General features: G+C 42.7%; 1 protein-coding gene and 1 long non-coding RNA gene across 2 annotated transcripts; both read right to left on the bottom strand.

Moving 5' to 3' along the window:
* Window positions 1–22,025: 22,025 nt before the first annotated feature.
* LOC308315869 (rap1 GTPase-activating protein 1-like) lies at window positions 22,026–103,622 on the bottom strand. Its single transcript, XM_080764103.1, has 24 exons — window positions 103,534–103,622; window positions 87,350–87,385; window positions 56,103–56,196; window positions 50,027–50,062; window positions 48,278–48,325; window positions 47,945–47,983; window positions 47,532–47,708; window positions 46,362–46,465; window positions 43,602–43,680; window positions 41,671–41,724; window positions 41,491–41,574; window positions 40,112–40,212; window positions 39,835–39,964; window positions 38,731–38,886; window positions 37,398–37,469; window positions 37,202–37,288; window positions 36,887–37,051; window positions 33,690–33,827; window positions 29,039–29,148; window positions 28,459–28,593; window positions 27,543–27,681; window positions 27,119–27,239; window positions 24,605–24,684; window positions 22,026–22,203 (listed from the first exon to the last, which is right to left on the bottom strand). Exons 1-24 carry the CDS (start codon window positions 103,575–103,577, stop codon window positions 22,096–22,098), a joined length of 2,337 nt encoding a protein of 778 aa, XP_080620229.1. The 5' UTR covers window positions 103,578–103,622; the 3' UTR covers window positions 22,026–22,095.
* Window positions 103,623–123,850: 20,228 nt separating this feature from the next.
* Window positions 123,851–130,342, bottom strand: LOC308315611. The gene is made up of 3 exons (XR_013964053.1): window positions 129,147–130,342; window positions 125,904–125,963; window positions 123,851–125,545 (listed from the first exon to the last, which is right to left on the bottom strand). It is a non-coding gene; the product is annotated as an uncharacterized lncRNA (long non-coding RNA).
* Between the last annotated feature and the right edge of the window lie 1,109 nt (window positions 130,343–131,451).

Here is a 131,451-nt window from a genome sequence, read left to right as displayed (position 1 = left end):
GGCTCCAGAGAATCTCTGAAAATCACCTGAGAGGAGATCTGACCATATTGGAATAGTTGAGAGCATCTTGAACAGCTTGTTTTAAATCAGTTCCCCATGGTAGGTATTTTCACCTGTGTCATTGGTGGTTTTCATTGCTTTATTGGCTTCAGTCCTTACTGTTTCAAAATGTTTTTTGAAGGGAGATGTACTTTCACTGACATCCTCAAAATCACCAAAGAAGTCATGATCAATCACAGTGTCATATGGACTGTCTTGTCGATCATGCTTTGTATCAACATTTTCTTTCTGTGGCGTTAGTTTCTGTGTCTCAGACATGATGGTGTCAAGACTGGCTTGCACCACGCTAGAGTTCCTTTTACTACCAAGTACAATACAAGCAGCTTGTACTATTGTACTTGTTTGTTGTAGTGTTTTGGCATTAACTAAAGTGCTGAAGATGTACATAGCCAAATTATACCTCTTATCTCTGTGTATGTATTGTTGTTTGCAAATGTGACTTGCCTGTTTCATCAAATGACTTTTACATGCCCTTATGGTACAGAAATCTAAATCTTTGTTATCTGCCTTTCCTACCACTATTCTCCAGCAGCGTAACAAGTACATACTCATGCTATCTTGATTGAAGATACTATGGACCTGTCACTATTATTCTGAATCGGTGTTGTGTTTGTACCAAATATCTCCTTCTCTTTGCATCTCAATTGTGTGAGTAGTTCCTCTATAGCCGATTGAGTATGTTCTTCAGAGATCATGAATGCAACAGGAGTTGATGAATTAAATGAACTTAATATAATTCTACCCCAGTAGAAGCTCTGCTGCTGTGAATTTTACACCTCTCCCGCTTAGCGGAGAGTGGGGTGTGGTAGAGGACATCTCCCCGGACGCGTGGGTATGTCCAGATAGTTGCCTCGCGGAGCCGTCTTTTGTCCAGTGTCCAGTCTGGGTCCGGAAACGGTAATTTTTTTTGCATTGACCCCAGTAGAAGCTCTGCTGCTGTGAATTTTACACCTCTCCCGCTTAGCGGAGACTGTGGGGTGGTAGAGGACATCTCCCCGGACGCGTGGGTATGTCCAGATAGTTGCCTCGCGGAGGCCTCTTTGTCCAGTGTCCATTCTGGGTCCGGAAACGGTACATTTTTTTTGCATTGACCCCAGTAGAAGCTCTGCTGCTGTGAATTTTACACCTCTCCCGCTTAGCGGAGACTGTGGGGTGGTAGAGGACATCTCCCCGGACGCGTGGGTATGTCCAGATAGTTGCCTCGCGGAGGCCTCTTTGTCCAGTGTCCATTCTGGGTCTGGAAACGGCACTTTTTTGAGTGTTGACCCCAATAGAAGGTCTGCTGCTCTGAATTTTACACCTCTCCCGCTTAGCGGAGACTGTGGGGTGGTAGAGGACATCTCCCCGGACGCGTGGGTATGTCCAGATAGTTGCCTCGCGGAGGCCTCTTTGTCCAGTGTCCATTCTGGGTCTGGAAACGGCACTTTTTTGAGTGTTGACCCCAATAGAAGGTCTGCTGCTCTGAATTTTACACCTCTCCCGCTTAGCGGAGACTGTGGGGTGGTAGAGGACATCTCCCCGGACGCGTGGGTATGTCCAGATAGTTGCCTCGCGGAGGCCTCTTTGTCCAGTGTCCATTCTGGGTCCGGAAACGGTACATTTTTTTGCATTGACCCCAGTAGAAGCTCTGCTGCTGTGAATTTTACACCTCTCCCGCTTAGCGGAGACTGGGGGGTGGTAGAGGACATCTTCCCGAACGCGTGGGTATGTCCAGATAGTTGCCTCGCGGAGGCCTCTTTGTCCAGTGTCCATTCTGGGTCTGGAAACGGCACTTTTTTGAGTGTTGACCCCAATAGAAGGTCTGCTGCTCTGAATTTTACACCTCTCCCGCTTAGCGGAGACTGTGGGGTGGTAGAGGACATCTCCCCGGACGCGTGGGTATGTCCAGATAGTTGCCTCGCGGAGGCCTCTTTGTCCAGTGTCCATTCTGGGTCTGGAAACGGCACTTTTTTGAGTGTTGACCCCAATAGAAGGTCTGCTGCTCTGAATTTTACACCTCTCCCGCTTAGCGGAGACTGTGGGGTGGTAGAGGACATCTCCCCGGACGCGTGGGTATGTCCAGATAGTTGCCTCGCGGAGGCCTCTTTGTCCAGTGTCCATTCTGGGTCCGGAAACGGTACATTTTTTTGCATTGACCCCAGTAGAAGCTCTGCTGCTGTGAATTTTACACCTCTCCCGCTTAGCGGAGACTGGGGGGTGGTAGAGGACATCTTCCCGAACGCGTGGGTATGTCCAGATAGTTGCCTCGCGGAGCCGTCTTTTGTCCAGTGTCCACTTTATAAAGTCCACGCACTCCAGTGAATAGCATTTATCCATTTAGATAACTTTTTTATGTTATTTAATTACTTATTTTTACACAGAAACATAATGTGTGTCTTTACAATAACTGTAATGTAATAATAATACTAATAATGTAATGTAATAATTATTTAAATAACGAATTAAATATCCTTATTTTATTCTGAAGGCAACCGGATGTCTTAAATTAGCTAGCTCTCAGACAGGAAGTTCTAAATTAGCTCATAAGACGGAGCCCTTCAAGGCGACTCCAGAAGACAACTTCCGGAATGTGCACCGCAACATTTCCCGCACTTCCGGCTGTGTTGATGAAAGCTCCACATTGGTTCCGCATAATTGGTTCCGCCAAGCATGAAGCATCTAATAAAATATTTGCATTGCAGAGTGCAGGGGAATATTGTACAGTATAATTGTACTAACTAGTAGACTATACTAGATTGTCGAATGCAAGTGTGTCTGGGATGTGTGTCAGAGATGTCAGAGACAGCTCTAACATCACATCATAATATGTTACAAGAAAAAGTCCAGAATAAAATGAAGATAGCAAATCTACCTATAAACAACATGTTGCAATGATCTATGTATGTTATGATCCAACAGATATAAAAGTGCACAGTATTGTAACTGTTGCCAAGGCAATGCCCTGTCCGGTTGGAGTTAAACCTTGTAGTTGTTGTCAGAACATCATTGTGATGTCAGAACAGGCCAGCTCCAAATATGGAGGTCTAGGGGTGATCACTGATCAGGTGTGTTCAATTGGCTAATTTGGGCCCTGTCCAGAGCCAGGGCAGGGGCCCTGGCTAGAGCTGTGTATATCAGTAGTGTACAGTACTGTGTATGTTGTGTTCAACACAGCCATGCAAAAATAACATTGACAGCTATGAGGCTGCTAAACTATTTGGATCGGCATTGGACAATCTTTGGGGGTGGGGTTTAGTGAAGGATCATTGCTTCTCGTTTTATTTAGAGGTTGCAGATTACATTTCAGGAGCTTAATGAGACCAGAAATGGCGCAACTTCATGCCCTGTTAACTGAAAGGTAAAGGCTTTGAATAACAATGCCTTTCTTATGCCAAAGCTCCACTGCAGCCATCGGGTATCGCGTCAGCTTCAACGCAGGGAATATGTTATGTTCCCTTTTTAATGGGTGCTGCCTTGCGCTGCGTTGCATTGCGCTACGTTGCATTGTGCTGCATTGTGCTAGCTGCATTCGCCCCCATTGGCCCTATGGTAATTGTTTTGAAACCATCCGAACGCAACGCTGTTAACACAACACAACACAGTTGGTGGAGCTTTGGCGTTACAGAGTAGAGACGACTAGTACAGGGCATTTCCAGAGCCTGCTCGGGCTGGTGCTGTCTATTCGGTCATTCAATGGCCATATTAGGGAGTTCAACAGGCATTGACGTTTGTGCCGCTCTACCAATATAAGTCGTAGTGCACAATATACATTCTCACTCTCACTTCTGTGCTGCCACTGTTAAAATGTTGCGCTGGATGTTTCATCACAATGGGCGGAATCCATTTACCGGTATGCATAATGCTGTGGTAGTGGGGCATAAGGTGTACTACTTAAGAGGGGCATATAGCCTTCGTGATACCCGGGACATTGTGATTGGACTCATTGGAGATGTTATGTGGGTGAATGTCTTCAACACAATGTCTCTTCGCTGGATGGAAGAGAGATTTACCCCAGTGGCAAAGGTAGAAGGACAAATTCGACCCCCCGCACGCCACGGTCAGACAGCTGTGCTAATAGACCACATCATCTACCTCTGGGGGGGAGTGAAGTATGGAAGTGAACACTGCAACGTGCTTTACGCATTTGATGTCAACACCCACAGCTGGTCCATGCCCAAGGTTTCTGGCGCTATTCCAAAGGGGAGAGATGGCCACTCAGCCTGGCTCTTGGGGAAGGTGATGTATATATTTGGAGGATGCACAGATAGAATCCCAAAACCGGAAATAATAGACAATAACATGTACAAGTTGGACACCATCACAATGGTCTGGGCCTTTGTTAACACCAGAGGCAGTCCAGCACCTGCCGGATACTGGTTTTCTGCCACCATCATCAGGACAAAGGTGTATGTCTTTGGGGGTCAAGGGTGGTGGGACAATGACCAGTACAATAATGTCAAAGTGTTTGACACAGAGACCAACTTCTGGCTGAGCACACCTTCTGCACAGCTTCCAGAAGCACGTGCTTCTCATTCAGCTTTTGCCTACAATGGAGAGCTGTACATAATTGGTGGCCGTAGGTTGTATAGTCGTAAAAAATACTTCAATGATATATGGAAATTCAATACAGAGACCTTCTGCTGGAAGAAGGTTAAGCCCAAGGGGAAAGGTCCGTTTAAGATGTATGAGATGTGCTGTTGCATGGTGGGAGATAGTATCATCCTAGGATGTAACAGGACCACTGACGTGTACATCTTAGACCTGTGTCCTAGTCTGAATGCATTATGTAAACTAGCAGTTATTCAGTATGGTATAAATCAGTCTGAACTCCCACACAACATCAGATGGGAACTGGCAGCCATAGCTAACCCACCTGTTATGACAACGTTCGAATTCATGAGTATGCTCATGAATGGTAGGGCAGCCCACACCAAGCTGGGAAAAGGCTATGCCGTAGTGCCGTGAATCTTCACCCCCAGGTGTTCAGCAACCGCAGTCCAGAGCTCCGAGGGGAACTGGGGACCCCGGGCGCTTGTGATGTCCCCTGGCATGCCAAAGCGGGCCACCCAGCACCCGATAAAAACCCGGGCCACCGCAACCAAACTGCGTCGGTTTGTGAGGAAAACAGAATGAACCGGAAAACCTTTACTCTCTTCCTGAACCTGTAATTACAGGAAATCTCCTAATAATATGGACGGGTTAAATGCCCGGGATGAATGCTGACGTCTTAACATCAAAAATCAAAAATATCGGAGTTGGAACCTGAGACCTTGACCAGCCCCATTCACCCGCTGAGAGCTGTTCATGAGGTGGACAGCCGCTGCCCCCGCCGGTGGGGGATTGCGGCCATTAAGCTGAAAAGTGCAGAAAAAACTAAAATGTGCAAAAGTTTCTTAATTGTCACATTAAGAAATGAGGTTACAAGCATGAAAAGAGGTGAAATAGAAGGGGTCAAATAGAAGGAAAAGAATCACACCTGTGTGAAGTGAGGGGCGCTCTTAGCATCGTACATCATTATGACGTAAAATAGACACTGTATTTGCTCTGACACTATGACGTTAAATTCTCCATTCATTGTCAATGGGAATTTAATGTTGTGTAGGACAAAGTTTGTACACACACATCAAAAGCTGCATATTACCGACACAGAGGAGGTAACAAATTGTTTAAACATGCAAGGTTATTTATTTATTTAATTATTTTGGCAGGTGAAACTTGCCTTATGAAAGCTCAAGAAATGTAAGCGATCTTGGGATCAATGGGAGTCGCCTAAGCCAATGGGAGCCGCCTAAACGCCGCCAGCGTAGTAGCGACCTAGTTTAAACAACCATTGCCACCACTCTTGTAAACAACTTGCCAGCACACAAAAAGCTGGGTGTGTAAAAGGATGACTTTAAGTTCACTAAGAAAACATGTGCAAAAGAATAAAAATAAAAGATGCAATCGAGGCCACGATTTTATCCCCAACAGGTTCATAATACCAACCTGTCCATCAGGCAGTGTCACATCCTACAATATTTTAAGCTTGCACGAATAACCCTCAACTGTGCTAAAAAGGAAGAAAACAAGACCCGCAACTACCGCCCTGTTTCCATTCTCTGCTCCACCTCGAAGGTCATAGAGAGGACATAACTGAATAGTTAGAGAGCCCGCCTGGGAAGGCAAAGGTCACCAAATCCATGGTTCGGTTTTTGACTTGTGGTTCGATTCAAACCTCTTTCTTTCTTTTCTTTTTTTTTGGGGGGGGAATCCATTTGGTTCCATTTGTATTTTGTACACTTGGAGTTACAGACCCCTGACTCCCTGGATCCCACTTTGAGAACCATTATTTTAAACCCTGTTAGCAGCGCACCAAGCCAATCATACATAGAAGCATTAATGAACATATAGTATATTGTATGAGTAAGGAAACAGCGAGACAGGAGACCTTGGGTGCATCGAGGTAGTTTACTCTCTTTCTACATAAAAGGATTACAGTACACACTGTCGGTGTAACCCGGAACCGGAAAGCCTCTACTCTCTTCCTGGACCTGTGTTCTTACCACCGTGCCAGATGTTGCGAAGAATCGTATACATCTCAGGAAGATATTGGATGCAGATATAATTTTGGCTGTGTTTAATTCTATTTTTTCTATTTGTAATGCTGAAACTTCCAGATTGGTTGTAAACTTAGCATTTCTCGAACGTCACTTTGTTATTAAAGGAGAAAACCACACCAAAACACATGCACCCTATATGCCCCTTGTTCTCCTCACCCCTCCCAGTGGCCCCCACACTGTCCCACAGTAAAATGCAGCTTAGAAAGCTATAGTTGTCTTCATTCTAATGTGGGTATTTTAGTTTGTGTGAGGAAAGAAAAGTGAGGACGCCAATTGTGATTGGCTGGAATGTGATGATGTAGATAAGAGCCTATCTAATTTAACATTTGTGGAGTTGGTCACCTGACCAAAAGCGGTTGACAGAAACTGGTCGACATGTTCTGTTGCCCCAACACGGGCAGAAACAAGGCCTTTTAACCTGGCTACTTGCACACACTACAACTCGCTTACAATTCGCAAACCTGGCAACACTGCCCTGTGTTCATGCTGTTGTCAGAGGCCCGCCCCCGGCTCACACGTCACTACTCTCACCGTCTCTCCGCTCGCAATCGGCAGCCATCTTGCTTTTTACTTCGATGCGCGAGTGGACATTTAATGCAAATACATTAATTATAGCTCCAGCAAGCAAACACAAACACCTCAACTCCATCTCATTGTGAATAAGAATTCCGAGGGGAAAAATAATTTTTGGAACGCCACTTTCACCCAGTATGAAGCTAAATGTGGAAGCCGTGTGTGTCACACCAAAACTGGTGACCCAGAGATTCCTGTACCGATTCTCGGGCATCTGGCCTGAGGCACTGCCTGCGAGTTGGCTCTGCGGGCGCTTTTTCCAACTCTCACTGATTTATCCAGCTCACACGTCAATCACAGTCACCAGCTCTCAGCCTGCACACACACGCACGTCTGTCTTGCGCACACGCGCACACACACATACACACACACACACACACACATGCAGGCTATTGCTTTTTATTTATATGGGCGAGTGGCAATTTAATGCAAATAAATTAATTATAGGTCCAGCAAGCAAATCATGATGGTCTGTAGGTCACAATTACATTCCGATTTTAGTTGTTGTGTTTTGTATGACATTTTGGCCAGTAGTTTTATATCTATCTCAGCTTTTGCCTGATAGCACACATGCTAACAGTGCTGACCACAACGTTAGCAGCATTTGATGACAGGTTGCCATAGCAACATACAGTGTGCGCAGACCTAACGTGAGCTTCTGGGACAGAAACTTGCGTTTTCATGACAGCAGCAGCTGCTGCAACCTCTGATAGCTACTGTGATAAAGATGCTAAAGCAACACAAAAACACATCCACACGCAAACCAAAACAAACCAGGGTTGCCACATATCGTGGATGTGAGAGTGAAACAAGCAACCAGGTCTATAAAAATGTTAATAGGCCAGTTCAAAGTAGGTAAATCAGAAATGGTCCGGAAATTAGTCTTAAAATAATCAATTATAGTGTTGACTGTCAAACTTTGTTGTCTAATGTTGTTTCAGAGCAGTGGAACTCAAACATTTCCATGTCAAGGACTACCAATAGATAAACAAGTCCAAAGTAGCTTATAATGATCAGACTTGGCAACACTGTCTCTAGGTTGAACGTTCTACTTTACAAGCTCACACATATGAAATATGTTTTTTTGAATCTTCAAACTGAGACATATTTTATGATAATACTGTTAGCAGTCATCATACTCCAAGAGCATACAAATGGAACCAAATGGACCCTGATTTTCCCAGAGAGCAAATGGTATCAAATGGGGGTCTGTGGCCTAATGCATTTCAAACTGGGGGTTCTTGGTATTATATTCTCTGCATATCTTATCAACTTGGGGTGAATATTTCACCACAATACTTTACTGAATATTTCACAAGAATATAACACAAGAGTCAAATGTACGGTCAAATGTAATCACAATATAGGCTACAGATGTAAATATTTATGACACAGTAAAATGTCGAAAATTAGTGCTATCCCCCCCCCACACACACACACACACACACACACACACACACGACAGGCAAGGCTGTTGTTTGCATCGTTAGCAGGCAGCAGCTACCTTGGCACTGCTCTCTGTGACTGTAGTTGTTTCACCATGTTTGCGTATTTATGAGAAATAAAAAACACTTTCTGTTATTATTAATACTTTATAACCCATCCGTTACTACATATGTGCAGGGCACACTACTGAGAATTTCCTTCTTCCCATATTGCGCTGCAATGTAACTAGGATTCGCCGGCCGAAGGCCGGCGAAATTCTAGTCTAATTTAACATTTGTGGAGTTGGTCACCTGACCAAAAGCGGTTGACAGAAACTGGTCGACATGTTCTGTTGCCCCAACACCGGCAGAAACAAGGCCTTTTAACCAGGCTACTTGCACACACTACAACTCGCTTACAATTCGCAAACCTGGCAACACTGCTCTGTGTTCTCATAGGCCCACCAGGCCCGCCCCCACAGCTACTTTTCAGTCTCACAATCGGCCATCTTGCTTTTTACTTCGATGCGCGAGTGGACATTTAATGCAAATACATTAATTATAGCTCCAGCAAGCAAACACAAACACCTCAACTCCATCTCATTGTGAATAAGAATTCCGAGGGGAAAAATAATTTTTGGAACGCCACTTTCACCCAGTATGAAGCTAAATGTGGAAGCCGTGTGTGTCACACCAACACTGGTGACCCAGAGAATCCTGTGCCGATTCTCAGGCATCTGGCCTGAGGCACTGCCTGCGAGTTGGCTCTGCGTGCGCTTTTTCCAACTCTCACTGATTTATCCAGCTCACACGTCAATCACAGTCAGCAGCTCTCAGCCTGCACACACACGCACGTCTGTCTTGCGCACACGCGCACACACACACACATACACACACACACACACACAGAGACACACAGGGGCGAGTTGGCTCTGCGTGCGCTTTTTCCAACTCTCACTGATTTCTCCAGCTCACACGTCAATCACAGTCAGCAGCTCTCAGCCTGCACACACACGCACGTCTGTCTTGCGCACACGCGCACACACACACACATACACACACACACACACACACACAGAGACACACAGGAATAGGCATGCAGGCTAAGGCGAGTGGCAATTTAATGCAAATAAATTATTTATAGGTCCAGCAAGCAAATCATGATGGTCTGTAGGTCACAATCACATTCCGATTTGAGGGGTTGTGTTTTGTATGACATTTTGGCCAGTAGTTTTATATCTATCTCAGCTTTTGCCTGATAGCACACATGCTAACAGTGCTGACCACAACGTTAGCAGCATTTGATGACAGCTTGCCATAGCAACGTACAGTGTGCGCAGACCTAACGTGAGCTTCTGGGACAGAAACTTGCGTTTTCATGACAGCAGCAGCTGCTGCACCCTGTGATAGATACTGTGCTAAAGATGCTACAGCAACACAAAACAACATCCACACGCAAAACAAACCAGGGACCAGGGTTGCCACATATCGTGGATGTGAGAGTGAAACAAGCAACCAGGTCTATAAAAATGTTAATAGGCCAGTTCAAAGTAGGTAAATCAGAAATGGTCCGGAAATTAGTCTTAAAATAATCAATTATAGTGTTGACTGTCACACTTTGTTGTCTAATGTTGTTTCAGAGCAGTGGAACTCAAACATTTCCATGTCAAGGACTACCAATAGATAAACAAGTCCAAAGTAGCTTATAATGATCAGACTTGGCAACACTGTCTCTAGGTTGAACGTTCGACTTTACAAGCTCACACATATGAAATATGTTTTTTTGAATCTTCAAACTGAGACATATTTGATGATAATACTGTTAGCACAGTCATCATACTCCAAGAGCATACAAATGGAACCAAATGGACCCTGATTTTCCCAGAGAGCAAATGGTATCAAATGGGGGTCTGTGGCCTAATGCATTTCAAACTGGGGCTTCTTGGTATTATATTCTCTGCATATCTTATCAACTTGGGGTGAATATTTCACCACAATACTTTACTGAATATTTCACAAGAATATAACACAAGAGTCAAATGTACGGTCAAATGTAATCACAATATAGGCTACAGATGTAAATATTTATGACACAGTAAAATGTCGAAAATTAGTGCTATCCCCCCCCCCCACACACACACACACACACACGACAGGCAAGGCTGTTGTTTGCATCGTTAGCAGGCAGCAGCTACCTTGCCACTGCTCTCTGTGACTGTAGTTGTTTCACCATGTTTGCGTATTTATGAGAAATAAAAAACACTTTCTGTTATTATAATAATTTATAACCCATCCGTTACTACATGTGCAGGGCACACTACTGAGTTTAAAAACACAGCTGAAACATGAAGTGGAGTCTGTCAACTCGCAATTTCCTTCTTCCCATATTGTGCTGCAATGTAACTAGGATTCGCCGGCCGAAGGCCGGCGAAATTCTAGTATTCATATATATATATTCATTTTTTTTATTAAGTCTTTGCTACTCAAATTATACTGAATGACCTTTAATTTGCATGTACATACTCATTAAAGAGAAGTTTGCAATATTGTATTGCAAATATAAGGTTCTGAATAACAAAATGTATTTAATTGTCTTAATATTGTTTAAATAATAAATAAAACTATTTGCAAAAGAGAAAACTGTTATTATATAATTATTGATAAGTGAATACATTATCTGTTCAAGTTTAAGCTTTTAACATTAAAATATCATGTGGTTCGACTTGCCCATCGACTTGGATCAAATACCCCTTACTTGGGGCAAATTCAGCCACATGACCACTTTTCTTAATGAAAATATTGGTAGATCATTCGATTTTACTGCCATCTCATTTGGCCTTGCTTCCAGGACAACTTAAGCAAAAAGTGGTTCATCTTACTTACCTCGTTCTCCCCTATATATTGCCCTTTTAAAATCATCTTTACAAACACCTATAGGTTTTTGTAGAAGGCTTTGATGTGCTCTACACCAAAACGCCCGAGTGGGAGGGCACTTTGTTAACGTTGTTGCAATGTTTGTAAAGAAGATGTTTAAGTAGTTATAGCAGCAGGCTACATCAAGCTTGTCAGTGATGAGGGTGTCCTCCGATTGTATGTTTATGTTTGTAAACTTGGTTTTTAGTTTCTGACCGCAGCCAATTGGTTGTTTATAGTATAGCTTCCAGAGCTCGAGGATTGTTTTTGTTTTCCTCGGCTTTATCATTGATAAAGTTTATTTTTGTGGATATGGTCAAGGTAGTTTTTAGGATGGATATTGGACCCTCTTGTAAACAAGTGTAATAATGCTTTATTGGCTCGCCCACTCACAGTTAACAGTCTTTGTATTGAGTCTGTGCTTGAAATGTAGCCTACTGTCATTTATATATTATATATTATATATGATATAATTTATATAATACTGTACACTACAGATCTAACGATTCTAGAAATAATTGTGGTCAGGCGATTATGATCACTACCTACTGTGCCAATCAGCGGCGACCACCGAGGACCACGGAGGAAGACAGGTTAACGGCACCAGATTTGAATTGTCATCATTTCACTGCAGAACGGCATCATGGATGAAGAAGATCGTCGACGTATTCATAGTCGTGGCGACTCGCATGGCGAGTCTGGCTCGTCTTCCGAGGATGAGCCGCCGCCGGACTATAGTATCGACCTAATGGTAAGTTATGTCTTGTATTCATTGTTAATTATTTTGCCCAGTGAAAAGTAGCTGCAGGTGTTTGGCAATAACGCAACACTTAACTTGTTTGAGCTGACACACCGTGTATGTTAATTAACCGTGTGAATAACATTTATTAACACACAACGATATTATTATAAACAACAACATTGTGCTCCTGAAGAATTGCGGTCAGAAACTGTGTATTGGTGATGGTCTCAGTTTTTGCTATCTTGGCGTTTTACCGCATGTCTTTGGACTTGAATTAAGGCTTTAACACGATTACTGTACATTATACTGTCTGAGTCACTATCATATAATAGCATATAGGCTACGTTTAAAACGACACATTCCCACACACATGTAGTCTACTATTAGTAGTAGAATAAGGTTACCGGTAGGTTTGAGTTTGACCGTTCAAGTTTATAGTTCACTTTACGTGCAGGAATAGCCTACCACCAGGCTGAGCCTGGAGTTCCGCCGAGTAAAAGGTCGAGTTACGAGTTCGTTGGTGGTATTCTGGAATTGGAAGCAGTTGGATTTTCCCTTTGAAACCATAAACAAAAACTGGACGGGGTTATTTCCAACTGCATGGTCTGGTATGCTTTATCAGTTCACCAGTGAAAGTATAGTCCCTGAACCCCAAGACGTAGCCTACCCCACATTTCACATACCATCTAGCATCTGCAGGGTGGGCAATTTTAGTTGCGATTTTAGTTTTAATTCCTACATAGTCTACTGGAAGCCCCCATAGGTCCCATGTTAGACCCAGAAATGTTGGCAAATTATAATTGGTGTAGAAGAGCCACATTCATTATATTGCTTTTAAATTGAAGGAAACACTTTGTGTATATATGACAATTTTGATTAATTCTGAGGTTAATTGTTGCTTATACATTGGACAGACATTTCAGAACCCAGAGGTCATGGTATGAATGTTGACATACAGTACTATTATTTATTTAAATTGGATTTGTTTTTAAATTGAAATGATTGCAAATATTCCCAAACTAAACTGTCCCTTTTTTGTCCAAGGCAATGAGCACAGTCAGAGCAGGCCGACGTTATGTGTGGTGCATCACGGCCGATGCAGTAAGTCTTTCTTCAAAATTAATTCACTATTTAAAGTTATAAGTTTTATATTGAAATTGTGCACAATGTCAATATTCACAAGGTTAACTTCCCTTTTTCTGACCCTTTGCCAGGACTTTAGGCTATTGCACGATACACAACAAGTAAGTTTCCGCCCATATTTTATTTGAAAATGTGTACTTTTCCAATATTCTAGACTCGAGCTTAACAGTCCTTTTTCTGATACTTTTAAAGGTTTGGTACTGGCCCTCTAGAGGTTTCAGGACACGCATCTATGAATGGAGAGTGGACCAAGTAAGTCTACCATCCCACAATAACCAGTTAACCAGGGCTCAAAATAAGTAACTGGGCGGGAACCCCTATTGGTATCTTACCCCCTCAGGCCGGGCACCCATATTTGGGTTCTGTACAGTATGTACAGTATTCAAAAATGTAATTTTTTTGATGCTGCTATATAAATATTTGAAGTTTTTCAGAAACCTTAGGTCAGGATTTAGAGGCGTTTTTAGAATCGGCCTTAGGCCTAAATGGGTTAAAAATGCTTGTAGTCCCATTCCGAAACCCCTGCATTTGTTCAGAATTCATTGAGAGGATAGACGATAGACCCTTGAGATGCAGCATCTCATTGTAGAGGGGGTCCTATACACAGATAAAACATTGCATGTAAAATAACACAATGCACCCACGTACAGATACCGTTAGCTTGCTCATTCTCTCCCACCCACAGCCCCAGCTCTCAACTCCTTTTAAACAAAGAATTGAAGAATACAGTATAATTAATGGCTTGTATAAAAGTCGGAAATTAGCGTTAGTACAAGTATTAAAAGCATGAACGGGTTGTTTCGAGACGTGAATACAAGGAAGTCCTGAAGCGGCCAAGTCAAATCGAGGCTTGTAGTGGAATTCATTCATTCAAACCTTTATTTATTCTCGAGAGACATTGAGGTTTCCCTCATTTGCAGTGTCATCGAGATACAGTACAACATAATACAACATTTTCAAAGCAATAAAAAAAACAACAAAACAGAACAGCAACATTTTGTGATCTAATACATGTTTAACCCTAGTTTCTTGGGTTAAACATGTATTAGATCACAAAATGTACTAGAACACTAAACATTGTTTGTTACACCATCACTAAACACAGGTATATTTTACCCAATATAAAATGTTCCATAAAAAATATTTCTCATCAAAATATATTGCAGTACAGCAATACATGGCAACTTCAGGTACTCTTCTTTAATATTTCATTAACTTGACTTCTCACAAAAAAACTAAAAATAGATTGCATGGGGGTGCAGAAACGTGTATATTATTTTAGAAATATTCCTAAAAAAAAGATAAATGAAGTTGGGAACTTCTCCTTTGGTCCACCCATTCCTAAGACTGTGAGAATGGTCCAGTGAAGAAACAAATCCATTGTGGATGTATTGGATTTTTCTCTATCACACTATCACTAAACAGTAACACGGGTGAAATTCACTGAACACCTAAAACCAGGGAAACAAACCTACCTTCTATGATGTCACTGAGCACCATGAAGGTACTGAGACCCACTCACCTCAGACATCAGCAACATTATTGCTAAAATATAATCGTCCGGGTGAAAATCACCCATGTTTAGTGTTCTAGGGTTAAAAACTGTTGCAGACACTTGGGGGTAAGTCTGCAATCAAAGATTTAAATTGACTGTATGTAATGGGAGAGCAGATCTTTAACTTAAGCTGTAAGTCATTCCACGTGGATGGGGCACTAAAACAAAAGGCCGTTTTCCCCAACTCTGTGTTTACATTTGGAACCTTTAGTGTAAGCCAGTGAGGCCCCTTTTCCACCGGTTGGTTCCCAATGAGAACCGGTTCAGTTCTTTTTGGTTTTTAGTCCATGAGCCAGAGCTCCAAAATTGAAACGGTAATTATGAATTGAGTGTGCAAAACCATACCTATATTAGATTATTATCACCATGAAATTTCCCCAATTGAGTACTTACACGAAGACAATGATTTATTGTATTACAATTTTTACATTTTTAAATATGCAAATGAGGCATTATGTAGGAAAACATGCAAAATAGTCGAAAATATGATAAAGCTACTACTGTGGAAGGGTTATCATGTATTAATTTACTTGTATTGATCCTATAAACAATTTAATATATGGTATAGTTTTCCCACCAATTTTGGAGCTCTGGCTCATGGACTAAAAACCATTCCCATTGGGAACCAACCGGTGGAAAAGGGGTCTGACTGGAGCGTGTCCTATATGTTACAGGATTCCAATCCAGCAGAGCTTTAAAGCAGAGCTTTAATATACAACGGTAAAGTTCCATCAATTGATTTAAAAATAAATAGATCTGTCATATAGGACGCAGTGATGTGTTCTATAAGGTTCACCAGATATAAATCACAGAGCAGGAATGGTAAATGGTGCAATTATATAGTGCCTTTATCCAAGGCGCATTCGCCCATTCACATGCACATTCATACACCGATGGCGGCGGAAACCATGCAAGGCACCAACCAGCACATCAGGAGCAATTAGGGGTTCAGAGTCTTGCTCAAGAACACTTCGACACTAACTCTGGGGGAGCCCGGGTTCGAACTGGCAACCTTGCGGTTACTATCTCTGCAACACTTTAGAGACGGTATGACTTTTATCTAAAGATGCTCATTTCCAATGTTCTCAATCTTAAACTTCACTACTGTCTATTTTCAAGCGAGCTCGTCGCCGTCGTCGGAATCGAGTAGCCAGAGCTGCAGCCAGAGCTGCCGGAAGACAAATGAACCTTTTCATGGTGAGAAACATGGTGAGAAAAGCTCTGCGAAATTCATATACTTTCTGATTCTGTAAATGTTAAAACGTTATTTTCCTTGATACAGGGTGGTTCGCTTTATGCAGTATTGCCCAATCCTGCTCCTGCTCCTGCACAGGCCCCTCCTCTTCCCCCTCATTCATTGCTGCCCACTGAGAGAGAGGCGTATCTGAGTCTGTGTGAAGACCGGAATGTACTTCCAACAGCATTCCAAGGTGAGGTCTCTTATTTCCTGCCAACACACACATTTCTTCTTTTTAATTTTTTGTTTGACTGTTTAATGTCATTTAAGTTTAGGTGTAGCTTTTATAAATATTTAACTTTGTGGCTTTCCCAATTTTATTGTGCATGCAGTACCAAACGACCCCGCATATCAAGCCGGCTACCAGATTCCACCTAGGCAGTTCTCTGATACTACTGTCTGGGTGCCAGGATATCTAGGTTCTTGTGTGAAGCGCTGGTTTCGGTGGGACAGACATTGATTCCCCCCCACCACCACCACCACCACCACACACATTCGATGGGGCAGAGGGATGAGGGACAAGGCCCCATGTATGCTGTAACCCTAACCCCACACACCACCCGCAGATTCCTCCTCCTCCTCAACCTCATTGGACATTTCATTGTTCCTCCCCTGCCTCACTTTTATTTTTATGTGTGTGCGTGTGTGTTATTACCGGTACCTTATTATTATTAAAATTTCAATGTGGTATTTCACTGTGGTATTTCCTATATCATACTGTAACATGGGCAACTGCCGGCCAGGGGGCCACACCTTCACTTAATGTGGCCTGCAGGTTAATATCTGTATATGATATATTATTTCAGCTGTTACAATCCAAAAAGTAAACATGACCCGCTTGAATTACTTCAGTCTATAAGAAATGCCACCCCATTTATAAAAAAAAAGATCAATGCGTATTTTCAGTTTGTAATCAAAAGTTATACAACTTGAAAATACTCAAACAAATGTTTATGTCCTATGACCATGTTCTTTTCTGAATACCTGCAAATCATAGTTAGAAAATGTGATGGCTTCTCACTTCACAAGTAAACAAATTTTCCCCCCCGTAAATTGAACATCCAGATTGCTTGAGGTTAGTCAATGTGTTAAAAATAGTGGTATACTTACGTGGTAACGCAGTCCAGCATCCACTGAAGTGTGTGCGCGCGAGCGCAGTGCACATGTAGGCTAAATGGTTAAATCATGCATTTAGCTCCTTTATCAAACAGCTCGACTTAAATGGTAAATGGTGCATTCATATAGCGCCTTTATCCAAGGTGCTTTACATAGATTGTGCATTACATTCACCCTTCACACACACATTCATACACCGATGGCGGCGGAAACCATGCAAGGCAGCAACCAGCACATCGGGAGCAATTAGGGGTTCAGTGTCTTGCTCAAGGACACTTTGATGCCAACTCTGGGGGAGCCCGGGTTCGAGCTGGCAACCTTGCGGTTACCATCCAGCCACTCTACCCCTGAGCCACCTCCACCCCTTACTTCGTATTTCTTCACAGCAAGAAGAAAGTATGAAATATGCTGGCTTTAATGAATCGGGATTAGGATTGTTTAGTCAAAAATGTTACAAAAACTGTAGTGCAGTGTCTTCAGTGTACAGGGTCAGTTGAGGTCAGATGGAATGATAGTTCATCATGGCCATATAGGGAGCGTGTCACGAGGTGTTACGGACAGACTGACTGACAGGTTTTGCAGTTTTCACGTTAAACTATAGCCCAGGTAGGCCCCAACTGGTTCAGAGACCAAGGGTTCTTATAATTGTCACGGCCCATGCACTTTTAACACCTTTTAAGAACTCCCCACCACGGCACCACCAGATATTTAGGGGCCCAAGCCCCCCATCCCCCACAGAGATGACGTCACGGCTGGAAGTTTTCGCCGGCTGCCGGCGCGGCTGCACTATAAGAACTTTGGGGTAGGCCCGTCCTAGAGTTTGAACGGACAGGTATCAGGCAAAAGGGAGACGTTGAAGAGGAAGGATGGATGGGGAAGCATGATTCTATGTGAGTCTTGATGACAAAGTCAACAGTATAATACGCAATGAGTTATAAATAACACACATAAATGGAGGCAACTCAAACAATAAACAAGAAGTTTCCCCTTTTATTGAGAGCAGACAATCTGAATATAGATTTTATATAATCAGTTGTTTATTTTATTTTAAAACTTACTTTCAAAGTAAGGGCACAAGCAATAGACGGTAACAGAAAATTGTTAATTTGGCAGTACATTATTTTCAGAGTCGAGAAGAGATCAATCCCATTCTCATTCCATATGCCTATTCCAACTAATACACATATAAAATGGATATCAGTTGAATTTATATTTTGAGCTTTTCATTTCAAAACCAAATAGTAATTTCATCATTTCCAATAATGTGAGGATTAGTCATTGCCATCATCATCTCACCGGCTGTGGTTCTCATCACTGCCAACCTGTCCTGTGGAGGATGTAGAAAACCAGCTGCTTCTTCTCACCTGTTTCAGTGGAACATGTAACATGTGACATGTATGTAACATGTGACATGTACCATGTTACATTGAATATGGACCACATAACATGTATGTAACATAACATATGACATGTAACATGTGTGCCATCGTCCCCAGTTCCCTCCCCGCTGAACAGTGGTGGAAAAAGTACGTGCATGTTTTACTTGAGTAAAAGTATTAATAATGCAGTAAAGTAGATAGTACTCGTTATACATCACAAGCTCACAATGTGTCGCTTTGTGAGCTTGTAGATCGGCTATTTTCAAATGGCCGAAATGTATAGAGGGCTGAAGACGTTAATGTATGGTTTGTAATAATAAAAGTAACTAGTAAGTAGTAACTAAAAGGTTTCAAATAAATGTAGTGGGGTAAAAGTACAATAATTGCATCCGAGATGTAGTGGAATAGAAGTAAAAGTTTTGGAACTTGTTTTACTCAAGTAAAGTACAAATACCAAGTACAGTAGTTAAGTACTAAATAGTTACTTTTCACCACTGCCGGCTTTCAACCCACAAACACTGGCAACTGTGTTTGATAGAGTGCCAGGTCGGTAATAATTTTGATGATATACTACATTGAATAAATATGCCTTGTTTAGCATTTTTAGCAAGGTTTTATGGTTATTATTATTGATATAGCCTAAATATTTTTGTAAAGCTCAATGGGAAAAATCAATGGCAGAAAACCACTGCTATGTCCTCTCCTGGTCCTCTCTCTATAGTAATAGGCCTACTTGGTCCTCTCCTGTCTCGTCAATCTACAACAAATCTAGTCACCAACAACAGCTGATCTACTGTATAAACTCTGCGTTTAGATCGGCTTGGATTGTACAATTGTTTGTTTGTAGAAAACTGCCTTGTAGATGTTTTGGCCACATGTTTTGGCCTATTTTCACAGATGTGGATAAATGTGTTGTTAAAGAACTGAACTGTAAAGAGATCTAACCCCAGAAAAGATTAGACTTTTATGGATGACAGCGTTATGATCATTTGTTCCCAAGTAAGTGACACATGTAAGCACTTGGCAGGGGGTTGTCACACTGGACCACTATAGAGGTATTGTACAATATAAATCATAGACCCCGCCTACAATACAAAACAAATCAATAAATACAAACGTATGTCAGCAACAACAATAAGAGAACATGATGGACAGAGATTGGTCATAACACCAACAAATGGAAGAAAAAAAAAATTACATCAATGAATAAATCCATAACATTTTTCTGGTAAGAGTGAAAAGAAAGTGGCAAACTGCAACTGCGTTACATCGCCACGCCAATGCTTTGAAAGTGCAAAGCTTTTTCTGACCATGGTTGTGTGCTTAAAACTGTTAAATACAATTTGTACAGTTCATTTAATACTACCATCCCATTAGTGGCTCTAGGCCATCTATGACATTATGACTTTGACATGAAAAAAGGGTCTGAGTGGTGAATAAATTGCATGTTCATTAAGTTTTAAGGCCATTCATTCATCATGATACATTTTGACGAGTATGAGGTGAATGAGCAGATTGGTATGTTGAATCAATGTGTAGGGCTGCAACTATGCATTATTGTCTCTGTGATTCTTTAATCGAAAGGCATATGTTTTTTATTGTGTTATTTCACACATTACACACATTTCATATACTGTATATCAACGAATCAATTCACCACTTTCTTATTATTTTCTACTTCTGTTTCGTGCATAAATAGTTAAAATAGCAGTCATGATGTGACACTTGTAGATTGGCTATTTTCACTATTAATTTTGCCTATAATGATAGGCACACAATGGGGATTGATTATTAATCGATTATTGTATTACATTATGGATTATTGTTTATAATCAATGAAATCGATGTGAATGGGTGAATGTAACACACATTGGAAAGCACTGTGGATAAAAGTGCTACAGAAATGCACCACTTACAGTACCATTAGGTTAGTCTCACTATTCATCAGCACAGTGGAGTGGAGATCTCTGCCCACTGAATATCTGGTGACATCTAAATTCATTCAAAGTACAGACATGAGTTAGAAGTGAACAGCAGAGAAAGACGCGGCAGACAAATGTATGCCCACTGCTTTGAAAACAAACATCACCGTCACAATAAGAAGGTCCACCCTGAAGTCTTGGCATTTGTTCATTCTCTCAATTTCGTCCACCCAGTGGAAACAATTAGTTCAAATAATTAAACAACTAGAGATTAGTCTCTCAACCAGACAACTCTTAAACGCAAAAGCCTACATACATATGCCTTCCAACATCCAAAAGATTATTCGGAAAGGGAGGTGATATAATAACTACAAATTGACACTTTTCTGAGCTTAGAAAATGCGGTCTCAGAACCTTTCCTCTGAACACATCCAGATGTGTTCCTCATACTGCTGCAGACTCTGTAACTGCGCCTTGAAAACGGTTGTGACATGAAGCTCTCGTCTGCTTGTCATTTCGGTTCACAAAAATATTTTTGAAAATATCGTTGGAATTTCCATATCTGCTATTCTAAGCCGAAAGCTAGAAATCTTTTGACTAATTTGCTCTGTCTTGAGAGAAAACCCTAACCCTAAACTACCTGTACAATGAATGTAGATATCACCAGAGGTATGGGTAGGTGGAGATCCCTGATCTTCCTGCTACACACGACTAGACGTCAGTTGAATATTATCGAGGCTGAGAGTTCGTACTTACAGGGCCAGCACAGGATTGCTTGCAGGGTCAATAAATCATGTTTTGGATGAATCAATTGCTAACAAACAAATTACAATCACGTAAACACCCCCCCCCCCCCCCCCCCCCCCACACACACAAAAAGAAAAAAAAATGCTGACTATCACATTTAACAGCATCCAACATAAACCCTATCAATCAAATTGATCCTTTGCTGGAAATCATAATTTTTTGTATTTGGTTATTGTTTTTATGCAATGCAGATATCCATTTACCCCAAATCCTAATGTTCCCTTTGTAAACAGGATTTAAGAATAAAGAATCTGTAAGCAGGTGTCAGCAATCTCCTTCTCACAATCTCTAGCAATGGCACTGTCTTTACTCTTTACCCTGTTTGAACAACACGTCTAGGCTTCAACAAGACATAACGAACCAACGTAACAGCCTTTTAGAACAAATAAAACTATTTACTCTGCAGATTAAAAAGTGTGCTTTTGAAACAAACATCGGGTCAAAGGAAGCAAAACAGGCAATTGACGATATTCATAAGTTGGCCACTTTGCTCTTACGTTACACTCAGGGTCCTCTCACCCCCCCCCCCCCCCCCCCCCATAGTCGTTCTGGTCAGTGTACGAACAGGTGGAACAACGCCATGCAAAAGCTGATTCCTCAGGATATGTTTTCCTTTCAGGCTCCTCCCCCTGGCCTCACTGACCAGTCACTGACCAGCAGACTGGCCAGGCTCCACCTCCTCTTCCTCATCATTGGTCACGGCGAACGCCCGCACTCGTCTCATCTCCCGGGAAGATTGTGACTTATGGGAATGCTTTGGGGGGGAAATACGCATGTCGTTAAGATACTTTAAAACACTAGGAAACACTGCTAAATAGTATCTATATTTGTAGATATGGATGGCTGTTCATCACTGTTATTGTTATAACATCATCATGTGATAATATACCAGACTTGGTTTATTCCACTCTAATCTTAAATATGTATGATGGTAGCCTTACATCTTTACTGGCAATAACCGATGGTAAACTTCTACACTTATATATACATAATATAGGGTTGAGAGAGGGGGGGGGGATGGAGGGGCTGACCTGAAGATGGAGGTCCAAGATACAGCCATGGTGGGTGGAGCTAACAGTTCTGGACACACAGATGTACAGGGAGCGAGAAAGGACAAAACAGAGCAGAACCGACATCAACACAAGACAACACAACAGAAGAAGAAGAAAGGACAAAACAGAGCAGAACCGACATCAACACAAGACAACACAACAGAAGAAGAAGAAAGGACAAAACAGAGCAGAACCGACATCAACACAAGACAACACAACAGAAGAAGAAGAAAGGACAAAACAGAGCAGAACCGACATCAACACAAGACAACACAACAGAAGCCATGCAGGAGAAAAGTGTCAGCATCATACTTTGATTGATTGATACTTTATTAACCGTTTGCAGGACAGAAGCACAGGAAGGTACAGTTCAATAAAATGTCTGCTAAGAGGCTTTAGACCCAAGAAAGCCTATGGCTTGTTTCCTTTGGGATCTTTCATGCTCAATTCATCGAAAACATACATTAATACATGTATACAGACCTCCACCTGTCATGTTGTGTACTGTAGTACAGTAGAAGGACGGCTACAGTGAAGCTGAATTATATAACAGCAACATTAACCCATTCAATCCGGGAAAGCATCCGTGTGGTTTTAGATCTTTGCGTTGGCAATTTTTGAAAAATCTTGAAAGTGAGGGAATTGCTGATTTAGAAGGTATTTGTAGAAGCAACAGGTTTTGCCCCCAGCACTCAAATGCACGTTTAGAATTCATACAAAAAATCATCCAGACATCGGTGATTAGGGTTAAATGTAGGGTAATAGTCAGGAACTATTATCAGTATTACCAGTCAAATCTAGGAATACATTTCTTACCAAGAATTTTCTTCACCAATGTGTTTGTAAAGGTGTCTACTAACATATCCCACATTGGTTTATATTCAACCACCCTAGGGGAATTTTTGACAGCTGCTGAAAGTTGGGGTACCATCAACAGCCAATATATGGCAAAATGTTCTAAATGTCATTATGCTTTAAATAGCATGTGACGTGTCAAACTATGGGGTTTTCAACATTCTGAATCCATTCCAACACTCATTGGGCTAAAACGGCCATAGACAACCCCCTAGTTTGGCCATAGACCCCCTAGTTTGGCCATAGCCACTTGCCCAAATATGCCCAAATGTGCTGACTTCATCACATTTGTGATGACGGCTATGGCCAATTTTAGCCCAAGGAGTGTTTTTCGTGCAAAACTAATGCTTGGAATGGATTCAGACCCCCCTAGTTTGACACATCGCATGCTACTTAAAGCATAATGAAATTTAGAACATTTTGCCTTATAATGGTTGTATGGTACCCCAACTTTCAGCAGCTGTCATACATTCCCCTAGGGTGGTTGAATATAAACCAATGTGGGATATGTTAGTAGACACCCTTACAAACACATTGGTGAAGAAAATTCTTGGTAAGAAATGTATTCCCAGGTTTTATTAATGTCCCCTGACTATAAGGGATTTGTAAGTAAATTGTTGCTTTGGAGTTGTCCAAACTGCAAGTGCACATTTGAGTGAGGAGTCTGCTATGAACACAACATGAGACATATAGCCAGATAGCTATGAACACAACACGAGACATATAGCCAGATAGCTATAAACACAACATGAGATCACGACACTGGTATCGGTATTGGCTAACACAGAAATCGAGGTATCTGGATCGGATCAGAAGCGAAAACATTTTAAATGACAGAATATTCCGCCAAAGGCAGCCAATTTGTTTTACTTTACTTTACTAAAGTATTTCCAATTTCCAATACTTTGACTTCTACTCCACTACATCTCAGAGAGACATATTGTACTTTTACTCCAGTACATGTCTTTGAAAACTTTACTTACTTGTAGATTTTGATTCTAATTACAAAACATACACTAACAAACTCAGACCTATACATTTTGGACATTTGAAAATAGCCGATCTGCTATTTTCAAAAATGTTATACATTTGATAACTTTAAATGGGACATTCTGCACAATGAGTACTTTTACTTTTGGTACTTTAAGTACATTTTCAATTCCGTATTTCTATGTTGCAGTATTGATACTTCTAATGAAGTAACACAGTTTTTTTCCACCACTGCGTATGATTTCAGTCTTCACTCACCGATGACGACTGGTGGTCATGTGGTCGTTCCAGTTTGATCCGGATGTCACTTCCTTTCCCTCCGTCAGGTTTACCAGGCCCTGCAGGACACCAACATAACCTCAGTCAGATAACTCACCGATAGATTGAGTCCAATAATAGCTTGAAAACACTTTATTTATAAAATGTACAAGTGTGAATATTCTATTTGATCATGGCGTTCAGGCTCTGCTATACATTACTCCCTGTTCAGGACATTAGCAAGTACTATAAAGTATTTCCCCTGAGGGAAAGCAGTGCCTACTGGTGGTACTACGTGTTTTCTTCCTCCCGGATCGTAGTAACTTGGCAACAGCCCCCTTATGTGATGCGCAGAACTACTTCGCCTCTAGTCACTACATCAGTGTCATTCCAAGATAATAGCACTGGCTGGCTTTGCTCTGTGCTAGGAATAGTGCTCGCCGCTGGCATTGGGGTAATTTACCATTCTCTCCATATCTGTACATAACTCCATCGGAGCCGAGTCGGCTCTAGTGGATTTCGCAACGTTCGGCACTGTCTGCGGCTCGCTCGGCAGTGCCTCTCGTAATTGTAACATAACTACTACCTAACTTAATATTAGGGGCTGTCTGTTCTCACCACAGAGAAAGTGGACCACTCGGCCCACTTTCCTGGGGGAGAAATACAACATCAGTGGCAGCACTGACAGCAAGAGGAAGTGCAATGAATCAGGTGAGCTAAAGTAGACCGCTAATTTGATCAGCTGCTTGACATGTCACATACAGTACAGAGTACATCGATCGCCCACATACTGTAGTGCTGCACATGGGTAAACCTCTTGAATGCATCTGCCTGAACTAGCTCACAGGCTACACATCATTATTGACGTTGTTGGGTGGAAACCTTGTATGTCAAGAACCGTAATATTACAGGAGAGTTCCAAGGGATCCAATGTAGTTAACAGTATTTATTTTATTCACAAGCTCTTGTTAATGATGTGCAGCCTGCGTAGCTAGTCCTACTGTGCAGACATGCGTCGCTGCTGCTGCTAACTCTGCCTCGCTTGCTGCTAACCTGCTGCTCATGACGTTTTGCAAAAAACACCGCCTCCCCAGCATCCACTTGTACGCTCCGTTTCTACATCCCCAGGGGTTTAAATTAATTCCCTGTAGCCTAATTCTATCTTATCTAAAATTGTTCATACTACAGGGAATGAATGGAGACAGAGCCCTGATACCAAACTATGCGTCGTATATCTATGCTCAATAAATTATATTCAAATTTAATTCTAAGAGTTTTCCGTCTGAAATACTTTCCTTGGTAGAATATTTATAAAACCCACAGAAAAAACTTAACCACTTTGAAGTAGGGCAAAAGTTACATATACCGGGTAAATAATAAAAAGTTCAAACATACAGATACAAGGTTTCTGCCCAACAGCAACAATATTCTTCTGCATCTCTTCAGTACATTGATCATTAAGGCAATTTGTACATCTTGGCTCATCTGTAGACAGACTTTCTGAGAAAAATCTTAAAAAAAGATCTTATCAGAATGGAGCGTCAATAAAATCTCTTTTATGTGCATTTCCTGGGGAAGATCATCTTCCTCAGAATTCCACCCATTTCTCTGTGTCTTAGAGGTGAGATGTAGACAGAAACCTGCCTAACAAGGACACCATCGGTGAGGATTCCAAACTAATGTACAAACATGTTCTTCTTCGTAAGTTAAAGGGGAATTTCTTCCAACGTTTCTTTTTACAAAATCAATGATATGTATATTGACAAAGAAAAACAACATATAGGGCGCTGGTCCTTTAAGAAAAGCGTAGGAGGAGTCTAGAGAAGGAAGAAGTCTGAGAAGGAAGAGAAGTGAGAGAAGAATTTGCCAGCTCAGGCCTTAGGGTCTGGGATGTAGGGAATGGACAGAATATAATTGAAGGGGAGCTAGTCGGGGTTTTGATTTAGTCCGTTTTTTTTATTCAGTTGGTGGCGGTAATGCACCTGTTAAGGTATGCCAACCGCCATTACATCCGAAAGAAGAAGAAGAAGGAAGAGAAGTGGTCACGTGACTGGGCTGCGCCCATGACACTTTCATGGACACTTTCATGGGAGCCAAACTCACAGACACAGAGCTGAAATGTCAGAATGTTCCTTTAATTGATCCTGGATTAAGCCCCCTGTTAGTCCAAGGCTTATGGCTCTGTTAAACCTGGCTGTGTTATCCCAGAGTTTATGGGTCCGATAGCACAGGGCATATGGCTCCGTTAGCCCAGGGTTTATGGGTCTGATAGCACAGGGCATATGGTTCCGTTAGCCCAGGGTTTATGGGTCTGATAGCACAGGGCATATGGTTCCGTTAGCCCAGGGTTTATGGGTCTGATAGCACAGGGCATATGGCTCCGTTAGCCCAGGGTTTATGGGTCTGATAGCACAGGGCATATGGTTCCGTTAGCCCAGGGTTTATGGGTCTGATAGCACAGGGCATATGGCTCCGTTAGCCCAGGGTTTACTTTACAAGGTCCCTGTGTCGTACCTGGGGAGCTGCTGTGACTGGTCTGACTGGTGTTGCTGGTGTTGCTCATGTTGTCATCCAGCCACGTACTGTATGTGAAGGAGTCTCTCTTGTGGGGTGTCCCAGCAGATGACAAGCTTTCCTGGGGAAAGAGTTTACCTGTAAATTTCAAAAGTAGCCAATTTACATTGAAGAATCCGAGATCTTACGATTTAAAAAAAAACTGTGTTCCCATAGACAGCATAAGCCAGCGGAATTTTCACTTCAGTTCATTTATTTCCTTCTTCTTTTTTTAAGTGTGTTATGAGCGCGTAGAGAACACAGTCATCAACCGTCATCAATTCATATTAAAAAAGGCGTCAAAAATCTCGGCAACGTGGGTGTTTGGACCAAAAGGCGTCAAAAGGCGATAATGTTCAAAGCCTCGAACACAAACAGTCCTCACCATGCCAGTGTCATAGTCCTCCGTGGCCTCCGTCTCGTTCTCCTCCACCACGCTGGCGAAGCTGCTGGCATTGGAGGACGAGCGGGAGAGGTCGTGACCTTCAGGGATGGACGGGGTCCTGCCAACGAGTTGAGAAGAACTACAACCTGGGTTAAACCATTCTCATGAGAACTACATCCTGGTAAGAACTACATCCTTCGTTACAACCATTCTGATGAGAACCACATCCTGTTAAGAACTACATCCCTGGTTAAACCATTCTGATGAAAACTACATCCTGGTAAGAACTACATCCTTGGTTAAGCAACTCTTAACCTACACACCAGTCAAATAGGAAAGCAAGACCTGTCTGGTTTACTCGTATCTGAATGACACTGTAGGTATTGTATTCTATTAAGTCTATTAATCCCAAAGGGAAAGTGAACGTGAATACAGTAGAACCCTTCTTTAGCTCCATGGTGAACTAAATATTGGACCCAACCACTGTCTGGACCCTCCATGCTTGATTTCATGGTTTCATGGCTGAACATAACGGGGCCAGAATTAACAACGGAACAACGCAGGGCCCTGTGTGCGGGCCTATTTCAAATAGGTACAGCTGTTGCGTCCGTCAAAACCGTATTGATAGGTCACCGATTTCAATGTAACGCAACACAGGAACCCCAGCTAGTGTTTTTAGTCGTCTAGCAGTTTCTTAATAAAGAATAAAAAAATAGCAGATCGGATTGGGGAGCAGCCAGGAACAGCGGCGATAGTGCTGGCGCTGTGCTGAACAAACTCGTGTTCATTCACTGGACGCGCCAGCGCAAAAAGTGTCGTTCTTGATTGAGTTACATGCACACGAATCACATCAGCGCGCGCGAAGGCCTTCAGAGGGGTTGATCCGTCACTGAACATGGTGATGTGATCATCTTACCTGTTCTTGGTGGTAGTGAGAACTTCAGGAGAGCTCTGGTTGGATGAGTTCTCAGACTTGGGGTCCTGAGAAACATGTCCGCTGTCTGGGGTTTTCATTGTGCTAGGAGAGCACTCTTTACTGATGTATGTTGTACTGTACGGGAACCAGAACAATATCCATGTAGTTAAATGGAATGTTAACCGCAATCGCAACTATTAACCACTTTTTAGAACTATTTTATAGTTACATGCCCAAAATAGGGACGCCAGGTTGAAAGTTGTTAAAGATGGAGTGTCCCCCCTAAAACATGGCTATCAGGTACTATGATCATACTAGGAGGAAGATTTTTCTCAAAAGTGATTAGAGTAATGTTAATTCCATACACGTACAACACAGAAAAAGTACAAAAATCACGGCACTCCATCTTTAAAAGGCAATATTGAGATTCTGTATATTTCCGATTGCCTATACTTTATCTTTATCAAACGACATGTCAGCTACTATACTGTCTACTATTTTGCGATATGTCAGCTACTATTATATATACTTTGTATACGCTTTGTAAAAAATATTCCTGACATTTCTGGTAGCCTCTCACCTCCTCTCTTGAACTTCCTGAATGTTCTCAATGCCGATAGCACTGCTCCGTCTAGAGCTGAACGGTCCAGACTTCTTCCTGGTCGGGCTTTTCCCAGGAATGATTAGAGACTGCCAGGGAACATATTATATTATCAGGAATGATTACAGACTGCCAGGGAACATATTTATAGACCTTCAGCATCACAGTTATACCACAGAAACCACTAGAACATGTCTTAACCAGTTAACCCACCACCAACACCACATTTCTTTACGAAGAATGGCAGATTCTACAAGCTCACAACACATCACATTGCGACATGTTGTGAGCTTGTAGATCTGCTATTGTGGGCTAATGTTCCCCCAAGAATATGGATGCTGGGGTTCAAGTGGTTGACCTATATTATTGGGTTGTCGATCTGCTATTTTCGCCGAAAAATCGCATCTGAGAAGCTTTCAATAGGAATGCGATAGGAATTTGAATGGTTAATTGTATATTATAGAAATCTCTCCAGAATTGAAAATAAAAAATACAGTATCATTTTTTTAATTGATAAAAAAAAGATAATTTATTCCTCCAGCATCTTATGTAACAATGAATTGTTAGGGCACAGAGCGCAGGCACTGCCTTGAAGTCATGGCTTGATAACAGAATACTAAAATAGGGCGTTATAAAGGCTTAATGTCAAGCCTCAGTGCCAGTGTTTCCATCAGGGCAGCCGAGGCAGGCGAGCCAGCCCCGGGGCTTACCATTAAAATGTGCTTTCTGAGCAAACGCTTTGTTCATTCAGTCTGTCTTTGTAAGCCCTCAAAACAAGGACTGAGAAAGAAAAATAAGTCTTTTATCTAATGTGGCTTCAAAGACGAGGAGATTTTATTTTATTTTATATAAGACAACCTAAATACATCAACATTTATCATTTTGTAACTAAATAGAACATTGGATATGGAACAACCTAGTGTAAATTAAATTACACAGCAGACAACAGACAATAAAAATAACGCAACAAAGCAGATAGGACAGTGAGGAAAGAAAAGTGTTTCTGCAAAGACCATCACCGGATGAAGAGTGATAATGATTTCAATGTGGTGATTGGTGATGAAAAATCACAGGATGTGGTCATTGTCAAATCGATCCATTCATGTGAAACTGAAACGGTGGTTTTCAAGCTGTAGACCTTCTATCACATACAGACTTAATTAATCTCCAGTGCATTATGCACGCTGTTATTGATTAGGCAAGGGATAGAGAGACATCCAGGGCTGGAATGCATCAGCCCTGATACAGAGAGAAGTGTTTCATCATCAGTGGTGGAAAAACAACTAGATTTTTATTTACGTAAAAGTCAAAGTATCGATACTGCGATGTTACAAGTGAAAGTCCGGAATTCAAAATGTACTTAAGTACTAAAGTATTGGCTTCAAAATGTAGTTGAATGTATGTACTCATTGCGCAGAATGTCCAATTTCAAGTTTCAAATGTATAATAATCATTTGAAAATAGCAAATCTACAAGCTCCCAATTGTGAGCTTGTAGATCAGCTATTTTCAAATGGCCAAAATATATAAGTCTGGTGTGGTTAAATAAATGTATGTTTTGTAATAATAATCGAAATCTACAAAGTAACTATCTAAAGGTTTCAAATAATTGTAGTGGAGTAAAAGGACAATATTTGTCTTTGAGATGTAGTGGAGTAAAAGTAAAAGTACTGGAAATCGAAAACACTCAAGTACAAATACCTCAAAATACAGTACTTAAGTAAATATACTTAGTTACTGTCCACCACTGTTAATCATGCAGAGGAAAGAATATATATCGTCACTGTCAGGTGGAAACCTTTATGTCCAAAACCCTTACTTTTCAGGAAACAGAAAATAAGAACCTTGCTCGGTTCCAGCATATCCTTCATATATATGTACGGCAGTTATTAGTTACAAGCTCTTCTTAATTAATTAAATATTTGTAAAACAGATTTTGGGAAGATCACACACATGAATCTACGAAAAACAAATCCATAAAAAGAAAGAAATATGGATGGAGATACAGGGTTTTCTGCCAGACAGTGACGAGATTGTGAGTAGTTAGAATTAAGACTTGAACCTCTTCTATTGTTCCTATCCCTATGGCGCTGCCTCGGCGTCCATATTTACTGGGGCTTTTGCCTGGGACGAGTAAGGACTTGAGTCACACAGCAGGAGCAGGGGAGAGGAGGGAGGGGGAGGGAGAGAGAGAGTGTGTATGTGTAAAAGAAGATAATGAGGGGCAGAAGAGAAGATAAAAAACACAGTGTGAGTCTCTCCGTGCAGTTAAAGTTATGTTTGTTTGAAAACAGAACAGGAAGCACATGTTAGCTGGAGGCTACTGTACATACAGTAGCAACAACATCAACGATAGAGGGATACGTTGACACCACAGGAGTTAGCCAGCTGAATGAGAGGGAGGGAGGCGGTTAGGGCCAGAGGAGGAGAGGGAGAGAGAGAGGGGGATAGGGGGAGAGAAAGAGAGAGGGGGTGGAGGGAGAGGGGAAGGGAGGGAAGGAAGGAGAGAAAGAGAGAGGGGAAGGGGGGGAAGGGAGGGAAGGAAGGAGAGAAAGAGTGAGAGGGAAAAAAGAGAGAGAAAGAGGAGAGACTAGGAGAGGGGGAGAGATAGTAAGCATGTGAGAATCAGGGTGAAAAGGAGTAAAGCTTCAAGAACAGAGGAGAACATACTTGACATTATACTTCAGGTTACACATTAACACATTAAGACAGGGTTACAGAGTAGACAAGCCTGAAGCCTCAGGTATAGTCACATACCATTTGGTTAATAATGTTCATTAGTCTATTTTAAATGGATATTCACAGCATATCCTATTTGTGATATATCCAAGCTGAGCCGTGTCCATCAAATAAAGAATATTGTTCTTAATGAAAGCACAAATGCCCCGTTGAAAACTGACTGCAAAATACATGATTGAAGAATTAAGTGAATCACTTAATGAAAGGCAAAGTACATTTTCAGCCATACAGTTCATTGAGCATAGATCACTGAAAACATCAGCCAAAAGGATACTTACCTGTACATGTAAACATACATTATGTGACATTATTCATAACAGACAAGACCATTGTGTGTGTGTGGGTGTGTGTGTGTGTGTGTGTGTGTGTGTGTGTGTGTGTGTGTGTGTGTGTGTGTGTGTGTGAATGTATGTACAGCTTTTATTTTGTGCCAAATACAGACAAGCACAAGCTTCAGCTGGCATGCGAACTCACACACACACACACACACACACACACACACACACACACACAATTGTGTAATCTCTAACGCAGGCACATACAGTACAGTATTCACACAGAATGCAGATGCACTGGATTTTGTGAACATGGAAATGATGCAAGGTCGATGTTAGATGCAGCATGGATCCAAGTAAGTCAATTCACTTCATCTATTCTACGGCAAGTAGTCAAGAAGTCAAGCAAGGGCTGTGAGTGAGTCAGTGTTCAGTCTCCTGTTGTAGTGGCAGACAGGGCTGTGAGTGAGTCAGTGTTCAGTCTCCTGTTGTAGTGGCAGACAGGGCTGTGAGTGAGTCAGTGTTCAGTCTCCTGTTGTAGTGGCAGACAGGGCTGTGAGTGAGTCAGTGTTCAGTCTCCTGTTGTAGTGGCAGACAGGGCTGGGAGTGAGTCAGTGTTCAGTCTCCTGTTGTAGTGGCAGACAGCAAGAACCTTCATAATGCAGGAAGGATCCCAAACTTTAACATGCCAAGCACCCCCAAATAGCCTCTGGCTGCGGCCTCGCCCTATTGCAAAATGGATTTAATAACCCAGAAAATGGCTTTCTTTTCCCTCCATTTTCCAATTGGTACCGCTGGCCGCAGGCCCCACTTTGACAATCAGTGGCCTAAAGTAAGCCAGTGTCTCTGTGAGGGGTTAGTGCAGTAGGTTGTGTTCACACTAGCCGTCTTTAATGAAGAATGCCTATGGCGCATTTCTGCTGAAAATGAAGAAATGAAAAACTACGGAAAAAAGGTATATTGCACAAATAATACACTAACAGACTTCAAAATAACTCTGTTCCAATTATTGATAACAATGTTTTAAACTAGTAGATGTTAAATTATTCATTGAGCAACTTGCATGGCATAGCCTATACAGTATATCCACTAAAAATCTATCAATCTTTTATAGACAAGCTGTCAGACGGACACTGACTGTGTTATTCGGTCGTTGCTGCTGGCCTTCTCAACCACAGCACACTGTTTTATTGGTGAATCAGCATTTATTAATAGTTCTTCCTTTAAGAAAATACAATTGATATATAGCGAATAATTCTATTAGGATAGGTTTTTAATATTAATATAGGTGGAGGGACGCTGGTGGTAGTCTGATGTGGAGTATCATGTAGGTTACAGCCATGATTGGAAAGCTGATGCTCTGCTCAGGCATACAAAGTCCTCTGACGGCCCCCTACACTCATGTGGTCGCCTTTTGGCCATCTCCTACACGGATTTCATGAGAAAAGGTGCCGTCTACTTTTTTGAAAAGCCGAGCCAGTGTGAACATACCCGTAGGCAGGCGTGAGAAGGGAAAGGGGGCGGGGTTATATATGGCGGAGGCAGAGTTTTAGGAGGGCTCGCCTCCCCTTATAGAGAGTAGTGGGGGGGGGGGGGGGGGCAGTATACAGTACTTACTATCCCTGGGAACCTGGGGCTCTCTGAGGTGCCGTTGTGGTGGTTAAAGCCTCCGCTGACACTAGTGGAGACAGTGTGTGGCTTCTTGAAAGTGAGCCCCATGGTGTCCATAGACTGGCTCCTGCTGCGGATGACCCGCTACAGAGAGAGAGGACACACCATGAGACGGACCACTGACCGTCACAGCAGGTCTGGGGGCGGGGCCTCAACACGCTACCATGGACCAAGGTTGTTATAGTTCATTAAATGCTGTAAGAGTTTAGTTAACTGAAATAAACATAAAAATCACACCCGTGTGAAGCGATCACACTAGCCGTCTTTAATGAAGAATGCATCATCTCATACCCGATCACAATTTGCGTCCTCACTTTTGTCTTCAATGTTTGTGTTTACGCAATGTTTGTGTTTACACTACAGTACACAAACACTCAAAACTAGTCATAGGTGGCGGTAGCAAAACAATGTTTGTGTTTACACAAACCCTCAAAGCTGGACATAAGAAAAATAAAAACTGTATGGTGTGTTTACAAAACTCAGTAACACAAATTCATAGAGAAAAGGTCCGTCCTTTTAATATTTTATCACCTTTTAATTTGTCCACAAAAAGGTGACGTAAGATGTAAAAAATAATAAACTCTCAAACACACTATTTAATGAAATAAATAAAACGAATGAAACATTCAAGACTATATAACAACCTTGCGTCCCACCGGAGCACAGGGAGAGAGCGCTGACGTGGCAGCAATAATGAATCCCATAGACGCCAATAAGGTGGAAGCAGAGAAGCTTTGCTTGACAGTAGCACCCACCCGGGGGTCTGACTCTGAAGAGTCAATGTGTCTGAGTGGGTGTGGAAGAAAGACAGATGACCTGCAGGGGGCTTATGGATGTCTGCCCTCAGCGACTACAATGTAAACCCACCACCTCCACGCAGAGAGGAATCCATCCATCCATCCATTGTAACATGACTTCATTTCACATGGGAAGATGAGATTGGCACACACACACACACACACACACACACACACACACACAGTCACACAGTCAAACACACACACAGTCACACACACACACACACACACACACACAAACACACACACAGTCACACACACACACACACACACACCCTCAACACTAGAGGTCAGGGCATGCAAGAACCAGAACAACACAAGTTGCAATGAAACGCAACACAACACAACAACACAACACGACGCAACACAACACAACACAACACGTCGCAACGCAACACAACACCGAAGCTGGTTTGAAAGCCTGCAGCACAACAGCACAGAGCAACAGCGCCTTCACAGGTGTTATACAGCCTCTGGCAGCCAGCATGTGGCATATACTGTATGTGACGTCAGAGAGGAGAACCCCTCTTCCACATTCATTCAGAGAGTAAATTAAAGAGACCTGGTAGAGTAGGGGTTCTCAACCCGTGGGTCGCCAAAATATTTTGGGGGGTCCCCAAAAAAAAGTAAAAAAAAATAAATAATATGTATATATATATATATATATATATATATATAAAAATGTGCAACTGAATGGCTGTAAATGGAAATTAAGAGTTTACATAACACACAGTACATGCATAAACTTTCCATAATTATTATATCTGGTTTCAGTATTTATTTATGATGTATTATTAAGGTTATAGTAGGGGTCCCCAGCCAAAAACGTTGAGAACCCCTGTGGTAGAGAGCACTTCCACATGAACATTTAAATGAGCCAATCACGCAAAAACAGGTCTCCACTAGTACTACCTATTCTAGATGGTTGGCCCACAAATAGAATGTGACTTCAGTTACAGCCAATAAATGTTTAACCTGGACTAGTGGGAAATAGGAAGAATTTCCTTTCAGGTTTCCCTATAGGGTTTTCCCTATAGAGGCTATGCACATGACATCGTCGTACCCGGGGCGGAAGTTATGTGGGAATGCCTAAAGAAAAGGACTTTCTGGCCTTGACAGCCCACACATCCAAACAGAAATCTGATTGTATTAAACAACGTTAAAACTCACCGACATTGCATGTGTACGGAAAGCTTGAATTATACTCTTTCTATCTGTTTTTTGTTTCATAAAAGTCAGAGTTTTCAATAACGCAACGTCCTGCTTGCTCCTGCATTACGCGCAATTTATAAATAGGTGGTACGCAGGACTGCTGAGGGATTTCCAACTCCAACGCTCCATGCTGCTCAATGCTTTGCCACTCCGTGGAGTGTATTTTCCCTAAATTTGTTTTTCTTCCACCCTTTCTAGTCTAGTACGTGAGGCGGGGTTTGGCTCAAAAGGACATTTGTGTTCTATCTCTATCGTTTTATGGAATGTGGAGATTTGATAATTATCATTTATGAACGCCCTCTAAGTAATCACAACAGACTCGCTGTTTGTTATTCAGCTTGTTAATGCCATGCCGTCTTCCCGGATTCCTGCATGCTAATTGCTTGCGCTGGTGCTAAATATTTGACGAGGTCATTGAAGATAAAGCCCCTCGCATTGTAGAGAGGCCCCTGGCACCAGAGAGAGGCCCCTCGCATTGTAGAGAGGCCCCTGGCACCAGAGAGAGGCCCCTGGCTGCACCAGAGAGAGGCCCCTGGCACCAGAGAGAGGCCCCTGGCACCAGAGAGAGAGAGGCCCCTGGCACCGGAGAGAGGCCCCTCGCATTGTAGAGAGGCCCCTGGCACCAGAGAGAGGCCCCTGGCACCAGAGAGAGGCCCCTGGCACCAGAGAGAGGCCCCTGGCTGCACCAGAGAGAGGCCCCTGGCACCAGAGAGAGGCCCCTGGCACCAGAGAGAGGCCCCTGGCACCAGAGAGAGGCCCCTGGCTGCACCAGAGAGAGGTCCCTGGCACCAGAGAGAGGCCCCTCGCATTGTAGAGAGGCCCCTCGCATTGTAGAGAGGCCCCTGGCACCAGAGAGAGGCCCCTCGCATTGTAGAGAGGCCCCTCGCATTGTAGAGAGTCCCCTGGCACCGGAGAGAGGCCCCTCGCATTGTAGAGAGGCCCCTAGCATCACAGAGAAGCCCCTAGCATCGTAGAAACGTCCCTGGCATTGGAGAGAAGTCCCTAGCATCACAGAGAAGCCCCTAGCATCGTAGAAATGTCCCTGCCATTGGAGAGAAGTCCCTAGCATCACAGAGAAGCCCCTGGCATTGGAGAAACGTCCCTGGCATCGCACGCAGCTCCTGTAACAGTTACCTTGAATGACTCAAAGAAGCCTCCTCCTCCTCCACCTCCTCCTACTCCTACTCCTCCACTCCCGTTCTCCATCTTGTCCTCGTCTCCTCCCAGGCCCATCATGGCCTGGCTGTTCACGTGGAGCTCCTCATACAGCGTTTCCAGCAAGGCCGTCCGTGTTCGCTCCTGACACACACACACACACACACACACACGCACGCACGCACGCACGCACGCACGCACGCACGTACACACACCCTAAATGTTTATGAGATGGCCGGAGTAAGCACACTGGGGCTCATGTGCCCAAACATAAAGCTGTTTTCACAACCTTACCTCCAACTTGGAAAATTTCTCTGCTTTGTAGCAGGCGTACTCCGCATTGATGAGCTTCGTGAAGAGGAATTCATGGAATTCAGGACCCTGGGAAGATCAATAAGCAGATAAACAAGTGACCTGAGATGAGTCTGAAATTACAAGGTGACTTAATTAAATGGGCTTTGGGTGAAGCAGCCCGCTTCACCACATTTACCTTTCTGAAGACAGCTGGGTCTGGGAGGGCGGGGCCAAAGAATGGAACGTCATCCCGTGACGTCACTGATACCTTAAAAAACAAAACGGAAGACAAGAACACAAAATCTCTATGTTGTCCATCAGCCATGGAGCAGTGTTGGGTAACGAACGCTGCAACGTTTTAAAAGTAACTTGTTAAATTACGACTTTACTGCCATTAAAAAAGTAATTATTTACATTATAGGATTAACTACAGTACTGTTGCGTTACTGAAACCCCTTGTCAGTTGGTTGGATTGTGGCCTACTATCCGTCTACCTTTGAATGTAATGACGATAGACTCTATAGTAAAGACTGGGTATGCGCATGCATAAAGTGAGTGGAAAATCGAGTGGCAAAGTGAGTTTAAATGCAATCAGATACTGTAGGACTTTTCTGTTTGGATGTATGGGCTGTCAAGACCAGAAAGTCGTTTTTTATTCCCGCAAAGTTCTAGGGATGGAGTTCGTTATTCTTTTATTGATAACAAGCACCTTATCGATCAGGCTTATCGAGCCGGGTTCTTATCGAGCCCACTATAAGCATTTTCTATTATTTTGTGGAAGACGGGAGACAATGAACAGAACCAGTATCTTTTACTAGGGCCTTCAAATACAGACATTTTCTAACAGACGGAAGGCAATTTACCTTTTTACCAATCAAATATTATTAAGGAAACTGTTAACTGGTTAATATGTGTACCATCATTTTAAAAGCGTAATTTAGTTTACCCAGACAGCGCTGGTTGGCAGGTATCAGTGCACTTTTAGACCGATATGTTTGTGCCAGCATGAATGATTATTACATGTATTTCTTGATCGCCTCTTGTCTTGATTGTTTAAACATGACGTCCTTGGCCGCTATGCTCGATAACAGGCTTGATAAGCCCAAAGCTTATTGATAACGGGTAGTCAATAAGCTTGTTATCGCATTTTTCCGGGTATCGGTTATCGAGTTCCATCCTTACACATAACTTCCAGGTATGATGATGTATACGTGTGTATACTGCATGGTCTAGTCTAGTGTACGTTTGGCCCTTAACCGTTGACTCAGAAGGATAATAATAGGAATGACGTACGCAACATCCCCTTTCACAGCACTTTAGAATTATGTTTGATTGCAAGTAAACAACTGGAGTGGCCACCACTGAGTGACCACCCTGCCTTCTCTGAATCTCAGTCAGCCCGCGTGAAGGCAGCACATTGCACACTGACACGTCTGGACTTTCTTTGTCATTTGTGGCAACAAAAGGAACGGGGTAAGACAGTAATGCGAAGAAGAAAAAAAATAAGTGGTGGAGAACACAGTTGGTACCTTGTAGAGAACGTTGTCGGAGCACGCGTTGACCGCCTGGACGACCACGTAGCCGTGTAGGAAGTTGGAGGCGATCATGTCGGGGACGAAGGGAGTGCTTTCCTCTTGGAACACGATGGCCACGATGTCGTTCCCTATGTGCCGCTTTCTCTGCAACTGCAACAACACGCATGTGCATGTGCATGTGCATGTGCATGTGCATGTGCACACACACACACACACACACACACACACAGAGAACAGGATTATATGCTTTGAGTGTAATTCCGACTTTCATGAGGGTGAGTAATGGAGATTAAGAAAAACAGATGCTAAATATTTAATCACTTAAACGCGATACACTCCGCTGACCAGGGTCACCCAGCGGTCTGTACTATATAACACGTCACGATATGACGTTCTCTTAAAATACTATTTAATGTCGTCTTTAGCAGGCGTGACCTCGAGAGCTGCGAGTGTCGGAGCACTTTGACACTGCTGCGTGTCAAAGCGTCCTTGACAAGACACGGAGCCCGATGAGCAGGTTGGTGCCTCTGCCGTAGGAGTGAGAATATTATGTGGGAATGCAAATCTATAAGCTTTATGCATAAAGTATAGGCTACATACATGCAAACCATACTACACTAAATCGATACGCTGTACCATGCATACATACAGTACAACCCTAAATGCAAACAACACCCTGAATCTATAAACTATAGTCTCAATCCATACAGAGCTACAATAGATGTAAGCTGTATGGTCTACCATAAATGTATAAGCTGTATGCATATCCATAATCCACCTATCAGCTATGCATACATTGCTTGCTTATTCTCCATCCACTTTATCTCTACACCACCAGGGGGAGTGCTGCTTCTCTTCAGAAACCTCACCACTGCTGAAGACTTTGTACTCATCTGTGTTGCTGCTGGCGCACATACTGATGCATGCACTGTTGCATGTTTTATGCTCGTCCTGAATGCCCCGCATGAATGCCCCGCTTCGTCGGATGACAGCGTTGCACAAAAGTTGCGGAAACAGCAGATCTACAAGTTCACAATGTGTCGCGACTTCATAGTAAGCGCTGAGTTAATTGCTACAGCCACTGTTGTACTGCAGTACCTGTTGTGTGTCTCCCTCCGTGTAAGGCAGCATCGTGGACACGTGGAACATGACCTCTTTGTTACGATAGTTACAGCAGACAGACTCCATGCCCGTTTGACCATGAGTCACATCTAACCCTCCACGGAACCTGCACGCACACACGCACGCACACACACATTATACTACAGTTTATAGTTAGTAATGTATTTTGTAGTACAGTATATTGTTAGTACAGTACATGTTTTTTTTTAGTATACAGTACCTTACCTGGTTATAGCCATAAAGGTTTCCTTACCCTTTAAAGTCGCGGAGATCAATCTTCTCTCCTAGAAACTCTAGGAATTCTACAAAGGCGGGACTTTCTTCAGTGTTGCCAAACACCTCCTCTTCTGTTGTCTGCAACAACAGGAAGACATTCATAAATGTGAGCAGCTTCAGTACAAATGAAAAAGAGGGATTTGCTTGTGCATCGGCGTAAATGATTAGTTTGTAGTACGCTGAAAAATAGTGTGAAATAATAATGAGCCTGTGACAAATAAAGCAATAACGCTCTGCTGAGCAAAGCAATATTTCTTTCTGCTGGCGCAGCGATATAGTCCCTGCGCACCACCACAAAGGTTGTGGGTTCGAACTCACCGTGGTGCAACTTTGGGCTTTGTCGGGTGTCTCTATGCGAACACAATTGGGCCGTGTTCGGGGGAGGGAAGCCGGGCCAGTCAGTAGGATATAACAGCAGTGACAGACAACACAAAAATGTAGTGTGGGGAGGAATCAATTGGCATAACAACTGAATTGGGGAGGAAAAAGGGGGTAGAAAATAATTGGCTATGATTTGCATAACACAGATTAGCTGCGGCGAGGTACAGGGAGCAGCCATTAACAGCCGTTCTCCCAACAAGGTGAATAAACATAGATTATGGTAATTTTAGGTCACGATGTGTGGCATTGTACCACAAGAGCCCTACCAGAGTTGAAGGAGCTCACAGTGAGGTGAAAACAAAGTGGAATAGGTGTGTGTGTGTGTGTGTGTGTGTGTGCGTGTGTACTGTGTGTGTGCGTGCATGCCGAGCATGCGTGCGACGTGCGTGAGGTCACGAACTGGAGTGGCCACACATGTTTGTCCACTGAGCAAGGCCACTCCCTCTGCTCTTTATGCTATTCGGTTTTGTTTCACATGCGCGGTGCTCTTCTCGTCGCATAAAAGGTCTTGTATAAAGGTCTTGTATAAATGTCGTCTCGTATAAAGGTCTTCCTGTATAAGGGTCTTTGTAAGTGGAACCCAGAGGGTCCTCCATGCCCTTGTAGGGCCTCCAGAGTAGAGTCTAAATCCTTTAGGTTTCCTGAGATCAAGGACATGGGTTTCCACACACATGAGTCTCCATTCCAATTAAAGGCACAAGGACCCTCAACTACATATTCGACAGCCCTCCTATTTAGCGTGCAGGAGACAATAGGGTGGTGATTATCATAGGAACTGGACTCCATTCATTGTTAGCGCTCAACAGAATGCACTTCTCTTCAGGAAATTGCAAACAAAGGCATACGGAATACATGCTCATTTATTCACCCATCCTGTACAGGAATAGAAGGCTATAATGCCGGTTCTGTGCAGATCCATTTACAGGCATAAACGGTTGACCTTTCCGTGTCGTGTTTTAACCGGCATTAGCTCACCTGTCCAAATTTTTGGTAGATGACCCCAAATTTGAAATTGTTGCTTATCACATGTTCGTCAAATGTCACGATAAGTCTTGAAGACTGTAAAGAAAGAAAATAGAAATGTCATGAAAAGTATGGAGTCAACAAACTGCAGTAATTGTGATTAATTTTGAGTAATTTTGAGCTGAAGCTTACTTTTGGATAGAGAACAGGGAAAAAACGATCCACATTCACTTCTTCACAGACAAGCTGGGAGGCAACAAGGAAAGAAACAAATCAAGAACATTTCTGACAAACTGAAACTAGAAAGAGTGCATACTGTACATTCAGCAATGCTACGTCAACGCTACAGTATGTCAATGCTTTGTTCAATTCCCTATTGTGCCAGTTTTACCATCTTTCAACCTGGCGGCCCTATTTTCGGCATGACAACCTGGTGTCCCCATTTTGTTTGATTGATCCATGTACTGTAGGAACTGCCTTTTAGGTCTCATAATATTTCATGGTGTCTATGTAAATGCAACATATGTAAATGTATATATAAAAAACAGTGTGTAGGACCCCAGTTATTTCTGGTAGTTTTATTATTATTATACTTTTTGCAGTTCTGGCTTAACTGTGCAGTCTTTTTTTTACGAAACCCGGCAATAAGGCCAAATGGCGAAGACACAAAACTCACAACCATTGGCCAAAATGCTACCTTTGAACAGGTATAACTCCTGTCCCGTTTGACGTAAAGCCATGAACTTTAATACACATGCGTCTCCTCATGATGAACAACTTTGACCTCTCTGACCCTTGGATCTTCCACCATTTGAAATTATATGAAAAACAGTACAATTCTATTCTTCACCTGAGATTTTTGAGCAATCTGCACGCAATTTTCTACACATGGACTTTGGACCAATAATATCTACAAACCCAGTTAGAATAAAGTTTGTATGTGAGAAAATGAAGCCTCTAGGAGCCAATGAACATTCAATTTTTCAGAAAATTATTCGTCTTCCCCATTTTACGAAACTTTGCAGTATGATAGAGGGACCAATTGGTCAAATTGGTCCCAGTTCTGGGAATTGAAGGTTACCTGGCTGCCTGTCAGAAGGTCCCTGGCTCAAACCCAGAGTTATGTCTAAATTTAAATAGCCGCACAGAAATCATGACTTTATTAAGTAACTCATGTGCACTTTTTAACAACAACGTGACATTTTGTGACGTATGTTCTACTGAAACAGGGGCATGGCGCACGATAGAAGGCAAACTTGTATGCTTTTCAGCATCATTTTAACATGGCTGTGGTAGGTGAATGGGAAGCAGAAGGCCACAGGTTCAACCAACTGGAAAGTAATAGTGATGAAAAGCTGTCCATGTTGTGTAGATGAAGTGCAAACATTTGTCTTGATGACAGACTTTTGACACGTTCAAAATATGCTATTATAAGCAGATACATTACAATCCACAATCCCTCAGAACTCAGCTCAGCTGTTTCCAATCACCATTTGTTAATTGCATGGTCTGCTTTCTCTCAAGTTCAATCTATTCCGTTTCTATGGCTAATTGCACATATTACATTCTGCATATTGCCTATCGCATTCCTTGGCCAATGAAACACTTCTAATAGCTACTGTTACAGCTACAGTTTCCGTCGACTAAATATCCTAAGATTTTAGTCGGCTAAATATACAGTTGATTTTGTCGACTAAAATGTATTTTGGCGGCCCCGTAATGGCTGATTTTAAACGTGGTTGCATGCTGAAAAATAGACTAAATCTATAAGTTCACTGTGAGCAATTTTTCAGCATGCAACCAAGCATAAAATACCTTGCTTTTTAGTTCTACTGGATCTCTTCACCACTAGTTTCTCCCTAACATTTTAGTCTATTTATTTTGTTGACAAAATTGTCAGTATAGTCATAGTTTTAGTCGTCATTGCTTAGTTTTCATTTCAATTTCATTTTTTGTCAGTGAAAAAAAAGGTAGTTGACGAACATTTTCGTCATAGTTTTAGTCGACGATATCAACATTAGCTACTGTATATGTATTAAATTATTAATATATTTGTATTGATATTTTGTAGCCACACCCAGCAGCTAAAACAGCGTGTTGTTCTGTAAATTACACAAACTCACCTTGGCCATTTGAACCACATTGGGGAATTCAGTCAGACAGGAGATGGGGATGACGTCGTGGTACGTTTTCAACTTTGTCCTAATGGAATGACAAAATAATCATCCCGCTTTCAAGTTAAACAATGCCAAGCAATTGCATTACAATGGACCCATTAAAGCCTAGAGAGTATGTTAATACAATTCATTTCACGGCTTGGTTGAATCGAATGCTTGATTCTGATTGGTCAATCACAGAATTCAGCTTGTGTGGTAGCTGGCTTTACTTCAGTCCTGCGAGTGACCACTATAACAGACTGATGTCTAATCAAAGACTCAGACCACCTGCTGCGCCCCGCTAAAACGTTTTTTTTTTTTTACATTTGAGACGATACAGTACCCGAAAATGGATTCTATTTCCAACTGGAAAATGGAAATACCTCGTTTTGTTCTTATTTATTAATTTATGTATTAAGTAGCCGTGTAATAAGCGTGATAATGAATGGCTGAGTGGTCATTGTTTATATATAAATCACTCTGTCTGTGATTTATATAACAACAATGACCACTCAGCCATACATTATCCCTTAGATAACTAGCACATCTGCAGTTGTTTGAGGTGGTCTCCCTGCTCTTCCATTGAGACATTTAGGCAGTATTTGAAATACATGTATTTGAAATACGTATTTGAAATACTTTTTTGTATTTTGTAATTTGTATTTCGCTGGGATGGAAGAAATGAGAAATCAGTATTTTCTGTATTTCAAATACATAAAATACTTTTTTGTTTTAATGTAATTTTATTCTCAAATGGACACATGTTAAACATTTACACTTCCTCAGGTTTAAACTGTAGGGGCAAAACACACGCACCCACCCATACGCAAAACGCGGGAAGCGAACGCAGCTCGTACATATTTGGGTTTTGGACGTATAGCTGCTTTGGGGACTCCTTATATGGTTATGGCTGAGTCATGGTGACGTAATCACTCAGCTCCATATATGGGCACAAAAGCGGGACAGACAGACAGACAGACACACAGACATGATCTGCTAGGTCTCATAGTAAGTGCTCACTGCGTTCGCTCCTGTTAAGGTCTTCAAGGTGATTTTGTTGACCAGTGAGGAGATCCTGTAAAGGAATCTTGTTCTTTGATTGACTTTTGTGATTACGTTGGTGGCCATTGTATCACTATGCATGCATGCACCTCTTGGTACCACAGCACCTCAAAGGCCCTTAAAACAAGGCTCCAGACCTCCCAAAACAAACTGGTCAGGCTCCTACTTGGCCTCACCCCCCGAACCCACATCACCCCTGCCCACTTTGACAGGCTGGGATGGCTTAGGGTCGATGACAGAATACAGCATCTTGCAATGGGTCTGGTCCACAAGATTTGATACACCACCAAGATACCCATGTACCTGTCTAAATACTTCCTTAATGTAAACGAAGTCCACACCCACATTAACCAGAGGGAGTGCAACAAACCATGTGCGACCCAGATTCGGCACAAACAAGGGACTAAATTCTTTTCGCTCCTATTCCACCAAAATGTGGAACGCCCTACCAACAGTCATTAAGACATATGAATCCCTTGACTCCTTCAGAACCGCTCTCAAAGGGCACCTACGGACGGCTGCAATTCGAAACTGGCCACGGAAAATCTGAATCCCCCCCGACCACCCCCCCTTTTTTCCCCCTAACTGTATATGTTTCTTTTCCCTTTTTGCTTCCTTTATGATGAATTCCTGTGCTGTTCTTTAACTATATAGAAGTGTCTATTTGTACGTCTCTAAATGTTTTGATGAATTGAACATGCGGTGGACCCTGTTGTAAACAAGTGTAATGCTTAAATTGGGTCGTCCACTCACAGTTAACAGTCTTTGTATTGATTTTTTGCTTGAAATGTACTGTAATTCTACAAACTGTTAATACATGATATTTCAATCAATCAATCAAAGCTTACACTCAAATTGAACCACAAATGAGAGGCAGAGTAGGGCGGGCCTTCAGTTGTTGGAGACTAACCTCACAAGGCTCATATCTTCAAGTTCTTCTTAATAATCTTCAATGTATTAGACATTCTGACAGGTCATTCATTTAATATTTGGCAATCAATTATGAATTTACTTATCATTAGACACATGTTCATGAAAATGTATTTTCATGTATTTTCAAAATACAAAATACGTATTTGTATCTCAAATACATTTCTCAGACCAGTATTTGTATTTTGTATTTAGATACATTTTTTGACCAAGTATTTTCAATGTATTTTGCCCAGGAGTAGGACACCTACTGGTTAATGGTATATATAAACATTGTGCAACGTGTACACCTATTAAACACTCTCCAAATGCTATATACAGTCTGGAACTACACCTCCCAAAATCTGAGTAATCGTTTTGTCATTTCCGTTAAAATATATTTTTTAAATTGCTTTATAGCATTTCTGCTACGCAGCAAGCTATATGCTTAGATGATTTCTATGTATATGCGCGACTGTGAAGAAGGAACAGAAGTGGGATGGAGGCTCCACTTCCGCTTTATGTTTTACTCATGATCACAGCATCCGTTGCTCCGGACTGAATGACGGAAGCATTTGAAAATTGCGAGAGGCAACAGTCTGGCAACGCGAGAGGCAACAGTCTGGCAACGCGAGAGGCAACAGTCTGGCAACGCGAGAGGCAACAGTCTGGCAACGCGAGAGGCAACAGTCTGGCAACGCGAGGGGCAACAGTCTGGCAACGCGAGACTGCGCAACATGTGACGTGTGTTGGTACCGTAGCAGCAGACGGAGGTGTTCCTGGTCGCCAATCACGTCGTACTTCAGCGAGAAGATCAGATGTCCCAGGACGCCGTCCACCGAGTAGTAATTAAAGTGCTCCTGGTGGTGCGGAGCAAGGACACCATGCGCGCACACACACGCACGCACGCACACACACACACACACACACACACACACACACACACACACACACACACACACACACACACACACACACACACACACACACACACACACACACACACACACACACACACACACACACACACACACACACACACACACACACACACACACACACACACACACACACACACACACACACACACACACACACACACACACACACACACACACACACACACACACACACACACACACACAAAAACGAAAGCCTTGATGCATTGCATCGACTTGTCTTTTACATTGCCATATCAGTTAATTATGTTTAAGCCTTTTCTCTCCCAATTATAGTCGCTATGCCAATTAATTGTCCACAGATGTTGTACCCTACTGGCTCACCTAGCTGCCAGTCAGAAAACCCCCACCAGGAGTAGTACGTAGGGACTCTATACTAATCCTTTAATCAGAATAGCAATCAGAGCATAACCCAATTACGTTGGTATAGATGCTCGGCCAAACCAGATTAGAAACCCTACACTCGGATGTAGTGGGCAGGTACTTTAACCATGCGCCACCCATACGTTGCCATATCTGTCTGATGGATTTATCTGCTACCGTACATACATCCAGGTGATCAGGGACAAAAAGAAAATTGTGCATAGTTAAGATAAGTTACTACGAGGCAATAGCCAATTCACAGTAAGCTCTTGCATGCTACTGTACAAGCAAGTTGGAAACTGTCATGATTTAGATAGAAGGCATTTGTAGAATCAGGTCTCAGGTCACAATGGGTTAACCCATTTTGGGGCAGGAACCCCTTTTGGTGTTAGCATTATGTCATGCTTTAGCTATTGAAAAATAGCAGATCTACAAGCTCATAGCGCGCTACGAGCTTGTAGGTCTGCTATTTTTGAAAGATCGAAGAACCACTGAAACATAGAAACATAGCTTTTTCAGAAAACTGTCAGGATGTAGAAGACATTTGTAGAATCAGGTCTCGGGTCACAATGGGTTAAGTGGTGTGTTGCAGACAGAGGCTGACCTTGCCCAGGAAGTGTTTGCGGTAGAGCTTAGCGGTGGGGTTACTCTCCAGCTTGGTGCGGGTGCCGGGGGAGGGGGGGTCCGCGGTGTTACCCAGCTCATGGTTCATCCCCTCGATCCAGTAGCCTCCGAACTGGGGCAGGAGGATGAGAGGAAACGGGGTCGTTCTGCCCAGCACCTGTTCCAGTTCAGAGAACATTGAAAGGTTGGCAGGAGGGCAATACTACAATCCCGAGTTATACTTAGTTCTGTTGTTGCGCCCCTGAAAATAGCCAGTCTAGAAGCTTACAACCACATAACCATTAATAATAGAACTATAGAACTGAAATGGAGGGTGAAATTGAGGCTAAACATTTTTGATTGCACAGGTGTTCTACTGGTGTCGTTGTGTGTTACTGTGATGAATAATCTTACCTCATGAACACTGGGGTAAGGAATGTAGTCTTCCTCTGTCTGAGGAAGAAAGAAAGGAAAAATTACTTGACTCATCAAAGCATTAAATTACCCGCGAAGAACTGCTATACATTAATGGAAGCTACTTTAGAATAATTACAGAATAATGGCACTGTGAAATGACCCCGGATTCAATTAGCCCTATCAATTAGCCGTATCACAAAGAAATGCCTGGATAGTGGACAAGCTGAATGATAATAGAGGGATACACAAGCAGTGTGTGTGTGTGTGTGTGTGTGTGTGTGTGTGTGTGTGTGTGTGTGTGTGTGTGTGTGTGTGTGTTAAGAATCCTACTTTGAGGATGGGAGGGAATGTGCATCTCTGCTCATCCATCCTGTTGCCCTGAGAGAGAAGAAAGTGGAGGAGAGATATGAAAGAGCAAGCGAGAAAGCAAGAGAGAGATAGGAGGGGTGGGGGGGGAGAAGAGAGTGGAGAGAGAGGGTTATCTCATTTTTATGCACCACCACAGCGTAACCCATCAGGTCTGCATTCCAAACCCACATGGACATAAACATTGAATTGTGGATGTGTACACACTCAATTTTCTATTAGCATCGATTCATAACTAACAAGTTGTACTGATCAGAAAAGCACAGAGAGGAAACTATTAGTCTGTTGCATTATTGTTAGTGAAGTGATAACAGAGCGAAGTCTGACGACGCAGGGAGAGTATTAGGACAGACAGACAGACGGATGTTAATGAGTAGTCAGTGGGAAACTGAATGAATGAATCCCTTGATACTGTCATTCAAGAAGATGCAGTGCAGAAGCAGCATCCCTGAAATACTAGAATAATCTATAGGTGCTGAGGTGTGTGTGTGTGTGTGTGTGTGTGTGTGTGTGTGTGTGTGTGTGTGTGTGTGTGTTTACGTGTGTGTGTGTGTGTGTGTGTGTGTGTGTGTGTGTGTGTGTGTGTGTGTGTGCGCGCTCACGCGTCTGTGTGTGTATGCATCCGTGTGGAAAGAAATTGGGAGAAAAAGGCAGGGTTACATACTGTGAACAAAATTCAATCTGAAATGGTGAAATAGTGCACAAGCAGAAATGGGCATGGCTCATTGAAACCTCCTAACTTAACCGTTCTAATTTAAGGTAACAGCTGTGTCACCGACAGGACAGGAGAAACCCTCATTTGTTATGTACATTTTGACTTTGCTCATAAAAACTTGTCATGGAAATCCCAAACATTTCATGAAAAGAGAATGAATGTAGCAAGGGCTGGATTTAAGTACAACAGATAAGCGTGGTATCTCAGATAATGATCGAATTCTCTCTGAAATACTGTATAGGGCTCCTCCACACTATCCGCACTACAGGTGTGTGAAGGATCGCTATAATACCCACAGACAGACGTGTGCGGGCATCTGTGAGGAGACTGGAGAGAGAGAAATTGCATTGGTATTGAAGGACTGTGTCTTGCTTTCTCCTCGCATCACTGAAGCTGAACAATCATTTCAAATGGCAAATTTCTCGTCACTTTCAGAGTCTTCCTGTGTACAGTAGGTAACAACATGTTCAACTCCATTCCTCCAATACACAATTTGGGAATCATTTCGATGATCCGTCCGATACGATAACTAATTTAGTAATTATCAGCTGCCACCAATATTCTAACCGATATGTGCATCGCTAACCACCAGTAAAACCTCTAAATGTTTTGTGGACTGTGCAAAAAAAAACACACCTGTCAAGGGCATATAAGTTTTATAAATATTTGAATGTCATTCATAAAATTCCTACAAATATTTCCATGACTTTTCCAAATCTTTCCAGCCCAGGCCTGGAAAAGGGTGTCAGTGGAAGCAATATAGCCAATATTTGCTCTCTTGCACAGAATATAACATATAAAACAATTTTCTCTTCCATAAATTGACTGCTTTCAATGTATGTGACTTGAATGTGATATGTGCTTCTGTATATACTGTAGCACCTAGACATAAAGTGTCGTGTCAAGAGGCGGACAGGTTAGTCAATAGGCTGGTTTGGCGAGAACGGCCAATGGAGCCATGTTAAGAATAAGAGAATCGCAAACACATGTCGCCTTACCTGCATCTTCTCAATCATTGCAAATAAATCTGGTGTCTAGAAAGAGAGGAGAGCGAGACGAGGTGGCCATTAACAGTGTGTTTGTATTGATTATTTCTGCAGTTTCAGTCTGAGAGAATCTGAGGACTGTGGTGTGATCTCACTTTTCACACAGGCTTTGTTGTGGAACACCATGAATCAATTCATCTTTTCACACTTTTTTCACTCCTTCACAACCCCAACTGTTGTTGGGAGATTCAGTTAAGACTAGATGTGTGTCAGAATCAGAAGCAGTTTCAATTCCATTTGATTCACATCATTATCATCACCATAGAAATATTACTGTTTCTTAAAAGAAAGCTTCTAAAGCGATATTTTAACTTTGTAACACGTCGTGACTCGTGGCGCGTTATGCGTTTGTAGATCGGCTATTTTTACGGTTTTGAACATTTTGGGAAATTCTTAAAAATTTGCCTGTATGGCATGCTCAAAATATGGACGCCAGATTGAAAGTGCTTAAGCCCATCTGTGGGTTTTATAAATATTAAACCAATAAAAAGTATAAACAAGAGCTTATGACAAAATAATAACTACATTGGATCCATTTGAACACAGGATCTTTTTTCCATTTCCTGAAAAGTAACTGTTATGGACATACAAGGTTTCACACCCACCTGCAATGAGTTATACATAGACCTTTATTGATCCTGCAGGAAATTCAGTTTCCATAGCACCCAGCACCGCAGTAAGGTTGAAAGAAAGATACAGGTAAGAGTAGAGAACAAGTAGCCTACAGAAAGGCCCCTTCTCCACCAAAAGAACGTCGGTTCAAGAACTGGTTCCGTTCTAGATTCTGGGAAGTGGGAACCTTGGTGCTTTCAAGGAACAAGCAGACATCTTTTTTGGAACGAAAGGTGGAAAAGGGGCCTTTAAGAGTAGTATAGGGTAACACTAGTGGACACTAGTAGACTAGTTAAAACGCTAGCTAAACCAGGAGTAGTATAGGGTAACACTAGTGGACACTAGTAGACTAGTTAAAACACTAGCTAAACCAGGTCGGCTATTCAATGTTTTTCAGGCCAGGGTAACCTTAGCTGAGAGTGCTGAAACGGAGACCCTCACTACATATCGAATAAAATTGTGTTGCAGATTTAGCTTTTTCGAAGATTTCATAGAGGTTAGACTTGCTTGACAGCACTATCAGTTTGTTTGTTTGTTCATTACCTTTTGTTTATGTTGGATTCATTAATGTGTATTTTCAGATATTTTACTACGGTCAATACAGCAAACTTGACCTTTGGCCTTTTACTTGGTTCACTCTTTTTTCCACTCTACACTCTCTTGCCGAAAGTAGTTGATCTACAAGTTTACAATGCTTCTCGCTGTGATGTGTTGTGAGCTTGCAGATCTGCTATTTCCGGCGAAAGTCCCCGCCGTATAGGGATGTAGTGGTTAACATTAAACAAGAACTGCCAGGTGCAGCAAAGAGAATATGGGTTTTTTATCTCCCATTGGCTTAGAGGTGCTAGAAGCAGCCAATCATGAAAAAGTGTCCACTAGGTCCTCACTAGTCTCAACATTAGCCAGGTGCAACCTGGCTAAAAAGTTCCTGTCACACAAAGATTTGGTGCCGAGACCCTCAGTTGACTACCCATGAGTTAAACACTATAACACCAGTTAAGTGATGGGGGAAAGTGAAGGGACAATGGCAAGTGGTTTCATAAACTTATCACGAAACACAGTAACAACATTAATGTGATTTATGTAAAGCAGAGTTTCACCTGACTCAGAGCCTGTATGATTTCTATCCCTTCCCCCCCGCTGGCTCTCCATGCCGTTTCAAGTCATCATTGTGTGAGCAACTTGACCCGGCCACGGCAAAACATGCCAGCTCCAATCTACTGTAGCTCTGTGGCATGTCAGCCAGCGATTTGTTTACACACTCGGAAGATTATCGGGCTAATTTGCATGCTGAAAATTTCACTGGCTAGTGGTGGACATTTAAGTAAATGTACTTAAGTACAGTACTTAAGTACAGAGTTTGTACTTAAGCACTGACTTAAGTAAAAAATCTGTACACCTCTGCTGGCTAGTAATCAGTAGCAGAGTAAGTGGCGAAAGAAGAACTATAACTATGGGAACATCAAGTCTAAAGTGGTGCAGTACATACAGACTGAAAGGAACTTTGAGTCAAGGCTGACGCAGTCCAACAGTTTGTGTACAGAGCAATATTGTCTTAGCCTTCAGTGTGGCACTGGTTATGAGTAAAGTCCTCCGCCATGGGCAAACAACAGTCTGTTTCAAGCCCTAAAGGCAAACACCCCCTCACATGGCTGCTCTCAACAGCACTGGCCACGGGGAGTAGAACAGAACCAGAAGCACAAACGTGAAGTCACATGGCGTTAAACCCAGAAGCCGTTTGAGACACAAAATTGTGTCATGAGATCCGGCCAGACACAGTTTTAATTCATAAAATGTTAATGCTCAAACCATACGAAACGACCACAGAATTATGACAGTATGTTACATTGTTGGATTTCAGCTCTTAAGATGTCCGACGGCCCATAAGTCAGTCTACTATTTGTTACTAGAGACCATACTTAGATCAAAATGTTCATTTTCACGCAAGATATATCAAAAGTTAATGAATGGATTACCATGAAACTTGCCGAGAGCATGTTCGTGACCCATGGAGGATGAACCCTTTTTATGCAGAACAAGGGACAATTGCACCACGAATAAAGTTATCGTCCTGTAGCCTACGGACGGATGAAGTATGAATTGTTCCACTTGTCTTCTGCTTTAAAAGGAACTATGTACCTCTTTATGGCAATTTATTTAATTTCACATTGAAACCTTTGCAGTTATTTCCCCAACAGACTTGTTTGAATAAATAGTCCAACCTCGATTTGAAGAGCAAGTTTCCAAAGCGTCTGCTTAGCATGATTCCAACTAATTCCCTACTGTAAATGCTACTTACATGCCTGGGCTTTCTCCGATATTCCCTTGGATAATGGCATTGAATGCGATGACTTTGATCCATTTTAGCTGGAACGTAACCCCCCCCCCCCCAAAAAAAGAAATGAAATAGAAACAAACGTGCCCTCAGGATAAAGTCAGTGAGCAGAGCAGGTTCAGGTGTCCCGTACGAGACTGGCACACCAAACGCTGTGTCTCTGTCCAGCTCTGGACAGATGGGCGCGTTCCACCGCTCCATCCATGGTAGACCTGCATGCCCCGTCAGTCGCTGTGTCCATGACTGACAGAGGATCAGATCAGACACTACGGAGCGGAGGTCCCTGTGCTGCTTGTTTGTTCTGTGATTATGTGTGAGGTAAGCGAACATGTCTCAGGTTACATTGCAACATACGTATGCACATCCCTTGGCAGGTGCTGTGTAGAATTTACATTGAAGAACATTAACTGTGCCTTTACAGGACTTGTTTAGTGGACAACACTAAGGCTCTATACATGATCCCCTCCGTTTCCAGTTACTTCGCGAGAAAATGAGAGATCTACAAGCTCACAAAGCATTACATATGCCTTGTGAGAGTGTAAATTGGCTATTGTTCACCCCAGAATAGGGACGACAGGGTTCGATGTGGTTAAAATAAACGCTGACCTGAATAAGAGCCACTGAGCTCCAACATTGTCCACTAAAGCGGTAATGTGTGCAGGTTATTTGTCTGTTATCTCACGCTGAACTGCCCTCATTGGAAGCTATACAATACTGCTCTCTGTGTCTCTCTTAAAGGCTTTGGGGAAACTCTGGCAACAGCAAAACAACTCTCTCTCTCTCTCTTTCTCTGTAACTCATTCTCTGTCTGTCTGTCTGTCTGTCTGTCTGTCTCTCTCTCTCGCTCTGTCTGTCTTGCGTCTCTTCCACAGACATACAGTACTGTAGCACACAAAGCTTATACAGTGACACATAGTCAGACACACTGGCAGATAGAACAGATTTACTGTACTATATAAATTACACTGACAGCGATGGAGAGAGGCAGATTGTGGGAGGTGAGAGACAAGACACATTTGTGGTGAGAAGTAGAAGTGTGTTTCTTCTAGAAAGAAAACAAATCTCAAAGTGAGAAAGTGAACAGAACGGAGGAGGAGGTTGATGATATGGAGGGTGATGCAGGGAATGTCCTCATTAAGACCTTACTGATGACAAGCACAGTGAGGTTTGTCATCAGCAAAAGAAGCACAATAACTGTCATGAGCAACAAATTCTGTCCTCCACACACACCCACACACAGTCTGAAAACTTAGGATCTGCTTAGGTCAAGTGCTATGTTTTACTTCTGACAGATGGTATATTGTTCATTATACGCCAACGCTGTTGATTGACTGTAAATATATTATCCATCTCCTGTACATACTAAATGATCTGCGTGTAGGCTGGTTTACAGTGTACACATACAGTAATAGCCTCATATCCATATCCTGTCATATTATCTTCATATTATCTTCCTTGACAAAAGATGTACTGTATGTTCATATCAGTGATAGCTTGTACATTATACTTACACCTGTATTATATTAGGTTAGTCTCTTTATTCATATTGGTCACAGCTAGCCCATGTCATGTCAGTGACATGGTACAGTATAAGCCAAGGCATCCTTATTATATTCATGTTTTTGTTTTTTTGTGGCCTTTATTTTATATTTTTGTATGGAGGGACAGACAGTAGGCTGACAGGAAATGGGGAGAGAGATGGGGGGGAAGACATGCAGCAAAGGCCGTCGGGATCGGGAGTCGAACCCGTGGCACACTGCCAGACTGTATTACCAGCCAAGGTGCCTGGACCACTGAGCCACGGCCCTGGCCATTATATTTATATGGTAATAGAAGTGTAGTAGGCCTATATTACCACTAGCGATGTCTACAAATAATGTACTATATTTTAACTTCTAGAAAAACAGGGTCAGACTCAGAATCCCATCTGGAGTAATGTTATAATTACAGTAGTTAATCTAATACATTTTGTTGATGAGTCGTGTGCTGGAGCTTGAGCTGGCTTGATGCGTGTTAACTATGAATAATGATTGTTCATTTGTGTGTGTGTTTTTGTGTGTGTGTGTGCGTGTGTGTGTGTGTGTGACTGGCGCGCTACGAGATGGTAGGTCTGCTATTTTTTTTAAATCGAAGAGCGACTGACATACCGTAGAAAACATTTTTAGAATCTGATCTCAGGTCAGAATGAAAACTGTCAGGATGTAGAAGACATTTTTTGAATCTGATCTCAGGTCAGAATGGGTTCAATTAAGTCTGTTATTGGTTCTAAATGTCAGTTTCAGATATACTATATTTTCACATATTGACATTAATTCCCTATTCTGATCACAAACCTGTTGGGATTAATTGCAGACTAACCTGGTTTGTCAGTGATGTGATTAAAGTGATACATCCTATAATCCTTCAATGCTCTTTCTGTTCATCTCATCCATTTGCTCTTCATCTCCCAATCAAAGCATAGTCATTTACAAATACCAGTCAAATATTTGTCGGGTTTAACTTGGGTTACGAGGACAGGCTCTTGCAGTAGTAATACAAATATTTGCTCATGTCCGATGACTAATCTACTACATACATGCTACTGGCTGCATATCAATTGGTCTATAAAACATAAGCAGCAGCATTAAACATACAGTAGATTCAGCACCGGCGGAAGTGGAATTTTGGAGTGAGGATCACTGATAATGCTGGATCTCCTGCCAGAACAACAGTTATGTCAGTATCTGAGATTTGTTATTGCATAAAGCCAGGAACATTTCCTTTTCGACTGGTAATGTGTTTGGATGTCATCCAAAGATCTACACCACCAACGACTGAAGGGTAGTGTGGTGGACAATAAAGAGGATGGAATGTCTACATGTGAATGTCTACATGTGAATGTATACATGTGAATGTACACACACACACACACACACACACACACACACACACACACACACGAAGGTGATCAGACCAGATAGAGAGAGACAACTCACAAATATCACGGGTGAAAGATCGTACAGTGGACCATGGTTCAAAGTTCAAGCCCTGCCCAACCCCCACCCTATACACTGCCAGCAGCATGTGTGGTGGTCTCCCTACCTTGTGGAGAAGTGAGACGCTGAACGGGAGCGAGGCCTGGACACACGGTGGGTCTAGTGTGGTGGAGATGCGGGGCTCAGCCCCATCTTGTTTCCTGGAATGACACACACACACACACACACACACACACACAGGAGAACGTTTCATTGAAGGAGGCACTCGGCTGTCGCCATCATGACATCATTGTTGACGATTCATTACACAATTGTGTTTTTGACATTGAACACTCGAACATATAAAAATACAAATGGAATAATGTTTGCCTTTTAGGCTTTGCAAACATGAGTTTACACAGCCTCGTGAGATTGCGACATCCATCTCTTGCACAATAACACCACTGGACACACCTGTTCCATCTCGTTTTCAGTGGCTGGTATCCTCTGTCAGGACTCAACTATCAGAAAAGACGGTTTCCTCCGGGTGAAAATGGAATGACTGAAAGTTGAATTTATTAGTTTAAAGTCTAAAATCTTGCCGTCACCAATTAATAGAACCTCAGCCAAACAAAAAGGTGAGAAGTTGCATTCATCAATTAATTCATGGCGTTCCTAAAAGCATTGCTAAAAACAAACACCTACACGGTTCTCAAAGGAAACGTCAACTCATCTCTTCTGTTCCATTAACCCATTCTGACCTGAGATCAGATTCATACGAGGTTTCCACAGGACACACACTGGTCTGATGAACCCATTCTGACCTGAGATCAGATTCTAAAAATGTCAGTCGTTCTTCGAATTTTTCAAAAATAGCAGACCTACAAGCTCGTATCGCGCCACTCGGTGGCGCGATATGAGCTTGTAGATCTGCTATTTTTCAATAGCTAAAGCATAACATGATGCCAACACCAAAATGGGTGCCCGGTCAGAATGGGTTAAAGAGTAGCTTATTACCCTGGGAGTACTAAGCTCAAGTGCCTCTAGTCAGACACACTTTAGGGATCTAGGGACACACTCCCCACGACTGCCGTTCCATTAAATAAATCTGTCTTCTCCAACCTTGCTGTATGGCTGGGCAATTAACTGACAATTTTATCGGAAGTGACATTTAGAACCTCTAACCGACGAATAATCAAGACGCAGGTATTTTAAATATGTATTTCTAAGGCTATACATATCAATGAATTGACACAAAATAATTAAAATAGATTTTTTTCAAATGACTAGATAATTGATCATCGACTTCGTCTACTCTGGTTACATAAGCTCAGTATAATAATTTGTTGTCCAATGGCAGTGTGCAAAAATAGCGATATAAAAATGATGAAAACAAAGAAATCCGTAATTATGGCTTCTGGCCGGTCTGGGTAACCCTATGTGACCCACGTTTTCTCTCTAGTGTGACACGTCATTTCTCATTTGACACTTGTCACGCAGAACATTCATTGACCTTTATAGGGTGGTGGTGGGTGGGAGTTTGCTGGGCATCGTGCTAATTTGTTCCCTGCCAACCAGCACTGTAGTCCTCTCCACGCAACCTCAATAATCAATGCCAACGCTGCATGTAATGTAGAGCACTATTGACATTGACAATGATGATGGTGCTCAACAGGCCAGTTAACAAAACAGGGCTTTAATCTATCCCATTCTGTATCTAGTCACGTACGGAGGAAAACAATTCCTGCAGCTAATTAATAATGCAAAACAAGGCCAGTAGTACTAAACAAACAAAGAACAACCTGCTGGTTAACAACTTTCAGTAAAGATGAAGAAGAGCAACTCTGCAATGGTGTCTCCATGACAATGCACATCATAGTCACTCTGGGGTGGAAACCTTGTATGTTCAAAACCTTTTCAACTTTTCAGGAACAATCTTTGTTCCAATCGATCTAATGTAGTTATTATTTTTAGTCACAAGCTCTTGTTTATACTTTTCATTGTCAAATGTTTATACAACCCACAGACATCGGAATTGGGAACGCACAAAAACGGATTTCACCCATTTTACTTGTAAAGACAATAATGTTGATTCTGATTCTGACACACTAAGCACTTTCATGTTAACTTTCAAATTAGTTCAAAAATAGCCAAAATACTTTTCTGTGACATGTGTCACATTCCTCAGTTCCACAAGCAGTAGCTTGGCATGACAAGTCATATTCAGTAACATGAGTATTTGTATTTAATTTACAGTACTGTATATCTGCAATAGGAGCAGATGTGTGCGTCATATACTGCAGTACAGTGTGCCATTAGTCATACAAAACCTTTACAACCATGACCAGAATTGTATGATCTTAGACTAGAGGTCATCTAAAGAAAAAGCAATTTAGTTTACCATAATTAATCATGATGATGTTGATTATAAATTAATAGACTTTATAAAGCACTTATAAAACACTTACAAAGTGCTTCACATAAAACTTAATAATAACAATAACAATAATAATAAAAACACAGTCGTGTATAAAACTGTGTTGAGAACTAAAGAAAATGTAAGGGAATCAAACATTCCATGTGTAATTATGGAAAGCCATGGATAAAAGTGAGCCTTCAGAAGTGATTTAAAAGGAGACACTGAGTTGAGCCTAAAGCTTTTTCTCTTTCATAGTACTGTTAATGATACTTTCACACAAGAGTCACTTAGTTGTGTACGTGCTAGTGTGTATGTGCGTGTGTGTGTTACAAGTGTGTGTGCACTGCAGCAGGGAAATGAAAGTAAAACTTGTGTGCCCTCAGCTGTTCCACACTATTCATTAGAACTATCACACGGTCACACACACCCACATTATGGAGGTGGGACGGTGTGTGTGTGTGTGTGTGTGTGTGTGTGTGTGTGTGTGTGTGTATGTGTGTGTGTGCATTCTTGCATGCATCTGTCTGGAATGTCAGTGAGTGTATGAGGCATGAGAGTGTCTACATAATAATGACAGCATGCATAATACGAACAGAGGACCATCAGCATCTTTCTAACAGAGCATGACATTCACCATATAACATAATTAAGGAAATGTCTTTATGAATGAATGTCTGAATGAATGAACGAATGAATGTCTGAATGAATGACCGTGTCACGGCTTCTCACTGGATAAAAACCAATCGCTCTGAATTTTCACACAGGCATTGACCATTATATTATGGAGGTCTTAACGAGGTCCTTTTTTCAATTTAACAAATGCAATTATGTTAATTAAAGTTATTAGAGAAATAATTTTCCCCAATGAGAAAACTCACATCAAGTATTTTTCTCTCAGAAACTGTAAGGGCAACAGTTACAAAACTTGGAGGGGAGGTTCATAATAATTATTAAAATTAATGTAATAATTACATCAGTAGGCCTCATGGTGACACAATAAGAGTCCACTTTATATTTTCCCTTTATAACTCTTGAATCGTAGGTCGTATAATCAAAAAAGATTTTATTTCCCAGGATTCCTTGTATTGGGTCACGACGCATATCCCCAATTTACAAAAAAATGCCACAACAAATGTCACAAATCACAAACGGAATGTCCAATCCACCCCAGATTGTAATCGCATGACAAGGGTGGTTGATTCAACAGAGAGCAATTCCATTTTCATCCATAGGGGGCGGCTTTAATCCACATAACTCAAGAACCGTTCACCGCACCGATTTCAAATTTGACACACACGTTCCACACCCCCACAGGCAGTGCAGTGCCGGGTGTCGAGTCGGTCGGACCCACGGTTGTCCAGAAGCGCCACAAAAGGCCTCTGCCCGGGCTCTGGACAGGGCCCTTGCCCAGGCTATGGAGCTGGCCTGTTCTGACATCACAACACTGACCCGCTCACGCCAGCTCAGTCGTTTCCATGTAAGAGCAGCAAGAGCTATAGCTGTCTTCCCCCTCCCTTGAGTGGTGGATTATGTGATCGAACCAAATGGACCCGCTCATTCCATTTTGTGGTCTCGAAACACCTTTAGGCTACTAGGAAAGTGATGTATCCTTCAGTGGAAAGCGCATGGTCGCAGTGGTGGAATGTTACAGTCCAGTCTGCTGAGTCCAGCAGATGAAATATGGTCATCGCAGTGTGTCGGCAGTCACAGCGCTGGGCCAGGCGCGAAATTGTATAGGCCACGGTTTGTTGTGTTGCGGCTGTAGCAGAGGAAGCATGACAGTGGGGTAACGCCAAGAACTGTGGCCAGTGATGCAGGTGATGCTAGGGGGCAGGGGTGTGAGGTGTCGCATTTTCCCATGTAAGTCGATGGGAAATTTTAATTCACCAATGAATTCATTATGCATTTATCATTTATATATATCATTTTATAATTTGTTAAATTGAAAAAGGGCTTTGTTAAGACCGTAATAGTATGGTCAATGGCTGTGTGAAAAGTCGGAGCGATGTGAGGAGCTACGACAGTGTTTCAGACATTCATTCAGAGTAGACAGACATTCAGACATTGAGTGAGTTTTAGTTAGATTATACTAAAAAGGATAAAGATGAAGGGAAGAGACTCATCATAACACAATAAATTACATTAATCAGTGCTGCAGATCAAACAGTAGTGACAAATTAAGAACTTTGTGCGAGTCAGTCAGTCAGTCAGTCAGTCAGTCAGATAGATGCAGGCGGGGCGTTACCAAGGGTGGGTCTCTGTGTAGACGGATGTAGTATTGAATCATGCTGATCACAGGGGTGATTTGACATTGTAATTGGTTAGCTAAATCAGTGGGAGGGGCCTATATTTCCGAAGGAGTCTGTGCCTTCGAGCCAACCATACTTCGATTTCCACATAATTGCACCTTTCCTGAACTCCTTGCCCGACAGACAAGTGCCTCCGACACCAGACTGATTACACCTCAAAATATATACATCAATAATAGGATCTATAAATCGCATTAGCCACACTGTACATCATTTGGTGTTCATATTATTCGAACGGGCAAGTCTTTCTAACCAAGGATGACATTCAACATCTTTCTAACCCGGACTGCCAGTGCCAGTGCCAACAAGACACATCCCCCCATGCAGCCATTCCATCAGCAGCACAGAGCGGAGCTATAAGTTCACAACTTGTGGTGACACTATAATTGGAAAAATAAAATAAGAGTAAAAAATATATATATATATATATATATATTTTTTACGACAATAATGACTAAATTCGGAGTGTCATTATTTTCTTCATGATTTCTTTCTTCCAATTTTCACTTTTTTCTAAATGGCCTCACTGACGCCACCTGGCCCCCCCTACACACACACACACACACTTTGAACACCACTGCATTAGACCGCGCTCCACAGTCCACACACCTGCCGCCCGCTCCGCTCTCCGTACGAGCCTGTAGCATCTTCCTGCAACAACATGTAAAGAGCAAGCCCTCCCACACAAGATTCAACGTACAGCACAGCCAGCTCTAAGCCACAGCTTCATCCACAACAACTTACATAACAACAACATACAGCACTGCCAAGGTGACTGGCCGTACTGTACCATTACTGTACCACTGTATGGAGGAGACAAGCAGCAAAAGTTACTCACACGTACGTACGGTGGCAGGCAGCACGATGCAGGACGCTCCCACCAAACACCGGCCAGTGACCAGCGAGCGGGACGATGACTCACTCTCACAGCTTCTGTCACACTTAAATCCCTCTCGCTCTCTCTATGTCTGTCAGTCTCTGTTTCTCTCTGTGTCTGTCTGACGGTCTCTCTCTCTCTCTCTCTCTCTCTCTGTATCTGTGTGTGTGTCCCTCCCCTTCTGTGTCTGTCAGTCTCTGCGTCTTTCTCTATTATCACTCTCTCTCTATCTGCCTGCTGGTCTCTGTCTTTCTGTGTGTGTGTGTGTGTGTGTGTGTGTGTGTGTGTGTGTGTGTGTGTGTGTGTGTCTCTCTCTCTCCGTCTATTACTCACCGTCTCTTAAACCTCAGTTTATTCACTTGCGGCTTCAGTTCAATTACACACCTGCTGGCTACGAGTGTACTGTCACACCCCTCCCATGTCACTGCTCTCTCTCCTCCCCCTCACTGTTTCTCACACACACACACACACACACACACACACACACACACACACACACACACACACACACACACAGTCACACACACAGTCACACACACAGTCACACACACCTCTTCCTTGGCGACTCCGAGGGAGGGCAGAATCCGTTTTACCGGCCCGGCAGGCCGGCCGGTAAACAGGGCCGGCCGGTCCTTAAAAGGGCCGGCCGGTCCTTAAAAGGGCCGGCCGGTAAAAAGGGCCGGTAAAAAGGGCCGGTAAAAAGGGCCGGTAAAAAGGGCCGGCCGGTCCTTAAAAGGGCCGGCCGGTAAAAAGGGCCGGTAAAAAGGGCCGGCCGGTCCTTAAAAGGGCCGGCCGGTCCTTAAAAGGGCCGGCCGGTCTTAAAAGGGCCGGCCGGTCTTAAAAGGGCCGGCCGGTTGTAAAAAGGGCCGGCCGGTCGTTTTAAGGGTCGGCCGGCCGGATTTTTTTTTTTTTTTTTTTTTTTTTTTTTTTTTTCAAGTTAATTTTTTTTTTTGGTAACTCTGTCATTTCTCAACCGTTTTGGATGGGGGTGGTCTCATTTGAATCGTGTTGCGTTCCCGGGGGCGTCTTTGGGGGTCTCAAGGTTCGGGGACCCCCCGGGGACCCCCAGGGACCCCCAAATGGTAACTCTGTCATTTCTCTACCGTTTTGGATGGGGGTGGTCTCATTTGAATCGTGCCGCCCCCCCGGGGGCATCCTTGGGGGTCTCAAAGTTGGGGGACCCCCCGGGACCCCCAGGGACCCCCAAATGGTAACTCTGTCATTTCTCAACCGTTTTGGATGGGGGTGGTCTCATTTGAATCGTGCCGCCCCCCCGGGGGCATCCTTGGGGGTCTCAAAGTTGGGGGACCCCCCGGGACCCCCAGGGACCCCCAAATGGTAACTCTGTCATTTCTCAACCGTTTTGGATGGGGGTGGTCTCATTTGAATCGTGCCGCCCCCCCGGGGGCATCCTTGGGGGTCTCAAAGTTGGGGGACCCCCCGGGACCCCCAGGGACCCCCAAATGGTAACTCTGTCATTTCTCAACCGTTTTGGATGGGGGTAGTCTCATTTGAATCGTGCCGCCCCCCCGGGGGCATCCTTGGGGGTCTCAAAGTTGGGGGACCCCCCGGGACCCCCAGGGACCCCCAAATGGTAACTCTGTCATTTCTCAACCGTTTTGGATGGGGGTGGTCTCATTTGAATCGTGCCGCCCCCCCGGGGGCATCCTTGGGGGTCTCAAAGTTGGGGGACCCCCCGGGACCCCCAGGGACCCCCAAATGGTAACTCTGTCATTTCTCAACCGTTTTGGATGGGGGTGGTCTCATTTGAATCGTGTCGCCCCCCCGGGGGCATCCTTGGGGGTCTCAAAGTTGGGGGACCCCCCGGGACCCCCAGGGACCCCCAAATGGTAACTCTGTCATTTCTCAACCGTTTTGGATGGGGGTGGTCTCATTTGAATCGTGCCGCCCCCCCGGGGGCATCCTTGGGGGTCTCAAAGTTGGGGGACCCCCCGGGACCCCCAGGGACCCCCAAATGGTAACTCTGTCATTTCTCAACCGTTTTGGATGGGGGTGGTCTCATTTGAATCGTGTCGCGTCCCCGGGGGAGTCTTTGGGAGTCTCAAGGTTGGGGGGCCCCCAGGGACCCCCAGGGACCCCCAAATGGTAACTCTGTCATTTCTCAACCGTTTTGGATGGGGGTGGTCTCATTTGAATCGTGTTGCGTCCCCGGGGGTGTCTTTGGGGGTCTCAAAGTGCGGGGACCCCCCCATGGTAACTATCAATTCTCAACTGTTTTGGACAGGGGTTGGTTGGAATCGTGTTGCCTCTATGGGCGCATTATCGGGAGGAGGTTCGGGGACCCCCACATGGTAAATCTTGACATTGTCATGATAGATATTTATTTATGGGAGGGAGACAGAGAGAACAATTTGCATATTATTCTTACTATAGCTCTCTCACACACACACTTTTCAGTAATGGACATTTAACCAATCTATTTCCCTCTGACAAGGCTCGCCGTTACCCGACAAAACTGTGCAATTAATTACTCAATTACTGTGCAATAAACAGTCAAGCCACAACGAAAATGTATTTTGTTGCTTTTATATAAAACTAGAAATAAACACATACACTAATGTAAACTGTGGTTACAATAAAATAGACCAGTCCGTACGATGTGTTAGCTAACTAGCATGGTTCTGTTGTTAGCATTCCTCATTGAAGCATGCAGTAGTGCAAAGCAGGTACATTTTACTGTAAAAACAAAAATAGACGAAACGCACCATTAACAGCAGATATACAAGCCACTAAAGTGTCTTCTTTTTCAAGTCATGATTGGTTGGTTTATTAAGTTTGCAGAATTACAGTACATTTCAAGTACAACTCAATACAACTGTTAAAGGCGGTTGACGTAAGTCGCAACTATTAATTAATACGTTGTATGGCGGTTTATTATACGTTGTGGCGGTTTGATGAATACGTCGGCATATTAGAACTCCTCGTGGCGGTTTGATGACTCGTCGGGTCTATAGCTACCCATTTGCGACGTAAAAGGTTGACTTTGGTATTTTTATTTTGCCTGCCGCGGTGCAGGTTATTTATCCTAGTAGTACAAATCTCGAAATTAATGTAGTCCTTTGGTAGTGTAGCGGTCAGCGCTCTCGCCCCTGGAGTCACTGCTCCATGTAGGTGCGAGTTCGAAACTTGCACATGGCAAACTTTTTTTTTTAAATGTTCTTTTTTAGCCTATATTGTGTATGGACACAATAGCTACATTTTAGACTGTATCATTATTGTATATTATATTAAAAAAAATAGACAAACAGACAAACAGACAGACAGACAGACAGACAGACAGACAGGCAGGCAGACAGACAGACAGACAGACAGGCAGACAGACAGACAGTGTGTGCGTGCGTATACAGTGTGTGTGCGTGCATGCGCATACATTGTGCGTGCGTGTATGCGTGCGTGCGTGCGTACGTGCGTGCGTATACAGTCTGTGTGTGTGCGTGCGTGTGTATACAGTGTTTGTGTGTGTGTGCGTGCGTATACAGTGTGTGTGTGTGCGTGCATGCATATACAGTGTGTGTGTGTGTGCGTGCGTATACAGTGTGTGTGTGTGTGTGCGTGCGTGCGTATACAGTGTGTGTGTGTGTGTGCGTGCGTGCGTATACAGTGTGTGTGTGTGTGTGTGCGTGCGTGCGTATACAGTGTGTTTGTGTGTGTGTGTGTGTGCGTGCGTATACAGTGTGTGTGTGTGTGTGCGTGTGTGCGTATACAGTGTGTGTGTGCGTGTGTGCTTCATCGTATTTATTATTATTAATATTTATATTTATACTTCATTGTATTTAATATTATTATTATTATTATTATTATTTATATTTATACTTCATCGTATTTATTATTATTAGTATTTTATGTCTTTTCCTACTTGAATCCGTAGCCACTGGCACTGCCTGGTTTGTCCATCTGTACCTGCATGCATAGATTGATTGCTCAGTAGGGCCAGTAGGGCCAAGTTAGGGTCCTAGGAAGGAGGGAGGAAGGAAGCAAGGAAGGAGTGTGAGTGTGTGTGTGTGTGTGTGTGTGTGTGTGTGTGTGTGTGTGTGTGTGTGTGTGTGTGCCACTCGACTCCTATACATCATTTAGCATACCAAGTACCCCAATTGCATTGCACACACACACACACACACACACACACACTCACACTCACACTCACACTCCTTCCTTGCTTCCTTCCTTCCTTCCTCCCTCCTTCCTAGGGCCCTAACTGGGCCCTACTGGGCCCTATTGGGTCCTACTGGGTCCTACTGGGTTCTACTGGGCCCTACTGGGCTTCCTTGCTTCCTTCCTTTCTCCCTCCTTCCTAGGGCCCTAACTTGGCCCTACTGGCCCTACTGAGCAATCAATCTATGCATGCAGGTACAGATGGACAAACCAGGCAGTGCCAGTGGCTACGGATCCAAGTAGGAAAAGAGATAAAATAATAATAATAATAAAAATATGATGAAGTATAAATATAAATAATAATAATAATAATAATAATAATAATAATAATAATAAATACAATAAAGTATAAATATAAATATAAATATAAATAATAGTAATAGTAATAGTAATAGTAATAGTAATAATAATAATAATAATAATAATAATAATAATAATAATATTAAATACAATGAAGTATAAATATTATTATTATTAATAATAATAATAATAAATACGATGAAGCACGCACGCACGCACACACACTGTATACGCACACACTGTCTGTCTGTCTGCCTGCCTGCCAATCTATCTGTCTGTCTGTTTGTCTGTCTATTTTATTTAAATATAATATACAATAATGATACAGTCTAAAATGTAGCTATTGTGTCCATACACAATATAGGCTAAAAAAGAACATTTAAAAAAAAAGTTTGCCATTAATGCACTTTAGCTGTTATCAATGTTAGCACTTAGCATCTCTAGTTCCCATTGATGTTAGACACAAATGAACAATGTTATCTCAACCATGTGTTTATATTCAAGTGTATGGAATATGCATTCAACAGGGTACTGTAGATGTGCGCATGCGCGAAGAGCGAAGACCCGTTGTTTTCTCATGCATTTTTTTTTTTACATTTTTATTTCATTTTTTAAAACATTACAATTATGCATGAGATAAAATAAAGTATTTCATACATTCATTCATTAGCAACTACATTGGCGAATCAATTCATATCAAATTCACATAATAATATTAAGACAATGACAATTTCTTGAACGCAATGTAATTCAAAACATGTCACATTACATTTCATTTCAAACACATTTTACATAATGAAGCATACAGCACAAGTGAAACATCTTGTCATATTTGGAAAAAAAAAAGTTTCAAAAAATAATCCACATTTTTTCAAAACATTTCAGCAGTTTTAGGACTCCCTGTCACGAGTTGGCGGCCTCCCTGAAAAATCACAACGTCCGATGCGCCCTGTATAATTAATAATAATAATAACTGTATAATTCATCATAGAAAATGTATGAATAAATATTAACACAATTTTGCCTTGACATTTAGTCTAAATTAACTTTAAGAGGATTTGATTTTTAAAATGCTGTTATACAAATTAAATGCATCATGATTAAATAAATGACAATTTGAATTGAATGTCAATAAATCCATTACAATGAAAATGATGAGTGAGTAAGTGCAACAAGCTAACCCCCACGTCCAAAAAAGTAGATAAATGACAGAGTTACAATTTGGGGGTCCCTGAGACCTTGAGACCCCCAAAGACGCCCCCGGGGGGGCGAGACGATTCAAATGAGACCACCCCCGTCCAAAACGGTAGAGAAATGACATAGTTACCATTTGGGGGTCCCCGGGGGCCCCCCAACCTTGAGACCCCCAAAGACGCCCCCAGGGACGCGACACGATTCAAATGACACCACCCCCGTCCAAAACGGTAGAGAAATGACAGAGTTACCATTTGGGGGTCCCTGGAGGTCCCCCAACTTTGAGACCCCCAAGGATGCCCCCGGGGGGGCGACACGATTCAAATGAGACCACCCCCATCCAAAACGGTAGAGAAATGACAGAGTTACCATTTGGGGGTCCCTGGGGGTCCCCCAACTTTGAGACCCCCAAGGATGCCCCCGGGGGGGCGACACGATTCAAATGAGACCACCCCCATCCAAAACGGTTGAGAAATGACAGAGTTACCATTTGGGGGTCCCTGGGGGTCCCTGGGGGCCCCCCAACCTTGAGACTCCCAAAGACTCCCCCGGGGACGCGACACGATTCAAATGAGACCACCCCCATCCAAAACGGTTGAGAAATGACAGAGTTACCATTTGGGGGTCCCTGGGGGTCCCTGGGGGCCCCCCAACCTTGAGACCCCCAAAGACTCCCCCGGGGACGCGACACGATTCAAATGAGACCACCCCCGTCCAAAACGGTAGAGAAATGACAGTTACCATTTGGGGGTCCCTGGGGGCCCCCCAACCTTGAGACCCCCAAAGACTCCCCCGGGGACGCGACACGATTCAAATGAGACCACCCCCATCCAAAACGGTTGAGAAATGACAGAGTTACCATTTGGGGGTCCCGGGGGGTCCCCCAACTTTGAGACCCCCAAGGATGCCCCCGGGGGGGCGGCACGATTCAAATGAGACCACCCCCATCCAAAACGGTAGAGAAATGACAGAGTTACCATTTGGGGGTCCCTGGGGGTCCCGGGGGGTCCCCCAACTTTGAGACCCCCAAGGATGCCCCCGGGGGGGGCGGCACGATTCAAATGAGACCACCCCCATCCAAAACGGTTGAGAAATGACAGAGTTACAAAAAAAAAAAAAATTAACTTAAAAAAAAAAAAAAAAAAAAAAAAAAAAAAATCGGCCGGCCGGCCCTTTTTACGACCGGCCGGCCCTTTTTACGACCGGCCGGCCCTTTTTACAACCGGCCGGCCCTTTTAAGACCGGCCGGCCCTTTTAAGACCGGCCGGCCCTTTTAAGACCGGCCGGCCCTTTTAAGGACCGGCCGGCCCTTTTAAGACCGGCCGGCCCTTTTAAGGACCGGCCGGCCCTTTTAAGGACCGGCCGGCCGGCCCTTTTTACCGGCCTGCCGGGCCGGTAAAACGGATTCTGCCCTTGCTGGCGACTCCCTTGACAGTAGGAGCCCCTCCCCCATGCCCTCATCCATTGAGGGGACAAGCAGCCGTATACCGCCTGCCTGCATGCTGTTTAATGGACGCTCTCTCTCTGCTCTGCATCTCATTCATTTACTCTCCCAGCGCCGTCGGCTGGAAACCTTGTATGTGCAACTAACACGGTTACCGTGTCAGGATATGTAAAAGGGCAACAAAAAAAAAGAGAAGCTGAGTTCCAATGGATCCAATGTCATTATTGTTTAGTCACAAGCTCGTTAATACTTCATTGGTTCGATATTTGAGTAAAACCCACAAACAAAATTAAAATGTAGCAACAAGAATAGCACATCTGATCGGTTATTTTCGCTACCTTTGTTTGACACACTTGCGTGACGAAGCATAGGCCATTCATTTACGGAAGACATATATGAAGAAGATGAACTATATGAGTTTTCTCCCTGACAGCTACGACATGTAAGCTGGCTGGGGCCGTTGCCATGGCAACCGCATGACAAAGTCTATAGATGCGCACACACACACACACAGTTACTAGTGTACACCGACTGTAACGTATAGGACTTGAGTAGGTTGATTATGTCTGGGCCTCACAGCAGAAGCGGTTTATAATGGCTGTAATGATTGTCAGTCAATAACACATGTTGTCCCCCTCAGCTCCCAGTAGAGCTGCGTAAATGTCACAGACATAAAGTTTCCTCTGATCAAACGGGACGTTTGGCCCCTCACGTTGTGCGTGCGTATGCTACGTTTGGTCCCTCAGGTGTGCAAGTCTTTTCCCCTCCCCTTGTGTTATAGACAATTTAAGCATTTAGCAGACGTACGCCCCTGTGTAAGCTTATCTGAGTGAGCGGGAGGGGTAGGATCCGGCTTTGGAGATTATGGGGGTGCCATATTGGTTGCTTCCTATCTATTTTAACATTTGTCAAGTTGGTCACGTGGCCAAAAGATGTGCGCTCCAGCCAATTAAAACGTGTTCGGAAAAAGATGTGCGGAAAAGATGTGGCAAGCCAATCAGAGTCACCAGCTCTCAGCCCACACCAGGCCCGCCCCCGGCTCACACGTCACTAGCTCTCAGAAATTCAGAATCTGCAGCGTTGGAGAAGACACAAACAAGGAAGGGGACGAATTGGATTTTGCTTATTCCTTCTAAATGTCTGTCTTTAAAATATCACTGACACAGCGAATCCCTTACTTACATCAACATTGTTCTTTGTCACTACTTGGTTCGTGCCGATATTAACATTACAACGATCGCTTTGGCGCTACTGCCGAGTACTTTGGATTTCACACACACACACACACACACACACACGCACGTCTGTAAGCCACCCCCCACACACACACACACACACACACACACAGGCGCGATTACATACAGTTTCATTCATGCAAACAGGGCACTTCTGCCGCGGAGTGCGTGGCGAAGTAACTCTGGGATTAGAGTGGCCGCGAAGCGGGCGCAAAATTCTAGTAGGCCAACATCAGTTTTTTGTATTCTGTGCGGGTCACGCCGGGGCAGTAACAGGGAGCCAATGGAGGGAGCGGAGAAGGAAATGTCGTCTGCTTGAAGACCAAGCGTGCTGCGGCATTCTTTACAGTAGTCAAAGCTTTGATAAGTGACAGTTGTTTACCTTTATTGATCCTTTATTGATCCTGCAGGGGAAATTCAGGCGCCAGAGAGGCAGCCCAGCAGTAAAGGTTTCAGATACAGGGCACAGAAGTAGAGTAGGTACACAATAGAACAGGAACATCACAATCAATCAAGACATCCTAAAACTAATTAATACAATTACAGACGTATACACACCCTACCAATTACTCAGCGTGATGCAGAACCAGAGAGACTGTAGCATGCATGGCGTGTGTAAGTTTCGGCCCCTCAGGTGCGTACTGTATGCTTATGCACTGAAACTGTCAGCCGACAAAATAAACAGGGTTGTATGCTCACGCGCACACAGGAAGAGGAGGTGTTTAAACCTCTCTCTCTCTCACCCCCACTCACACAAGCTGTAAAACCGTATGTTAACATCCATATGCAACATTAAATAAACAGCTAACTGGTACAATTTTATAAATTATGCAAATATAAGCCTGATGTGAACTAAACAATGGATAACACATACGTGTCAGTAGCACAAACAAAAGGGGTGATGAAAAGGCATGCACACGACTGCAAACATAAAGTTGTTTTCTAAAATGTTCTGCTCCAGAACCCTCTAGTCTAAAATGATCCCAGTATTAAATCTGTCCCACGCACGGAGCACATCCTGAGCTGACTCAACACCATTAAACACCCAACCTCTAGCCGAAACACACAGTTCCCCTGACTCACTGATCTCAGCCCTCGACTGAAAAAAAAGCTCTTTTTATCTGCCATCATCTCAACATTTCCCTCTCTCTCCCCCTTTACAGTCTCTCTCTCTCTCACCGTTCTCTCTCCAACCACCCCACGTCTGCAGCCAGTTGGAGGGCGACACAGAAACCTTCATCTGGGAGGAACAAGATGTCCAAGTGAACCAAACTTGTTCACTAAACTCCTATATAATCATTAAACAAAGTCTGTGTGATCTGCCTGTGGGTGGCTACTATACGTCACCAACTGATCAGCAACAGTTAAGGACTTACAGTAAGACAGCCAGGCCCATCACGAACACGTTAAAGACATCGGCAGCATGGCCAACGATTCTGATAGTATAGTATGGACAAGGATCACCCTCTACTCCCTGCCCGGCATTCATCTCTCCACTGAACACAGCCAAACGTCATCATATTGACATTCCAAATTCCCAGCGTCTGTGGTGGATATCGATTAATCTCAGCGACCACGTCATTAATGAAGAATAAGACATGTGGATGCGGTGACATTATGTTCATTGATTTCACCACAAGGATCAATATACTGTATCATCACCCTGCAATTGATGCTTTGTCTGAAAACATATTTTGATATGATATGAGAGTAACACTTGGGCGTATTTTCAACACATTCAAGTATTGTGTCAATCAACGATGTGTCTTTCTTAATTCTACAACGTTATGCGTTAAGGGAAGACATGAAAAATTACTTTGTTTTTCTATCAATTTCTATCTGGTTTGTATCAAATGTGTATCAAATAGTAACATTTTGAGGGAGAATGTGGTGTTTTGGAACGACTATAAAGCATATGACCGGCAACAAGATACTTGCATTAATGAACGGAGCATTTGTGCTGCAGTATGAGGCCTGATAGTCCTCAAGCTGTTTTCACGTTTATGGAAACATGCACAGCCCTGTCAAACAAATACCTTCATTTGTTTACAATGCAAATGAGGAGAAACAATTGATTCCCAGCAGTACTGCGTGTTCCGTCTGTATTCATATGAAGCTACTTTGACATGGATTGGAGAAACATCAAATTTGATCATCAGGTCAGAGGGAGGAGGCCTAAAAATCCAATATAGAACATCAGAATGTCGATGGCTTCACCCAGAACTCTTTGCATCCGCCAACCCAGTCATTACCAGTGTCATGTCATGTTGACATGATGCTAGGGCTGGGAATCAATATCATGATTATTTAAAACTTTTGCTTCGATTACGATTAATGAATGATTACTTATTTTGAAAAAATCTGACCCGTCTGAAGTGAGTGGTACTGTACTGTACTGTACTGTACTGTACTGTACTGTACAGTACAAGCCATCCTCCCTGGCCTGTGTGTGTCTGTGTGTTAGGCTGTGCGACAGTGAACAAACGCTATAACGCTATTTTCATGCTCGGACAGACACAGGGACAGACCCAGGGACAGACCCAGGGACATACCACCATTGTGTAAACATGGTTAAGTGGTTGGTTTATCAGACTAATGGATTTAGTCGATTATAAAGAAATCTATCCATGTAGATATAATTTCCGGACTATAAGGCGCACCTGAATATAAGCCGCACCAGCCAAATTTAGGGAAAATCCCAAATATGTACGTATACAAGCCGCACCGGACTATAAGCCGCAGGTGGCCCCCTAGCGGCAGTTTCGTTAGCTCAGAGCCTTAGATGGCTCTGCTTTAACTGTAAAAATCCATAGATTAGCCGCACCGTTGGGCATTGAACTACTGATCACATTGCAGAGCAGATGAACAACAATGCCTTGCCCTTGAGTAATTTGGTCAGCAGCCATTCCTGATCCAAGTACATTTACTCAAGTGCTGTAGTCTACTTTGAGGTATATATTTTTTTACTTTTACTACTTTTACCAATTATCAGTACACGTCAGAGGAAATTATTATACTTACAAGTTACTACTACAATTATTTGAAAACTTTAGTTACTAGTTACTTTGCAGATTTTGATTATTATTACAAAACATACATTAACCACTTCAGCCATATATACATTTCTGTATTTTTTTCATATTTGAAAGTAGCCGATCTACAAGCTCACAATGTGTCACATACACATCATGTGTCATGATACTTTTACTCAAGTAAAATATATGAGCACCGTTTGTACTTTTCCCACCACTGTACACTTGTACAGTATATATAATGCAAAGGCAGAGTGTTATTTATTCCGGGGACCCCTTTTGGTGTTAGCATTATGTTATGCTTTAGCTATTGAAAAATAGCAGATCTACAAGCTCATAGCGCGCCACCGAGTGGCACGCTATGAGCTTGTAGGTCTGCTATTTTTGAAAAATCGAAGAGCAACATAGCTTTTTCAGAAAACTGTCAGGATGTAGAAGACATTTTTTTAATCTGATCTCAGGTCAAAATGCGCCGTCACAATTAGATGTGATGCATCTCAGAACAAAGCCCTCCATGCTTTTGCAGCGCTGTGACATCGCTCATATTACTAAAATTACATTGAGGACCCCCCCCCCAACTCAAAAGTGTACTTTGGTACGGTACATTACTTCAGTAAAAGTAGCCTATACTTTCCACCACTGGTCACATTAGAGAAATGTACTTCATGTGGTTTGGACAGGAACACTCTGCCACCTCTGGTCGTTGTGACCCAGCAGTGGACAGGAACACTCTGCCACCTCTGGTCGTTGTGACCCAGCAGTGGACAGGAACACTCTGCCACCTCTGGTCGTTGTGACCCAGCAGTGGACAGGAACACTCTGCCACCTCTGGTCGTTGTGACCCAGCAGTGGACAGGAACACTCTGCCACCTCTGGTCGTTGTGACCCAGCAGTGGACAGGAACACTCTGCCACCTCTGGTCGTTGTGACCCAGCAGTGGACAGGAACACTCTGCCACCTCTGGTCGTTGTGACCCAGCAGTGGACAGGAACACTCTGCCACCTCTGGTCGTTGTGACCCAGCAATGGACAGGAACACTCTGCCACCTCTGGTCGTTGTGACCCAGCAGTGGACAGGAACACTCTGCCACCTCTGGTCGTTGTGACTAGGGCTGTCAGTTCACCTCTATAATCCAATTCGAATTTCATTGCTTCATTATTTGTAATTTTCGAAAATATTCGAATATTTACATTGTTTATTTTAGCTCATATTTAGCCTATAATGATACAGATTGACGATGCACGTTCTGTCCACTAGAGGGGCCCCCCTTCCAAACGACAAAGCAGTACTTTCAGCCCATGTAATAATGGTTTTCGGCACAAAATAGCGTTTAAACTATTGTTTTATTGAGCACAGTGCACTCAGCACGGTAAGATTGTTGTCTGTCTATAGTGCAAATGCATTTTACAGTGAACGTTGTATACTTCTGATACAGTATAGTCTGAGTAGTGAGTAGGCTAGTCAGGAATCATGAACAGGACATTTTCTTTTTAAACAGAATGATTAGGCTAATGGCTATCACGATGAACAGGCCATCATAGCAATGAAGATATATAGAGAAGCCTATATTTTGCGCTAAAGTAATTGTTGAATAACACATAAATGTAGGTTTTAAGGCTAGAATGGCATTGTAGTGGACTATAGTGAGAGGCGAGATTGTCTCTCCTTCATTGCGGGACTGCAGGACTAGTCTGGAGATAGTTAGTCGTGGATGATCAGCTTCAGTCAGTGTTTTGGTTCGTACCTGGAGTTGTGCATTATCTCCGCTGTGCACAGCAGCACAGGGGAACTGTCTTTAATATATCCATGGTCGTTTTCAGTTGCTTTCCATGTGCAACACAAAAGTAGGTTACCATGTGTTTGTTTTGGTAATAGGAATAGCCTACTGCAGGCGCAGCCATGCTGATTCACGTAATCGCGTAGGACAAAATGAAACCAGCCGGACCAACGTTAATGGTTTAATGCACGTACAGTAGGACCAGCATTTTCAAACTGTCCACAAGTTGCGACGGACCCGACGGTACTAATAAAACATGTGAGTGATTCTTAGCTAGCTTCTTAGCTACACAGTACACACTAGTAGTGTGCGACTGTGCGTGTGTGCATGCGTGCAGAGGAGGGAGGAGGTGACGAGGCGCGCGTGTGCATGTGTGCGTGCGTGCAGATGGGAGATTTCACAGCGGTAGATTCGTTACTCAATACATTTAGTGAGCGGATAAAATAACATAAAACAAAATAAAAATGTTAAATAGAATTAATAAATGATAAAAGCTCCATTCGAATGGCAATTTTAGCTTTCGAATATATATATATTTTTTAATATTCGAATTTCTTTCATATTATGAAATTCGTTCTGACAGCCCTAGTTGTGACCCAGCAGTGGGAAACCACCTATGATAACATTCATACAAAAGTCAATATTGGACAGCATTCAGAAACACATTAATGCTTCTAAAGTCCACACTCAACTGAATTTCTGGCAGGCCTTTTAACCACTTCAACATTGTCGTATACGATTGAGTCGCACTGTGGGGAAAAAAAGCAGATCTATACAGTACAAGCTCACAACAGAATATGGCATCCAAAATATGGAGGCCAGAGGAAAGTGGTTAAAATGGGTATACGTGTTAAATAGCGCCATTATTCTGATAGCAATCAATTTGCTATAGTTTGTGAAAAATATATTTTCTATTTACTAAAAAGCGAGAGACAGGGAGACCCATGTTACTTAAGAGGGAATGCCGTGCCCCCCCCCCCACACACACACACACATGATCATCAGGTACTATGATTATCATACTAGGAGAAATATCTTTTTCCAAAAAAAAAGTGTACATAATGAAGTTCCCATGGTGCCATCATACGCGTTCACTTTAACACATAGACTGCTACAGGTTCTAGCGGACCCTGGCTTACTGGTGCTGAAGGCTTAACATGGGCTTTTTGAACTTTTTGGGGGGCCCACAGCGAGGGGCCTCTTATAGCGAGAATCACAATCGCATAAATAAAAAGAAAGCCCAACTTGTCCACTTCAATTTAAAAAAAAAATTATGATTCTACCATCTTCCATTCTGGAGATATTGACCTTTTTCTAACACCTGCTTTTGCCTGCACGCTGCTTGTGAAAAAAAACAACAGAGATATGGAGGCCTGAAGTTGACAGACATTTCAGTTCAGTTTTTTTTGTTCAAAAGACCGATATAAAATTGAGCACAAATAATATCCTATACAAACCATATACCGAATGAAAGCCCTGAATGTCTACTTTTAGGAGGAAAACAGTACACATTGTACACATATACAGTTTGTCACTAATTGGCTATTGAATGCAGCTTGCGCCCACCAGAGAACTTTAGAGAAGGCATGGACCCGAAGAACTATTATTCACAAAATAAGGCCTATAGCGACATGTACATACTATATACCGTATGAAACAGTAGACTCTCTGCTTTCATAAGAAAAATACCACCCAGAAAAATCACACCCCTGTGAAGTGAGCAGTGCAATTGCACTGCTCACTTCACAGGGGTGTGATTTTTATTATTATTACAGTATTAGTATTTTTCTTATGAAAGCAGAGAGTCGACTGTTTCATACGGTATATAGTATGTACATGTCGCTATAGGCCTTATTTTGTGAATAATAGTTATTCAGGCCCATGCCATCTCTAAAGTTCTCTGAAAAAGATAATTTTAGAGAGCATGGACCTAACAACTAAATATTCACAAAATAAGGCCTATAGCGACATGTACATACTATATACCGTATGAAACAGAATACTCTCTGCTTTCATAAGAAAAATACTAATACTGTAATAATAATAGAAATCACACCCCAGTGAAGTGAGCAGTGCAATGTTGCACTGCTCACTTCACAACATTGCACTGCTCACTTCACAGGGGTGTGATTTTTATTATTACGAGTAAGACGCGCGAACGCGGAAGGCGAACGCAGATCGTAAATTGCAATAACAATTAGAATAAATTACAGACATGATCTGCAGGGTGTCATAGTTAGTGCTTGGACCACGCCAGCTCCATATATGGTCACAAAAGACGCCATCACACTCATGTCACCATGACTCAGCCATAACCATATAAGGAGTCCCCAAAGCAGGACCACGCCATCACACTCATGTCACCATGACTCACAAATCACTCAGCTCCATATATGGGCACAAAAGGGCCAGGTCCACATATACAGTAAGCGGGACAGACAGACACACACACACACACACACACACAGACAGACAGACAGACAGACAGACAGACGTGATCTGCTAGGTCTCATAGTAAGTGCTCATTGCATTCGCAATTACAGTATTAGTTTTTTTCTTATGAAAGCAGAGAGTCTTGATGCACATTATCTGATCATAAAACGGACTTGGAAACTTTCTTCAATCGTAGCCCCATATGTGCCCTCTCCCTACGCTCATTGAACTCATTCTGTGATTCGAGCTACAAACAATCGCAGTAACGGGGGGGGGGGGGGCAACTAGGCTTTGAGGAAATGATCTTGCATAATCAACATTATTGTCGATTGTCGTGTGCCGCTCCAAACATGTCCAGACATACCACTAACCTCATCGATCCAGTCTCGCGTATCTATAAGGTGAGACGCGAGACTGGATCGGATTGTGTCTGGACATGTTTGGGAAAAAAAACAACGACGATCGTGGATGGATCACATCCATGATGGATGCGGCAGAAGCAGAAGCAGCACGCAACGTTATTGTCGATTGTCGTGTGCCGCTCCAAACATGTCCAGACATACCACTAACCTCATCGATCCAGTCTCGCGTATCTATAAGGTGAGACGCGAGACTGGATCGGATTGTGTCTGGACATGTTTGGAAAAAAAAACAACGACGATCGTGGATGGATCACATCCATGATGGATGCGGCAGAAGCAGAAGCAGCACGCAACGTGTTTGGAAGAAAAAAAGCGAGAAAGCACCACCTGTCGTTGCAAGACAAACACCCGTATGTTGCTGATAGACAGATAATAATCGATCCGATTTTGTCCTGCCGTTCATTTTATCACATTAGGTGCAGGGCAGGCTGCTCGACGGTGAGTTTATAATAGCCTGTTGTAACGAGAAAGGGGGGTGGATGGATGGATGCCTTATGATGGATGCGAGCAAAGCAACAGCAGCAGCAGTACGGCTTGCGATCAGCGACCAACGTATCATGGCGGGCCCTCGATAATGATGTGCAATCTGTCCATGACTAACTCCACATGTTATTGGCAAACGTTACGTTATGAAATCAAATGCCGATCGTTGCAGGTTTATATACGGGCAGAGAGCAAATCGCGTTGTATCTTGTTCCGAGAATGAGAGTGAGTGCAAGCCTTGCAGTTGAAAGCAGTGGGGACTCGGGAGTGGGGGGGGAACTGCCAATGCGATCCAAGAGGAAGAGACCCCCCCCCCCACCATTCTCCCTCGGGAGAAACCATGTAGAAACAGGAGGGGAGGGGGAATCGAGTGTATTCACACAAACAAGAGCATTGTCCCATCCATTTTAGATCCCCTGACATCTGCGTTGGTCTATGCCGGACGGCCGTCTCCAATACGTCGTACGTCCTCGCATAGACCAACCAATAGGCGGTGCCAGACGCTTCTCAGACCAACACCTCTTTTCAGCAGGGGGGGGTTTTAACTCTTTTTAGAGCCGATCGGTGTTACATTATGAGTTGTCCGGGCGCAAATATAGTTGAACCATAGTAATCAATAAAAAAACGTTTTTTGGACCATAAAACGTATAAAAACTTTATGCGCTTCTTGCGCTTGGCTATAATAAAACGTTTAAAAACGCTTTGCGCATTCGATGAGTTAAGAGAAGTGAACGCGTTCAGATCAGATTTTACGTCCCGTTGTGATTTCACTATATCACTGTTATTTCGATTGGGCCTTGTTGACCTGGGCCTCCATTGGGACTTTTGAGAAACCAAAAATACACAGAGAAGACATATTTCAATATTATAACTCCATGTGAACTCCATAGACACACAGAAATCACGGCACTCCATCTTTAACATTGCTATAAAAACACAGATTTTAACAACAAAAAAAAAGTTTCAACCAGACATCCATATTTTGAGCATTATGGGTAGATATCAAAAAAAAAAGCCGATCTCACGGTATCCATGGTAAAAACATATATTTAAGCTTTAGAGCAAAAATGAACTTCAGAGCAAAAAATGATATAGACCAAACATGATAAATAATGAAGTGGTCTGTATAGGGTCTAAGCTGCGTGAAGAGAATCATGATGGACTCTGTTCCACCAGCGACAGCTGGCCTGTTCCTTCAGCATGCATTGAAACGGACAGGTAGAGCAGCTGTTATTGAATAAAGGTCCCCCCCCCCCACACACACACACGCCCCCCCCTTCTACCGGCGGCACACAATTCACACCTCGGGCAACACACCGCAGCTGTCCCAGATTTGGGAAGAAACCCGAGCCTCGGGGGAAATCACCGCCAGTCATGCAGATGTGCATCTCTGAACCTCTGGTTCTCAACGTGAGGTCCAGGGACCGCCCGGGGTCCTTGGGGGGGGGGGGGGGGGGGGTTGATAGTTACAAACCCGAAAGGGTCCATTTGGTTGTTAACACATTTGATCCCGTTGACATTTGTGTGAAGTGAGGGGTGCCTTTTTTGTTATTGTTTTCCACATTTTATGGTCTTTATGGTTTTATGTCTTATGTCGTCATTTAGTGCCCTAAACAAACATTAAAGTCTATAGACTTGGCTGACAAATGATTTATGTCACAACTCACAAGTGCTCTAAACAAACATTAAAAATCCCATAGCCTTGGCTGCCATATGACGTAATAATCCTCAAAAGCCATTCAAAAAAGATTGAGAATCACTAAACCACATAACAGGAATGATTTTAGGATGTTTTGATGGCAACCGTAACTCGTGAACGCTCCAGTCAATCCTCCTACTGTACTCCTGCCTTGTTTCAGCCAAGGTCCCATCCCGCCTGTCAATCAACATGCAACGACATTAAACACAAGAGCTCAGCGGCGTACAGTAGGGGCAGGAAAATGGATTACATCTGTAATCCCATGGCAGAGGTCTTAACCCATTCTGACCTGAGATCAGATTCATACAAGGTTTCCACTGGACACACACTGGTCTGATTAACCCATTCTGACCTGAGATCAGATTCTAAAAATGTCAGTCGTTCTTCGATTTTTCAAAAATAGCAGACCTACAAGCTCGTAGCGCGCCACTCGGTGGCGCGCTATGAGCTTGTAGGTCTGCTATTTTTCAATAGCTAAAGCATAACATGATGCCAACACCAAAATGGGTTCCCGTTCAGAATGGGTTAATCTGCCAGCCCAACAGGAAGTCATGACGGGGACAGAACCGGATGGCCTCAGCATGTGCTCACAGATGGCTTACCACACTGCTCTCCGCATTACCACCTGTCTGTCACTCAGCATCCTATAGATGAGTGACACAGCATGGCATCTGTCATTCAACGTGTCATTCAACATCCTAGACTAGAGGAGTGACACAGCAATGGCCGCTGTCATTCCCTTTAACCTAATGACACTGGCCACCCCCTGCTTTTTTAACCATCTGGACAAAGATACAGAACCTTGCCATGGAAAAAGGTCCGGTTTCGTAGGAGTTTTGTTGCCACAGCTATCCCATCGCGGCACTAAACAAACTGGTTAGATAGGATGGTTCTGTACACAGTGGGGACCTCATGTTTATGTATTGTCTTGGTGTTGTGTGCCATGTGTTGTTTTTGATGTGGTTGTTTGATTGAACAGACTGTGAAGATGAATATCCTTCGGGACAAAATTATTATTATTATCATTAAACATGTAAATGGTAAATGGGGCATTTATTTATTGGTCCGACCTCTCATTCACACACACACACACACACACACACACACACACACACACACACACACACACACACACACACACACACACACACACACACACACACACACACACACACACACACACACACACACACACACACACACACACACACACACACACATTCACTATACCAGCATGTCAATCAATACAGGTTCATACTGTATGTCTTATATTGTATTGTACAGTATTGTATGCAGGGCAGGAATTTCAGGGAGGCCACGAAGGCCATGGCCGTCGTTGCCCCTCAGTTTGGCCTTGTGGCCCTCAATAAATAAATAGTAAATGGTGCATTAATATAGCGCCTTTATCAAAGGCGCTTTACATAGATACATGTGAATGTTACATTCACCCATTCACACACACACACATTCATAAACCATGCAGGGCACCAACCAGCACATCAGGAGCAATTAGGGGTTCAGTGTCTTGCTCAAGGACACTTCGACACTAACTCTGGGGGAGCCCGGGTTCGAACTGGCAACCTTGCGGTTACTATCCAGCCACTCTACCCCTGAGCCACCGGCGCCGCAACATGTCACTGAGTGGCCTTAATGCCACCAGTGCCTTTTGTTGAGTCCCCATCTTTAAACCAATCCAGTGACTTTGATTGGTGCAGGGCTGCACTAAGATAGTATAACAGTTTGTAAATGCCTACTAATTTCACTGCAGATAGTCAGTAATTATTAAATTAAAAGTATATTCTTTCAATGGACTAAAATCTTGTTTTAATTGATGGCCATGGCCTTCCTGCCCTGGCAATTGGCCTTTGTGCGCTCAAAAAACAAAGGTCAAGTGGCCTTGCCCCTACAATGGTGAAATTACAGGCCTGATTGTCTTTTAATATAATGTGTATGTTTAGGTTCTGCCCTAGGAGCTTTCAAGTCTTATGTGAATGCAATGATCTGTATTTCGTGCTTGCACAGATCATTACGTAGTATCACAGGGGCAGAGACTATCCAAATTCACTAGTGCAATATCATTGCAATTATTAAGTGTCAGACTGAAATGTCCTGAGAAGATGTCCTGGCACCTGTCTCAACATTAAGCCACCTGCTTTCATCCGAGTCTCTGATGTTGACATTCCATGCCAGCACCGGGCGGATGTTAATGTTGTTCACACGTTCATATTTGGACTGTTCTGTCAGACAGAACCAGGGGACAGGCTTGTCACTTTGACTTTGGTGCGATATTTGGACAGACAGAGGGGGAGACCTGAAGAGACAGTCTCGGCTGATTGGGCCCGACGGTTTGCAACACAGTTCAGCGAGCATAGCCCACCGTGCACAAATCCTGTGAGTGGAACATAAAGGAGCATGATTCTGAATGACACCTGACAATTATTTGACGTACGTGAGGAGTGTTTGAAAACGTGTTTTCAACTGTGCAGACAGGGTTGGGACAGATATGGGACAGACACATGGGACTGTGCAGACATGGGACAGACATGAAATACACTTACTGATATAGACGGCATGATTACAACACATCATGCCTCGAGCCTGCTACACTTTGATCTGTTATTGTCTGTATTGATTACAGCTATATCATATCTCCATTTAAGAATGTTACGAAGTGCTTTAGAAAAATGTAATCAGAGAAGAAAATTGTAACCAAATTGTCAGAAATGGAGTATCATTTATCACCACAATTAAACAAGCACCAATGGAGGTTTCACGCACCAAACTGAGTGCCATAGGGATTGTGTGTGTGTGTGTGTGTGTGTGTGTGTGTGTGTGTGTGTGTGTGTGTGTGTGTGTGTGTGTGTGTGTGTGTGTGTGTGTGTGTGTGTGTGTGTGTGTGTGTGTGTGAATAAATAAGGTTTCAAAAGAGATAATAAAAATTAACTGAAATCTGACTGGACCACTGGACTGGTTCTTCTAATAAATGGACAGGAAGTTACACAACGACAGTGTGCAACACTAATCTCCCACCACCCAACGCTGAGTGCATGCTACTGTACGTGTGTGTGTGTGTGTGTGTGTGTGTGTGTGTGTGTGTGTGTGTGTGTGTGTGTGTGTGTGTGTGTGTGTGTGTGTGAATAAATAAGGTTTCAAAAGAGATAATAAAAATTAACTGAAATCTGACTGGACCACTGGACTGGTTCTTCTAATAAATGGACAGGAAGTTACACAACGACAGTGTGCAACACTAATCTCCCACCACCCAACGCTGAGTGCATGCTACTGTACGTGTGTGTGTGTGTGTGTGTGTGTGTGTGTGTGTGTGTGTGTGTGTGTGTGTGTGTGTGCGTGTGTGCGTGTGTGCGTGTGTGCGTGTGTCTGTGTGTGCGTGTGACTGTGCGTGCGTCTCTTATACAACACCTCAGCATCATGCATCCGCCCTGAACTCCCCCCCCCCCACCATCAGTAAAGCTTAGTAAGACAAGGATTAGAACCAATTACAGGCCTCCTGAGGAGAGAGTGGAGACAGGGAGGCGCAGGACCAGGAGAAGAAGAAAAAACATCTGCGCTACAGTATATTCACAGCCAACAGAAGTTGTGAATAACAAGTAGCAGAAGTGTTGCGATGGGAACGATTATAAAAGCTCAGACCTGAGAGGAGAATTGAATCTTTTTTTCTGGCAATACTAGTACCCCCCCCCCGCTGCATGTACTGTACTATGGATGAAATGGATCTACAGTCTGTACGCTTCTACCAGCAGCTCTCTGCTAATGGAATAATACTTGTGCTGCATTCCAGACATGCTGATTACATTAAGAAAAAAACCTGCCGAACACTCCATGACGCTGCATGAATAAAAAAAGAAAATGAGGTAAGCCTCCCTGTTCCACAGCGGGAATACATTTATAGGGTTCTATTCTTAGAGATGGTTAAAAGAGCCTGACGGTCATTATTTGACTTTTATTTGACTTCTTTATCGGTATACATTTTTAACCTTTAAATCTTACTGTAGGTGGCAAAATCCCAAAAAATGTATCTTACGCGTTTCAAAAAGATTAAAGTCCACTTCCAACGTACATTTTCTTCAATTATTAAAATTAAAAATTGCTGTGTGTAAACTCAAATAAAAACGGTAAAATAATTGTTGTTTAATTGTTACATGTTTTATCTATCAAAAACATGTGTGGGTGTGGTTGGTCATTTTTCTATTTATTTGTTCACGTTTTCTATACGTCAGATGTTCTCAAACAGAAACCTAAATCTAAGTTCTAAAAAAATGTATCTAAAACGTCAGAGCGAGAACCCCTTTTGGTGGTTACATACATTATGTTATAATTTAGCTATTGAAAGACCTAAGTTCATAGCTCGCCACTCGGTGGCGCGCTATGAGCTTGTAGATCTGCTAATCTTTTTAAATCGTTAAAATGTGCCTCAAATCTTTCAGAAATTGTCATGATTTAGAAAACTTTTTTTTTTTTTTTCGAGGTCAGGTCTAAATGGGTTTAACAACCTTCTAGGACTGTCCAAACCGGTATCAGCATTGGACACAGAAAGTGGCATCAGTCGGACTCTACTGATTCCATTTTGGACCAGACGGATAATATTACAGTAACAGAACCGCGGATTACATCATTAAGAGGAAAGCAAGGAAACACAGCTCTGGTCACAGAGAAGTGCAATTCATTAATGAGATATATGCCCCAGATAATTGCCTGTTGTTGTAATGAGAATACAAGGCCTCAAAAGGGCAACAGTGAAATGACAAAATAATGAAGTGCCTTTGATTGCACACTCCCTGAAAGTAGGAATGGTACTCTTTAGATTAGCATACATACACTGTGTCTCCTTTGTGCTCTTATCCATCCAGTTAATAATACACAATATGATTCACAATAGCCCGTCACGTAATCATAATAGGCTTTTACACTTAAAGGTTTGCTTTAACAGCATGCAGTGGTGGAAAGTAACTAAGTACTCAAGTACTGTATTTAAGTACAATGTTGAGGTACTTTTACTTTACTGGAGTATTTCCATTGTTTTCTATAATTTTACTTCTACTGCACTACATCTCAGAGACATATATTGCCCACTACAATTATTTGAAAACTCTAGTTACTAGATTTTAGTTTTTGGTTTGATTATTACCAGTAAGACGCCTGAGGGCGGAGGGAGGGCGTGCACGCATCCGCCTGGGTGACAGCAGACTATGGGCGAGCGCTGGAGCTTTGGCATGGGGGGTCAGATCAACATGAATGAATTCTGTACTGGCCATGGAGCGTGTCTTGAGTCTTGCTCAAGGACACTTCCGACACTAACTCTGGGGGAGCCTGGGTTCGAACTGGCAACCTTGCGGTTGCCATCCGGCCACTCTACCCCTGAACCACCGCCGCCCTCGCTGATCATACATTTTAAGCCCATATATCGGAATGCCCAATTGCATATGGAGATGTCATCAATATTGGCCAGCATCTCTACATCTGACCTCAAACCCTTAGATCTCCATGGAGCTGACCTGTTCTGACATTCCATATGTTGATTCTTCCCCATCCATCGTTCCTCTTCGATGTCTCCATTTTGACTGGTACCTGTCTTTGTATACACCCCTGGGGGATCCCGGTTGGTCAATGAAGTATAAAGGGTTCAAGTGGTTAAAAAGGTAAACTCACCAGAATTTCTTTGGCCTTCCAATTCGGAAAGGTGAGCAAGGCATCGTGTTGGTTTGTGCTTCTGCTTTCCTGACAGATTGGCTCTTACTCTGCAGCATGCTGGCAGGACAACTTCATCTCAATTTCCGTGATCGGCGTTTCCGCGTTTCTTCCCATTTCGGAAAGGTCCTTCAGACGTCGAAAACAGAAATTACCGGACACTTTCCTCTTGCAGTTCAATTCTCTACAGGATCTTCTTCTATAAAGCATGCCATTTCTGTTAAACTGCTCAATGTATCAATGACAGTGACAAATGCCAACATCCTGCTGGTTCACATTCTGATCCACATATACGAAAACAGGAAGTATCTTAACGAGGATGCACAGGCTTTGTGCATTGGATTATCACTCACGCTCAGAGCAGGACTGACCGCCTATAAACAGGAAATTACCGTCGTCTCATTGACTTGTTGTGGCGTGACGATGTGGCATCACTAGACGGTACGGACGCCGTCTCCCGATCACATAATGTTCCACACACTCTTTTCTGTTCCTCTCATGTCTTCACATCCCTAAATCTCTTCACAACTCCATCCTGTTGCGGCGTATTAGCGTTGCCGGACTCGTTCCTCTCCTCCGGTGTCTGTCTCCCTCTCCTCTCCCTCTGCGTAGCACCGAGTCGCTCTCTGTCAGCCGGTTGCAGCAGTGGTCCAGACAGACAGAAAGACAGCTCTCTCTGCACGTGAGCCCAGTTACTGCTGAGTAATGTGGGCCTGCTCCAGCAGCCTGGGCCTCTGCTACTGTGGATCCATCTGGATCTGTATTCCAGGTGGACCCGGCAGGAATGATGAGACTGCAGTGGCACAGTGGGCGTTTGAATATAATGGCTATTGGCACATGAATCCTATTGTAGAAGTGGTTTCTTTTAATGAATCCAAAGGTTTTGAAATTGTTCCAATGGCATATAAATGTACACAAGTATACAGTATGCTTATCGGTGTTGCAAGGACGAGGGGATACTTGAACATTTTCTCCTCTCCGAGGGGTACCTGGGCCAAAAAGGTTTTGCGACTAGCGCGACTAAACAAATTAATTCTGTGGGGAAAATGCAACACCAACCGGAACCCACCACCGGAAGACGATTCTTTCTTCTTTTTTTTTTAAGTGGATCACATGGACCAGTTTAGAACGAACACCAGTCTTTCCCCCACGGTGGAAAGGCTGGTGACACAAGGATACTAGTGCTGTGAAACACTGTCTACCATTCATTGTCAATGGAAGCCAGCGATTTTGAAAAACAATTGATTTCATTAATGTTTCTATTTGAGAACGAATAGCCTAACCTATAAGCAAAATGAATAGATCTTTGAAAGATTTTAAAAGGTTACAAATCGGGAAAAGAGTCAACTGTTCGCTCAGCTCTGAATATAGGCGACACACACACACACACACACACACACACACACACACACACACACACACACACACACACACACACACACACACACACACACACACACACACACACACACACACACACACACACACACACACACACACACACACACACACACACACACACACACACACACACACACACACACACACACACACACACACACACACACACACACACACACACACACACACACACCTCTCAGCCCCAACATAACCTTGCCAACACTGCAGAGATGCCCACCATTAGTTACTGTGGCAACGGGAAGGGAAGGAGGGGGGGCTACATCCATTCTGGCTCTCAGTGGCTCATTCATCTCACTTAGAACACACTGCAAACACACTGCACACATTCTTCTGCAGGAGAAAAACCTTGGCACAAAAAAAAACAACAAAAAAAAACGTTTTCAACAGCTCGCTCACAAATGCATCTCCTGACCTCAAATGACCAGGATCAAAGACAAACGATAACTCACCATCTGCTCCTGGCCCTGGCGAATGTCTTGTCCAGTCTGGAAAAAGAGCAGGGGGGGGGGAAGCATATTGAGTACAGAGAAACAGCTCAAATAAAATCAGTGTTTACTTCCACTATGTATTTGCATGAAATATTCATCGACACATTGAGTGTCTAGCTTATTTTAATGATGCTAAAAATGGATGGGTCGATAATAGCAACAATCTGCTTGTCGAGACATCACTGCCAAGACTAGATATAAGGATCGGAGACAGACCGACAGAAAGACAGAAATAACAAGCTGCCGCTCTAAAATGCTCAGTTTTTTGTCTTTCCCCCGTTGGTGTGATTTGAAGCAAATGTTAAGAATAGTGCTGAGGCGTTCTGTTGTTGTGGGTTTGTGATTACAAGCAACAAGCCACAGCTTCTGAACATGAGTGGTTTGAAAGTATGACGACCAGTTAATAACCCCCTTCTACAGTTGGGTGATTATACAATTCCATGTAAACCACTAGATGGCACTGTGTGCGCAAAAGAAACAGTCCCACACTTGATGAAAGTCAAGATGGACTGCTGACCATGACTGCTGCTGCTCACCATCAAGGACACCACACGGTCACAATTTGGGGAATATTGGGTTTTAGGCATGCATGCAGCACAAATGAGCAAATAGAAGCTGTAGGAGAGATCTTAAGACATGATACTGTGGTGCCACATGATGGAACTATGGAACTACTAGGCTACTACTACTAATAACTCAATTTATAAAGCATGTATCACAACACGGTTACAAAGTGCTTTATATAGGCCTAACTGAAGAAATAAAATGAAATGATAACCACAAAATAATGAATAAATAAATAAACAAAAAAGGTAATATAATAATCCCCCAAAGGACATGTAGAAGTGCACGGTCTCAGGGTTATCTCTGGCCATATAGCCACGGCGGGGTCCGGCTATTTGAATCACCTCACAGACCTCCTGCAGCTGTCTGCTCTGTCATGCATCCGTTCTCATATTTAACCTTCTCCCCCCTGCTGAGGACACCTTCTCAGATGTCCTCCTCAAAGCACAGAGCTGTGTCACTGTTGATCCTGTCTGCCAGAATCACATCCCTCTCCATCCAACCATACCTCCCATCCAGACACAGCTGAGCGTCTGTCCGCTGTCCCACCCCTTCTCCCAGCGGACACACTGGAATCCAGATCGCTTACTCATCTGTCTGAAGACGTCTCATTGGCCAGTATTAAGTCTGCATGTTCTATGGAATCATTACCCAGCAACATCCCAGGAATCTGGCAAGCTCGTCTGAAAATAGAGCGAGTAGACGCCTCACAGTCTAGTCATCTGCGCCAGGCCAAAAGGCTGGGACGCAGAGATTATGTTTTCACTCCTGTTTGTGTGTGTGTGTGTGTGTGTGTGTGTGTGGGGCTAATCTCAGAAACCACTGGGCCGATAAGTGAAAAACCATTCAGGCCAAAAAATATGTATGCACTTCCAAAACCACATTTACTTCTGCCCATAGTGATCACATATGCAAAAGAATGCACCGTATGTTGACATAATGCCATTTGCCCCGCAGCTGCAATCCAAGACTGACATAGCCCTGACTATAGGTAACCCATCCTGGCAGAGATATGTGCTCAGAAGAGAGCCCTTTTCTAGTTTGGTCTGTGTTAGGCAGCTCAGTCCATAGTTCAGAGTAGCAGGAGAGGTGCTAGTTCACCTCTTGGGCACTGCCGAGCTGCCCTTGAGCAGAGCACCAACACCTAAAACTGCTTCTGGGCGCCACTGTGCAGCCCATGCCTACACCATCTGTCCGTGTTTGCATGTTTATAGGGTCTTGTGTGTGCATGTCTGTGTTTCAGGCCTACATGTCATGTGTAAAACAATAGAGTGAAGACCGAATTTCCCCATGGGAATTAAAATGTATAATTATTACAATGCATAGGCTATAGGTGCACACAATATTACACGTTTGGAAGTTAGCTTAGTTGAGCAACTTAGTTTGAAAAGATCCGTTTTTTCATTAAATGGTTTCCAAAACATTTGTGAAAGAACACAAGAAGAATATTCAATGAGGGTGCCACTGCATGCCCAACAATTCAAACCCTGGAATTGCAACAAGAATAGGACAAAAGCTTCCTGTTTTAGCCATCCTATAGCAGTCCCTTTGTGGTGTATTGTCAAACAATTAAAAACCTAAACAGACTTGTGAGACTTAACTGTGTAACTGAGAGGGGAAACTGATCAGCAAAGCTGTTTGTTCACTGTACGGTGGAATCTGTACAGTGAAGAAATACTTTTAAGTAGTGGTGCACGATATTGATTTTTTGAAACCGATACGATAACCGATAATTTACCGCTCCTCAAGACCGATACCGATACGATAACCGATAATAAAAATATATAGACATGAATAAAAAATACATACTAGTGAGTAACGGTACATGTAACACAGCTTTGACCTAAGCAATTACAGTATAGTAGGCTATATCAGTGGTTCCCAAAGTGGGGTTCGGGGACCCCCGGCCCCAGGGGTACCTGAGGGAGTTCCAGGGGGTCCCCAGCTAAATTATATAGTTAGGAACCAAATGGACCCTTATGGGTCTGTAACTCTGAGTGTACAAATGGAACATTTCCAGTTGTATACTCTCAGAGTAAAAATAACATTGATTTTACAATATAAATTGGGAGTCCCAGAGCAAATTGTGATTGGCCAGATGACGTATGATGATAAGAGTGCCCCTCACTTTTTAATGAATAAAAACAACAATATAATGTCTGTGAATGTCTGTGTGTGTCCGGTCAGTTGGCCTCAAAACTTTTCCATGTCAAGGAGCAAGGACCCCAAATTGTTAGCCCACAGACACCCATTTGAAAATATATGCCAGGGCTCTAGCAGTGATTCTCATCATTTTTATTTCAAGGACACCCAGTTTGACATGCATTATGCTACTGACCCCCCATTTAATGCCATTTACATAAGGGACCTCAATTTATAATTTTTTATTTATATCGTAAAATCAATGTCAACTCTGAGAGGGTACAAATGGAACCAAATGGACCTGTAAGGGTCAATTTCGTTCCATTTGTAAACTCTGACTCCCCGGATCCCACTTTGAGAACCACTATTGTCTGTGTGTGTGCGTGTGTAAACACAAATACAACACTATCCAAGTTCCAGTGATAGACGTTGTTGTTAGCATATAAGTCATTAGCATGGTCTGTAGCATCATGTAGCCAAACAGCTACTACTTCTACATTTCTCAACCAAAACGGTCGCGTCGCGTTTCACAATGCTACACAACTGGAGCAAATTAATAAACTACAACCGGTAACGAGTGACACGCATTCAACAGCGCGATGAATGAACGAGCACCAATACGCGCTCGTCAGCTGCTGAGCTGCTGACTGAGACATTCACCGTTCGTATGCGAGTCAGTGAGTGAAATGAGAGAGGGGAGATAGAGAGGAGAAGCAGGCGGGGCTATTAGCCTGCTATGGAACTACACACTGCAACAGACAGAGTGGAGAAGCGTCTCTCTCTCGCTCGTCTCAGCCGTTCCTCCGGAGAGATTGGCGACTCGGGGAGCGTTTGGGCGCACCACAGAAATGATTGGTAGTCCCATAGTTGCTACCAACTATATTTTTATGACGCACAGATAAAATTTCAGGCGCATTTGCGTCCAAAATGATCGCAATTTCGAGCCCATATAAAGTATATTATCGGCGCTATTATAACGTTATCGAATTTATCGGGATGACGTCATAATTGCTAATATCGGGTCGCAATTTATCGGGACGATAATTATCGTGCATCCCTACTTTTAAGTAGCGATACCACAATGTAGAAATGCACTAGTATAAGTAAAAGTACAAAAATCTCAAAGTGTGTCAAAGTCTTTCGAAAATACCCAATCTACACCTGCGTACATTACAACATGTTGAAATATAAAATGAAATGGACATAATCTAGTAAAGTACAAATTGTACAGTAGGCCTACTTGAGTAAATGTACTTCATTAACTTTCCACCACTGGGTGAGAATCACGGTGGCTTCGTGGCCTGGAGGGTGACTCTGTCATGTTCAACCCATGGTGACACAAGCAGTCCTCCACGTGACACGTAATGACACCAAGATGGATTCTGTTGTTCTGAGCCTGACCCACCAACAACCTGCAGATAAATCACAGCTGTCGCACGAGATGCATGCAGCACTTGTCCTTGGGCAAACCAAAAACAGCGCTGTTCGTCTGAGACTTATTCTGTGAGCAGAAGGGAGCCGACTTTGTGTGTACGACATTACTGGGAAGAATACTCATTCTTATTCTGTGGGCCTCCACCTCCTCACTCATTCTCAGGTTTCATAGAAATTCAATTAAATTTAATCAGACAGGATATGACATGATCCACAACCAAAGGCTCTAAAGCAAAATAAATTGGCTATAAACTTTGCTCTTCAGTAGAAATCCATCAGCATAACTCAAGACGATACCCGCCCCACCCTCCATGATTTAACCACTTAAAGGCACGGTAACGGTCCCTGCACGCTGAGCGCGTTTTTCGGATTTTTAGCGGCGTTTCGGTTTTCCGAAAAACGTGTCCAATGTGCAACCACCTTAAAGGTGTCTAGGTAGTAGGCTATAGCTGTCAGCCTGTCACCAACACCCCACTAGACACCTGCGGAAATCGGTATAAATCTACCTCGGTCCGAAAAAAACGTTATACGGATAAAAAAAATTGCACAAAGTTTGCAAACGTGATTGACATTTTCGTTTACTTCTTCCAAAATTCACTCCGATATTCAGCCGGTGTTTGCTCCAGTGTGCAAACACCTTTTAGTGATATTGTTTTTTTGTAAAAGGTTAAAACAGTATATTCTGAAAGTAGTCACTACTATAGAGTGTTTGTTCAGTAACAGGGGTCTTCCTGTCTCTACAGCTCTTTAATAAACAGAAGAAAATACAGTTTCAGGTGGGTTGCAGTACCATTCAGCTTAAATGTTAATAGTGTAAGTTTTTTCTTTTCTTAATTTTTTCTCATTTCTTTGTATCATCACTTCCAGTTTCCCTTGTTTAATCTGTATCCTGTGTTGGTTCTCTCTTCTGATAAAATTGGTGCATTTTCTGTTTAATAAAGAGCAGGCAGAGAGACTCATGTTACAGAAACTCCCTACGAGTATCAGAATATAGAGCTTTTTAACACCTATTTTAACAAATGAAAATAACTTACCCTACATTTATAAGCTGCCATTTTATACTTTGGCTTACAATCCATTGCATCACCACGTTGTGAGCTTGTAGATTTGCTATTTCACAATTTTGGGAGTCCGATTTCAATTTTATTTATTAAAAATGCTTTCAAAACCCAAATTGAATATCTTTGCCCATAATGAGAAATGGCGTAGTAGTAGTTCACCCAAAATAATGACTTTATTTTCCATCGATTGCACACCCCATGAAGCCTTGAATTAATACAGATTTGTTTTTTGTCGTATTCGACAATAATTTGATGACCGGCAAGTCTGACATTGAGACATTGTCCAGAGACATTGTCAAGAGACAGACTCAAACTATTGGCTTAGGAATGAGACATAAACAAATAATAATAATGAATTCAATCGGCTTTGTGGGGTTCTTTTGTGGGTGAACTCCTTTAATCAATATTCCAATTAAACAAGCGAGCTAACAATCAATAAAGAAACTCTCCTTTTTTTAAATATCACAACTCCAGTCAGAGAGAGACATTCCATGACTGAAACTAAACAATTCAGGGCAGCTTGTGATAACATCCAGATTACTACAGTGAGCGATGACAAACTCTCACTATTATCAGCCAAACAGAGAGCCTTCTGTGAATCAATGATGGACGGACGGATGGATGGAAGGAAGCAATTAGCAGCCTACGAGAGCTTTTATTGTTATTCTTCCGGTTTGAGGGGAAAGGACGTTCCGTCTGATTGTTCCTGCCTGTCGACTACAAAACAATACTACAACATGACGTAACGATATCATCCGCTCCCGAGCGGATCATATACCCGAAATGAAACAGAGACCAGGCTTTCCTCCGAGGTGCAAAGCCTGGTGAGGCGAGGTTAACGATTACCAATGTTTTAGCCCATATTTTGTGAAAAAAGGATCTTAAAAATCAACACAAATAACATTTTGATAGATAGTGATTTTTTACAATTTATAATTAAACTCAGCATTCTGAGATTTAGTAATACGTACGTACATAAACCGAACTGTATTTTATTAACACTTATACAGCTCTATTTTTTCCAATAATAGTAAATCTACAATGTGAATGCTGTGAATGAATGAATGTAATGTAATGAATGAAACGGAATGAATGAATGTGAATGCTGGTAACACAAGCCCTACAGAAATCCCTGGACGGGTGCTACACCAGAATGTTACGTGTGGTACTGAACATGAACATCAACCAGGACGAGCACATCACCAACAAGCGTCTGTACGGGGCATTACCAAGTGTAGCAGAGAAGATAGCAGTAAGGAGGATGAGAATACGTAGCTGGCCACTGCCACTGACTGTGTTGTGGGAACCAACACACGGGCATCGATCGAGAGGACGACCCACATCAACCTACTATACATGGACGTACTAAAGAAAAAGAAAGATGCTGGTGCAGAAAGCACAAATGAGCTGGCCAGATGTACTGTATGGAGAACCGAGATGACGGGAGACGCCGATGGAGGGCTCGTCTGAGGACGACGTAAAGAGAGAAACAAGCCCTGGCTTTAACACGTTAAAATCAGGACAGGTCAGCAGTGCATATACAGTACAGTATAATTGCCAATACCGATGTCAAAAAGTCAAAATAATAGCCGATATATTGGCCAAAAATATATTAGTATCAATGAAGTATACAGTATGAGCAATATTTAACCCTCACAGTCTAATAAAATAGAGGACTAGTTGTTCTTATTGGTGACAGAATAAATCAAAGAAAATAACTTTTTAACACCAGACTGACCAGCTGAACTAGAAAAAGTGCCCCTCAGGGCACAGGTCTCACCATCGCAGGTCAGGTTGTGGCCTCCTGGTGGCGCTATAATAGGCCAATGTGAAAAGGGTGCCATTTGTTATTATGCCTTTGATGGCAATTGGATGATTTGAGGCATTTTGTTCCAAAAATGTGTTTTGCAAAAATCCACCTGTTGGTGGCGCTATAACAGGCCAATGTGAAATGGGTGGGATATATTCCTCAGCCTAGTAGGAAAGCGCGTGAAAGATTTCACATAAATTGCACGGTGCGTTCATGATTTGAGGCTTTTTGTTCAAAACGGGCCAGTCCTACAAAGTTTGAAAGCCAATTAGCCAATTAGGATGGAATATGAAATATCGAACAGATCCGTCTTGAGCACATGATTGTAGAGATACTGTGTAACGATTTGCGGGATTTTTTGACAAAATCTGGAGTAGTAATAGCAAAGAAATGTGTTTTACAAAAGTTTGCCTCCTGGTGGCGCTATAACAGGCCATTCTGGAAAATTTGGGGCAGAGGTTCATCGTTGGCATCTAGGGAGTGTGTGTGCAAAGGGCATGGATCAGGCCAACGGTGCCAGAGATTAGCTGGTAACTGACGGACGGACGGATGGACGGACGGACACACAGTGCAAAACATACTCTCTCCCCATGCCTTCAGCCTGGTGGAGACATTATTACAGCTCATATACCATCACACAACACGTGATTCAAATTCATTACTGCTCTCCACAGTGAGCCGAGTATCTTTAACCCATTTTGGGCGGGAACCCCTTTTGGCTATTGAAAAATAGCAGATCTACAAGTTCATAGCGCGCCACCGAGTGGCGCGCTACGAGCTTGTTGGTCTGCTATTTTAGAAAAATCGTGAAAGTTTGCTTCAAATTTGGAATATATTTTTAGTGAGTCTTTAACTCAAATCTTTGCTTCTGGATGGTCCCTGGAACAACATATTTTCAGATGGGGGTCGGAGGCCAATTACAGATCATTTTTGGGGTCCTTGACATGAAATATTGAGACATATAGGCCTAGGTATTTCAGAAAACTGTCAGGATTTAGAAGACATTTCTTTCAGGCCTAAATGGGTTAAACAACATGATCTGGTTTCTATGGAAATAGTCAATAGAAAGATGAAAAGCCTAATTTATACTCTGTGGCACGACGGCGTTGCTTCCCGACAGGCGCTGATTTAGCTCGCAATGAGTTGTTGTTGGCAAGTGACAGATTTGTGCGCTGGTCAATAAATGAGTGCATTGGAAGGCTCTGGGTGGGCCTCGCCTCAGTAACTCCTGGTCAACACACCATGTGGACATCTGGAACAGTGAACAATACATTCACTGTACTTGCAGTAATCTGCATTCACATTTGTGCAACAACACACCTGCGTAAAAAGAAAAACGTGACATACTTTGCCAATGTTCCACCTACAAAAATGTATGAGGAGGAAAAATGATGGATATTCATTGTCAGCTCCTACACATGTGAATAAAGCTTAATTTCTACTGTACATACAGACAAGCAGGTGGCTGGCTAGAGAGGCTGTCTCATAATCGAACGGTCGCCGGTTCACACCCCGGTCGATCCAGTCTATGTGTCGAAGTAACCACTCACTGCTCCTGATAGTTAGGATGGGTTGAATGCAGGGGACAAATTTCACAAATAAACATACCCCACAAACAACTAAAAGGGGACTAAACTTTAAACTTGCACCTTAACTCAAATACTTTTAGAGCTACAGTACAATCCATTGTATGTAACAGTAGGTTTAGTTGTCTCAGACTTCTCCCGAGGGATAACTACAATAACTACTATTATTAAAGTACAATAAAGATGGCGGTCCAATCTGGTAGTCAGTTTCAAATAGTTTTAGATGTATTCGTTGTGTATTGCATTAACATTAACAGATTGGTCCAAATAACCTTTTATTCGTTTCAATTAAAAGTACTGGATTGTAGCTTTAAATCAAGTGTGAATGTTTAAACGTTGAGGTTCTAGCATAAGCCCCTCTACGGTTTCATACATCACTGGCACAACAACTCAACGGTCATCTTTCCTTTGGTAAGAACTAGTATGTCATGTGTGTGTGCATATGTTGTGCAAATCAAATTAATCAAATCAAGCGTGAACGTTATTGACACAATTAGGCTATTATTGCTCCCAAACTATGCTCCCAAAGCCACATTTGACTCAAAAACATCCAGTGAATGACCAAACACTCTGTTTATAGTCCACGGCAGCCAGCAATCCCAATGTAAACCTTGCTAGAGCTCAGGAGAGAGAGGCTGTATAGAACAGGCCTGGCATACACTGGGACTCACATTCTGAGCGAAACTTGTGGATAAGAGTCTATTGAGCCTAGAGGGAGAGATGTTTGAGATGAACATTCAACTAAATGAAAGGTTTCTGAAGGCGTGTGTCCACGTGAATGTGTCAGTCTATTCGGTATTCTGCGAATAATGTTTATTCTGTAATGGACTCCCACACCAGCATGCGTTCTGCCATCGTCATCCGCCATTCACTAGGAGAACCACCCTATTTATGCTGTAGCCTACTTCTACTATTCGAAAATAGAAGATCTACAAGCTTGCGCTGTAGATTTGCTACAGTATTTTAGTGAAATTGTGAAATATTTGGACACATCTTGAAAGATTATGATACCAGGCCTAAGGTTAAAGAGTAAGACCACATTTGTAGAGGTTTGGCTTGTGTAGTTTATATATTTATAAAAATGTTAACTTCCTGTTGATTTTACTATTTGGATCCGAATCCAGTCCGGGTTTTCTTCCTAATAACAAATCAACAGGTTAAGTTAACATTTTAACATTTACGTTTCAGCGTACAATTAAGTCAATGAGGCGTATTTGTCAATGAGGCATATTTGTCTCCACCAGGTCGAAGGCATGGGGAGAGAGTATGTTTTGAACTCCCTCCCTCCCTCCGTCTGTCCGTCCGTGTGTGTCCGTCCGTCCGTCCGTGTACAGTTAATCTCCGGCACCGTTAATCAAATCGATGCCAAATTTTGCACACACACACACCCTGGGTGCCATTTTCCAGAACGGCCTGTTATAGCACCACCAGGAGGCAGACTTTTGAAAAACTATTTTTTGGATATTACTCCTCCACATTCTGTCCAAAAAATCCCGCAAATCGTTACACACTTTCTCTATAGTCATGTGTTCAAGGCGGATCTGTCCGATATTTCATATTCCATCCGAATTGGCTAACATTGTCTTTCAAAGTTTGCAGGATTGGCCCGTTTTTCACAACAACCCTCAAGTGTAGATTTTAAGTGTTGGAAACATTTGAATAATTCTGAACCACTGATTTAGAAGGCCTTTGTAGAAGGGTCTCAGGTCTTACTGGGTAAAAAATAATTCATACTCAGTTTTAGGTGATACGGTGACCAAAACCAAAACGGTGGTTAGTAAAAACAAGAGAGATGTGTTTGGGTGATCAGTGAGTCGCTTACCACCGCAGGGTGGCGTCATGTTTTAGTTTCCAGTGGTCACCTTATCACCTAAAACGGGAGTATGAATAGGCCTTTAGCCACAACTTGTAGGCCAACAACAATGTGTAGGCGTCTACTAGCAACACACCTTTATCCAGAGAGACGTGGGCAAAGTGCAAGCTCGTCGTTTCTCACCTAAGCTTTTCAGCATACAACACGCTGTAAACATCATTCCCGACCGCGCCATGTGTTAATCCTGGGTCAGTGTGTTAACAAGCGTCACGTTACATCGTTAAAACAGCTCAGCACGACTGAAGCCACAGGCCACACCTGTTAAGAGCAAAGACATCATCGTAGCTGTTCTAAGAGCACCGAGTTGTCAATAAAACACAGCATGTATAAAGCCTTCCGTCGTCAAGCTAACTATGTTAGTATGGATGGATGGACCCTCAGTTTTAACCACCACACACAAAGCCTGTATACTTCATTGACCCCCGCCCTCTACACTAAATATCTTTGCTGAAAATTATCTACAAGCTCGCAATGTCTCACGATGCCATAGCCTAGTAGTGGGTAGAGTGAGGCCGCCTGTGAAGCGGAAAGGTTCGCACCACACCACAGCCATGCAAAGCCTGTGTGTCCCTGACCCTGAAGCTAGACACATAAGCACTAACTGCTCCCAGAGCACTGTATTAATAGCGCTCACTGTTCTTAATAATTAGCATGGCAGAGAACACATTTCACTCACAGCATGTGCAAATATACAGTGACAGAAGATACCCAGGAGTGGGACCAAATTAATTAATTTTGTTCATCAGCCAAATGTTCGGCAGAGTAGAGAGTAGAGACACTAGCGTTCAAGTGGATAATTAATTATGAGAAGAGGATACACAACAAAGAGTAGAAGCTGAAGAAGTAAAATAACAGCTATAGCCTACTGTCTCCTCCAGGTGTTAACACTCTGTCTGAGTGTCCTTGCAAATGAATTTGTCATTCATGTGAACATGAATGACAATTAATAATGACACTCAGCGTGAAGAAGGACTGATTATATCGAACATGATTTGTCCTCTGGTTTCCCTGCCTACACCACGGTCAAACCATGTGAGTATTAAAGTCATATCGTGTAACTTTTTCAATTAAAGTCTTCTATCAATTACCATTATATGCATTTTTGTACAGTCGCAGTCTATTTTTCTGAAGCCACTAGTTTATTATGAGACAAACGCTGTAATGTCTGTTTGAACTACAAGGGGTGTACCTCAAACAGACTACAACAATAATGTTACATGGAATTACTTTAAATGAACCTTTCTAGTGTACAAAATACAAATTGACCTTTTTTTTTATACTTTCAGAGCTCAGGATTTTTCTGTGTAGGAAATTCACTTCAATGGTCTCCTGCTCTCAAGACTGCACCCTCCACCCCCACCTTGCGGTTCTAATCATAATCATCCACAATCTTTTGTGGAGTAAACATTTGCTTTGGTCAGTGTCATGTGAAACAACAACACCCACTGAAATATTAAATTCACCTCAAATCCAGTAAAAGCGGTAAAAACAGTAACCAAAACTCTCCAATAGCCGACGGCACCCCCTGGATATCTATGAAAATAACAGTGGTGATCTAGAAATGTACGTTTTCACTGACTTATACGTCAACCTGCAGCAAATGCCAAAATGTGGTTCTACTTCACACAGAAATGGAGGGATGTCATATGTCAACAGAATCTACAGAATCTAAATATCTCAATAGAAGAGCTAGTAGACCAACTACAACCATCAGTTGTTGTTAGTTATAACTTATATTGTATCAACATAAAAATAACATTTCATTCACACATTAACTGTTATAGATTGTACACTAAATTGAAATTCTGATCTATAGTCTACATTAAAACAATGCGTTATCAGATTCTCTGTGGGCTACACCGTCCTTTAAAGAACAATTCCTACAAGACAAAGAACCATTGGTACTGGTAAACAGTGACACCCTTAGAATGCACAGCGTTCTTTACATGAAGAACACCCATTCTCCCATCAGCTGATCACAGTATGTGGAGCTGGCATGCTCCACATTCCAAACAATGGAGCTCTATCTCTACTATACTGTTATTGAACAAACTATCTTGGTCTCTCTCTCTCTCTCTCTCTCTCAAAACACAAAAGGTCAAAAGTGTTGACAACTCATGTTTGTGCTCAGCGCCTGAGCATCTTATGCCATGGAGAGAGTGACACAGAGAGGAAGAGACAGAGACACAGAGACTCCAGACCCAGAAGACGCAGGCCGCTGCTCTGTTTATTTTATGATGATCTGCATTAACAATTTATTATAGAAGTTACACAGAGGGCAGTAGGAGTCTAATGTAGAATATGAACTGGGTGACTGCCATGCACCACAGCACATTTCACCACGCTCAACCCGGTGTCTACATTGGTCGTGTCATATAGGTGGACACTTTCGAAAGTATTCTAAAATGTTCAAAATCTTTCAGAAATAATAGATCTACAAGCACACTGCACTGTGACGCATTGTGAGCTTTTAAGTTGTCTTTTTGAGCGGTGCCTAAACGCTCCAATGACTGATATGTATGTCTGTCTGTTTGGGGTACGAAGTTACGAACCGCTGCAATACCGCTGGGTGACCTAAATTGGCACTGTCGCGCAGCCTAAAAGGGCCACTATAAGCACTATAACTATAACTACAGCCAGCCAGCGGTGTTGTTGAGCAGCCTGCACCGCTCAGTTCACACAGGTGTGATTCTTTTTTTAAAGGGCATAAGTGGTAAAGTTCACGGAGGTACTCTAGTGAAGAATGCAACCTCTCACAATCCCCCCCGGCACAGGGAACAGGATGTGTATTAGTACAATCACAGAGAATGGAGCCATTGCCTAGATACTAGGAACCTTTCCAGTGACAAACTGCAAACTAAATACAGTATCTGTGTTGTTCGTTGTTCAAAAACCTCCAGCTAAATCAAATCTAATAAGTCCTGTCCGCTCCGTTAACATTTAGATCAGTGCTTTTCCAACATGGCGCCCGGGCCTGTTTGGAGGTACAGTAGTCCATACAAACATGTTGCACAAAATCATAACTTGCTTTCATCCACTTCCGACCTGGCATCCCCATTTTGGGCATGCCATTATGTACTGTACATAGTTCAAAATATTCACGAAGTATTTAAAAAACAAAAGCTGATGTACATGTTCACAACGCATCGTATACTGTATATAGTGTAACTTATAAGTATACAGTATAGATGTGTGTGTGTGTGTGTGTGTGTGGGGGGGGGGGGGGGGGGGGGTGGTCTCAGATTTTGTCCAATATAAGAAGAGACAGGGTGGGGGGCTGCAAGAAAAGAAGGTTTGGAACCAGTGATTTATTATAGCACGTCATGGAGAGTACTGGGTGGAATAACTGGTACAAGTCTGGAGAGATGTGATTTGATTTGAGGGGCTTCTCTCCCTGAAGTGAATGGAAACAGCATGTCGAGGAGGGGTCAGTGTGCTACCGATTCACTGATTACAACACTGAGTGGAACGGTCAGAGACGGACCTGTGGAAATATACCAAGGCTATAGAAGACGAGCTGCCACTTTGGTTTATTTAAATAACAAACTCTAAAAATCCTTCAGTTTGCAGTTGTCCGTTTCAACAAGGCCCCGGGCCTCAGATTGATAAGATTATTTGGGGAATTTCCGCACACACACACACACACACACACACACACACACACACACACAAAGAAGATGTAAACAACGCATACACATGTACACAGAGACACACGTGCACGCTCAGGAAACGCACATACATTACACATACATTACACATACAGTATGTACACAGTGACACACGTGCACGCTCGGGAAACACATGCACACAGTGAGTGATGGTACGCAAACATACCAGCGGAGCACCTGTTGACAAGTGGAAAGTCTTGTCGAGTGTGTTTCTACTGGTGGTGTGAACCAAACCCAGACCTAGGCCATTATGACAACACTGGGGTCATATAATATGACATGTCATCTACAGACAGCACTGGTTCAGGCACCCCCAGTGGTCCTCAAGACCGGGGGTCACCAGCAAATTGAGTTAATATACCATAGCATCATTTCAGTTTAACCACTTTAACCAACTCCATTTTATACTTTGGCTATTCAACAAGAAATGACTCAAGTCATTATATATCAGCTTGCATTCCATTCTCTTACATAATGTTAGTGGGGCTTTCTGTAGTCTCAAGTCATGGTGAGGTGGGGGAGAGGAGAGCGGGCTTAAAGTGTCCCATTGGCCGTGGGGCTTAGTGTCCCATTGGCAGAAGGGTGGCAGAAAGCCGCCAAGGGCTTCTGTCAGAAATATCCCATTGGCCGTATAGGGCTATATTGGCCAGCCAATCATGAAAATCTCAATAGAAAGAAGGAAATGCCAGCACACAATGAATGTCCTTTTCACATTACCTCTGACGAGCGTTGAGCCGATTCTACTCTATGGCTCCGAGACATGGACACTTTCAAAGAAATTAGAGAAACGGTTGAATGGCACTTACACCCGCCTTCTAATGAGAGCGCAAAACCTGTCTTGGAAGAGCCACCCATCGACTAATCTAATATACAGCAACCTTCCCCGTGTTTCTTCACTAGTCCGATCCAGAAGAACACAGTTTGCCGGCCACTGCTACAGAGCTGACAATGAGGTTATATCTTCCCTTCTTCTCTGGAGTCCTGCCTCAAAGCAGACTGTCGTTCCCTGATCCCTCATTGCTAGGGACACATGCATCAGTAAGCAGGAACTGGGGATGGCAATGAAGGACTGGAAAGTCTGGCGTGTGCATTGTGAACGCGGTCGAAAAATGATGATGATGACCTCTGACGAGCCAACGGACGCGTTTCGGCCAGGTGGGCCTTCCTCAGCGTTGTCACAACAAGAATTTACCCTTCTAATTTGGAGTGTTGCGGGTTGTCTGCTTTCCTCTCAAATCATGAAAATCTCGCCACTACATTGCTACTAGACCACGTGACTAGACTAGAAAGTTCGATCATTGATCAGCTCTGCAAGCTGATAAAAATACCTTTGACGTGTCACGAGGAGGCACGTTCAAAAGATAACGAACAAATCTTGAAAATTGTGGAAAAAAAAATAATCTAATGGTATTGATGATGTTTACACCACTTCTCAAATGACACTTCCTGGCACAAATTATTTTCAAATGGGGGTCCGCGGCCAGATTCATATCAATATGGGGGTCCTTCACTGGCAAATGTTGAAGAACCTCTGGTCTATATGACATTATCATATATAGCCAACATGAATACTGCTTGCCTTACAGTATATCTCCCTCCAACTCTCAGGAAATGGCATATCAAAAGTATGTACTGTACAGACTAATATTGACGCCTTAATCAAATGAGGAGTAAACAGACATTTTAGTTTAATACTGCTGGTTGACTGTGCATGTGGTTATACTTTCATTACTGTACTTGTGAGGGCCAAAGGTGTAGTAGAACTACAAGTGTAGTAGTAACACATGCAGTATGCTCTAGTCTAGAGACACACATATACGCGCACACACACACACACACACACACACACACACACACACACACACTATATACTGTACATGTCATGGACACAGAAATACAGACATAGACAGTCACATAAATACATACTGTACAGACACAACTAAACTCAGACCACACACACACACACACACACACACACACACACACAAAATCAAGTTATTCTCTTACCCCCCATAAGCTCCAAAAGTGAAACTCCTCTTTCTCTGTGGCATCCTGGTTCACGAAGAGCACAACAAGTCCACTGACGCTTCTGTGTGGTTGAACGCATGTAGGCCTATGCTGTCTGTGTGAGTGTGTGTATGTATGTATGTGTGCGTGTGCACTCGCGTGTGTGTGTCCAGTGTCCACTGAGTTCCACTCCCATCTCCTCCCTCTTCACCACTAACACGCCTCCTCCACAAACAGGAGAACTGAGAGGGAGGGGGGATTGTGTGTGTGTCTGTGTGTGTGTGTGTGTGTGTGTGTGTGCACTACATCCTCACACAGAGAACACACAGGCAGTCTTTCAGCTCTTGACATGCTAAACATCAATCTTGACATGCGCTGCATGACAGTGTTGATTGAGACTAAAACTAAAAAAGATTTATTTTTCGTACGTCGACTACTTAAGCTATGAGCTAATGACTTTTCATCAACAAAAAATAGACTACAATGTTAGAGAGGGACTAGTGGAGAAGAGATCTACTAGAACTAAAAGACAAGTCATTTTATGCTTGGTTGCATGCTGAAAATAGCAGATCTACAAGCTTACAACGTGTCGCGCTGAGATGCGATGTGCCAATAGAGGGTATGTGCATGACATCATCATCATACCCAGAAGTTATGCGTGAATGCCTGATTGGCAAAAAACTGCAGCCTTGACAGCCATTTGCAGCCAATACATCCAAACAATGATCACATTAAACGACCTTAAACAATGTTAAACTCACTTTGCCACTCGATTTGCCACTCACTGTATGCATGCGCAGCATACCCTCTATTGTTGTACGAAAGCAAAACAAGGATGTATTATTCTTTGTATTCTCTTTGTGTTGGCTGTCCAGTTGACTGAAACAGCACTTCTGTGTGTCTGGACTTTATCACTGGAAGACAGCTGCTCAAACAAGCAGTTGACATCAGACAAACAGTTCATCCTTCTTCCCAAACTAATCACAGAGCCAAGCTGTGGCTGGCATTGCTTACCGATAACAACTACTGATCTACTGTACAAGCTAACTAATGCATTGCATCACGACGTGTTGTTACGGTAGCTTGTAGATCAGTGACACCGTCCATTGTACAATGCATACATTAAAAAGTGCAGTAGAATAGACAACATCCAGCTACAGCCACTAGTTATCCCCCTCTCAACAACTCTGTTTCATACAGTACGTTATTTTATTTTTGATCTCAAAGCTTTGCTTTAGGGGGGGAAAAAAGTGTATTTCCCAACGAAAACAGAAGCACATGGATAGGCGACTGTCCACTTAAACTGGTAAAGAACATAATTACAGTAGCTACTTTGGACCGGCCAAAATGATTAAAGTGATTATTTCACATTTTGTGTGTGTGTGTGTGTGTGTGTTACATTCTCAACAAAATGTTTAAAGGGCTCCAGATGAAATGATGATGATGATGATCTTGATGACGATGACCCAATAGCATGATGTCCTATCCATCTCATTCATTTCTGCTACATGTCTTACCCAGATGTATTCAATGTCATCATTTATAACCCATGTTTCTCTCCTCTCACTCCATTGCTATACATTCTATAGAAAGGGGTGTGCATATCTCCACCAGGCTGGGTTGCCAAGCCAGGGCTCTGTAAGTTATGGCTAGCAGCCATCAGGAGTCAGGACCCAAGGACACCTGTTCTATGACATATGATTCAAGGCCAATTATAGCCAATTGGAATGGAATATGACAAATCTGAATGAAACATGTTGATCACATATGACTCTAGAGATATAGTGTAGTGATTTGTGTTAGTTTCGGACCACATCTGCAGTAGTAGTAGCAAAATATTAGTTTTAAGAAAAATGCTAAATGGCGGAAATTAGTTGGGTGTAAATTGCAGAGGCAATGACACATGGGCAGGGGTGGAAATATAATTTCCATCCCTCGGGCCTGGCAGAGATAATGACAAAGCCGTACTATTGGTGGTGAATTGGCAGCATTGTGTCTGCACCGGCAGATGATTGAATAACGGGAGGATTGCAACCTATAGATTCTAGAAGAACACTCACTTACTTCCAAAACATTCGGACAGGTTTCTAAACATGCTGAGGGAGGGAGGCAGTTATTTTCATGGTCGCTATATGCAGCTGGAGGACAGAGGAGCGTTGTTTTCAGTGGGAAACGCTGAATTTGTATTTCACAACAAGAATCCAGCTCTACCATGAGTCAGTGATAAATGAAACCACCCTGATCCTGGCCCCGCTGGGACAATGACGTCAAAATCACCGTCGACAGCAAAGCACTCATAGCAAATTGAGCGAACAAGCACTAAATCAATGCATCAAACAAAACACAACCACTTTGATAAGAGTTTCTTCTGATTGAAACACTTCAGCACAAAGCCTGAGCTCTTAACATCTCTTGTGTTCGTACTACTGTAATGTACTGGTATGGTCTTGACATGTAACAACTAACAATACATTGTAACGCACATGCGGGCTTCTCCCTTTAGTCCAAGACTAAATAAAAGACATTGTCTGAATCATAGTCATACAGTAAGGCTTTTGTAGACAGTTTCAATTGTCCATTTGATCAACAAATCTATAGAATTATTTAACCACATAAAAAACCTGCAAAACCTATTTTGCGTTTGTCACATGAATACATGAATGCATTTGCAAACATGTATGCGATACTGAACATTATGCACTTTACTTACAAATTGCAACCACTCCCTGTGTGTGTGTGTGTGTGTGGGTGGCTGGCTGGGTGGGTGCGTCGGAGCACGAAAACAGCATGGTTGTTTTTCACCACCGGTGCACAACCTAACACACAAACAAACACACACGCACACATTAACTGTATGGTGATTTCGGGTGTGCCAGTACAGTACAGTACAGTACAGTACAGTACAGTACAGTACAGTACAGTACAGTACAGTGTAATTTTTCAACCGTTTCGGACGCGGGGCGGCTCGCCGGAAATCGGGCCGGCACCCTGGGTGCGTTCCTGTGGGTTTTTGCATGATTTTGACTGAGAGATTAGCAGTCGAATCAGTCTGATGTTATGCAATAGAGAATCATACAATTTGTGCTGTGGGGGTGCTATGTCTGATTTAACATATACTAGCTTGGTTTCTCCCAATACATCATGATATATTTCTTAACTTTTCAAACTACTTGTTACTTAATAACAAATTAAGCCAATCTCTAAGTTGAATCATGCAACAAACAAAAAAAACATTGACTAATCGACTAAGAGATTGGTAGTCGACTAAGACTCTCTCGATCGGTTAGTCTACTAATCGAGGACCTCGAGGTCAGCCCTACTATAATGAAATGCCCAAAAGATTTATGATGACAAGACTTAATGAACTAATGATGTAATTATCACCAACCTTCAACAACTTGATTGATTGCAAAATCAGTCACGTGGCTATCCCAGTTTAACCTCACACCTGCTGTTTTTGAGTGGTGCGAACAGCAATGTCCCTATGTCCATCCCTATGTCTGTATGTCCCTATGTTTAGGGTACCAACAGGGGGAGCTGTTGCACCACTCACTTCAGCCAGGTCAGATTATTATTTTCTTCAGGCGATTCAATTAAGGTGAGTGGTGGCAGCATGTGTGTGGCATTTGAACAGGTCGCGGCACCAACAAAGGCGCTTAATCGCATCATTCAGGAACAGAACTCAGTCCCTAGGGATCTGTTTTTTAAAACAGACAGACGGACAGACAGACGACAGGAAGTCCTGGCTCTCACAAGGACAAAGGGAGCAGAGATCCCTCTGTGATAGCACCTTCGTCAGTATGACAAACGAACCCGACGCGACACGGGACAGTCTGACCATAGCTGACCACAGTGGCTCATAGCTGACCACTGGCAAGTTCCCTACAATGACATGTGGAGGCCACACACAGGGGAATGAAACCCACCTAGGTCGATTCTTCCCCAGTTCAGGTTAAAAACTAGAGCAGAATAAAAACATGCAGGCTAGTATAAGCAAGGCAGCCGGAGCTAAACTAATTATTCGTTTGATTAGCTGCAGCTGTGTTTCTTACATCACGGTGTACTATAAGGTCAGTCTTATGCAGACTGCAATACCCTACCGTAGTTTTTAACATGAACTGGAAAACAAACTACAAAATTCCTTCCTGCAGGCCTTTTTTCCTGCGGGAGATCGAGTGCAATGGCCCACAGTCTGGGTTGAAACACAAGGGAGGGGGAGGTCAGCGACCTCCACTTCCAAGAGCAGGAAATTTGCTCCTGTTGAATAAATTGGCGCCTGTCAGCAGAGAAGCACAGAAGACTGATGAAAACAGCTCGTTTTGCGTAGAAGGGATTTGTTATTAACTGCATTAATCGCTTCAATTATTATTATAATTTCCCCTGTGCAGGGGTCTAATCTATTTAAGGATTACCAAATGCCATAAATCAGTGGTTCTCGACCTTTCTTGAGCTCTGGACCACTAGCATATTTAGAACAATCCTCTGGGACCACCCAGCCCCACAACAATATATATTTAGTACAAGGGGAAATAAAGATAAAAATGTTTTAACATAAATTATCTTAAAGACGAATTCATTCAGAAGGCGTATGAGCATGACGTGTTGTGAGCTTGTAGATCAGTTATCACAATGCACACAAGTATATCAAGCATTATTTAATTGCAAGCTTCTTTTCCCACTCTACGCCTATTAGTTGAAAATGTGTCTTAAATTTGATGTACTAATGAAATAATATCCCCAGCTAAATTAGTTATCATCAAAATCAGCTGAACTTGTAGATCTGCCTTTTTTATATCATTTTTTTTTTATCCCACGATTTTGTAACCCATTTTTTCAACCAGTGTGAATCATCTAATTTAATTGTGGGCGCTACACTTCCTCTGCCAACCTGAGGGGGCAGCGGACTGACCTCATGCTTCCTTCTATGCATGAGGAGTCAAATGGGGGTTCACAGCCAAATGTATATGAATTTGGAGGTCCTTGATGTGAAAACGTTTGAGAACCACTGCCATAAATTCTCAACAAACACAGTTGAAGAGCAAACCGGGCTAAGTTCCTCTGCATTAATAGATGTACACTTTTAATCCAACAGACAACTCATAATGTATGAGTCAGACAGACTCATACATTATTCAACACCGTCATGAGGACTACATTCTACCCCGCGTGACAGATATGTTGTTGAAACACAGCAGGGTTTGAAGTTGAAGGTTTCTTTCAACAGAAAGCTCCAGATTCCTTCCACAGTGTGAAATGGTGAAACCTCAGGAGGGATTTTGCACTTGCCCTTTAGAGGAAGGAGGTTAATTATTCCCAAAATATTGACTCTGTATCATGGCGAACACACTGTTGCCTATGGCTGGTGTATGCATTCAAAATATTTTCCAGCAACTTCATAGAACAAGTCGTACACATGGCTGGGTTTATTTACAGAATCTTGGAAGAGGGGGGGGGCGTGACTGTACAGAAGTATTTGCAGGGAGAGGATATGTGAATATTCAAAGGGGCATTGTGCTTTGAAGCGTGAAGTAATAAGGCGAGCCTTATCTCCGTGAGCATTTCATTTTCATCACGCTTTCATATTTCAGGGGCTGTTGACTGGGGGGAGACTCGACTTATATTAAAATACAGTCGAGAGAGTATAAACGCACGCACACACGCGCACACACACACACACACACACACACACACACACACACACACACACACAAGTAGGATATAATGGCTGAAATAGCAGTAAAATAAGGTTGCTGTTCAGTCGACCCTTTAGAGTCGAGTCAGTCTGATTAATGATTTATATGTCCACTTCCCTCCACTCTGTGGTATGATGTATAGGTTATTATGCCAATATGAATTATCTTGCACTTTTGTGCATTTCTCTCTGTGGGACTTGAATGTGAAACAGATATTTGAGAGCAGGAGGACATGAGAACAAATGAAGTGCTTTAATTAGCGAGATGTGATGGCTCCTAGCTCAAGGCTCGACAGGGAAGCGATTAGGCATCAAACGGCGATTTGCTTTCAACCGTCTTCAGAACACCCGAATTGGGGGAATGACTCATCTTGTAATCTGGGGGCTTACTTATTCCAGAATTATTATGGGATTTCTTCAAAGTATGGCCCCGCTAATCAATGCATCATGTTGCACCGTCTTCTTCATTTCTTCAGACAATGACTCGCAGAGCCGCGTTGCATGTGAAAGCTTTAGGGACACACTGCCTCTCCCGCATTGATCGGTGTTCCACAGAAAGAATCTATTTCAGCTTTAATGGCACGGCAACACCATGCTTTCTCCTCTCTCCCTCTGTGTTCTGGGCAGCTCCCTGATGGATGGAGGCTGGGAGGGGACTGTGTATACGCCACACACGGTCGATAGTAGACAGCCAGCGCTCTGCTGCCAGAGACCAACTGGACCCATCACACAACCTTTAAATCCCATAGAGAAAGGTTGGAAAGTAGGGCCTGAGCAATATATCGATACCGTATCGATATTGACACGAGAGACTAGATATTGCAATATCGTGACATGGCTTCGAGTGTTTCTTTCATTGGTTTTAATAACCTTATTTTGTACTTTGTACTATATTTGAATTAAAATACTATTTTAACCATACCATAACTATTCAAAATAGGAATCTTAATAGTTAATTGTTAATCGATGAATTGCTGTTAAGAAATTAGTCGGTTAAAGTTAACAGTTAATAACTAATCGTAATTAATCAAAACTTATACGGTTCCATCAATGGGTGGTTCTCTGTTAACGTAATGCTGTCTGCACGAGCGTGGCAGAGGAACGCACATACAAAGATGCCATTGCCTGACCCTGTATCGCCAATGGTCAAAAAATATTTGATTAAGGAATATAATATGCCTTTTGTATTATTTCTGTAGAAATGTAGATTTGGATGTTAGACTGGGATTGAGGGAAATTAACGCCGCTTTTCAACTAACCGATCGATAAACTCAAAACGTATCAATTAACTATTAATGCATTAATCGATAATTCACAGCCCTAATTCAAAAGCATCCATCAATCAGACTATTGACTATATCAGGGGGTTTCAACATGTGGTCCGGGGACCACTGGTGGTCCATGAAGGTATTGCATGTGGTCCCTGACCATTCATTTAGTAATGTACAGTATGTAGTAAAGTGAAGATTTTGTATTTTCTTCCACAGAACAGTGCACTAGACTAAACCTTTGTGCTGTGAGGATAAGACATTCCACAGAAGGAAGTTATCTCTCAAGAAGGGTAAGTGACAAGTGTACTAGCCCCCCTATTTTGTCATCATTATTAGGAAATGTGTCCATATAATCATGTCATGTCTGTCATCAGTACTGCATCAGTTAATGGAAGGTTGGATAAAGTAAGAGAATAGGATCATAGGAATACATCAGTGGTTCTCAAAAAACCCACCATTCGTATATTTCTGTTAAATAATGCCTGGGCTTGATATGTGTTGTTGCGTGCAATTAATTAAATGAAGCCCTTAACAATCATGATTTAATTTAAATGTTTTTAATTAGCTATTAATTCACATATTTGCTTACATTTGATGGACTTTAAATACTGTATTATTTAAACATATTTTAATACATTTAACAAAAGGCATTTTATTTATTTATATTTCTCAACATTTCCCCATGGACCCCATGCAGGCCTATTAACCCATTTTCGGCAGGAACCCCTTATGGTGTTAGCATTATGTTATGCTTTAGCTATTGAAAAATAGCAGATCTACAAGCTCATAGCACGCCACCGAGTGGCGCACTACGAGCTTTTATGTCTGCTATTTTTGAAAACGACTGACATCTTGATTCTCAACAGTGTCCATGACAGCACAGTACAGTAAAGTAATATGACTGATGATGGACGAGGCAGAGTAACAGCGACCTCTACTGGACCACTTCATGTCTGACGCATCTTTTTCAAGCTGCCAACATTACCCCCCCTCTAAAAAAAAACAATAGGTACTGTGTATAGTCACATGACTCATATTGACCTTTGACCACCAAATTAATACAGTATATGTGTCAGCAGTATACAGGTACAGATCTATAATCATTATATTTCATGACCTTGTTCTGTGATCTTGACTCACTGCAGAGTGTGTGTGTGTGTGTGTGTGTGTGTGTGTGTGTGTGTGTGTGTGTGTGTGTGTGTGTGTGTGTGTGTGTGTGTGTGTGTGTGTGTGTGTGTGTGTGTGTGTGTGTGTGTGCGCGCGTGTCCCCGCACATATTACACACGCATTCTGCAAAAATAGCAGATCTACTGTACAAAGATCACAAAGCAACAATTGTCTCGTAGATCGGCTATTTCCAGCAAATAGATTTGCCGTTAAGGGGGAACAAAGTGCTGACCAAGCATAGAGCCTTGGGGACCCCGGTCAACAGAATATAATATGTGGAGAGAAGAGAATCGAGGTGGAGTGGGGAGAGGAGTACAGCATATCTCAGATCTCCAAGGTGAACACAGTAAGGTCATCGAATGCAAATGGGTAACATATGACTATTATTATCAGTATCTCAACAGTCCTGAGGCACTGAGTCATGCATGGCCGTCTGTGCCCACAGGTAGATGCCATAGATCAGGGGTTGACCCCCCCCCCCCCCCCCCCCCAGGGTTGCCCCCAATTCGTTAGCATACATTGTAATGCATAATGAGCTTCGACATATGACATTTCAGTTCATTTCACTGAGCTGTTTTTATACGGATGAATAGAAACGATTCTATTCAACAGTAACACTGTAAGGTGTGGTTACTGTACCGTTTATACCGTTGACTCTGCAAGCGATAAAAACATGATTTTGTTGCATGTGTGTACGTACAGTATTTCCCCGATTATAGAATGTGTCATGTTTTCTTTTTCTATGATTGCATCTCTCACAGTAGTTCTCTCACTCTGTTGTACAGTATCTGCACCCGTCCTTGACTACTAGTGCTCCCTCTGGCATCAGAATTCCCCTTTATCACAGTAGCCGTGAGCCAGTTTGGGATTATGTGCCTTGCTCAGGAACAATTTGACACATGCTGTGCAGACTGGCAGCCTAAGGGGCGGACCGGGGACCTTATGATTCCCTAATGGTCTCTCTACCCACTCAGCAATGGCCGCCCTTCCTTCAGCTAATCCTTCAACAATGGCTTGTTCGGTTCACATTTAATCTGTGAAAACGTCGTCCGAGTGTCACATTAGATTATAGAGTTCATGAAAGTTCCACAAGTAGCTAACCTAATTCCGCCAAAATCGAACCAATGATGATATCATCATGCTGTTTAATGTCTGGCCACCGCTGAAATCAAACCCTTTTTATGACCGAAAACAGAAAACTGGTATAGAACATATCGCTGGTAATCCTATTTCAACATCTATGAATAGCCCAGTTTGTACAAATACAGTACAATGTCTTCTAGGTTTAATAGAGTGTTTTACTTTTGCTTAAACGCTATATTTAACATCCTCCAATGCCTGTTAACCACGGGAATCCTAGTGTTCCTATTCTGGGACAAACTTGCAGAACTGCAACAAGGCGCCTTGTGAGCTTGCAGATCAGCTTTTTGGGTTGAGGAGATATGGTGTAGAGGGGAGAAACAGGAGGAGAGCAAGTACAGAGTTTAAGTGGGTAATGACATATTCTAGTGGAGTACCTTTTTTCCAGTCACCTGCAGCGCTTTTCAGATCTGAACATTGAATCACTGCTCCCCTAAATAGCAAAGACTTTTGACTCTTTTCTGTGTAAATAGTTATCATCAAGACCATAGTACAACTACAAGACATGAGCATAGACCATACCATATAGATACATATATCTCTTGACCTATTTATTTCTGCTGAATCCACAGCTATAGATACAGTACGCATTAGTCATAATACATACAGCATACTGCATACTTTATCATGAATGTCCTGCATGTAGTATGCCAAGGAATATTAATAGCTAATACAGTGATATAGGGGGTGAGTTGGGTATAATATTGTGCCTTTTTCTCTCCCCTTTATAATGATGTAGGGGTCAGGCACGACAGCGGCTGAAATGTGCTATGAAAGGTGCTACACAGATAGTTATTATTACCTTGATTATTACCAACTCTCCTGTAGTTTGTAGCTCTAAATTGATTTTATGGCGTGGCTCTAAAGAGGCTAAGCTGTGTCTATCCAGACTCCAGAGCTAATATCACAAACCGCTGGACCGAATCCCAATAATTTTAGGTCGCTCGTGTTCTATATTTAACTTTTTTTTTGTTTTTAAGGAACCCATTTGGGCATGTATGACGTCATCGGCTAGACTCCTTCAGAGCCAAGCTCTGCCAATTGAGTCATGTCATAAGACGACTGGCATCATAGACTGCCCACCATGTCATAAGACGACTGGCATCATAGACTGCCCACCATGTCATAAGACGACTGGCATCATAGACTGCCCACCATGTCATAAGACGACTGGCATCATAGACTGCCCACCATGTCATAAGACGACTGGCATCATAGAATGCCCACCATGTCATAAGACGACTGGCATCATAGACTGCCCACCATGTCATAAGACGACTGGCATCATAGACTGCCCACCATGTCATAAGACGACTGGCATCATAGACTGCCCACCATGTCATAAGACGACTGGCATCATAGACTGCCCACCATGTCATAAGACGACTGGCATCATAGACTGCCCACCATGTCATAAGACGACTGGCATCATAGACTGCCCACCATGTCATAAGACGACTGGCATCATAGACTGCCCACCATGTCATAAGACGACTGGCATCATAGACTGCCCACATAAAGTCCAAGATCCATGCGAGGACATACCCCTGTTATTGGACGCCATCTTGTTTCGATGACTCTGACGTTTGTTGACTAGGGTTCACGTCATTCACTCGGATCTTGCACTTTGTGAAGTGGCTCTGGGTAAAGAGCGTCTGCTATGCCTAGAACTGTAACTGAAGGTACAATTACCTTCAATGGGACCTGCTGGGATATCAATCCAACTCCACAGTATCCAGGAAGTCTGCGGTCACGTCCGTCGCCTGGCTGGCAGGATGGAGACAACGAGAGTAGAAATGTGAGCAATGCAGGCGTTACCACATGAAACATTAAAATCCATTTCATAGATGGGAGAAGGGATGAGGGAATGGTTAATAGAAAAATATCAAAAAGCTTATATATATGATTGCATCAAGGGTGCAAGGCGCTATGGCTGAGACAAGATGAATCTAAATGTTAATAGGGGTGACTTCAAAGACACATCAGCACACTGTAAACTTCCGAGTGTCGTCTTAAAGAGTGTGCGAAAAAGGGTATGCTCTCAGAGTTAAATTAACACTCAATAATTTTACAGTGTAGATGCTGAAACACTTGAGCAACTGCATCCGGTATCAAAGACGTGAAAACAGAGAACAAACAACGATCAAAGAGACCGAACAGAACACTGCACGTCTGAGTAGGCCCGTCACAATTATATAAGAATCGTTTGATGGTAATTATTTGAACTAATCGCAATTCTTTTAGCTTAATTGTTTCCCTTCATCTGTATAAAAATGGCTAGATGGCATGAACAGAAATGTCATATTTATATCATTATTTTCACATCATTGTCGACGCTCATTTAAACACTTTCAACCTGGCTTCTCCATTATGGGCATTTATCTGAAAACATTTTCAAAAAGGTTTTAATAAAGGTTGAACAGAGGAAAGAAGCGCTGCCGTGGTCCTTGTAGTTGTGAACTGAAAACAGGTGCTCATTGGCGAGGGTTCAAACATGAAACAATTAAAAGAAGTCCAAGGCACTCTGTTCCAGTCAAGTGAAAAAAGCCTTTATTGTAAGTTCAGTCACATAACTCACGAATAGATTTAACCAATAATTATTATAGAATGAGAATATATCTTGCTACATTTTTCTCCCTGCTTGGCACAATCAAACACCATCATTAAACATTAAGAGCAGGGAGATAGATACAATACAATAAGTACCAGACAGTGGCCTTGTGGTTAGAGTGTCTGCTCTGAAACTGGGAGGCCGGGTCATACCAAAGACTGTAAAAATGGGACCCAATGCCTCCCTGCTTGGCACTCGGCATCAAGGGTTGGATTGGGGTCAAATCAACTAATGATTCCCGAGCGCGGCGCACGCTGCGGCTCACCGCTCCAAGAGATGGGTCAAATGCAGAGAACAGATTTCACTGCGGTAACGTAATGTGTGACTAACCATACGACTTTGACTTTGATAAAACCCCCATGGGGAACATAAATAATAGTTACATGAATACAAAGCAGTAAATGGAGCAAGCTGGACCAGCTCATAACAAACATTATTTATGAACCATTGAGACCCGTGTCATATAATCGGTTCAGGCTTATAAAAGAAGAGATATCACAGTTTGTTTTCTAATCACTTGCTTTTCGATGTGCACAGTACATCATTTTATTTGAGGATTTCAACAGCAGCTGGTATAATTTATGTTCCGGGGGTATCGCGAGATTTGGCTGCCAGACAGGAAATGGTGGACAGTCTCGCGATACGTTCAGAAACGTACTTAAAACAGTACGTATTAAAACATTTGAGTCGATCAAAGAGACGTCACAGAACCCTCTCCACGTCTTACAAGCCACTCTCTGTTAGACATGTGTCTAGTCTAGTCCACTCCACAGAGAGGAAAGCACACGGAAATGAATTATTCAGCAGGGAGGGAAACCGATGCACTCCCATTTCTAAAAATAAAATAAAAAGACACGTATCAACATGAGCCTCCAAACACGGTTTGTTGTGTAGTAGTGTAGAGACAGGGTAATGATATCACAGCTAGGACTAGTGAAAACAAAATACAAACTAGTAGGATCACAAGAGGATCAGCAGCCGGCAACCTCAAGGTAGCAAAGCGTAACACCACATTTGGTCAGTCTTCTTACTCAGTACAAGGGATACACCTGTGGAATGCCCTACCAACTGAAATAAAAAGACAAACTGATCTCAAAATGATGAAGTTAAACTCGGCCAGAGGTGCGAACATTAATATGTTTAAAACTGTTATTGCTTTTGTAGATTAGATGATTAGATGTATTTGTATGTAATTCTTTTGAAAAGATTGTTTTAGGTAGATCATATTTGTATAGAAAGTAACCAGGGACTATTAGCCTTGGCTACGAACCTATATACAATGCAACGGTTTCATGTTTTTACAACTTGACTCGATTTGGGGTTATAACAGGCTGTCAATGGTGACATAATTACGATATTTTTCAATATTGGTTGGGTAACAGGTATGTATACATGTGTATGTATTAGTACCGGTAAGTTGTAATTACTATACTGTGGTCGGCTGGCTTTTTTATGTGCGTATGCTCGGAGGTATATATACTGACCTTGATGGTGACGTAATTAAGATCAAGGTTTTAGATTACAATACATACATGTATACATACCTTTAATTCACCGACACTGAAACATATCCTAATTACATCACCATCGACAGCCAGTTATAACCCGACATTGAAACATATCTTAATCACATTAACACCATTAACATCATATATACCTCCGAGCATACATTACACGTGCATTCGTACGAGCACGACCACAATACTTGCGCACTCTGCTTGCGCAATTAACTAAATAAAGTGCCCCTCGGGGCACAGGTCTCCACCAGGGCAGGTCAGGTTGTGGCCTCCTGGTGGCGCTATAATAGGCCAATGTGAAAAGGGTGCCATTTATTCTCATGCCTTGTATGGCAATTGGATGATTTGAAGCATTTAGTTCCAAAAATGTGTTTTGCAAAAGTCCACCCATTGGTGGCGCTATAACAGGCCAATGTGAAAAGGGCGGGACATATTCATCAGCCTAGTAGGAAAGTCTGTGAAAGATTTCACATAAATTGCATGCTGCGTTCATGATTTGAGGCTTTTTGTTCAAAACGGGCCAATCCTGCAAACTTTGAAAGCCCATGTTAGCCAATTATGATGGAATATGAAATATTGGACACAGGCCGTTCTGGAAGATTTGGGGCAGAGTTTCGTCGTTGGCATCCAGGGAGTGCATGTGTGCAAAATTCGACATCGACCGGGTTAACGGTGCCGGAGATTAGCTGGTAACAGACGGACGGACGTCAGACACACACACGCACACACGGACTCACACACATGGACGGAGTGTAAAACAGAATCTCTCCCCATGCCTTTGGCCTGGTGGAGACAATGAAGCAAAGACAATGATAACCAACAGATTCAATTATTAGATGAGTTTCCCCAGCGTGTACAGTACTGTATTTATTACCAAAACATTCTCTTCTTCATGTTCCTATCTCTCGCTCTCATTAGTCACAGTTTGTCAAAGCCATGATATGTAATTACCTCCAATAAAATCCATTTACTGTGGCCTGTCATCAACGGTCAAATCATTGACCGTGATAATAACAGAACACGCTTGAATATGAAACATCAGGGCTATAATTTAGAATGGGTTCAGTACCAATGTGACACAGCAACAATGATTTATATGTAAGAGTACAGAAAGGAGTAAATTACACTCTTAGATAAGGGTGGGCAATATATACCAATATATCGATATCGTGACTAGTTATCTTCTGGGATCGTAATTTTTGGGGGTTTTGACTTTTCCTGGTTTTAATTATTTTTATTTGACACGTTCAAAAGTAGGAATAATAGTGGCCAGGACGATCTTTCATAAACACAGTTCAGTAGCTGCAGCCTACTTTACCAGTGAAACAGCCAGCCTACTTTACCAGTGAAACAGCCAGCCTACTTTATAGGGATGAAACAGTCTACTTTACCAGGGATGAAACAGCCTACTTTACCAGGAATAAAACAGCCTACTTTACCAGGGATGAAACAGCCTACTTTACCAGGAATAAAACAGCCTACTTTACCAGGGATAAAGCAGACTATTTTATCTATGATGAAATAGACTATTTTATCTAGGATGAAATAGACTATTTTACAAGTGATGAAACAGGCTACTTAATCAGTGATGAAACAACCAAGTGTCTTGTGTGCTGTCAATGGCCTCACATACACCAGCATATTAATAATCCATGGCAATATGGCAAAGCTTTAGAGAAAACTGTCTGGAGGCTCATGAGAATGAATTATGAGTCTAGTCTCAACACAGCAAATCTTTATACTGGTGCTCTATAAAGTAGATTGTCAAGCTGTCAGGCTTTATTTTAATCAACAATGACCGGCTGGCCTGAATTATCCCTTAATTGCTTAATTCATTTATTTACCCAATATGATTCAGCCTGGAGGTCGAGACGCCAACCTCTAAACTCTCTATAGCACCTGTATCAAAAGTGCTTTCCGATGTTATTGTGCATAATACCCAGTCACACACATATTCACACACATTCACATAGACGGCAGAGGAAACTATGCAAAGCATCAATCTGCTCATCGGAAGCAGTAGAGTTTCAGAGCCGGGGATCGAACCGGGAACCTTCCGATTCCCAAGACATACCTCCGTCCAGACCCACTGCTGCCAGCTCTATTGGCAAAAACCTTATGAGCACAGTATCACCCTTGAACACTGAGTGATCAACATGATCACCCTCAAGGTAATTTAATGCAGATCAATTAGTTAGCTTAGCTTGATTAGCAGGGATACTTTGAGTTTCAAAAAAGGTTATAAAACAAAGTCTAATCTAGCTCAGTTTTGATCTATACAGACAAATTGCCAACCATGTGGGATTGATTAGCGATGCATACTGTATCAACCCGTCATGTCTCAGGTGGTCAGCAGCACCAATTAGCTGCCTCCCTGAGGCGGCTGGTCTCCCAGGATTGGACTGTCTTCATTATTAGAGATGAGACTGAAACATCAGTCCTGACCCACAGGCCTTTCCACTATAGGAGATATCTCAGATGTAAAAAATAAACAAGACTGCCGGTGGTGTCAAATAAATCGTATGCCTAACTTGGTTGAATGCTGTGTCGTGCACATAGGACCGTTAGCAGCCAATTTACAGTCCAGTGCACTGTACAAGCTTGAGCTTCCAAATCTTCAGTGCACGACACAGAACTACGTGTAAATCACGATTGATGCGCCGATTAATCAACCGAACATCGACATTCTTGACTGCCAGTAGCATTTCTGCAGAGACCCTAGGCACAATGGTATTTATCAAACCATGGCCTTGGGCCTTGGTTACAAACAAACAAACACCTCCTAGAGCAGCCAGTTAGGATCAAAGCCGTTCAGCATTGGCAGTGTGTGGAGCTCAGGTGTAGACGGGTTCCCTGAGGGCAGGGGTCATGGAAAAGGGTCTGTAAACACCAGTGAGCCCCACAGCTACACAGATGTTCCCACACAGCCCTATCTTATTCTTTACAATCTATTTTTGAGTGGTGCAACCACTCCCTTACGGAGCTATGTGTGTGGGTGGCTGGCTGGCTGGGTGGGTGCGTCTGAGCACGAAAACAGCATGGTTGTTTTTCACCACCTGTGCGCAACCTAACACACACACAAACACATATTAACTGTATGTGCGTATGGCAAACCTATAAGGGACCACCTAATGTACCTTATGTAGCAATGTCAAATGTCTGCTAACATAAATCGATGTATTGATGACAAGAGCGCCCCTCATTTCACACGGGTGTGATTTTTGTTTATCACTTGAAACTGAAGCCATTTCAGTCCACAGATGCAACTTATGGACAAAGACAGCAAGTCAATGCAGATATAAAGGTGTTGGATATCAGGTCAATACAGACACAATACAAACCAAGCATGGTAGCACCTGCCTGACTGTCCCTTTGTGCCAGCATTTCTCTCTTTAAACTTAACCTTTATTTAAGCAGGAGGAAACACATTGAGATCTCTTTTCCAAGGGAGATCTGGGTCACATACTGTAGAGCAGTGCAATTTACGAATCTACAAGAGAGAAACAACATAATAAAAGCTATGAATAAATAAACCGAATTAAAGCAGCCATAGCAGATAGAAAGTGAAAACAACTACCAGGCATCTAAAAACATTGACCAGTCATGTACTGCCTCCAGCTCTTTCATTCTGGATATAATCATCTCTAGCAGGATGATCTAGTTTCAAGACACTTTGTAGAGCCCATTTTCCAGCTTCATTATGGGCATTGAGTTCTCTCTTACTGAACCACAGTTGCTTTCCACCCTGCTCTCATTCAATACAAGGCTAGGCTGATTCTGTCTGGTTTTAGCAAGACAATCATTCAGCTTAAAATTATTTAGCTTATTATTCAGCTCAAAATTATTCAGTATAACTTGTTGATTTGGCCAGGTTGTTGAATCACTTTCAACTTGGCGTCCCTATTTGGGGCATACCACAGGTAGAGAAACACTTTTGCACACCTACAGGTAGAGTAGAGGCTTAGGAGCAGGTGCGTAGGCAAGTGCACATCAATAATAAAATGGAAAAATACACCCATACACTGCTGATCTGCTTGGTACAAGAGGCAACGTTTCGGCCATAGACAATTGAGGACTAAAACAAACATTATCACTCGTTGCTTATGATAACTTCACACGGGTGTGATTTTTATATTATTGATGGGCCATACGTGATGAAATCTTTTACAGATCTACTATCCCAAAGATCTGGGATCGGTTGGGGTTCAGACTCAGACTCTCAGAGTATGATGGGTGCAAACCCAAATGCACAACAATAGCAAATCAAGTCATCCTGTCAGCACTTGCAAATAAGTATGCAAAACCTTTAATAACACACAGCTGCAGAAGTAAACAGCCCTATACCTTTCTCAGCATTTATGAGAAAGGTCGAGACATGTGGGTGTGTGAACTGTGAAGTCATGGTTTCAGGACATGGGCCAGTACATCTACCTATCTATGTCATGCATGATCACACCCAAAAGTGTGAACTTGACACTGTAGGTTCTGTTGTTACTGTAGGCTTTTTAACAGGTTAATGAATACTAATGCAGTGAAGTAAATAGGTTTTCAATGTAATGGGTCCCGAGACCCAGGGGTTGTCTTTTAGATGGGTCCCAGTGAGTCCTAGTTCAACGACCTGTATTAATTTGCCCCCATCAATAATAAGAAATACATGTTCCAAATGAATTGATGCCAAGTATGATTGATTGCATGTTAAAATATCAAATCATGCTCAACAAATGCTTTTATGATGTTTCACAAGAGAAAATACTTTTTGGACAGTGTCAACAGAGTGGATGTTGCCAAATGGAACATCTTATTACATATGCTAGAGGGTCAACACAAGAAATCTCAGCATAATAAGATATGCAACAGCCTGACAGAAACATGATGCTCTGCCAAAGAAATAAATCATAAAGCAGCCTGTATGATTCTGAATCCTTAAAATCTTCTACAATCATTTGACTAGAAGCAAGGTTAATAAATGTCATGCTAATACCGTAAAACGTCAAAAACAGCCAATGGATACCCATAAATAAATCAAGTGTTACTAGGATAAACGGATAACCTGACATTTTGTTTTCAGCCAAGAAAGACAAATGCATTAATCAACATCTCATATGGAGGTCTTGCACTCACACACACTGACTGACACTTAAAGCCAGTAGTTTATGTTTTAAGACAGTGGTTCTCGGGTGGGTTCCAGAGGGTACCCAGCAAAAAAATAGTTCATGTACTGTAGCACCACAGTCATTTTAACCACTTCATCCATATTTTGTGTTGGCTACTGAAACATTGCAGATATACAAGCTGACAAGCGCATCACTTTGTGCCACACTGCAACCTTGTACATATTTGCTTGTACAAAATAAATTATTGAAAGTATCGTTTTTGTTTTGTTTTTTTAACACAAATCTTCTCTTCTGGTCACTGGCACAAAACATTCAGATGGGGTAGGCGCCTAAATAGGCTATAGGCTACCTCAGTAAATGAGGTTTTACTGTTTAGTGAACGACTGGGTTCGGTACAGTAGCTTCGGGTTCATCATGCATACTGCATGTTTGAATGGACGAGAAGTGCATGTTGCATGCATTGTTTTGTTTTTTCTTCTTCTCCAAAGGCGTGCATAATCCCACAGAGACCACGCTGTAGCGTGCAGAGAGAAAGGCAGAAAGCCCATTCATCCATATACGCTCGCTCGCTGCTTCATTTCATTGACAACGTCTAAAGCAGGCTACTATACTGCTGTACGTTTAGCCTATTCTCTTCATCATCATACAATGATAAAACCCATTACACGACAACCTACAGCTGCGCCATACGCTGTGGGCGTGTCAACGCAACTTTTGATAACAGTCAAATGATCCACTTTTGTTTTAGTAAATTCTTAAAACCAACTGCCATGGTTCTCAAGTGGGCTTGGTACCCGCGGGGTCATTAAGGGCGTTATCCCCCAACAAAATGAGGAAGAAATTAAACACTTTAGCGTTGCTTATTTTGAAATGTTGGCAATTCGAAAACATTTTGGAAAAAGGTTTACAAATCCTCCATTGGATCCCGATCCTGGCAACCAAATCGAAAAAGGGGTGCGCGGTCAAACAGCCTGCATAAACCATGAACATGTTTGAGAAGTGAACTACGTACTAGGCCATTTATTCTAATTTCTACACTATATTATTAACCCAGTAAAAGCCGTGATGTGACATGCAGAATGAGATATACAGTAGCCTACCGTACGTGCTGTGCAGTGCAGTGTTGTCTTCTCTTCGGGAACAGTGGTGCTGCTGCTGGGGCGAGTTAGTGTGCTAATAGCTGTGTGTGAGAGAGGGTGTGTTTGTGTGTAGACTAGTTGTGTACTGCGTGTAGTGATGTTGAACGGAGGCTGTGCTGAGTTGCCTAGCGACGAAACGACCAATGAAAACATTGTATTAGCATAGCCAAAGGATAGGATATCCCACAGATGGAGGGTTCCCAAATCTCAAATTTCTCTCAACTTGTTGTGATTTAAATTTACACTTTAATAACATTGAATTGAAAATACGTTTAAAATGTCAGTAGGCCTAGGCCTGAAAGCTCATAGGCTGTATCCGCCCCAGCAAACACAGTTAGCAAGTTCAAGCATAGTGAAAACATATTATATGCCTATAATTAAGACTATATCTCGCAGCTGAGCCCAGGGCCAGTTTGAATTAAAATCTCAGTTAACTGACCTGTAAAAATGATTATATAGACTAGGAAGTTGGTTCCTGTGTGTGTGTGTGTGTGTGTGTGTGTGTGTGTGTGTGTGTGTGTGTGTGTGTGTGTGTGTGTGTGTGTGTGTGTGTGTGTGTGTGTGGTGTGGTGTTTATTTAGTTGTATTATAATATTATAAATTCGAACATCAGGATATCAGAGTATAACCAGGGGACCAGATGGATAATTAAAAGTTCTTATTTATTGATGGCAGTACAGTGGCATGGCAGTGAAACGATGATGATGAGTGAGGTGATGACGCTATAGGAAAACCTTAAACCAAATCAACCAAAGTCCTTACAACATGGGGAAGGTAACTTTCAACTAAAAATGGCAAACAAACAGGTACTAAAGGAACATACAATCTGATGAGCAGAAAATGAACTTAAAGGGAAACACCACTCATTTTCAACATTTTACTATGTCATTAATATACCTTAGAGTGTGGAAATATTAATTCTGTGTTGCCTAGAACTGGAAGTCTGAAAAAATCAGTAACATTATGAAGTCTCAGTAACATCACAAAGATGTAGGCTACAGGCTACTTCATGTTACTGAATTTATTTCCACAATTTCACACTGAGGTTATAAATATATCAACATAGATCTATAAACTAAATCTCAGAGTTTATCTCTAAAACTGGTGGCTGAGTGCTCTGCATTAAAGTAGCCTTTAGGCTAAGGCTACAACCTCTGGAGAAAATTAGTATTCTATGATTATCACTAAATTGACTGTGCCCTCTAGTGGGCGCACTGTGTAAGTAAAAGCACAGAAAGCAGCTGTGCTTGCAAACTTGAAGGCTGTCTAAACTTAAGCAGTAGTGTAGTGGTTCTCCCAGTTACACCAAGGGGTCCTTGAGGGCGTTCCAGAGTGTCCTCAGCAAAATGAACAGTTTAATTATATTATTTCAAAATGTATTACATACTACTATTGTATATGTAAAACTATAGTTTCACTTTGCACGGTTATCTCCCGACATATGGCTAAAGACTGAATTCTGCGCAAAATCAAATAATCTAATATAACAATGTAAAATGGACAGTAAATATTTTCAATGGGGGTATAACATTAATACAGTATCAATTTGGGGGTCCTTGACATAAACATAGCCTAATTTATTTTGTTGCAATGCATTGTGAGCTTATACGTATATATCAGCTATTTTCGATGCATAACACAACCATATGATACCTAGGCAATGAATCAGACTCGCTCGCTCAGATCAGCAAACACAGGGAGGCTGGCAGAACCTTCACTAAAACAGCCGGGACCCCAGACTCTTCTCCCTTCTGGCTCCAAAACTATGGAATGAACTTCACATTGCAATCAGAACTGCAGAGTCACTCCCAATCTTCCACCACAGTCTGAAAACTCACCTCTTCAGTCTCCATCTTAGCCCGTAGCACTTGCACCAGCCTCAACGACCTTACAGGCTCACCTTATGTGGTTTAAGCATTTTATGTAGACATAGCACTCTATAGTGTATACTCATAGCTTTACTGTACAGCCTTTCTGCTGATAGACAGATGATAGGTTCTTAGCTTCCTTATGATTCTTGATGAAAATGTTGTATGCATTTGATGTATTACGTGTGTTGTTCTTGCTTACTGTAAATCGCTCTGGATTAAGAGCATCTGCTAAATTGTAATTGTAAATTGTGTGGCTCAGCGTATGAGAGCCTTTTCCTCCAAAAAAGGTGTGTTCATGGATCCTGGTCCATCCACAGAGGCGCCTCGTGCTGCAGCTGCGTGCGACCGGGGGTCGTAGTTCAGAAGGCAGCTGAGGGAGGCCTGAGGTCTGAGAAGCGACTCAAGCGTCTGGAGAAGTAGGTGGGATTGTGACACCGACGTCCTGAAGATGCTGCCGAACCGAGGATTGAGCAGGTTCTTTGTCATCGCTCTGGAAGGCAAAGCAGTGATGTGTAGTTTTAGGAATTTAAGATGTAATAGGCTACTTGTTTTAGTTAGGCAAGTATAGAGAGATAGGAAACCGAGAGAGCAGAAAGACAGGAGAGACAAGATGCGAGACAAGATGGAGGTCGATTCTAAATCGGGTCCTCATGCTCACAAGGAGCATGTGGTCTGTGCAAAAACTGTCTGAGCCACTGGGCAACCCCTTAAGAGTTTTTGTTTTGGGTTTTGATTATTATTATTGTTAATATCTTTTTTTGGGGGGGGGTACCTTGTATAAAGCATGAAAGTGTGAGGAGAGACCAGACAATTAGAAAAAATATGTTCAGATAACAAGAGGTACTCACCGAAGTTCTCTCCTTAAGCCATTCCTGCAAAACCTGCTTTGACTTTGGGTCACGATGCATCTGGAATGAAGAAAATGACATGCAAAGGTATACACAATTATTGACAGCGTAGTATATTTATATCCAAGTAGTATAACGCCAACCTATAATTCCTATACTCAGCCATTATTATCTATAGGGAGATCCATCGCGCTCCAAGCCAGGTTCAGGCTGGACCGCTGCATCACGGGAGCACGACACATAGCAAAAGGAATGAAGGCACTCAAGCAACTCAGACTGTTGGACAGTTGCCTTCATTCTGTTCAATATACACTATGATCTATGGCAAAAAAACAACTAAACTTAAACGAAAACTTTGATCCTCCTAAACTGAGTTCATATACTGTAGTGCCAATAAAATAACCAGCCACCAGCCCAGTTGCCCTCAAAAGATAACCTAAACTTTTCAGTCTATATGTCTCATTATTAAGATGGTAACACCAACGCAGTGTGCTTCCAAGCACACAACTCCACCTACCGTATGTACAAAACATAAGCAACGAAACAGTGAGTGACAACCATCCGTTTTACATATAGATATAAAAAATCACACCCATGTAAAGTGAGGGGCGCTAATATATTAAAGTCTAACTCATGTTGATTACTGTAGGTCATGTAATGGTGATGTAAAACGAACAGTGCCAACACAAACATTAAATTCCATTAACAATAAAGAGACAATATGACATAATGATGTACATTTTCCCTTCATTGTCAATGGCGTTTTTAAAACAAACCTTGAACTAAAAACAAACATTAAACCTGTATATAGGAGGACAAAAAAAGGAAATAAAAATAATTAAAAACAGAGATTAACACCAATCCCTTTATTCCAGAGGAATGGAGAGGGGAAATACAAATAAAGTAGAAATAAAAAGAATCACACTCGTGAGGGGCACCTTGTCTCAGTCTTTTGCTGCCACATGACGTCACGGGGGGTGGGGGAGGCATGCTTAAAATAAGACAAGTCCATAGACAATGTCTGAAAGCCAGACATTGGAGGAGGGGAGCCCCTCAAAAAGGTGGTAGGGTCATGGGTTTAAACCATAGACTGTAAAAGGTTTAAACCCTCATCAAACAATAATGTCGATAAATTATATATCGACTAAAATACAGTAGCTGTGCATTAAAAGAAAATACAATCTATGTTCCCCTTGAAATCAAGCATTATTAAGTGCTCTGAAAACAAAAAAGACAATATCCTTTGCAAATTAACACAATCTGTTTTTGATTAAAAAGTTCTCAGCCCATTCTGCCTGACCGCAGGGTGTTTGTGAAAAGCGGAGAGGACTGTTCCTAGCTCCTTCTTATGAAGTCCATAGCTTTCTCCGGGTCATTGAAGGTGTGGAAGGCTACAACTGGTCCAACTGCTAGATTGTGTCTGAAAATCATGTCATCTCATCATCACATACATTCCTTCCCAGGTGAGTGTTTTCTGTAGAAATGTGTAATGCGTTCTGTCTTGAAATCTCAGAAGCCTCGCTATAATTTCCCTGGATCTCTTGGTGCATCTATCATGGTTGCCAGCCGGTCCCGTAGCTCATTCAGGGAGGAGAGGGAGACAGGGTTTGTCATCTACTTAAGCCTGGGCATCCTCAAGGTTTTAATTATTGAGCCTATTGAGCCCAGCCCAGCCCACTTTTGACTTTTTGTGGTCTTTGTTTTCCTGTTGCGGATGGGACTCATGATTGTTAATTCCCACCTGATGTCCTGTGGGAGTCCGGACTGCTCCAGGCTGTGCTGAATAACTGCTAGCTTGCAGAATGTCTTCAGACTGGGATTTAAGTCTAAGATGTACAGGTCATCAGTGGGTGTGGAACGTTTGTATCCTCCAAAAAGGATGATACGATCTTCCACCATGCAACAGCCCATAAAGGACATCTTAGATGGGCCTTCCCACTTGGGCTCAACCTTCTTCCAGGAGAAGGTCTTTGGACTGAATTTCCAAAGACCACCAGATATGTACAATATGTACAGCTCTCCATTGTAGGCAAAGGCTGAATGAAACCAACGTTCTTCAGGAAGCTGTTCAGAGGGCATGCTCAGCCAGCAGTTGGTCTCTGTGTCAAACACGCTGAGGCCGTCCTTTTTGTGCCCAATACATACGCCAAATACAAACATCTTTGTCCCGATGATAGTGGCAGAGTGACATTCTGAACCATGTGGAATAGTGCCTCTGGTCTTAATTAAGAACCAGGCCATGGTCATAGTGTCAAACCTGTGCATGCACTGGGTGTATCTGGTCAGCTGGTTGCTTCCCCCATAGATATACATGGCCTTCCCAAAGACGCAGGCCGTGTGGTACATCCTCTCCTCCGGAACAGTCCCGGAAACCTCAGGCTTGAACCATCTGCGGGCGTCGACGTCAAAGGCATAAAGCACGTTGCAGTAACCCCCTCTGTGCTTCAACCCGCCCCAGATGTATATGATGTCTTCTATGAGCACAGCTGTGTGGCTACAGCGCCCGGAGGGAACCTCAGGGGGGTGTCCTCTCCCGGTTGTCACCGGAGACACCTTCACCCATCTTAAAGACACTGCATTGAAGACGTTGACCTCAATCTGATCAATCTGATCCGCTACAAAGGAATACAAGTTGTGTCCTACTGCCACAGCGGCATGATCTACCTCTGGTGATCCTTTCAGGTGCACTGACCAGCACAGCATTCCTCACACCAGCTCGCCAGTGGATCAAATCGGGAAAAGTTCTGAAATGCTTCAGGGCTTGGCTCTAAGAGTTGATTAATTAGATTTATTTTAACTGACAGTTCATTTTAAAGGATTGTGACGTCATTGTGAATGTCGTCACACTCGTGTCATATCATGATCATGTATGTTGATGAAGTCACGGGAACGCACAAAATCACACTTGTGTCAATTGAGGGGCGCTCTTATCATCATACATCACATTCAGTACTCAAATAATCAAATCTTCACATTCCGTGGTACACACAAACACACAAAGCTGTGCATAGGAAAAAAGTCTAAAAATAAATCCTGTCACATTTGGCGGTTTCCCGCCAAGTGTGTTGCAACACTGACCTGCATGCGCTCCAGTAGACCAGTGAGAGCCTGCAGCCATGAGCTTCAGAGTGTATTGTTCTGTGTTCACCACCGTAGTCTCCAGCTCTATTCAGGTATGATGGCTCCAGTACGCCAGCCGTGACGAAACATGAGGTCCTATTTGATGGTGTATTTGATACTCACAGCCAAGTCACTGTAGAGGTGGTCGCCAAAGTGCAGCACCCTGGTTCCTCTCCATCCTGTCAGTCTGAGGAAGTCAAACAGGTTCCCCTGAAATCCAACAAGTCAGCAGAAACTCATCCACCGGCAGGGTCAGGTAAAACACAATGCACAGAGAGAGCTACAAAGCTTTAGTGTCAGCATACATATATATACCTGCTTGTAAACCTGTCCTTTGTCCAAACTCTTTATTTTGTCCCATTGGAGGTTACCATTCCCATCCAAGCGTCTGAACGGTCTAGGGAAGTAATGTTGAGGTCTTACAGCTTGTATTAGTATTTGTAGTAGTAATATAGTAATATAATGTACAACCCAATGAATCAATGATCCACCCATCCATCTATCTATTTATCTATTATAGTAATTCAAACTCCAGTGCAAGAAACTGAAGCCAGTTCATCAGGTTTGATTTAATGCTTGAGTCAAACGTTCATCATGTTGATGCCTTCCCAGTCACACTCACTTGACCATACAGTCAGTGAAGAAGTGAGGCTTGTCCACCTGGACAATGATAACATCGAAGAAGTCTCTCCAGTGTTTCCCCACCATGTATGTCATTCATTTATCCTTGCAGACAGGAATGTAAATGCATCCGTCATTTTTCAGGTATGAATCTCTCTGAAGCAGTGAGTTCCGGGGACCTACAGGGGTTCTTGAGACTGGGTTCCAGGGGGTCCACAGCTAAAAGATTAATTGGTAGGTACCAAATGGACTGTTATGGGTCTGAAACTCTGTCCACACCGTTGATACACTACGCAACGAGTTGCACCATGCAAACAGTTGCATCGGTCTGAATTTACCTGTTGAAGGTCATTTCAGTTTGGGGATTCTGTAGCAAATGCAGTTGCAACTTGTTGTGTTGCGAATCAATGCTGTGGATTGGGCTTGAGAGTGGGACAAAATGGACCCTTACTGGCTATGAGAGTTATGGGGATATGTGGTCGATGCATACCAAACCAAACTGAGGGTCCTTGAAATTCAAATGTTTGAGAAGCAATACTAAGGAGACACTCACACAAAGAAGAAAGGACTGTGATCAGGAATAGTTTTTTCCCTTGACTGACCAGTCGATGCATTCTCCTCTTAGAATGTACTTCTCTATGGATTCACAAAAATTACAATATTAAAATACATGACAAACTAGATTGGCAACACAGAAAGTAATATCTTAAGACAGACTTGTTGGCTAACACAACTTTCAAACGGTCTGTATGTCGGAATCGTGTCAATCTACTAGTAAGAAGTAGTAGAAGTAGTAGTAGTGGCCTCACGGGGCAGGGCATTCTCACATTCTACCACAGCTAGGGTACCAATTCTGCCAGCCAACTTACTAGCCTGCTGGTCTAATTATTACACTACGAATCTGCACCTCCCAGGTTTGAATCCCGCTGCTGCAGTGCCGCCACTATTTTTCCAACAACTGATGACTCGTTTTCTTGCCGATAAAGTATAGTTTTAGACTATGACGGAGGGGCACCGTCTCTTGCAAACTTGAGCCACGAGAGACATGCGCAAGTTGCCGTTTCGAACGTCGAACTCAGCCCCGTTCGAGTTGCAACCCCATATGGACAGAATAGCAAATTATTACCGGGGGGCCGGGTCTTTACACAACCCTATCGGGATCTTGAATCACGTGTCAGAAGACAACTCACCGGGGTGAGTTGTCCAGTATTCAAACAATTCAGTGCGTAAATAAAGGAATAAAAGGACAGTACATGGATAAGAACTACAAAACTTGATCTTGCTATTCAAACTCTGACTGATATGTGAATTATAACAAAAGATGTATCCTCTCCCGTTTCCAAAAATCCTCTCATCCCAGGATCCAAGGTGTTATTGTCCGCTGACAACAGATACCTCTCTCTTCTGTTGAATAATCACGCCGTGCAAAAACAGTCAAATGAACCGCTCTCTGGTTGAGCTGGAGGATTATGTACCGGAATGTGAAAATAAATATTATGAGGGTCGCAAAGACTCGCAAATGTACTTACAGAGACATCCTTGTAGAGGTGAATTGGAACATATTCAATGTCACTGGAGATAAAGAAATCATTCACCACAGCCAACAGGGTCATCTCTGGCAGGGAGAAAATGTCCATATACTGTTTCACCTTTGGTCCCTATGTCAAATGTTAGGACATATATATATAATAAAAAAGGTTGACATTTATTTTCTCAACTGTGTCTGTGTAAGAATAATGCAGTTAACTGCTTGAAATGGAGTTTAAGAAAAAAAAAAAAACTGAACAAATTTTGATTCCACTAAGAG

This window comes from Protomyctophum bolini (genome assembly GCF_963924005.1).
Source record: "Protomyctophum bolini genome assembly, chromosome: 5".
In the NCBI taxonomy this organism is placed as follows: Eukaryota; Metazoa; Chordata; class Actinopteri; order Myctophiformes; family Myctophidae; genus Protomyctophum; species Protomyctophum bolini.
Note: the sequence above shows the minus strand (reverse complement) of the source record. Positions and strands in the feature narration are given on the sequence as shown.

Coding starts and splice junctions, on each gene's coding strand:
- LOC308315869 (XM_080764103.1), bottom strand. CDS start 103,577: ATGCCACAGAGAAAGAGGAGTTTCACTTTTGGAGCTTATGGGGG. Junction 29,149..33,689: donor GCCCCAGGTTCCCAGGGATA/GTAAGTACTGTA, acceptor GTTCCCTGGCAG/TCTCTAATCATTCCTGGGAA. Junction 24,685..27,118: donor CAGTCACAGCAGCTCCCCAG/GTACGACACAGG, acceptor GGTGTCCTGCAG/GGCCTGGTAAACCTGACGGA.